This window comes from Anopheles bellator, chromosome 1, assembly GCF_943735745.2.
Source record: "Anopheles bellator chromosome 1, idAnoBellAS_SP24_06.2, whole genome shotgun sequence".
In the NCBI taxonomy this organism is placed as follows: domain Eukaryota; kingdom Metazoa; phylum Arthropoda; class Insecta; order Diptera; family Culicidae; genus Anopheles; species Anopheles bellator.
In genome coordinates this window covers 3,040,306-3,184,120 of record NC_071285.1, presented here as the reverse complement: position 1 = coordinate 3,184,120, position 143,815 = coordinate 3,040,306, and the positions used below count along the sequence as shown (strand labels likewise).

The following is a 143,815-nucleotide window of genomic DNA, read 5'->3' as shown; positions in this document are numbered from 1 at the left end:
GATACACTTATTGTTATGAGTAATTTATTTATTTTTAAACAGCCACGTCCAAGAACAGTCGTTCAGTTTCAATTTCACCGTAGATCTAATCCCCCAACACCTCTCGGTATCGTAGGCCATCGACGGTTACGGCGGCTCCTTCTTCGTTTTTGAAGAAAAATGGTCCGATGATGCCACCAGACTAAACTCCGCTCCAAACAGTCACTTCAGTGTGAGTTGAATACTCACCACTTTGGAAAAAAGTTTTTAATATTTCCCAATTTTCTGCTAGCGTATAGTGTCCCGTTTAGCAAATGTTATGGTTTTTAACTAAATTTTTACAATTTCAGTTTTTAATTTATGAATTGAATGCAGTTTTTAATTTTAGAAGAACGAACCGGGCCGTATTTATTAATTTAACTTAATCTAACTTAAGAAGATTATTTTAAACACTACACTAAACCTCCACTTCAGAATAGCCTTATCCCGGGCTAATTCGGTTGTTTCAGAATGCAGTTTGACGATTTAAAAATCAAGTAATTGGTAGTTTACAATCCAAACCCTTTATGAACCACCCTGTACATCGATCACATTTCATGTTTCGTACAAGTAGAACTTTCTGAATGACTTTTCGTTCTTCTACTAAAGCAGGATCGATACTTTAAATATAAAAAGCTGTTGGATATTTTATGTTCTGATTTAAATCGAAAAAATATATTCACAAAAGAGTGTTTTACTGATTTCCACGCTGCGCCGTGATTTGAGTTTGATTTCCGACACACAGCAGGTCGCCTTGTCAGTCGGATCGTCTGCTCTGAATATTGCAATGACTGAATATGTTTCCCCATGTTTTTCCGCCTTCAACCCAAAAAGTCTCTCATGCAATATTCGCCGTCACCGGCGCTTCTGAAATGAAGCCATTTTTTCGAGATCGTTGACACGCCACTCGATGCCGCGATGATCATTGAATCACCATACGATACCATCCTGTCGCTCCGTTTCACTATTTTGCTTCGTTTCACAAGTTTGGCAGAACGTTTTTCGCCCACTTCCGTGGCCGGCACCGGCACACATTCGGAAGCGAATCCTGCCCCGGGAGTAGCGTAAATTATTCGGGAACATTTTTTCGCCCGAACCCAGCCCAACATTCCTGGCAGCTGGGTATCTTCCCGAGGAGGGCGCGGGGTGTGCAACAAGCACCGTTCCGTTCCCCATTCCCGAGCGAGCTGCAGATCCGCTGATCCGGGGCGGAGGACCGAACGCATAAAAATGCACCATATTTTCGGTGAGAGTTTTTACGTAGCCCGCAGCATCCCGTTTGATGAAGTTTCCGGCAGCAACTAGAGACCCGCGAGCCCGGCGCGCTATCGCTAATGTAGATCGTAGATTCTGATCCCAAAGGTACTCGCTCTTCACGATATACTCCGGTTCTGTGCCTGGGTTCCCTGGGATTAAATTTGAATAGAGAATTTATTCAACTCACTTATCACTCACTGGCTGGGGGCCAGGGAACCCAGACAGACGGAGAGCGCGAGAATTCGAGAATCCTTCCTGGCCTTCGCACGGCGTTCCGGTTTCCGGTTAAACGGTGTGAACTATTGCATCTGTTTAGTGGGACCGAAGCGCGCCGAGGATGCGTCCCGCTGTTCCCGATCCGAGCACAAAGGTGATAAAGTTGTATGACGGTGGCCACACGACGGAGGCCATTTGTCGAGGTCCGTGTGGCGGCAACAGGGATAAATATTCATTACTCACGCTCTCCGAGTGTGCGCCGAGTTGAAAACGGACTGCCCGTCATCTGGCCCCCTTTTTTTTTTTTTTGTTCGTGTCCTGTCCCGCTGGACCCAAGTTTCAATCGATGCCGGAATTGGTCCGACACCGCCCGCCCGGCTGATCAATCTTGTACGGAGTCCGGGTTTTGCATACGAAAGCGGATCCAATTTACACAACACTCGCGCGACGAGCCACGTTGACGTTGACGTCGGACGGAATGTAATGAAGGCGATATTCGGTGTGGATTCGACCTCGTCGTCGTCGTCGTCGTCGGAAGTGTCTCATCCTCGGTGGTTGGATGGGAAGATAAACGACACCCAATCGCTGGCATCGTTGGGCAAGGTAATGCTCCCGACATCCCGGCTGGATATTTATGACGATCGACTCGGTCTGGCACTGTTCACTGACCCCGCGAGGAAAGGTCTTCCGGTGTGGCGTGGTCCTCAACATAGCCCCGGGAATTTTTTCCGGACACTTCGTTTCCCTTTAAAAAAGAGTCTCTAAATTGAGAAGAAATACGAACCGAGGGCCGGGCGTGTCTGTGGCATACATGGGGTGTGAAAACAAAAACATACACCCGCGGCGGCGGGCGTGGATTCCTGGGTCTGCGCTGCTGGTGTTGGATAATTTGTCACATCATCCCACCGACGAGGATGCGGACGACAGGCGCGCATAAACGCCCTCGAGAGCGACAAAGATCTCGAACGACGCGAAGACGAGGGAACAAATTAACGGAACCTACGACTACTACTACTGCTGCTGGCTGGCTGGCTGGTGCCTTCGGGGGTCTCTCCGTCTGCCTGTGGAGCGCTTCCTCGCGGAAGCTGCGTGCGTGGGTGCCATGAAAAATCACCCTCTCCTACACACGGGCCGTTTTGTATCACGGTTTGTTCACACGGCGAACCGGGAATCAATCACACTCCGGTAGCGGGTTCTGGGTTCTTGGGATTACGTCTGGCTTTTTTTTTCGGTGTCGATTCTGAATTCCCATTTAGGCGAAGGGTTTCTTGCCGCGAAGGCGTCGTTGTCTGCGGTGCTTTATGGTGTTGTGCTCAGCTTGTGTTGTTTTCGGTCCACAACACACAACAACGTAAATCCCATTTATTGGACACCGGTTTGGAGGGTGTTTTAAAATCAGTACTAATCGGGCATAATCTGGCCGAACGGATAGCGAAGTGTGGCTGACTGAGGGTCCACTGATTGCTTGCCCCTAGGCTCTTCTTGAGGCTAAAAACAATCATTACCCAGAGAGGTCCTTGTAAAAGGCCGAGATCGATCCGAGTTGTGGTTGCCGGGGCCAACTCCAACAGAACACGTTCGCCAACAAAACCAACATGATGATGCAGCTAAAAAGGAGACGTTCTAGGGCGCTTTGGTCGCCCGTCAGGTAGCGGCTTGTTTTGTGAGTTCTTCTCCGTCCGGTTGCCTGTGGTCACCGGAAACCGGGCTTCGGATTGATTTCTGGGAAGGGATCTGTGTCCACCTGGGTCCTCCAGTTACGGTGGCAGGTATCGTGTCGTCCGGGACCGAAAGCAATCACCACGGGCCCCGGGTCTCATCCGATCGATTGTTGTCATAGGACTTGAAACTGCGTGCGTACGTAAGATGTATTTTTGCTGTGTTCATGCATTTTTTACCTTCTGCCGGCTTGAGATAAACGCGGGCCCGAGGATCGGCCCCGGAACGCATCCCTTAATCCCGGTCTATCCCGTACCGCAACCGAGTGCCGAGTGTCGAGTGCCAAGTAAGCTGAAGGATTAATGTTTTTCTGTTTGCTTTGGGTGCCGCTCTCTCTCCCGGGGGTCCCCGGGATTCTAGGGATCAATATCCTGTGCGGTATCATCTACAGGACACGTTTGTGCAAAAACCGAACCCAAACCGCAAACCTCGGCTCGTTGTGCGCTGACTCAAAGTGTGTCTATTGGTCGGCTTCCCGTAGGAAAGGAGCATGTCTGCTGCATCATGGCACACAGTCAGCCGTTCGTTACCGTGGCAGGAACTGAAATGCAGTTCCACCGGGGGGGAGATGAAGTGAAAAACATATTTCTGGTTGTGAGTTTATCCTGTGCCAGTTTTTTTCGCATACACGACCGAAGACGATTGGCTTCGGCCGAAGGATAAACTCAATCATCTGATTCCAATACGTCCGATGACAGAGAAGCTGTCTGGTGATTGTGGTGCAAGAAATCTTGCTTGCTCGATACTTGCCCACCGCCGGCTAATGAAGTAGACAAGATGGGTCCATGTTTCGCCAGAAGATGACCCTCTTGCTGCTGCCGGGCGGAGTAAATACTTAAACAGCGGTAAACACACGAAGGCGGCCACCAGGAGTCGATGCCGGGCAAATGGATTACTTTTGCTACGATTTGACATCACTTTTCTTGGGCAGCTGGGGCGCTAGGGGGACGACAACTACAGGCCAGCAGCATCATCAATATTTTACAACGATAGCTCTCTCGGCCCTGGTGCTGATGTCACTTGACTCGAGACAAATTAACTTTTCATGTTCTCGGGTCCGGGAGCTTGTGGTTGTGTTTTCGTACGTATACTTCCGGCGTATCACTAAGGCCGGAGTCCTGATTGGATTTGGTTTAAAAATGTGTCCGCTGTGTTGTGTGCCGTGTAATGATTTGTGATGGTACGGCTGTAACTGTTTGCTCATGCCCCTATTATTTCCCTTCCCGATCATTGTTTCATTGCTTCAAAGTGGATTTATGGCGAGAATTCTAAACGTAAAAGGAACCAGGTCCATCGCAACCACAGCGAACCGGCTATCCTGTGTATATGGTGGGATAGGAAAGGTGTGATGTACTTTGAGCTTTTAAAACCAAATGAAATTATTGATGGACAATTCCATCGACAACAATTAATGCGTTTGATAAAAGACAAATTGAACTGATTTTTCAACATGACAACACTCGAACACTCATCGCAAAACCGGTCAAAACCCCTCTCGAAAAGGTCGGATGGGAATTGTTACTAACTGTAAGTGTTAAATCAAAGTCCAAATAGCATTATATTTATTGCACGCTTCGACATGTTCTTGTTCGACTGTTGAACTCGAACTGTCGCAAAGGAATTGTAAAAATGTCATGTTTTCCATACCTCATGTTTCTTTCAAACGTTCAAATGTCGCTCGGTTTGACACTTTTATATCCAGCCCGGCAAACGATATGTAATTTGTGACCTTCTCGCCCACAGACCGCTCTGGTTTGGCCATATTTCGGTGCACAAATTAATAAATTAGACAAACAACGGACAAATCGCCCATCTGCGGATCATCTCACTCGATGATAGGGCGGCGATTTATGGACGGCCACCAGCGAGTGATGGGCCGGCGCGGCTAATGGTAAGCATCGATTTTTGTCATAAACTTTAAAACCGGGTCACTCATCGGGTGTGTGGTGAAAATATTACGGCGCGTTTCGCACGGTGCCATCGGTGAGGGGATGGACCGCAGGACCATTAGTTTATGGGCACCCGGGCCCATTTTTGGGGCGCGTTGGGCGATTTACAACCAACCGAACGTTGGCGTTTGAGTTCGAGCATCGAGCTGCCCGTTTTATTGCCCCCCACGGCGCACATTTTGGCGAACGCGGTGAATCCCGCAAACGTATGCAAAGTACCGGTGAAGTAATCGTAAACCTTTTTTGAGCGCAACTTTTTGAATCCCCGCTTTGCCCGGTCGCGATGTTTCGCGATTGAGGGCTGTGTCTGAAGAGGATCAATTGGAATTATTTATCTCGTGCAAGACGACGAGACATTCGAAACGGTTTTAATTGCAACGCGGCTTCGAATCGAGGGTGGAACTCCGGATGAAGCACTTTGATCGCACGACTGGACGAGTCTGGGCGGTGGTTTTGTTTTTCGACCAGCACTTTCGACCTTTTACAGGTTACAGAAAAGGTCCCATTCTGGTTTTACGATAAGCCATTAAATCCCCGCCGAATGGATGGCAAATGCATCGACAAATCTTTAAGTCATTTTCTACAACAATTAGTTGGTCCTATCTTATTGTAATCTATTTAGCAAAAACCATATTCAGGTCATTTGCGTCGTCGCGACGCAATCGAGTCAATCCTATCAGTCAAATCCCTTCGAATCTGACGCTGGTTGGCGTAGTAAGTTCCTCCCCAGCAGCCTGTGTTGGCTTCAGTACTTCAGCCGACAACAATGACGGTTTGGCACACGCGTGATATCAATCCATCGCTTCGAGAGCCTTGCAAGATAAAGAATCTCGCTCCGCGCCTAGTATTTCCGGTTCACTCGAAACGGACCGGTTTAAATGGAAATCCCTGTTGAATGAGTTAATTGGTGCATTACGGAGCATTACCCCGCCGCAAAGGGACCGTCAGGGGGATTCCTGCCCGACTCCATCAAGGAGAGTCCCATATGAGGGTGAAGCAATAGAGAACAAAGGCGAAGTGTGCTGTTGCAGCTGCAGCTCCGAGTTGGGTCCCCTCGATACCCGAAAGCTTAATTATCGACGAGTGGATCTCGGCGGGTTGTGTTGTGTTTTGTGCGCTCTCCGAGGAAAACAATAGAGACCAGGCGGGCGGGTGGGTTACGGCCGCACAGTGAAGTGATGATTTCCGCTTTCTCGCACACCACTCGAGACTCCCCGGTCCGGTCTGCCATCTTCAGTTCCCGGCTGTGCGGCCCACCAGATGATTGATTGCTGGAGTAAGTGATTTCGTGTTTAATTTCTCGAATTGCCATATTCCCTCCCCTGGGCTGGGCCCTGTTGCCTGCCTGTTTGAAGGACGCGGCTGCGGCCCCAGAGACACACGGCGAGACGTCAGCGACAAGACTCGTGATCTGAAGGGATGATGCCGGTGGGTTCGCCGAGAGTGACGAAACCGGATCTCGGCCGTACGCATGGGGAAATGCGAATCATCTGGCATCTTTTACGCCCGGTTGCGCCATTGAACGCACCATCAATCAACATTTCCGCAAGGGCGGCGTGCGTGTGGCGTGCCGCTCTTCGGTCACGCTTTTTTGCCCGCGGTCCCCGTGGCTTCTGTCAGACCTTCCACCAGACGCTTTACCTGTCACATTATAAATCCTGCTGAAAGTCAGTTCTCAGCAGGTTCGAGTGGCGACGGATCCAGTGTCGATGATAGGTGAGAGAGAGGACCTCATTTACATGCGGCCGTTGCGGTGGTCCCATTTCATGCAACGAATAAAAATCAAATCTCAATTGATTCTAAAACTCCTAACGGCGGGCCGACGCCGATGCCTGGAACGTTCCCCGGAACCATCAACTTGACATTCCGAATGCCAACTCGAAAGAAAGGGCACCCCTTTTGGTAGTTTCATTCACTTAAGGGCCGAAAGTCGGACGAGCAATAAAAAACTAAAAGGGCCAAAAGGTGTTGGCCAAGCAGCTATATAGGATTGGCAGGATGGGTCGCCGACGTCCAAGAAACACTTCCGACTCGGGCACTCGGGCGAAGAAATGGGAAAAAAGGCCTAGGCAAGTGGGGTTCTGGGGCCACAGCTGGAAAAGACTTTTCAATTAAATGTCATTATGTAAATGATCTTTCTCCAGTCTCCGTTGGACCGCAACGGATGGGAGGCGATCGTGCCCGGTGGAAGGTGAAGCGGGCCGCCGGCTTTCATCTACGGATCGGATGCGAGAAGTTAACTCGATTGGGCCGACCCGGCGAGAGACCCGGCGAGTGAGCCGGAGTTCGGGAAGAAAAGAAAATCAAGATCCGATGAAGCGATAACCTAATGATGCTTAAGAGTTGATTGAGCTTTTGTATTGTCAATGAATCAACCGGTGGGACCGGCCATGCTTCATGCTCCATCTGTAGTGGGCAACTTCTCTGGACTGGGCTGGAGCTTCTTGCCAGCCAGCCAGGCTGGCTGGAGAACTGCGGAACCGGGAGTCCTCTGGTCGGGGTACGACAGATTTACTCGTCTCCGCCTGACTCGCTCTGACTCGCTGCTCGTTATGCATTTATAATTATCTTCTGCACTTGAAGGTCGGAATCTTGCCCGTCACCGCGACCGCATTGATGTGACTGTTTCCCAGCCAGAACCGCCAGCTTCCTTGAGGAACTGGAACTGGAAGTTCTGGACGTGCGGACGTTCCTGCTGCTTTGCATATGGGACCCCCCTTCGTTTGAAGCCTCTTCCACGTCGATGTCGAGAAAAATCGATATACGATGCCAATTCCACTTATCAGTGACGGCGTCACTCGCGAGACGACGAAGACGATGTTGCCGATTGCCGGCGGTGGACGGTGTTCGGGGTCCGAAAGGATCACTTTAAGCTGCCGCGTCGGCGATTGGAAAATTCATCAGTCATTTGAATGGAGATAAATTGAAATCTATTTCGGACGATTGTCGGGTCTGTCACCAGGTCGCTCGGAGACTGACTGGGGTTTTGATTTCGGTTTAATGGTCGCGGATACCTGGAGAAGGGTCGGCAGCGAGTGGGGTGCCTTTAAAGCGCGATGCTGGCTGGGTGCTGGCCCCAGGCAGGCCTCCAGGCAGGCAGAAGCACCACGGCAGCAGGCGCATCCTGGCGATTATGGGAAATGGTGCCGCCATTACTCAACCGAGCGGGCGCTTTGAATGGAGAATTCATAAACAACAGATAGATTTAATCGAAACGGGTCGTCCCGTCTGCGGCCTTTTCCCGTTTGACTATGCCGTTCCGTGCATTAGCGTCGGCGGCGCGGCGTCGTGATGGGAAGGTGAGAGAAAGCTCGTGAAGTTCGCTCGTTCTGATAAATGAATGTCACCGCGTGCAGTAAATTTCACACCGAGTCACCGAGCATATTTCTGTGCGATAACACCGATAACGACCCCACTCTCGGTGCATTCGGTGATGAATGTGGGAACCGCTGCCGATGCAAAACAAAAAGGTTGACTGAAAGGTGTGAAAGGAATCGAAAAAAGTGATCAATTGTTGGGTGAAAAATATTGCATTCAGTTTTAGGCAACCATCGTCATATTTTGAGATTTTCCAAATATGTTCAACAAAAAGAGTAACGTAGGAAAAGAGGTAAAATGAGTGGTAAATAAATGAATAAATAACAAAAAAAGAATAAATAAATAAATCAATAAATGACTAAAAACTACTGCAAACCAAAGAATAGAATAAAAACAGATAACAAGAATGAATGAAACATTAAAATAAATTAAAAAACTATCTAAAAATGAAAAGTTGATCGTTAGCTTCATCACCTTTCACAAAGTGTGAAGTAGTTGACGAATGCATGCAAAGTGTTGAAGCAGTTGCAGTTCATCCCTCGGCATGTGGTTCATGTTTCGAATAGTTTCCGTGGAACGTGGAACATAGAGAGTGTTAGAGCTAGTTCGTGTGCCTCGAAACTTTGTCCCACGCTGCTGGCCGGGGCACTCCATTACCACACACATTACCGAATCATTTTTGTTTTTATTCTATCACCGAACATTGACAAACTTTTCCAATAAAAAAAGGTTAAGCTTTATATCCCTTCCCTTGCCAGTCTCGCAATGTTTGTCCCAGTCTGGGTCCTGCGCGAAGGTTGCCCTTGGTTTGCTGTAAAAACACCAAAACCACGGCACGGCAACAATGGCCCTAGGACGACGGTCGATGATTACACTTGCCTCTCTTTCTCTCTCTCTCGCTGCTGCTGACAGTTTTAGCAACTTTTTTTTTGCTGGGGTTTTTATTTGTTTCAGAAATATGCTTGCCAACGGTCCCGGGGTTTGAGTTCGTCCCTCCACGCTGTTGTCTCAATATGGTGGCTCTTCAGCCTCTACTTCAACACGTCAAGTGGAAGAGGCTTCCACGCATTTTCATTGAAGATCTGAAAAATTGTGTACCACGGTGCGTCGGTGAAGTCGCCGTCGAGTGTTGAGGTGGCCGACGTCGGCCCTGAAGGATCATTAAAAAACTTTTCCAATTTGATCCACACATACACGAGGCGAGAGGGCCCGTATTCTGGAGGGTGTTTCATCGCGGAGCCCGATATTAGCGATTCAGGAGGCGTCTGCTGGATGTAGGACATTTCGATCCTCGTTCGGGGCCGGACACGACAGTTAACGTACACCGGTTGTTTGGGAAGATCATAAAAATGCACTCAAATCGAGTCCGAAATTTTGTGACGTGCCTGTAAATGGCCGTTCACCGTTCGAACACATAAACCGGCCGCCGATCGGCGCGTTTCCGATGCCGGATTGAAATTTAACGTCCATCTCCGTCGGGGGTGTTAAAGAGGGCACTAAAGACACTTTACTACATCCTTCCGTGGGCCACCCAAATCCCATCCCGTCCCGGGACCCGGTGCAGAAATGAACTGGCCGCCGTTTGGTCGGTCGCGCCGTGTTTTAAGCTGCTCCTTTAATGCCCTAAATGCTTCAGCGTCAGCGACGGAGCCACCATCCTAATGGTGGGCCATCCTTTCAAAATGCAAAAAGGACAGGCAAAAAGCGGAAATTAACATTAACGATCTAGTTTCGCAAACCCGCGGACCACTTTCGCCGCGTTTGGCCGCGCTCATTCCGCTCGCGGCAATTATCGGGAAGGATGAAAGTATTGGAACGCGACCGGCTCCGTGGGAAATATTCTAATGAAAGGTTTTTTTATTTTTGATTAACGTATATGATGAGTTCAATGCTGGTTTTCTTTCGTTTATTGCCTCATTTATTTTATTTTTTTTGGCAAAAAGTGAAGGACGCATGCTGACCGAAAACTTTTGATCGCCAGTGTTCGCGGTCCACCAAATGATCGGTTTGTCGTCGTTCGTGATGGCCCCGCTCCGGTTGCGATGCCCAAAAATGGGCAGACGAGAAACAAATTTTCTGCCGCCTGACTTTTGGTGGCCTGACGACATCAAGTGCCCCAAAACATCCCGAGAAACGGTTTACGAGGCAGTACTGGCAAGGCAGTTTTCGGCTTGCTTTCGATGGCTTCCCCGAAACCTGGGCGCCGGGCAAAAGACCCCGGTACCGGGTATTGAGTTATAAACTTGTTTAAAATATTTTTCTTCTGCTTTTCAATAAACCTCTAGCAGCAACGATGTACAACACCCTATTCCGAAAGGCGAGTCCCTATGTCCTAACACTATATAGTTCGATATCGAGATCCACTTCGGTGCACTCCGGACTAACCGGAGCTTAAGAATCTATTCTTGCGCTCGGACGAACACTCCAGCGTACGTCGGGGGCTACAGGCGCTGCGCTTTTTGACTCCTGCGAATCCCGAAGTTACGATCTCGGTTCTCGGGGAGGTCGTAAATTTTACGGGCAAATTTCCTGCCGCCGGGCGAAACGGCGTTTGCAAATTCGTTCCACGTTCCGACCACCTTCCTTCTCGGTCCGGGGCCCGCCATCGCCCGCCATCAAGTACCGAAGGAGGTACGCGGTCGTGTTTTCGTGCTAAAAGTGCAAAAAGGTTTCCCGGGCCCGGGCGTTTGGGAAGTAAATAAAATTTATTAGAATGAATCCTCGCCCGCCCATCAATGGCTTCCGATGATTTTCTCGTTGAAAATGCAAATACTTTGGGCCAAACTTTGTTGCCCGGTGACGATGGTGGGCACGCCGACGTGCGTACAATCTGGCACGTAGTTGATTCGCCAATGGCACGGTTTTTTTTGCTATGCTCTCTTCATCGTTGGCCACTGGTTGATATCGGAGCATCTCCAGATTCAATCTGGAGGAGGGTTGCTGGTCGAGGAGCCCGTGGGGCACAGGCCATCAATTTACGCCTTCGAACGTTGATAAAATCTCAAAAGGCCGGTGCAGAGTGAGCAACAAACAGAGCAAATGTTTTACCTTTATGGTAAACGCGTTGAAAGTATTTATGAAGGATCAACAAGAAAATTAGCTCTTCAAGTGAAATTTATTTTAGTATTAAATCCTATTATAAAAAAAGAGCTTGAATGTGTTTTTAGAAAACATTTTTATCCAGTAATTTATTCGTTTAATAAGTTTTATATCGTTTTTAAGAGCTCTTCGAGCAGTTCGAGCAGTTGGCGATAGATATAAGTTTTGTTGGTCGGTAGCTTCTCGAAACTGCTTGAATTTCTGCTCTTCAGGTTCAGGTTCAGTGAGCAGGTTCTCTAAATTGCCACATAGCCTTACCTATATTTTTTAAAGCTGGTTTTCATGTGACAACTTTTCTAACACACGCAAGGTTTATAAGGTGACAAACTGCTTGGGGCCGACCGCTGAAGAAGAATCTATCGGCCGACGACGAGCTGCTGGCCCATAAACGATAACCATTATCCTTATCGAATGGCGCTGCTGCCCTAAAGGTCATTACCATCGTCCTTGTCATCGTTATAATAGTTATTATCCTGGTCATGTGCTGGGCCCCAAATCGGGCCCCGAACGTGGAAAAAAGATGGCGACGTCAAGATGGTGTGATTTTTATAAGCCTCCCGTTCTTTTTCGGTTGCCCACCAAACAGGGTAAACACCGAGACGGGACACCGGATAAGTGAAGCGACGACGGTGACGATGGCCACTTAATATTATTTAGACACACTCGACGCACTCGGATGGTGTGTGTTTTTGGAGACGAGCGGGGTTCGGTTTCGTAGCTACTACATTCCGCCGGAGAAGTACGTCACTCTCGAGCAGAAGCACCTCGCCGTGTGTAAGGCCCGGACTCGGCCCGGAACTCCTCTTCGCCGTCGTCATTTATCTTTTACGGTTCATTGGGCGGCGAAAGGGGTCCCGCCGGACCTACCACTCCCCAAGAAGCTTGGACACGCCAAATGTTGATTGTTTATGTTCCGACGCGTCGCCCGTCGCCAGGTGTCCACGGGCTCGGGCCACTCGACTGAGCGTACTTTGCACTGGCCCGGGCTCCACGATCGCGGGCCGCCGGACTCTAAGCCCCTATTTACGGTTATTGCGCGGAGGACCTCCGACCTGTCGGGCCATTTACGCTCGGCTTCAATCGAAGTGCCTCTTTACCGGTCATCATCGCCATCATCATCAGCAGCAGCAGCGTCAGCAGCCTCAAACTGGCCGAGACTTAACACTGTCTCCTTGGTGGGGTGGCTTGTGACACAAAAGGCCTCTCGCTCGTCTTAAGACAGTGGTCGATTGTCTAACGCACGCAATCTCCCGGTATCGATCTGGCTGGCCACGTCCCTGGTGGTGGTGGTGTACTTCAATCCCCCCTGGTACCGTGGGCTGTGCGTGGAGGGTGAAAATAAACAATCGATCGATCGGTGGCCAAGCTGGTGGCCGATGCCCTTGTTTCCTTTTAAAGGGGTAGAAACGTTCCTTATTTGGTGTTTCATTTCGCTACAGATTTTTTTCGCTTCGCGATTCGCGCCAACGGCCGGGCGTCTTGGGTGTTGTTTTCTTGCGCCTGTTTTTTGCGGTCGCTCCGTGCTCCGTGTTTGATCAATTTTTTCCGTTGTCTAAACGCAGGTTTCGTGTTCTAGTTCGGTGCCGCACGGCAAGTACGCCAGAAGGCGCCCAGTAATTAGATTCGGTTCCTTTACGGGATCGTTATTGTCCCCGGTGAGGTGAGGCTCGTCAGCGACGGATTGTTCGCCGCTCTAATTTTGGTGACTTTGGCCACAAAAAAACCCATTACTAAGGACGGAGGGCAGTCTAATATGTGACCCGTTATGACGTACGGGGTCTATACAGTAAATTGATGCTTACTGGCAAGTGAACTCGAAGGACGGCCATTTTAGTCGGTTTAGGTCGCTTTGTTCAAAAGGTTTATTTTTCGTCTCAAATATCGTGACGGCTAGGTCAACATCTTCAGGTACATATCGGTCCAGATCGTCAATCCTGAATCAACATTTCTAGGGAAGGATAGTAAGAACACTAGCAGACATTTCCATAAGGCTCTGTGCAGGAACATGAATCGTTTCATTAAAAACGCCCGAAAGTATGCAATGCCGTCACGGCCGATGGATGTCATCCTTTGAATTCTGCCTTCCAATTTGAAACTCAATTCCTGCTAACCCCTAAATTGGACGGTGAACCCGTCCGAAACTAGTTTAAAAGTTTGAAATGCACACTCGGTTGAAAATGTCCAAATTTATGGACATTCGCCTCCGGACCGATGCAAATGCATTCCGACATATTTGAATACGGAGCCGAATATCCAGTGGCGCAATCCAGTTTGCGAACAATTTTGCCAATATCAAAATCCAAAGACCCCAAATCAATAGCACAGCAGTTCGTGCGTATAAACTAGTCGGTGAACTATTTGTTGCCTCGAGGTTTGCCAAAGTTTGCAGGTGTGTGCTGCAGTCCTCCCGGGGGACCGACGTCCTTCTTCGGATGCTTTCAGCTGATTCTAGTGTTTGGCAGCACTGCGGAGAAGCAGGTACGGTACGATGGCTCGTGGCATATTTCCTATTGCCAACATTCGGGCTACCTGAGGCTCCGAAGAGTCCAAGTGAAAACGGTTTCGTAGGAAGATAAAAAAACGGCCAAGGAATAGGACTGCTGGACCAACCCAAATACACACCTGGAGTGGCGTCTCCGGGGAAACCTAGGCCACCCAACAGCCACCCCCCACCGAGAACCGGGCAAACAGGGTACGGAACGGGAGCATCTCATATGCATATAGTTGGCCGGCTGTGGCTTAACATTTTCCAGCATGCTTTCCTCCTAATGGAAGCGATAGTCCCTTTTGGCACTTCGTTGCCATATTAGGTGCTATCCGGGTGTCCGGGTGTGCTCCTATTGTTTTGGCTCCTTGCCGGTCCTTCCCGTGCTACCAGCGGAAATGTAGGTCTCGGCACTACGTTCTTCACCGCCAGTTCCCATTTCTGTACTCCCGTTTGCCGCCAAGGATCGGGAGGTTAGGGCGGCGTACGTCGGAGTTGCGCACCCACTTCGGCCACAGGCTGTGTGTGCGGAGATGGGGCAAAAACTTTCAACCACATCCGGGGCAAAAGTTTTGGTTTTTCCTGTCCTGTCTTGGTCCTCCCGGCTCGATAGATGGCCTGGCGCTGGATTGGTTCACCACGCGCACTTGCCGCCTGCTGGTGCTCCAGATTCAAAAGTCCTCGAAGTTGCCGCATCAAGTCACCGCCGACCGCCGCCTGCTGACGGAAAAAAGGCCCGACAGTTACCGTCCTGCCGGCCTAGCGGGCGTTCCGTGGAGTTCCCAGGACCCGCAGGCCGTGTGTGACGCGCCCTGAGACAGTTGGCAACAGAGTGGAACTCGAGATTCGAATGCAAATATGTATATTTTATTCGGTAAATATTGTCTCAAAGACGTTCCCCGGGCCGGAGCTCGGCCTGGAGAGAGACAGGGCTCTTAGGATGCCAAAAGACTAAAAGGTTTCGATTCCTACGGTGTCATGTCCTGTGAAGTCAAGAAATGGGAGGAAAAAATCGAAATGCTTTCAGCTCGGCGCTCGACGATGCTCGGGCTGGTGTGGTTTGGGGTCTCCACCAGCCGTTGGTTATGCTAATGCAACATACAGCACAGTCAGTGTCGGTCGGTCGGTGTTCGATATGTTGTCATGCTGGAGGCTCAGGCTGTGTGTGCTGAAGCGCTGCCAAGAAAGGAGTCCTGCCCGGAGGGCTTTCGGGCCGGCACATGTCATCGCCTAGGAAAATTATAATTTTCCTGAAAGCTCCTGTCGAATCAGCTAATGGCAGGGACCCCCAGAACTAGAAGTGGCAGAAGTGCAGTGGCCTGAAGCCTGAAGCTTTGGCCATCGGTGCACAGCTTCCCACACAAGCCACAAGAGGCAGGCAATTTGGTGCCAGCCCCACGGGGCTTCCGGAGAATCAGAAATTGTCTGACGAAAAATTTGGCATCACAATCGGCCAGCTGGTGAGTTAATGCCCAGCCTCGGCCACGAACATAAAAGAAGACTCGAGTTCGGTCAATTTGCTTTGGATCGTTTCGATAGGGCAGGTTGTGCAATTGGCGGCCGGGTGGACTCGGGTCGCAGGCTCAGGTGGTCACCGATGTTAATTTATGCCAAGAATCACAACGGTTCTCATCGTGGGATCAGAATCATTCTGGAGAAACGATTGGGTTTGCGGGCGCCATCCTGTTTGCATGGGAATTTAATCTTTGGGATGAACGCCCTATTGCCAGATCACGTACCGAAGAATTATCGTACGGTTTAATAGTTTGTGAGTTTGAGAAAACCTGGTTATAGGTGGTCCAACTAGTGTATGGATTTTAAACGACGACTTTTAAAACGTGAACCTTCATCCTGGAAATTGTAAACATTTACTAAAAAACAGAAAATTGCGAAATATCGAAAACTTATTTCCAAAGCGCTGAGTCTTCATCTTAAACGGAAGTCGTGCAAGAGAAGCCAATACACCCCTCACAACGAGTGGCCGGTTGGGTTGGATTTTTGTGTTAATGTCCTCAAGATATTTTTCAGACTTTTTATCCTGTCAATGCACGTATCATCGATACTTAATCCTTAAAAGATTGCTGGTAGGCCACCGACGAGTTCTTCAACATTTAAGGTCCCTAATAGTCCTTAAGTGTTTTGAATTGGAGATCTTTTTATTTAGCTTCCAAACCGTCCACCGTTTAATAAAAAATCTCTCCCAAATGGGACCATCTGTTCGCATGGCGCGCCTTCGCTTCAAACGCTTACGCCACGCGCGCTCCGTTGAAGGCTGCTAAGGCTGCCTATTTCGCTGATGTTCAAAGCATCCCATTTCGGGTAACGAACCATGCGCTAACGAACACAGTTTAGCACCTGACCTCCTAACCAGTGGGGGGGAACCGAGAGGGGTTGCCCGGGATGTCCGCTAATGGCTGTAAGCGTAACACGTGTCTTCGCCAAATTTCACGCCACGCCACGTTGCTTCCGGAGGCCCCCCCGTAATTGAAGTCCATCATATTCGGCCAAAGGCGAAAGGCACGCTGTCTTCCCCGATTTCCTTTCCCACCAGTGATCGATTTGGGGGACAAAACCGGGGCCGGGCTGTGAGCATAACTCATAACCTGAGACACGGCCCGGCTCCACGTACCGTATCATTATCAGTTCAGGGGGGCCCCGTTCGGACACGATGAGGTCGTGATGGCGGCAGCCGCCCCATCTCAAGACGTGGGGTGCGCTATTGTTGTGCCGATCGGCCGCGCGAGGTGAAAAGGACATGCTGACGTGGCCCCGTGGCAAAGGTATCATTTTCGTCCCCTCTAAAGGTCTAATTTTGATTACGTCCACCGTTGATTGCTGTCTACACACCCGAGGACCCCGAGCATGGTATGGTATGGTTGTGCTTCGTCACAAGTTTTGGGCAATTGAAATTCATGTAGCGTGGCGCACCTCATCGTCACGGCCTGTCCCGGCTGGGGAGTTCTACTGGGCAAACATTATGGGTGTTGGATGTTGAATTCGCGCTTCTCTAGTCGCCTCGAAGAGAAACAACACTTCGAAGCCACGAGAGTGCCGCCTTCTAATTTTCTGTGCGCCATGCACTTCCCACCGGGAATCGGTGGAGAGGACACCGTGACCCCGCACGCGGTATCGCGGGTTCCGATAATTACTAGTTTGGTGATTTATAGACACCAAACCTTGCGCGGCCTTTTGACCGTCCGACCGACCGCAAACACTTGACACAGCCGCGACGGCCGACGTCAGACGACGAAACAGGGTCATAATTTACTGCTCCATCCTGTCACGGTCTTAGGGACCGATCTGGGACCGACGTACCTGCGGGAACCTGCTCCAACCCGGTGGTGGAGCACTAGAAGGGGCCTATCTCGCTGCAAAGTAAAAGTGCTGGCGGCACGATAATTAAAATATCTACGGAAATTAACACACCATCTGCGGATCGTGTGCAGATGGCCACAAGATAGCCACGGTACCCGTCCCCGGGGAGGCTATGTGAACGGATACCAGTTTTACTGGCCACTGGCTGAAAGAGACGCTGGGTTTACTTTTCCTATGCGAATATCTTGGGGTTCAAATCAATGCACTCTACCGGTTCGTACTTGTCGGAGTGTCGGATTGACATTCCCGAATTCCGGGGCCCCCTTGGGCACTAAGTGCTGTTTTGATCGATTATGCTACTTCCGCGCATTATGCACCCGATCGGACCCTTTAACTGTTTGCCGTTACGATTGTGTTACTCGGCGTGTGGCGTGTTGACGACCGATTATTGACAACATAAATTCATATTAATACCGCGGACCGTGGCTCGGAACACGGCACGCTGCACGGTTTCGGCTCACCGCGGAGTAAATAATTACGTTCCCACGGCGTTTTGCGAGAGGGCGAAAAAAAAACACAGCTTTCCATCTGTCTTCGCCGGTCGCCCCGGTTCGGTGGAACGGCGCCGAAGCATTAAATTGCATGATCGAAGGGAGAGCTTTCGGCGGGGAGCAGGCGCACCTACAACGCATCGGTTAACCGCCAATCCCACAAATGACCGCAAACTTGCTCACGGCGCAGCGCAGGGCATATGTGGAGGGCAAAGCGTCCCCAAAACTTCCATCAACCGACCGGCAGCATAAAAACGCTGGGGCCTGGGCGTCATGTGCGGTTTTGGAAATGTGCTCGGTTTCGACGGCTTTTATGCTCTCTCTCTCGCTCTCTCTCTCTGTCTAGTGGTCTGTCCTGTTCGCAATGGGAGCATACTGTTGTTGTTATCATTGTTATTGCTTCCCAAGCGGTCAATCACGTGTGGGCATTAACTCGTTTCGGTCATATTTAGGCCCGTTTGATCTAAGCGCTGAGCTCCAACTGCTGCTCCGGCTGAATGTGGCCGAATGTGTCCACTCGGTGTCGGTCGCCCGGGCCATGGGCTGAAATATGATTATTTGCTTCATTAGTTTTGTAGTGACCCGGGACTCGTGGCCATTTTTATGGAATGGCTTTCGTATTTAAATTCCGCCGCAGGTTTAACTGAATACCGCGTAGCGACTGTGACCCTTTGACCCTTTTAATAATTTTATTTGACATTCATAAACTCTCTCCTGTTGATCGCTGGTTGATCCTCCAAACATATACTTACGATCTTTAATTTCCAATCGAAAGTTTACATATTTTGAACGCGCATAAATTGCTCTGAATTTCGCCATTTTTGGACTCCGCCAATGACGCCAGACGACGGGGTGACGGTGTTGTTTGAGTGCAATTACAATTTATTTATTCCCCGGCTCATCGGTAATACGCCTGCGTAGGTCCCGTGGGAGTTCGGGGTCCCTACCTCGTTATCCCACCGGCCCGGGCTCTGATAAAGGGCCCGGCCGGCTGGAGTCACCGGAGTCACCACATAAAATAGTAAGGCGTCGCGGAAATTAATTGTCCGTGGGATTTGTTCTTCGCGCGCGCGGTCCTGGCCCTTAAGGGATGCGGTCCTAGCGTTCCGTGGGCTCCGTCGTCCGTTGGCGGGGCAGCTTTTCAGGTTTCAGGCCGTTGGCGTCGATCGTGGGCCGATTTAGCAGACAGGCGACAACGGAGCCGAAGCCACTTAGAGGCCCTCCGAGAGCAGTTGGAACCCCACTTTATATGAATTAGCATCGAACCAGTGTTCTTTCGCACCCGTCTCGCCGGTTGAAGGCCTTGATCGAAACAAGTCGGCGCGACCTGCTCGGTTGGCGGTTACTACTCTCGTGATCTATAAAATGACATGTACTTTTTAAATCATACAGAATCAGATGTTATCATACAGGAACTTCTTCAAAACCTGCTTCCAAAGGGCAGTGTATCAATGCATACAGATAATGCTGATAAACGGCATTAAATATAACAATTAACACGCCGCGATCGGAGCTCGCTGAAGAATGGTTGTCATATAAATTGTTTCCGCAGAAATTAATTTCTTTCACCGGACACTGGACATCATGATCCACGCTTCGCGGCCGATCGAAAGGGCGAGCGATCGCTGCCAAGGAAAGCCGTCTCGTATGAAGACGTTGGCGAAGGCGACCGGTAAAAGTCGTAATCGGCGTGTCTGGAGTCAGCGTCTTTTTGTTTTTCTTTGGCCAACCGTTTGCCAATAAATATGCGCTGATGGGACCGGGAAGCCGTTTCTGCGCTTCTTTCTTATAAATATTGTGTGTTTTCTTTAACTATGTTGCACATGTCGGCCCCTGGGGATATATCGTAAAGAAAAAGCGCCTTCGGTCGGCGAAAATAAGGCGTAAAATGCAATCTTTTTTCGGTTTATCGAGACACGAGCGCAAACTTGCGTCAAGTCAACAATCCTCCTCACCGGTTTCTGTCGGAATGCGCGCGCGCGTGGGCATCCTGGGCGCCTTCATCTTTGGGCGCCTGGGGCGAGGGCCGAAAAAAATGTCGGTCGACACTTCTCAAAAACGTGCTTGTTCGTCCTTAATCAGTGAACATAAAAATGAAAGTCTGTCCCGTTTGGATTTTAAACCGACGCAAATTAGGTGACCTTACGGCTGCTCGCCATTTAGGCTCCTTCGTGGTACCTAAAAATAGTTCTAAGTTAGCCAAGCCAATCATATTTTATCAAAGCGACCAGCTGAAGCATAATAAATAATTACGATTGTTGCTTGACAAATCACATCGGCCACCTTAACACGTATCGTATCGGGCTGCCCACCTTCGGTCCCAGAATGTGCGGAGGTGCGAAATGTCTCGCCGTGCCGTTTCTGCCGTGGAAAAGCCCCAAAGCCCCCCCTAACATTGGCCTTCGTGTGCGCTCCTGCGCCAAGGAACAGCATAAAGTGACGGGAGCACCTGGGATCTTCGTCCCCTTCTAAGCCCGGCCCGGCGGGTCGTTGTCCAATCTGTCGAATGGTAACTAATTAGTTTCTACAACCCCCATCGCATCTCCGCCGTGGACACAACCTGTCGTCGACCCTGGAGGCCACCATTTCTTCGCCTTAAAAACGGATACGGTGGGGAGAAAGTTGAATGATCTTTGATCGAACGGGCTTAGCAAAAACCGCCCTTGGGGAAGCGTGGCGCCCAAGACGCAGAGGAAGAGGTGAATCCCACACGCGGACACGCGGGCGCCGAGGATTGCGCGGAATTTTGTCGTTGAAATGCCGGCGAGTTTCGCGTTTGCAGTTGGCCGGCCAATGGAGCGCCGGAGCGTGGGGAATGGTAAATGCAAATATGTTGTAGCCCGTCGATGGCAAATTCATGGACTTGTTATGAAACCAGAGATTTGTTTGCACAGTCCCCCCAGATGCGCGCGTAGGTGAACCGATCCGGGTATAGCTATTTCTGTTTGCTCTAGTTTTGGTGGATCTTGGGGAGAAATTTAAAATTTTAATCAAGATATTTCGGATGGTCCGATTTGGGTCAAATATAGATCCATCACATTTTTTGTGTTAATTGGAGCGCCCCTAAAAAATCCTGTGCTTTACGATTTAGGCTTTGCGCAAATGGCTTGAAGCTGTTTGATGGTTAATTTTCAACTCCTGGAAAATGCTCTGAATATTAACATGCCGATCAACTTTGATTATTTCGGTGATTTTATCTGCCGAAATAACTGAAACGGAAGGACGAAACCGATGTTTAACGTAGCTGTTAGAGTATCGGCACCATAGAACCATTAACAATTTCAGTTGCCTAGTTTGAAATTTCTCCCTTTTCGAAGAAAAACTATAAAATGTACCGAATTTTTCCTTTGTTGACTTCCAAAGTGAACAAACGAATGGAACAAACAAGAAAACAGTGAAAGCCTTTATTTAAGTGTGGAATGTTAACATTAAAAATAGTGTAAACTTGAAACTGTAAGAGATATCGATCTACTATATTATATATATATTCATTATATATATATTATACATATTATTATTATTATCTATTATCATATTATTATTATAAAAGAAAGTCGCCTAAAGGTCACACAATTTATAACTCAAGAACGACTGAACCGATCTGGCTGAAAATTGGTGTGGAGGTAGCTTAGAACCCAAGGAAGGCTTTAGGATACTTTTTATATTCCGACCGTGTCACAATAAATCTGCACAATAATTTTTCCTCGTACTGAAACGAGACAGACAGAGTGCGTAACAGCAAACAATTGTTGGCTTCTCTTTCTCGCTAAAGCAGCGTCTCCAAGCAAAAATAAGCCCCCCCACCCCTCTCTCACGACCGCGTGTTTTCATTCCCTTCTCGAGAAAGGCCAGACAGAGAGCGTCACTACGAGCAAAGGTTGAGCGAGTTTACAGCGAGTCTCTTTCGTGCGATTACTTTAACGATTTGACAGTCTCTCTCGCACATTCTCGAACATTTGGAAATTTTTTATTGTTACTTAGCTGTCGTTTTAATAACTGTCACAATGTATTGAAGTAACCCGCGAACACAGCGTAGTATCGTGATATACCGGACAGTGAATAACAAGTGCCTCATACATTTCCTTAACAATGCCGCGACCAAGACGGTCGAATCTTTCCCTACAAAGCCGTAATGCAAAAACTATGCGGAAAGTTTGTGGTCTGAATTTGAAAAATCAATGTTTTTCACATGGTCAATTATATGTGGCATGTTCACGCGTCGGAAGACCATCTGCATTGTTTGTTTTTGCTCCTGATAATAAAACCAAAAATGTAGTGTATCATAAGGTGCTGAACTGAACAAAAAGGAAAGCTAATCATAATAAAAAATATTTACTACATAAAATCCAAAACCTGCTTACTAATTGCCTTTGGGGCGGAACAAAGTTCGCCGGGCCTGCTAGTTATTATATATATTCTACTATATCTATATATTCATCTACCGAGAAAATAAAATAACGGATTTCTTTTCATCAAGAAAACCTTTCTGTCGCGCAACGCGAGCATCCTTTGTCGCGCGATCATCTCGAAAACGCTTCAATTTAACGAATTCTCTCAGCAAAGAGAGAAAAAGAGAGAATCTGAGAAAACTTAACGAAATGAGCGATTTTCGTTTGGTTTGCGAACCTACAAGCGAAAACCAGAGACCAAGAACGCGTGGTCGAAAAAACTGAAGAGAAACGAGAGAATAGAGAAATACAGAGAGAAACAGAGCCCGGGAACGCAGTCCGGCGGTCAGAAAGTGCAGAGTCTAATTTCAAAAAAAGCTTTTTTCTTAACTTCCAACCAACCTCTGCTGCGTGAACACCGTTAAAATCAATTCGAGGAAGAAGGAATATTTGAAAAATTTCTCGTAGCTCGCGCTCTACAATAAAGAAATAAACAATAATAACGTCCAGGCTGAAAATTAGAGTGGTGCTTTAGTAAGCAGTTCCAACCTAGTTCTCCGGGCAGATGCCCTTTGGTTACAAAAGTGAGCTGTTCCGGTTGCGTTTCGTTCGCGTGCTGTTACTACTACTTAAAGTCAAAGGTTTGATTGATTGAATGTAGAATTCCTGCCCACGGAATTCGTTAACCCGTTCAACAGTATTATATTCCCGTGTTTAAGCAGTTCAGTGTTCGGTTTTTGTAGTGAATACATCGCGTATCGCGTTTTTTTGTTGTTGTGTGCGAGGATCGTGGGTTTCGCGGATCGCGCCCTGATTGCGGTAAAATCAAAATCCTCTGAAGAAGGCGAATAACCCGTAGGCTGCTGGAGTTGTGCATTGTGCGGTCGATTCCGAAAACCAAAACAACGGTGTCGAAGGTCAAAGCAACCCTTTACAGAATGAGTGAATAAACGAGTTCAATCACCAGATCGCTTGCGAAGAAAAGTGTGTGCTTATTTGATGAAAGATCCAAGCTGAGCGGATGTTTGGCTGAAGAAAAGTGTGTTCGCTGCCCGAAGACGGAGTCGCCGGCCCCATCGCTCTAATCCCGGGATGCTCAGGATGCAGTTTATTAATAGCAGCCGGCACGATGCAGCTCTGGTGCCGGTTGTCGCCGTGTCGTTTTCTGCAGCATGCCGAGCATAAACCGGGCCGAGCCTCGCGGTGTTGCTAGTGTTTTATTAGTGTGTCGCGCTAATGATTTAATTGCCAGCGAGGATTAGTGCGCATCCTTCTGCCCGGGCGCGTGTAATGAAGTGTAACTGTGTCGGGTTCGGTGTGCAATGGATGCATTTCGTGGATGCATAAATCGCTGCCATCTTGCGAGTTTCGGGACGAACATACGCTTTGCATTAGTCGTTGGTTTTATTTTAGGCCCATCGGTGGTTGTTGAATCGAGTAACATCTAGTACGTCTCAAGTGTTTTACAAGTTAACCGTTGGGACCGGTGTTCTTCGATTGTTGGGGCCTTCTAAGAATTGTTCAGCAAAAAGAACCCAGCGTTTCAAGTGAGGATTTCTGCGTATAAATGAGCCCGAGTTTCTTCTTTATGTTACCGATAATAAACATGGCTTAAGCCCGGATGTGTCTTCCACGGCAATGCTCGACAAACAAACCCCAGACAGCCCCCAGAAAGCGTGAAGGAAGAAAGGAAGCAAAGGTCGCTTTATTACCATTTATTATGATTATTGATGGCGATTTATGGCCAGTGTGTTTTCGGTGTGACAGTAAAACGGTGTGATATTTTATCACGGGTGTTCCGGGAACAATTGGATGATGGACGACGCAGCTCAGTGGTGCATATGCTTACATTCGCTGTGCCCATTATTTACGCCTCAATGGAACCCAAGTTTTCCTGGGATTTCGCTTTGTTTTCTTAGAGTGGATGCGTTTTTATATGTTGATTCTTTGTGATCGTGTCGATACATGTTAGTGGACCGCCGGTGGTTTATTATTTTGCGCTTCGTGGAAGAACCAAAAATAAATTCTTCGACCCTTATCGGTTTCGAAATGGAAAACCCCAGACCGAAACAGCACTCCTCCCCCGCGAGTGGCCATAAATCTAGGTTAGAGAGCGTAAAGCGCAATGTTGCGGATGCTCCGACATGCTAAACGCCGCCAACACACACAGAAGGCCGGTTTGAAACGTTAGTGGTCAGTCGAAGTGTTTTAGTGCCGTCCGATGATGGAAAAACGAAACCAATAAATCGCATCACCCATCACCGCCGATCCCGTTTCGGGGTGATGCATCACTCCCCCACCGAAGGATGCGTGTTCCCCTTGGGCCGCCCGGATTTAGTGGCCGGCGTGTTCGTGAAAAAAATAATGTGCCCATAAAACCCGAAACTAACACCTCGATTCCGATCGGGTGGCGGCTGCCGAAAACGAAAATTACTAAAATGTGTGCCGCGTGTGAAAGTGTGAATTTATGTATTATGTTGGCGTCGTCCATCGGGCCGAAATCATAACCCGTCCGCCGGGCATTCTGTTTTTTTGCAGGCGCAGGCGTGCAGTGCCAGTGAGCAGGAAGAGAAACTTTTTTCCTGAAGTGTGTTTAGAAGGTGAAGAAATTGAAGCATAAATAGTGTGTGAAAGTAAATCAAATGAAGCAAGATTGTGGCGCAGGCATCCTCGCGGGAAGGGATTGACCAAAGAAGTGAACTGCTGAATAGCCGGCCGATCCATCGACTCTGACAACCGCGTTCAACGGCAGGTGAGATGATTTCTATGATCTCTTCCGTTTGATTACTGTCCGCGAAGCGCAAATGTATCAACAATCGAGTCCGTTCCCGATTGACGAGAGGCAATTCCATTCCCCCTGAAGAAAGTGAAGGCTTCATAATGGCTGGAAAAGCCTTCCGCACACAAGAAACGCCACGCTTTTGGCACTTTAGCAAACTCACGTTTTCCAGGGTCCTGGCTAACCCGTAATTTGTGCGTAGCGCAATCGCGAGTTGAAGCGCGTGGCCGGCCCCGGTGGTAGTCCGTTATGCTTGCCTGAGTTTCGCCTTCGAATCTTTGGATGGGTGGGATTTTATTTGTGGCGATTTACGAGTGGTTATGCTGTTGATGAATTAATTTGCTGTACAGATCTGCCACGGGGAGATAGTCGGCGGGGGTTTTGGTCGGGTTGGCAACTTTCGAGGGTAATTTGCCAATAATTTGTTCACTGTGCTTTAGTGACGGCGGTGAAAAGCGTCAGTTAGTAGCTTCGGCCAGCAAAGGCATTCTCTTTTGTGGGTTTTCTGCAGCTCGGATGTCACGATTTAGCAGTGAAATGTGGTTCAGATTGTTGGTTGTAAGGTCCCAATGCTAGGATCAATCGAGGATAGCGTCTTAATGAATATTGATCATTTTTCTCTTCTCCATACTCCAATTTGATGAGGTTTTCCTTTTAAAATGTTTTGTGATTAAATTCTTGCACATTTTGCCTTTCATCAAAAGAAAATACCTTCTATTTTATCCCGTTTTTACCCCGAAAGGACTCTCAGATACGGAGGACCTTTCTAGCGGCTCGTTCCTTCTTGGTGGCTGAAAAATCTTCAAACCTCAAAAAAGCGCATAATTTGAGGTTCCCCGAAGCTCGCCGAGGCGCTGTCCCTTTTTCTGGCCACTTTGTGGTACTTGCGCCTTGCTGTCTCTCCCTCTCTCCGTGAGCCCATTTGGCCACCGAAATCGGAATGTGCAGGCGGAAAACAATAACGAAACAACGCAAAACGGGTGAATCTCGCCAAACCACACGCCACCAGCCACAGAGCCAGGACAGGACCCAGGTTCATAAAAGCGGTTTTATGTACTTTCCTGTCCCGCGGACTGGCGGCCCACGGCGGGTACTTTCGGTTTTCGTCCACACGGCCAACACAGAATGGCAGAAAGAGTGGCGTAACCGAGATTTCCAGGTTTGGGGAGACATTTTTCATGCGCTGTTTGCGCTGCGGCGCAACGCGAAAATGCTGCTCGCGGTCACTTCGGTGTTTCGGGAGTCCTGCTGTGCGCCAGCCAACAGGACCGAGCCACGGAAGACATAAAATGACCGTCCGATTAGATGCTTTGGGAAACTTTTACGACGCAGGCCCCCCGGGTGTTCGGGTTCTGCGCGGCTACTGCGCACTTCTTCAAGACGCAGCGCCAGCGGGTGGCTGAGTTGCGAAAGAATAATTAAAAATATCTGATCTCGAGTTGCGGAGCATAAAAACCGATTGCAACCGTTAAGGATGTTGCCATTTTGGTCGACATTGTCGCAAAGGACATTGTGCCGCAAACGCCATGAGTCCGTACTCCGGTTCGAAATGTGGTGGCGGATCGATTTTTCTCCAGTCACCTAAAATCGGATGATGAAAGGGCACCTTTAAGGCAACACACACATTCCGCTCTCCCCACTGTTTCCCGGGAGGTGCAACGGCGTAAAATATACGAGCCTGCGGCTTCCGGTCCACCGCATTAGGCGTTTGGCGGTCCGGGGGCCAAAGTACACGACACACAAAACCGGGATTCGAATCCTTAGGGAATGCGCCTTGTGGCGGGCGTAGGGACACCACAAACACCAACAAACACCGCCCGAGGGCGGCCACCGGGGTGCCGGAAAAGCAGGAAAAACTTTTCGTATTTCGCTCTGGCAAACGACGGGACTCGGGACTTCCGTTTCCTGGGGGGCACCGAACAAAATGTATATTAAGCCCCGGGCCCAGGCCCGGGGTGTGGATTAATCGTACACAATGCTCCGGGCTCGTCCACGAGGCCAGAAAACGTTACTTTACAAGTCCTGGAGTGGAGCCCTGCGTTGCCTTCACGTTGGCTCTCCGGTGGTTCCGGTATTTTCTTTTCGAAGTAGTTTTCCACCAGTCCCCAGCAGTGAGGGCATTTGAAATGGAACCGTCGCAAATGAGGGGTGTCCTGATGGCGCGCGTTATGCAGCGGTTTTAGTATAGGGGGATGTCCCGGGTGTGCTCTACGGGTTTTGAAGTATTTATCGGACCATTGGGCGAATATTCCGGGCGTTTTGGGGGGGAGGAATAGGTAAATAATTTATCCACCGCTTGAATGTATTTTTAATGATCCGCGTGTTTTTCTGACATCTGAAGCCCAAACAAGCCACATTCTGTCTTGCTGTTGATGATAACCCCTCTTAAACTTGTTTCCCAATTCCCGGGCAAATTGGTAAAATATTTAGTTTATTTAATTTTTATAAAGCGACGTCCTTTTGAAAGGACAGTTAGAATGCCCATTGCCAGTGTAATAATTTAATGTTTTAATATTCGTCAATGGATATTTGAAAGAAAATGGTTCTATTAAGTTGCTCTTGTCTCGTGCTAGTCTCACTTAACGGGATTTTGTCACCCGGTGGACGTGTGGACACATCAATTGGTGGAAGTTTTCATTTGATTAAATTTTAACTCGCCAACATGCGTGTTCGTGCGTGTTTCTGTGGCCCCCGGGCACGGCTCGGTGACCGTGCTTAGGTCACGTTTTTCACGTCACCGTAATGTGCCCGGGATGAGACAGGCCGCGAAGACAGACAGATGCTTGAGACACTCGCTGCCAGTGACAGCGCGTAATTGACACATCACCCCAAGCCGCGCGGGGGAAATGCAGCGAACCGTTAAATGAGGCTGAGATTTTAGTTTCATTTCACTTTTTCACCTCTCTCTCTACATGCCGTGCCGTGCCACACGGAAGCCATTTTCGTCCAGCGAGTCACGGTTGGTTGGTTAAGTGATTCCTCTCACAGCACGTGTTCCGAGTTATTCGATTTGTTGGACCCAGAGAGCTTCACGCATAATTGCGTGTTCCAATCGTTCATTTATAGAACTGAAAAAAGAGCGACTGGAATTGGTAATCGGGTTATGCTGCTGTCACCACAACCTGTTTTACGCCGGGTTTTGGGTTGGGTGGTTGACAACCGGGTCCGGGTATCAATTTCCGCTCGGACCTCCGGGTTTGGTTAAGCCGACGCTTCTCCTGGGGGCGGACTAAACTGGCCTGAAAATCTGTGAACGTCTTAAGTCCCTAATGGAGGTTCAAGACAGATATTTTTCGCCCGGGCGTTGATCAAAAGGCGACATCGGAGCTCCCGTCAGAGTGACTTTTGAGTGGTGGTCCGTCGTGTGTTGGCGCCGGTGTCCTCCGGCTCCGGTGGGCCGCCGCGTATGCTCTCTGTGGGTGTCTCTAGTCGGGTTGTCCGCGCCGGTGTGTAGGTGTTTTTCATCCGAAAGTGGTCACAAGTGTCCGGTTTCGTTCCCGGATTGCCAAAAGTAGCAGCGGACCCCCGGGCAGAGCCTCAGATCTCAGACTTGGTATCGGCTTCCACCCGACGAGAGGGACATTCGTTTCACTGGACAATTTATCGCTCTGCTAATAATAGGATTAAAAATTGGCCAACGGTTTTCGATGCTCGATTTTTTCTCAAAAACTATGAATCTTTTTAAGGTAATGCATAATGCGCCTTACTTACGATCCGAATATAAACCAATTTTTGTATCGCTCCATAATCCTTCCGTTATTGATTGAAATCATCATCATTAATTAGCTCCCATCTGACACATTTCTTAACGAATTAGGATGAAAATTAATAGCTGACCGCATAAAAAACAAGACAAATTAATATCAAACCCATTTGGTGGCCGATTTGGCACCGACCCCAGCGAACGCGCACCTCTCGAACGCCTCCGTCAAAGATCGGCATATTTCAAGTTCATTGACACCCGGCCCGGAGCCGGCCACTCCCAACCCACCTTAAGCCGCCTCCATGAACCTGACGAAATTTGAGAACTATTTTCGTAAACCAAGACCTGGCCTTCTCGAGAGGGGCGTGCGCGGGCGATGTGTTCCGTAGAAGCGATAATAAAACATGAAACCGGTCAAAGCATAACCTTCGGCTGCACCAGGCGGGGGGGGGGCATTGCGGGGAATTATCGCGGCGTGGCGTGCGCGCCCTAATGAAGGAATTAAAGATTACGACTTTTTGTGCCGTGCGTCGTCCGAAATACGAACCGCGCCGGTGGCGACTCCCTCCCGGTGTCTGATGACGCTTTGATATCTCAGTCAGCCTTCCTTGGCCGGTGCTACGGAAGAGCCTCGCCCACAGCTTCTCTATGCTCTATGCTCGGTCGGCTCCGGTTCTCGGTAGAAATGCATGCATCGCGCGTGGAGAAAACATGATTTTTCATTATTATCATTTTTTTTTCTGCTGTGGCAAAAATTAGAAGGGCCGCGTGAGAGGGCACAGGATAGGGCTCCCGTTTCGGGAGATTATCTATGAATTTATTTCGCCATGGGAGTCGCCGGGCCCGGGTTGATGCAAAGTAAATTAATTTCGTGACTCTTCAAAGTTCACGGGGCGCGCGTCGGTGGGGATTACATGTCCACTTCAGAAGAATAATTATTTTTATTGTGAGGCGCGCACTGCTCGGCGGTTCTGATTGGAAGTCGTAGATATGACTGGTTGATAAATGTGTGTGGTGCTCATAGCAGATAAACCGTGAAACAAATCATATAGAGAGTCAATAATTTTCCCAATAAAAAAAGACTTCCTCGTAAGGGTCCTGATTTCAAAAGTCAGGAAAACTGCTAAAAAAATTGTCATAAAATATTAATGCATCATTCGTGTATCGTTTAATGCAATGGGTTTATGTGGACCTTTTAGCGATGCGCGTTCGAGAGTGCTCCAATCAGCTGCTCGAAATAGTTGTGACGCGTGTCCGTGACACGAAACGCTTTGTTGTTAATGCTCGAGGGTGCTCTCGTTTAACGGAGGAACCTAATTCCGAACCCCCCCGTCAGCCACCGATGCTCTTTCTTCCCGCGGGTACCAGTCCCATAATCAACCACCGTGTGTGCGTTCATTGTCGTTCCCGTTGATCTTCAAACCGTGCTGCTCCGTGATGGCTGGCCACCAACATATAACAGGGCCGTGCCCACAGCTGTTCCGACATCCGTGATTTCCGCTTTTCCCTGTGTTTTCCCTGCTTCGCTTCACGTCGGCTTCGGCGGCCAGGGGTGGGATATATGGTCCACACGCGCTCGCTCTGATGCTGTGACCTCTCGTGTGGGTCGGCCCTGCCTGTGACGGGACGAAATTCGATGCCTTTGGAAAAATCAAAGGTATGTTCGATGTCCCGTCCCTAGAGAGCCAGAGAGAGAGAACCGAGGGATCGCTGGGTGTCCCAATATCCTTTTCCGCTGCGAACCGGGACCCGGGCAAATGAAAGACCCGAAAAGTGTGACCAAATGGTGTGTCGTAAAGGGAAGGGACCCGAACCCCCGAAGGGCGGGACCAGAACATAAATGTTCAGCATCCCGAGTGGGTTTCTAGAATCGGTCTCTATGGTTGTAATTTTTTTTTCTGTTACCCCCTCAACAGGGTTCGATGTGGCCCGTCTCGGTGTGCATCGTCTTCAGCTGCAGCGTTTTTTATTGTCCTTTCCCTTGTCAGTGCATCCCTGCAGCACCAGCCAGCCAGCAGCTGCTGCTCTCTGTCTCTCGAGGGTCATCGGGCTATTTTATGGGTTCGCGAGGATGGTTTTGCGAAAATAGCGAGAGAAGGTCTGTACAATTGATTAGCACACCCGGAGTTCGAACACGGAACACACCCAGATCGAAACCGATAATCTTCGCCCGTATGCTGCGCTTCGAGAGGGGTTTTAAGACCTATGGAGAGGAAAATTTGCGTGAAATTATTTTTTTTCTGAGAAGGGCCCAATGTCCAATGCTGCTATGGAGAAGTGGAGAAACATTCAGGAAGGCCAGTTTGATGAAGTGAATCCGAATGGCTTAGAATGCAACTGGCAAGCGTAGAGAGAAGAGCTTCAGTCCGGTGCATCCATCGTATCCAATTTCTGGTTATTGTGGTGAACTTCTATCAATTTTTTCTCATAAAACTTTCGAAGCTTATGCCTCACATATCTCAATTTATCATGCTTTTACTGAAATTAATACGATTCCCATTTTAAGATTAAAATGAATGTTTGATGCACTTTTATAGGATTAAGTTACAATTAATCGGTGACTCGACTTTATTATTGTCCTCGAACAATCATAAGGATAAGCCGGAAGGCGATTGAGTATGCGGCCCATTGCATAGTGTTTTAACATATTCCAGCTACACAATAGGCTCATTGACCGTAACATAATCTACACGCTTCTCGCAATACGCCCGAAGGACATCATCCGTGTATCATTTACATTTGCTAAAGACTTGTCCGACCACCGCTTCGGTACGGTAAGAATGGCGCCTCGGGGCGCGATGCCGTCTGTCGGCAATTTATTTAGGGCACGCGCACTGCCAAAAAGCAATTCGAGCGCGTCACCGCAGCGGCCTCGTGCGATGTTATCAATTATCAAATATTGTAAAAGGGATTTACGCCCCGAGGGACGTCACTTCGCGCTCGCACCCGACCGACCGACCCGCTGTTTGCTCGACGATGCTTTCGTCACGCGGCTTTCCCGTGTCGCGCGGTCCCAGCTGACGCATAAAACTAAAATAGGGTGTGCGTGGCCGTCTGGGAGCTCTTCCGGTGAACAAATTGGTCCCAGAAAGCGGAAGTTAACGCCTCGCGCACGATGTTTAGAAACTGTGTGTCTCGGCTTGTTCCGGTCTCCAGCTGGCCGAACGCGAACGGAAATCGATGGTGACGCGATGTTGACCAAACTTCCTGTGTCTACTCTCGCCCCCCCGGCGGAAGATGCTCGCAAGAAGTTTGGCGCAACACAAATCAAAGGATTTGTGCTGGGGATGTTGCTGTGTGCGGTCCACAGCCTTCGCTAAACTTTGGTCGTTAATTTTCTTCTTCACATTGCTTGATTATCTATCTGGACACGGCCACCACCAGCAGGGCGACACAACGCACGCACACGGCTAAACGATTTATGTTTGCAAAACGCCGGCGGACACGTGTCGGCCGCGCTAATGGTCCAACACCCACAGCCCCCGGCCGGGCGGACGTGGATTGCGGGAGATGAAATCGCATTGGCCATCGGGCATCTATCGGAGCGATCGAGAGATGTGGAGCGCCCTGTAGTGAAAGTGAAAGAGGATTTGACGAACCCGTAATTGGCTTGTAGGCCAATTTATTTAACTATTTGCTGCCTGGTGGCCCTTTATTTGGGCGCCAGTAATTGGTTACTGCGAATCGGATTCGATCGGCGGGGATTTCTGGTGAAGTTTAGTTAAGAAAATCTGGCCTCACGGTTCGGCACACAACCCCGGACATGTAAGGGGGAAAGTACGTGATGTCTGGCGTCTTTTGATGGAGGGTGTTTTTCGGATACTTCGTTAGGTTTACTCGATTTTCTTCTTATTGCCTGTTTCGCTTTGTATAGTCTTATTGCACATTTATTGCATGTTTACAGTGCTGTGACGAACCGGGACAAATATTATAAATCTAGCTCTATCCTCTGTAATAAATATCCTCTGAATCGCGCCGGATGATGTCAGTCCGGGAATGGCGCGATCCTTTTATATCATTTCACTTCAATAAACTATTGGAAATTACATTCTTTGCTGTTTTATGAGATAGAAATTGAGTTCTATTATCTATGGTTTAGGGAATCGAAAGATAATGCTATAGCATTAACCAGTATCTATGGCATCGTATGGAAGAAACCCTTTCCATATCATAAATATTAAACGTTCGGAAGAGAATGTTTCCTCGTGGCATGAATTAATACATTTGCTGAAAGCCTCACAGAGAGCGTAGATGAATGGTGGGGTAAAAGAAGGATTTTCATTCCATTTTTCGTCCGCCGTTGTAGCTCAAACGCTGGCCATGGGCAGTGATAAAGTATGTCAGATAATGCTTTTTCCGCTCTGTGTGTTCCGCTGGCTGTGGCTGGGTTGCCACCGAAACCGTCGCGGAGGATGAGCATTAAGCTCTGAAAACAGCTCCTTTTCATGTCGAACAGCAACAACAAAGTAATCGCATCTGGGAGGCCCGTACGTTGTGCTTCGCCATGCTGAAAAGGATCGTCGTCGACCGTGTTCGTCGCACTCAAATCCTTTCTTCGGTCGGTCCGCAGAGCCCGGCTGTGGTTCACTTTCGCCCCGCACTGAGTTTATGATCTATGCTCAACGACCATTGTCTCCGGGGCCCACTGCAACGGGGATCTGCGGATTCTGTGCGAAAGTCGTCGTAAAAGCATGTGTCGCGCCCGAGGAGAGAGCTTTGGCGGCAAAGAAATCCTCTTTTCCGTGTTTGCGCACGAAGGAGCTTTACAATTTTAATCGTCCTTCGAAACAATGTCGCCAACGGCACCGCGCACGGGGCCGTCGTCATTGTCGAGCCGGTGTTTTAATGCTCTCCTGTTATTCTCGGTAAACGCGCCAACATCTGCACGCCAAGGCTTCGTTTCGCGGGCCTCTGGGGCAGCTACGGTCTCTCGTTCACGGTGCGGTTTCATAATATTGCTGAAAACAAATCACTCACAACACACAAAGCACAAAGGAGTCGTGTTCTTCTTCTGGTCCCCCCTTTGGTGTCCTACACACGATGGCCGTTGTTGTGGTTGTTGGCGGGGAGTAATCAACACGAAGCATGCCGCCGCGCCTCACACATCGCGTGTCATTCGCATTTCGTTCCGATTCCCGGCCGTTTCGGCGGCCGTTGGAAGAGTGCAAAGCCGCCAACCCGTGGGCCGATCAAAAAGTTTGACTTTTTCGAGCCTCTTTCTTACATCCCAAAATTCTATATCCTAAATAAATTTTGTTTATTTGTCAAAATCGACTAAAAAATGGAGGAGTTATTGGAAATTCAAATAGGTTGTGTCATGATGACGCATGTACAACATTCCTTATTGAGAGGTCCACATTAAAGTCAATGAGAGCTTCCTTTCCAAATTAAATTATTTGCTTAATGTTGCCCAACAACATTTCATGCTTTTCATAAACCCATACTTTTCGACCTATCCATGCCTACGGGCCGCTTACACATTCTCGTCTCGCCCCTTGTCGTGGCCGGGTGGCGCATTACTCCCCAATCACGCTCACGCACTTTGTCCCCGATACTCCCGGGTCGTGAGATGGGTGGGTTTTTTTGTTTGCTTGGTCACGTGACTTTAAGCTATTTTTGAAGACACAGTTCTCCAAAGCCCCTTACACCAGCAGCGGGGGAACAATCAAGGTGGAATCGGCCACACGCCAAGAACCGGTTCACCATCCTGGTCTTCCGCAGCTCCGGTCGCTGGTCTTGGTCTGGCCGCTGGTGGCTTCTTCCCCGGCACCGGTGACTTTCGCAGCAGCATAATCGAGATCGGGGCGCGTGGTACGATGATCTCGAACTACACCTTCGGCCACCACCATCGGCCATATGGTCGGCAGTTTTATGCTGCGTTTATGCTTCACCGTGGTACGCTCTCGTTCTGCGCTATTATATGCTCTCGTATGCATGATGCAGGTCAAACGATGAGGAGCACTCTTACGGTAATGATATGCTGTAATGTGTAAGCAACACAGGCGTACAGCATAAAAATGCATATGCAACGACCGCTTGTGGTGGGTATATGATTACCACCACCGCTGCCACCACCACCACCACCACCACCGGGTAAATGGGATCCCCGAGACCGCCGCTCGAGCGAGCGAGAACAAAAAGGTCGTGGGCGAAATAAACGTCAAGCAGCCACACGACCGACGAGGAGATGCCACTTCTATTTGCTTGTGTGTTTGTAGTTTTAGTCCACCGTCTCGCTTCGTCCCGTCCTGTCCGATGGCCATGAAAACCCCTCTGAGCCAGCCAGAAAAGGAAGCGGACGTTTTTGTGCAACATGCTAGGAAGCCAGGAGCATCACGATGCACTGCTGCGCGTATGTTGCCGCCGGCTGGCGTTCAAGGATTTCGATTTCGGTAGCTCCGGCACTACTCTGCTCTGGGCGCGAAAGGAGGAGTGTAGAGACGGAGACGCAGACGGGAACGCCGTTTCGCATGGGTCCTTGAAGACGATCTTTCTGTTGCTTGTTGCGAGGCCCTCTCCCTTGGCCGTGCTGTTTGACTCGTGCTCTTGTTAAAAATGATGAGATGCACCGAAAGTATCCGTATCAATTTCTCGTGCACTTTTCCCTTTTTCGTTCCTCGTTTCGAGAGTGTGCACAATAAATTCTCGGTCGGGAAGCGAAAAGTGAATAATAGTTGGAATATGTTGGCTCCGTTATTGGGCAAACACAAAGCAGCAGCAGCGAGATGGGGATGATTAATGAAGCGGAATTAAAGAGTATTAGCATTTGCAACTTTGCCCAGCGCGCACGCTTTTTGTTTGATGGTTTGTCTTCTTCTTGTTTTGTTTTGAATTTGCTGTAATTGATTGAAATGAATATCCTTTTGGGCGGGATTCGCCATTGTTTATGAGCTGCGTATGGTGGGAGCAGCAATGGAGACGTTTACAAATTATTAGTTTGATTTTTATTAAATTTCTATTTCTGGATTCTGAATGAAGGCTTCTTCAACGATTTATTAAAGGTCCATTTTGGTATTAAAAATAGTGATTTCTTAAATCTTCGAAGCATCAGAAATAAAACTGTGTATTCCAACGGCGAGCCATCAAACCTGTGAGCGAAAACTAGACTGGCTAACGATAAATCGAAGCGAAAGCAAACATAGAAATGAAATCTGTCCGAAGCTTTCAGAAACGTCCGTGGCTCCAGTCCGGTGGGGCGTGCTTTTAAGGTGTGGTTGTTTGCAAACAGAGCGGAGAGCATCATAATTAATGTAATAATCAAATGATTGCAGAGCAGAGACTCGCCGAGTCGAGCAGAGCATATTCAGGCCACTAAGATGTTCCGGTTTGCTCTCGGGGATCGCCGCCCCAAAAGCCGGGCCGCGGACGGTGGCGGCGAACAACGGCAATCATCTTGATTTTTCCTATCGATCGCTATCGATCGTGAGCCCCGTTTGTTTGCTGTGCACTGCATTTTAGCACAACGACTCCGAGGAGTCCGATCGGCTTTCGATAAAGGTGAGCGGTGGTGGCGGGGTAGTTAATAATGCGCTCTAGATGCTGATCTCGGTACTACTCTCAGAGCCTCAGCGCCTGATGGATGTGGGGGCCTTCTTGACATTCCATTCCGGGGTTCGCATTTGGGCTTTGCGCTGAGTCTCTGGCTCCCTCCCCGATTGCGTCTGCGTCAACGTTTGCCTCTTTTTAGCCATTCGTCGACTTTGGGCCAAATTCATTCTCGATCAATCTGGCAACGGAAAGGAGCAATTTGGAGCGAGAGCCATAGTTTTTGCGGCGCGACCCCACTGCGGAGCGCTCCGAATATGGTTGCCGCTTGGGAAGGCTTCTTAGGAAGGCTCTCCAGCAGATCGCGTTCGCTTAAGCGATTCAAATTTGCGTTCCCAAATTGCATGCAGCTGCCGCGTATTTTCGACTGCTTTAAGAGGAGGAAGCCATTTGACGGCCATACGGCCGTAATGGTTGTGTAACTTTTTCTCCAATTCTACAGCGTGCCAAGGGGTTCCAAACGGTTTCATGGGAACCACTGAGGTCGCCTTGGCAGTGTTTATCTTCCAATCGAACGCCTAAATTAATGTTACAGTAAATTGTCGATCGTTTCATTTGAAAAGTCCCCGTTTTATGTGCAATTAATTCGGAATCTAATTTTTATTTCTTATCTCTTTCGTAGCTCACCGAAAAGGCCAAAACCACCCACCCCTATTGAGAAGCGGAGCCAGATCGGCCCGAGTCGACACCTTGGTAAGCGCTTTTAATTTTTGAAGACTCGGTGAATTAATTTATCCTCTTCCCTCCCGGTGCTATAAAATCGCCGTCCCGAAAACCCGTAACCCTGCCACCCGCATATCCGAGCCAGTGACCTCGCCGGACCCGATAGGGATCCGTGAAGGTGTCGTGTGTACTGTAAAACGCATTTAAATATTTCGAAACGCGTGCGCGCGCTCCCCTAGTCTCCGGTCGAATGGCGGCGCACACCACCCGCCGCTAGGCTGAAGATTTCGATGTCGGCAGCATGTGGTGTCGGCAGCGGGGCCTATCACGTAGCCTCGGGCGGACGTTGGCCGCGGTGGTGCATTTCATAAGTAACAACCCGGACGGGGCCGCTGCATGACGTGGTGCGCGCCAATTAATTCGCCGCCTTACGGACGCCACTCGCGCTCGCTCGAAAGTTTAGTGTTTTATTATAATTTCTGGTCTTCGGGTAGTGCGGGCGCACCCTTCACGAGCTGACCGTGGCCCCGGGGTTTGGAGTATGTTCCGTTGGCATAAATTGTTTGGAAAATGGTTTTGTGCAAAATACGAATTTTAATCGATTTTTTGGGTCGTATTGGAACTGCTCGAAATTGCTCGAATGGTGAATTTCATTGGAAAGTGCCCCAATTGAGCCTGTTTTCTTGTTGGGTACGCTAATTAAAGACATCCCAACATATTTGGGCTTATATTTGGATACTCTCTAAGTCTTCAGCTCCCTATCAAACTTAGCACCACAGTAAGACACCAGATGGCCCCCTTACGTGGGAATGTAATTTGGATACTCCATGCAGTGTCTTCCCTGTAATCGTGTCTCACAGTCGGAACTCCCCCGTTGTGCTGCTGGTAGAGGCCTTAGAGGGATAAGGAACCGCTCCCCGCAGGACGCGTGTTCGCTCGGTTCTTCGATTTTTTCCGCTGCTCCGGTAGCTCAGCGTGACACGGTGGCTGGCGGAAATCAGTACCGGCGGCGGCACTGCGTGTTTTTCTCGCAAACATTGTCCGGTCGTGAGTCGACAGAATTGATCGAAATAATCCAATTAATAGATATAAACCTAACGGTGGTGGTAACCCACGGACTCATGGACTCGAAGGGTGAAGTATTTGGCACCGGGCGGCCCGGTTCTGTGGATCCACACTCTGTTGCTGCTGTTAACCGCGGTTTGGTGATACCATCCACGCCCCGTTGTTCCGTGATCGTTTCCGCCAAGTCAGCATGGCGGCATGGACGCTAGGAACTCCACCAGCGTTCGCGTACGAATTATCCTCGCCACATCGTGATCCGGCCCTGTAATTAGAGAGTTTTAGCTAAATAATAGCGTTCCCCAGCGTAGTGCGCCCCCCGAGGCTGCGCCCTGCTGATCTTCGTGATTTGTCGGTAAACCAACCTCCACGACCGCCCCTAACTCTCTCTCTGTATCTCCCGTGGGCTTGGGTTTGTTTGGGTTTCCAAGATGGATGTCAGGCTTTTTTGACAGCTCTGACGTCGGTCGTCCGTTGCGAAAACGCTTTGCATCCCGCCTGTGGCCGCCGCCTATTGCGTCTAGTGGCGTATCGCATAGCCCCGCTCTGAGATCAGGCTTTCGCTGAATCATGTCGAGCCGCGCCAGGTCGCTATCTCCACGTGACGTGAAGTAGGATACCCGCGTGGGGCCACAGATTTGGGAACGCGCATAGAGGTGCTTGAAGTGTGCCGGCAACGCGATGTAACGGCACGTCAAGTGCGGAATCAATTTCATGTGGCGCGCGGCACACACGCGGTGAATGCCTGACGAATTCTTCAGCTTCCATTCAATGCCCGAAAGCGCCGTAAATAGTTGTTTTGGGTTAAAACATGTGACGAGGCGCGAAGGAACCGTTAGCGAAGCGAGATTATATGGCTAGTGGTCAGTGCTCACAGGCTGCTCCTGCAACTTCATGCCGCTTTAATCGATTCCGCGTGAAATGGAGATTGAGGCGCTGGCGACAAAAACCCAATCCACGGATCGGCCGAGGATAGCGTTAGAGTTTGTTGATTTATTTGAGGTCTTTCTCCGGCATTCCCGGTCGGGTCATGCAGAGCGAATGTCTAGCCTATCATGTCATGCCGTTCGGGAAGGAAATTGAGGGCTTTCTCCTGTCCGGTGCTCTACTCTCGACCACGACACATCTCATCTAGATCGGTTCTAGGTCCGTTGACGATGGGTAGTTTGAAAATTAGCAGCTACATCAAGAACATATCAAGACACACTCAAATCGATCACATCAAGATAAGCGCTAGAAACCCGTATCATCCGATCAATCATGTTTCTGTCTATCATCGTATCTATTGTTACTGTGAGCTATGTTTCGCTTCGTTGTAGCTCGGCTTGGCGGCTGACAAGCATTGCCCAACATGTCGTTGGTCATTAATCAACCAATAATAGGAACTTTTATCGATGAAGCGAAAACTTCCAGATCTGCAATCTGGAATTTCATCACATCTGACATAGAAACATCATGAAGACACACTACCCCAATGACTTTAATTCCGCTTAGTGTAATTCCAAATGAGAAGCAAGGAGAATCGCAATGAACCTTGGTATGAATAAGAATGCTTTTCATAAGCCTCATTAGGTTTCAAATCATACAGCACAGTGGCACCGAAAATGAGGAACACGCCTCGTTGAACAGTCATCAGCCTCAGCCACGAAATAACTTCAGGACATTTTGCCCGCCCTCAAGGACCGGGAAGAGTGGCCCGGGTGATTTATAACGCCTTCCGCGCATCCCGCAAGGCCGGAAAGAAACTCATCCATCCATCTCGTCCAGGACGGTAACGGTGGCCTTAATGTCGGTCCGTCCTTCTCGATTCGCCAGGAAGTGGCGCAGCAAATAAGCTCACATAATATTTTGAATGAAAATGAAATCGTTCAGCAGGCGACACTCCGAGCAGCGACTTGTTTAGGCGACCGTTGATGGGCCGCCCTGTTGTCTGACGATGTCCTTCCCGCGCTGCTGCTGCTATCCTGGGGAGATGGATTCCCACCCACCCGATGGAGAGAATGAACGATGCCACTCGGCGGGGCTCTCGGGGCGCTTCGTTACACGACATCGTCCTTGATTGCTTGACTGCCGCTGCCGCAGTTGGGGCTACTTTTGGGAGATTCACTCGTTACGCTTACAGAGGGGGTCCTGTCGGGATCAATTTTTCTACACGGTCTGCTGCCGCCGTCAGGCCCCTGCCCGACGATCGAACCGAGACCGAGAGAAGATTGCTTCCCCCGAAAAAAAATTGTGTTGTGTACACTGCTTGGTACTACTAGAGCTAGAGCTGCCACTCTAGAGCTACATGTCCCCGGAGGTACACGTTGGAATGAGGGATTCTGGCTGGTTCCATCGTAAAAAATGAGACCTTGCCCGAGGCAGTCAGCGTATTATATCTCTCGTTGACTGCGTCCGCTGGCGGCTCTGGGATGTTGACTGGAAACTGTTTTCGTTGATTTGGCAACGAGGAAATAACCATCAAAACACCATCCTGCTCCGGCTGCTGCTGGTTTTAGTGGCTTTCTCCAGTGGCCAATCCCCACAGTAGTCACGTTGGGGGGGACGCGCGATGTTTAAAACCATCCAGAAAAGGGTCCCGGGACGAGTCTGGACGATATCTATCCAGCGTCAAACAGCACTCCGGTGACTCCCGGATAGAGAGAGGGAGCCGATTCTTGCCTGCTCGGGGGGGACGGTTCGGGAAATTTATATGCCTGATGCGATTTTTTCCATTAAATTAACGAATTTTCTTCTGCTACTGCTTCACACCCAGGGCGTCCTTACGAACTCTAGACCCAACGATCTGTGCTCTGCTCTGGGCCGTCGGAGTTGGAAAGATGGCATCCTCGCACATCCTCTTTATCATTGATTTTTTGTCTCCTCGTTGCTGGTGTCGGACACTTTGAACCCTCCATACGTGTGTGTGTGAGATAGAGAGGATTTTTGCCCTCCCTTATCCTTCCTTCCTGCCCGACTTCCGGTCGGGAACTGGAAACCGGGGAAAAAATGTTTCATCCCCTTCTAGGTTCGGGACACAAAATGCGGAATAATTTTTCTTCCGCTGTGTTGTGATTTTCTTTTTGTGGTGTGTGTGCTTTGTTTCATCACCTCGCACACACCCACACACACCCACAAACAGTGCGGTCATCTTTCTTTGTTTTTGTTTGTCGTTTGTTGTTCAGGTTATGGCTTCACAGGACCTCCTCTGCTTCATGAAGGTCCTTTTTGGAGGCTTTTTTCGAGACCGCTTCCGGTTTGCCCGTGAAGCGGAAAAATGGCGAATGAAGCGAGAAAAGTCGTTACGGGCTGGCGACATTACGGGGTACCCTTGGCTGCCTTTTTTGCTCTTGTTGGGAAAGCTGAAATGGAAATTGAACGGACATCCGGTTTTTTTTTCGGCAGCGGTGGTGGTGGTTAGCCGTGGTCCGTAAAAGGTGACAAAAATCATTGTGCAGAGTTTTCGGAATCCTGCAGCACATAAAAAATACGGAAAAGCAGAAAGAGCTTCCTCTTTGGTGGACTTCATCCCGAACCGTAAACATTAATAATGGCCAGGTTGCGGTTCTATTCAAACTTTGGATTTCGCAGAATGAATAAAACCGAAAAGAAGTATATTTTTTCAATTTGATTAATTTTTCAAGAAGAAAACTGAATTTTCACTAAGATTTTGTAAGCCTTTAGACAACGACAATGTATGTAGCATTCCTTGAAGAAAGGTAAGGTTAAGGTAATAGAGTGGAGACATTGATCGATTCTGAAACACTCTCAAAGAATGCCTAAATCTATCATCCTTCAGCTCTAGCACATGAGTGAATGTGACAAAAAGGAAAGAATGTAGCATAATTCTATGCTCACACTTGTTCGTCTCGCTTACTCTAAGATTATATTTCGTAGAAAAACATGACTTTTACATTTACTCGGCATTGGCATCGCATTACGTGTGAATCGTGACCGGCCCTGGGGTTGACCTTCGCGCTGCGACCCTTCCGTTTTGCATATTTGCATATTCTCATAATCCCAAAAATAAACCAGCCTTTCAGACCGGTGTTTGGGGTGCCGAAAGTCATTTTAAGGGCCGAGAATCTTTCGTAGTTCCCTCGTTTTATATATAAGGCCGAAGTGATGATTGCCTTTTCCCCGTTGGACAAGAGAAAGTGATTAATAATATTTTCCAAAACACCATGATGTATCACTTACAGAGGCACACGAGACTAGCGTCTCATCGGAAGGATAATAATGATTGGCCGGATCGGGTCCACAACAAATTCACATTAAATTGATTTTGTCCGCACTTGGGGAACATTTTAAACGCAAGAGCAAGACGGGTTTTGCATAATCATAAAGGGGGCTTTAGAAAGCAGCCAACCGATAGGAGGAGGCTCGAAAGAAGGACGATCGTGTCCTGTTTGCGCTGTGGGCAAGATAACCGGAAATTGAAAGAAAATATATTTTATTCAACATCTCTTCCATCAGCTTAGTTATAAATACATAGGCATCAAGACAGTACAGTAATGGAAGAACTGAAAGTGTCCTGGCAAATGTCCTGGGCATCCGGGCCGAGTTCGAGAGTCCGGGCACCCCTAAAAAAACATCACAAACTTCGGCCTCGGGAGAAGAGATTAAAGTTAATCCGGAAAACAAACAAGTGGGTAGCCCCTGGAGCTAGTTAAGTCATTTCAGCTTTTTAACAAACACACACATGACGGAACCGGACGGAATGGCGACAAACTTTAGTGTACCGGGGAACCATCGATCCAGGAGGAGGTCCGCTTTGCCGACGACTGCGTACAGGGTCGTCCCTGCCCTGTGCGCTTCATGAATATGTAAAACAAGTTCCGACTATGATTTATGCTGCATTCTCTGACTGCTGTCCCTTGCACTGGCGGCCCAGGGGCTAATCTTCGGAGGAAACCGTTCGTGAAATCTTTGGCCCAATAAATGCCGCCGGCCTCCGCTCGTTGCAGCCAATTAGTTACGCGGTGTTAGTTAACATATTGGACCCATCAGAGACAGAGCTCGTTTTTCGCCGAACAATTGGACAAAATACTTTCGACTTTGATTGATACGTCCTGATTGCCCCTAGTTTCGGTGTGTGTTTGGTTTGGCAGGCACCAGATTAATGGGAACCTTTATGTGATCGTTTGTTCATTAAATGTAATTCATTTACTACTTTATTCAACACCTTTTTTGGGACCTCAGTCGAAAGTGTTTTAACAGCATTTATTACAATTAAGCCCACTCGTATTTCCTTCTACAGTGGTGAGCTGATGGCATTCATTTAAAATATGCATGAGTTTCTTTTTATGCTTATGAAACGTACATAAAATCGAAACACCCGTCGTTTCCCGCATTTTCAATATTTTACGACACACGAACGGTAAATTATATCATCCTCCCCAATGTTCTTGAAGCCGGTCCATTTCGGTGCGGCGGAAAGAACGCAATTTCGATTTAAACGAATGTAAATAAAGTGAAAGAAAAACGGGAAGGTAGCATAGAAACAGAGCCGCCGAGCATAAAACGGTCGGTACGCTTTTTTCCGGTGCCCATTGTAATCGCGGTTCGACATAAATCATCGAGCGGCCCGCGCCAACCCACCAAGAAGAGAAGTACCAAGTGCACCGCGTCGCGTTCATATAAATTTCCCTGAATCGGATCATAGCACAGTACGGCGGCGAGGGATCGTAAAAAAGGCGAGCCAGGGCAAGCGCACTTTGCCGCCAAAGGAACCACACATAATCTCAACACACAACACCAGGCCCCCGAGATAGAGATGACGCATCAATGTTTGGCCTCTCTCCGTTGCCCGTTTGAAGTCTTGCTGATGCCTGGCGCTCATATCTTGTTCGTTCACACATCATTTCGTCGTCTGGGGTCTGATCGATGCTTATGGGGTGTCTAAAATTAAATTAATCGTAACCGGTACAAAAACAATGGCGCTTTGATGTGTACACAAACATGCACAATCAACCGAGCGCTAGAAGGAGTTTTTACTCTAGCTCTGAGACACTCACCTTAACGATTGAAGTGGCCGTCGCGGGTTGTTTGAAAAGAAAATAGAGGCATTAGCAACGACGTCCCACGACGATCTCTATCTGGACGCAAAACTGTTTGCGCCCTTTGCGGGATGCTGTCCCGGAAATGCATCTTTGACGGCGGGTAAGGATCGCATAGCATAGCGACCTAGAGTGAGAGGTTGAGGGCACGTTAAAGTCATGCGACAAGACGCACGGAACCAAGAGTTTGCGACCTGCGAAATCGTTGCTCTTCGGTGATGGATACACTGGCGATCGAAAGTAACGGGACAGAAAGAGGGCTTTAGCGCTGAAATTAAATGAAGGTAAAAAACACATGAGTGGAAGTAGAAATAGAATAAACAGGAGCTTGACATTTATAATCTCAATTCCACTGAACGTCGTTCTACTCCGACCCAATACTTTTAACACGCATTGTACTGTATGGTTTTACATGATGTTGGACCACTCGTCGAACGAGCTTTTATGCAGAAATGCGCACCGCACCGCGATTTGTTTACGACGTGCACACAACCCGGCAACCCGCCAACATTGTGAAGAGTATTCGAGAGCAGTATGCGAAGTGCTTGTGCCCCACTGCGCAAACAACGGTACATATCATACATACTCTATTGGTTGCACAGCACAGCACAGTTATGAGCTGGTGGATTTAAAGCTGCCTTCTCACTGCCGTTGAAGATATCTTTCGCCTCGCGTCTCTCAAGCGGGAAGATAACGAGCAACAACCAACGGGTTGATAGTTGTTGAGTATCAACGCTCGCATCAAGGAGGTGGATTTCGAGAGACCCCTAGCGTAGCCCCGTTAAATAAGCTTGCGCACCTTGCGCGGCGGCGCTCAACCGCAAATTTGCTGATTTTAATTATTTAGGTTAATAGTGTGGCCCGTTTGTTTACTCTTGAGCAACACTCACTCGCAACATTCACGTTTGATTCGCATTCGGAAGACGTTTTGCTGCGTCTAATTAGCGAAATTCTGCATAAGCCACGCGTGTAAAGTAAATGTAAATTATCCAATGATCATTCAAAAAGAGAGGGGCCCCTACAATCAACGGCGGTTTAATGTACCATCAGAGGCCGCGATGAAGAGGGAAGGGTTCGTTTCGCGGTTTCTTTCGCTCAATTTACGTCGTTTAGTTGTGTGATATTCCTTTCCGGTGTATGATTTTCGGTTGCCCTCTTTCGTGGCGGCAGCTCGACTGGCTGGCTGAAAAAGGGCCTGTAGCCCTGTTGGGTATTTGTCCTAACCCCTCATCCCTAACCAAAATCAGGATCCTAACCATCGGGTTTTGTTGGATATGATGCGTATATTTTACGCACAACAATTTCTACTTCTTAAGCTTCATTCTTCAGTTACACTTTTGTTTGAATTATTATTGGAAGCATCGCTTATTTGCTTTCTTTAATTTAACTTTAACTTTTTATTTCTACCACTTTTCTTGGTTGTTGGAACACTTGGAACGAATCGTGGAATAACTTCAAATGTTGCAAGAATAAGACAGCCCCGTTCCCGAGGTCCCGAATCCTCTTCGGAAGAGAGGGTTCATTGACACGCCGAACACAAAAATCTAATAAACGGAAACACATTTTTCTTCTGTGAGATTTGTCAATGTATTCATCTTCCTTATTGTTTTTGTGGTTTGTTCCACCATTTCTGTTGCCATTTCTGTTCGCACCCGCATATATTGTCCCGGGCGGCAATAATGTAGAGCATAATTCGTATCATATTCATCCGCTCTATTTCGTTCGGTTTCCGGGGCTAAGCATTTTCATAATCATGACTCGCGGGTAAGTCTCTTGGTAAAGGGCCCGCTGAAATTACACGCCCATCCTTTCCACCGATAGTCGGAGACGGGACGGATCGGACCCCTTGGCATTTATTTATGCTTGCGCGCTCGGGCCAGTGTTTCGGGAGGCAATTTCGCAGTTCCGAACCATACGGTGTCACTAACTCCACGGTGGCACACATATTCATAGTGACATAAATATGATGGTGGCGATCGGCCAGACTGTGTGCGCTGGGTGGTGCAACACATGGCGCTGACATCCTCGCAGACGCGTCAGACTCAGGGAAAGAGAGTGGACTCATAATTGCTGCTAAATGACTTCTTCGAAGGCGTCCCCCCCTTCTCAGAGAGGGAGACAGATGCCGGGATGCTTCCAAAGTGAACATGCTGCGTTCGCCCCCGGAGGGGGGCGTCCGGGTGGTGTTCCGGGGATTCAATCCACACGCTATCATCATTCCGTTCAGTGGTTCTCCCGCCTCCCACTTTGCAGAGCGGTACAGAGCGCATAAATGTCAACCATCATCATTAATAATGCTCTCTCAGCGCGGCCGGCCGGTCGGGTTCGGAATTTTGCACATCCTTCTTCACCCGTCGACAAACACGGCACGGCAGACGGCGCACCAGCTGCGCAGAGGGAGTTCAATTATTATTGTCAGCAGCATCAGCGACAGCAGCGACGGCGACAGCAGCAGCATCAACATCATCGCAAGCGTCAGATCGCTTTGTTGTCAGCGTTATTAGAGCGAGTGGTGAAAAGGAGTGGAAAGTCTGCTGTTGGTGGCGGTGGGCGGACCCCTGCAGAGCCGTCGTCGATGTTGACGACGCCGGAGCTGCAGGGGCCTTGCCTTAATTTTCAATGCTACACATCAGCTACAACCAGCTGTGGTGCAGCCCAGGGCCCAGAGTCACAGCTACTTTTCGGCGTGGTCTCTCCGGAGGTGCATTACAGCGTGACCTTTTCATCAGCGTACTCGATGTTCTTTCACTGCTCGTCGTGAGGAGTGAATGGGGAAATTATGAAAGGGGAAATTGGGATTTATTAAAAAAAAACACCCTTTTTATTGAAACTGTCCCTAAGTGAAAATCGCTGTTCGTCTCCGTCTAACTTCCTGTAGCGTCGCGTCTTAGCGCCTCTTGTAACTGACGCGTATCTGACTGTAATTTTGACCATTTCCTTCGACGAGGTTGGGAATCGAACTAACACCGCTTGTTGTTTTTGAAGGTTTTTTTCTTCATAAACTTCGACTGATGAGACACCATGCAGTAGACCCTTGAAAAGATTATTGAGATCCTTGAAAAGAGATGATGATGGGCCATGGCCAGAGTAAAATTGTATGAGACCATTACCATCGCCACAAGCCAGTTGACGGTTATACGACTCGCCAGGCTCCGGTGGGCTGGTCATGTCATGAGAATGGCGTATGATGAACGCTTTAACAGATGTTTCCCGAAATACAATTAATTCACCATAAATGAAAATATGAAAAGTGCCTTTGAGTGCTTAATTTTTTATAGAAACAATAAATCACGCACCGAGTTAAGGTATCGATCCTCTTAAATGCTGGGTGAAAGTTGCCGTTCTGTCATTTCGTTATTGTTTCGTTCTGCATAAGACGGACGCAGGTCTCTTGAAGAAAGCGAAATGTCCACTATCAGCAACCGTTACAGTGCAGCAGTCAAGCAGTGATTTACCGTTCAAATTAGTCGAAAGAATTCCACGCAAACTCCAATTAGGCATCTCCAATTGATGTCTTTCGATGCCATTTTCAACCGCAAACTCTCCGCTGAGTGCCTTCGCACGGATAAGTTATTGGCCAGGTGCCCAAACAGCAGCATGCTCATTACCTGACCATGTTTGCCGTCATTACGCACCGATAATGACCGGTGACCACCCCAAAAAGAGTTAAACGATCCGGTCCGTCCGTTGCGGTGGCATTTGCAACATATCTTTTCCTCGGACATCGCCCGGCAGCAGTTGCGGGCATGCAAATGAATTGCTTATTTAGCATTTCTCTCCGATATGTATCTGACCAAGAATCTTCCGGTTTCGGATCGGTTGGTTGGATTTTTTCCTCATCTCCCCCTTTTGGAGGTCCATCTGATGGGGGGACGTTTGAGATTTGAGGCTTGGTGGTGCGCATAAAATGGTTCATTTTATTGACTGCAACCGACCGACAGCATCCGGTGGCCGATGCCGAACGTTGATTCGTTTTTAATTACTGCACTGCCCTCTGACAAGTCCGTCTTGAGTCCGCCTGCAACATGCACATCTTTTTATTTTTATCTCTTTATCTCGCCAGCTAAGGTGCATCGAACGGGGGAAGCTGTCCGGGGCTCTCTGAATGACATGTTTAATGATGCGTTTTGTGTGTTGTTGTGCTGCGCTCTGGGCGTATGATTTACAACTTTCGGACGTTAATTAAGTTATTTAAACACGCCACTAAGCTTGATTTTTGTAATTTTTATGCTGCATGGGGATAGATTAACGATTGGCTTCTTGGGGATTTGATATAAAGGTGATGTTCAACATTCTTGGGGCATGCATCTCCTGGGGGCGATCCAGGAACACACGGCACAACCCGGGCCTCTTCCGTTCGTTTATGGTTTACCACTGAACTTAAATCAATAGTTCCAAACATTCAATCGGCTATAAAAACATTTCATGGTCCATGGCCCACTCCCCGCCCGGCACTTCTCGTGGTCCCGCCGTGACCCCCCTTAGGGCTCTGTTCAGGCGCTGTCGTCGTCGGTCGATCGTACCTCAAATTTACTAATAAAATAAATGTGCGTCGATCATTACACGTGCGGCGGGGCCAGAGATGGAGGGCGAGGGCCACCATCGCCTTCAACTCCTTCAATTGTGGTGCCGCATCAAACTGCAGGGCGTCCTCTCTCCGCGGAGAGGGTGCGCAGCCAGCCAGTCGCGCTTCTCTTTTGACACGAATGCTTACGAGTAAATTATGTTTATTTATGTTCAAAACATAAATACATTCACGCACCGAGAGAGAGAGAGCCCAGCCTTCTCGGTGAGGTGCGTTGGTTCCCGCTTTCGGGAGGATTACTCGCCCGTCGTTGCATCTTCACGGCCACGGCCTGTGGGAGTCTTTGTGGGACAAAAGAACGCGGGCCATTAACCCTTTATTGCTTCATTTTTTAAGCCGTGGGCTTTCAAGAGGCTTTGGGCGTGTTTGGAACTGGAACTGTGCATATGTCTCTATTGCACCCTCGGCGCGCGCAACCCACAAAAAACCTTCGGTGTGTTCGGCGCGGGACCCTTTTCCGGAAAGCGGAAACGGGGGCTGTATAGCCCTGAGGGGTCTGTACGTGCACCACACGCACTTACGCCTAATCAATCCCACAACACATGTTCGTCCGGGGAACGCAGAAGCTATAAACATGGTTTCCGACTTCTTTTTGGGTAAACCGCATAAAGTGTTAGGCTAAAGTTCAGGGCCTCTCTCACGTCATAACTTTTCCCGACCTGAACCCATCCATCCATTCGTCGATAATTATTGCCTCCGCTTCGTAATGAACGCATTCGCTTTATCGCTGAAATCTGAATGTCTTAATTGAAAATCCATTTGTGAAGCGTTGTCCGAAACGATTTCTTCAATATCTGACCAGGTTGGCTCAAGAATTATTACCAAGAATCGTCGGTTACCTCTGGGATACTGGAGCTCTGGAGAGTTCATAGCTCACTGCCGGAACACCTGATCCGATAAGCTTGCCCACACAGAGAGGGGGCACAGGTGCCCTGGATACGGCCACCAGAAGGATCCCTTTCACTCTTATCGAGCGGCCATTTATCTTGGCAACTGACTACTAGCCGCCCTAGGTCCTTTATCGCTTCGGAAACGAGAACGATTATTTCTTATTAGGTTCAAGGGTTCCAGGATGGTTCCAGTTTTGACCCGCGTCCGTCGCTCTTACCAACACTCTACCCTTGGCGTGGCGGTGGTGTTCCAAGAAAGAAGAAGGATCGCGCTGGCAAAAGGATTCCGAAGACCCCGATGATGATGGGCTTTTGGGAAGGAAACGTATCATTAGATTTTATGGCGGGCGAAGAAGTTGGAGTGGCCGGTCCCGCCGGCGGTGAAGAAAGGAGCAGAAGATAACGGAAGCGAGATAGAGTTGAGTGGAGTACCCCCACGGTATCTGCGGATCGGTACTGGAACGAATCGGGTCGGATCGGCGCAGTGGTGGTGATGGCTACCGGGAGGACCTTTTCCCTCTAGTCCCTCTTTCGGACCTGAATGGGCATTCTGATGTTGAACGATGGCTCTCGGCAGATGGTAAAAGATTCGTCGTACTTCAGGTACGCCGGTCACACCGGTGCCGGTGAAAAGGGTCACACACTTGGCTATCGCCGGAGCGCACTTTGGACCGTGGAAGAATGTGGATAAAAGTGTTCCCAAGATAAGAGGAGGCCCACTCCACGCGCACGCCACGTGTGTTCTATGGCCGAGGCTCTCTGCCCCATTTTATGTGTCCGGATTTTATGGGACACGACGAGAAGAGTCCTACTACGGTGCTGGGACCAAAGATGCTCGGTGTTCTTGATCTTTTCCGCACCACACACCAACCGTTTATTCCGGATGAGTACTTCTTCCCCGGCGAAAGGTGTAACGGCCATTCGGCTTTCGCATATCTTACCCAGGTCAAGTCTTCGTCCGGATCAGCTTCTTCGTCCGTGTGGGGGGAGCAATTAAAATTAAGCCACGCAATGAGGACACTCGGATGCTGTGGGGATGTCATCGGGGGGTGCCTTGAACCTTGAAGACCGACGGTGGTACTCCATTACAGACGGCTTAATGCGGCCCTCTTTGGGGCGCCTACGATTTACGGCGACGGCTGAGAGAGCTTGGCCGAGGCACAGGGCCTGGAATCAATGTGCATTTTTATTGCAACGATTATGAGCGTAAACGTCGAAAGTGTTATCTACGATTATGGCCACTCACCACCGAGAGGCGGCTGCTGCTAGAGATCCGCGCTTATCGTTGGACCGCGTGTAACCGACTCGCCGACGTCTGGCGTCTGGCGGCGGCGGCTCGGAAGGACATTAAATCCCCGGGTTCACATCTCTCGCCGGGGCTCTTCACGCGCCGATGGCACTTCGTCGTCGGAAATCCATTAATTTTCGGTTGACTTTTCCACCAATTCGGTACACCGTGCCGTGTTTGAGTTTTTAGGGTGTGATTAATGGAGTCACAGGTGGTGAGGAATGTATCGCCTCCCGGGCGCACTAGACACCCCGGCCCGGCCCGGCTGACAAAGTGTTTCGAAGAAAGTCAATCAGAGTTCGTCGCGACACGATGGCGACCTATTTTTCATCTGGCCCATGTTTGGTTACCATTAAAAGCCGCCGGCCCGAAGAATGGAAAGGAAGGCACACACTTCAAAGATCGCTTTTGCTGCCTTCGTGCCTTATCCTTGGAGACGACAACGTCGCGGCTTATGGTCTGTTTATCGGATGTTTGCCTCGCGATGAAAAGCGTCGTCGGAGAGAGTCGGCGGATCGCTCGGTAAGAAAATCTAATTTTCCGCCAAACGAAAACAAAGCGTTTTGAACGAAAAGCAAGAATTGGATGGATTTGCGGTGGCGGCGGAGAGAGGGACTCTAAATTCAAATTGATCTCGGTGGCTCGGTGGCAAAGAAGGAGATTTTTTATTCTGTTTTGCATAATGTGCCCCCCGGGGAAGTGGCGGCTACACGCTTTAAGCTGTGCAATTTATGTAGCAAAGTGGCTGAAGATGGGGCAAGTGTTTGGAAATACGATGAGTACGTTCCTAATTCCCTGTTTCGGCAAAGTGCCAGTTGGGTTGGGATTCTACAAACAAACTACAAGCGACTCAATGAGCAAATGAAATTCAAAGCAAACATTGCACACAGGATGTAAACTCTAGCACATGCTTCAAAATTCAATTAAAATACTGTTACCTTTTCAAACAGGATTTTTCAGCTGCTGAAAAGGAAGTTAAATATGTGAAGTTTCTTGGGTAATAAATTTGTTTTCCAAAGAGATCTGATGACTGACATCATCTCTAATTTATGAAACACAATTTTATGCCTTCGATCAGCAATCGTTTCGAGGCATCGATTCTAATTCAGTATTAAAAAAAATAATCCTTTAATGTGATTCGTGCCTCGAACTCACACCGACCAGAGGCTCTCTTCGAGTCCCACAAAATTTAATGTGACTTCAGAATCGGCCCGAAATTTAATGTCGTTTTGTGCCGTTACTTGGTTAGAGCAATAAAATTTAAGTACCTTTAAATATTCATTAATTAGCGGCCACCTTTTCCCGGAGATCCGGAGACGATCGCCGTGCTCTCCGCACACACGGTGGCACTGTTCCGGGGGCCCGCTCCGAACTAAATTATCGTCTTATAAGAATTAGGTAATCCCGGTTTTGGTGGAGTTCACCGGAAAAAGGTGGTCCCCGAAAAAAGCGACGTCCACGGCGTCGTAATATGTTATTTAAAATCAATTGCATACTCCACGGGGGTCGGCGCGCTGCGTTTGGGGCAATCCGTTTCTCCCGCCATCATCGCATCGCACCCAGGAGGACAATCTAATGTGTCGTAGTATTTCAAGCAAAGTGACATTTATGAAGATTCTTTCGCACCTCCAGCACACACCCGAAGGCCCCCTTCTAAGACCTTTGGAACCGTCTTCGGAGCGCACACCTCGATGGGATTCGGCAGCGGATGGGATTGGGCGAGCGTATCTTCACAAGTTGGTTCGAAATTTATGTGATTGTTTATTAAAACGCGCGCATCACCCCCAGGCGGTTATAACGTCGGGGACCCCGCCAGAGTCGGGGCGTGTTGGTGATGGTGTACCTTTCTCGCCCCATTTCGGCCTTAGGTTCCAAAGCATCTCGTATGCGTGACAGTAAGTGATGGAAAAAAGGATTGTTGTGTTGTTATGTTGGTTAACATCTTGGTTGATGTACGCGGGGTTTTTCGGGTTGGAAAGTGCGGCCTAGGGCCGCTTTAAAAGGCTTTCGGGTTCTGCTTCCCACAACACTCGAAGTTGGGTACCATATGCTTCGAAAGGACCCGAGGAACCCGCGGAGATTAGGCGAGGGATATATAGGAAAGCGAAACCGACGATAAGCCTCCTACAGTGTGAGCGCCATGTGTTTAATGGGATGTCCTGGTGGGAAGCGGCCCATCGTTTAGACTTGCTGTAACAACAGGGCTGAACAGTATTCAGTTTCGTTTGCGCGGGGTTTAAGAGGCTGATCGTTTATTAGACAACTCGCGTATCATCATACCTCCGGTGATACCTTCGCTTTCCAGTGAAGAATGCGGACGTCCGGCTCGCTCGTCAAAAGTCCGACATCCAACATTTAATATCGCACGCCATTTCGGTTGAGATTTTCAATACGGATCGCCCCGGAATGTGGTGCTGTTGTGTGATCGTTTTTATGGAATGCATTTTTGGCTGACTGTCACTCAAGATAAAGTTTCGGTCCAAAACGCGGGGCGTAATGAAACTGTCTGCCATCTGGTTTCAAAACAGGGTCCCGCCGTAGCCAATCATCAGGACAACGGAGACGGAGAGAGGAATATGGTCGTTGTGTTTTGTGGCATATGGTGATGGTCCACCGGTTCTGGGGTGCGCCCCGGATCGGTGTTCGCATCCCAAGCGCTTCAAGTGTCTGGTTTATTTCGAGAAAATGTTGGAATTCCTTCGACCACTTACGAGAATTGGACATTTTGAGTATGAGATGCGAGAGAAGACGTTGTGAGGCTGCAGTTTTCGTGGTGCAGAACACGGTGTTGACTCCTGACCATTATCCTGTTTCGGTCCAGCGTTCGGTTCAGTGTTTTAAAACACAGTGTCAGTAATTGAATAACGGACACTTTCTTTCTGTCATCGTTGGTCACTATCATGCCCACGATTTATGTTGTCCAATTGTTGGTCCTTCGTTCCATAGTGCCACCTTTATGTTTGGAATCGCCAGATTCGTAGCTTGGTGAACGAATGTTTGAAACATTTATGAATATTCCTTTGTTTATGCCTGAAAGTTCATTGGGGACCAAACCAGAGACCCGCAGCTTCTTCTTCTTTGGTTCGACGGTGAACCGATTTAGGAATTAATAATTTCCATCTCTTCCTGCCGTCCTGCGTTCCATACATTAAATCTAACCATTTTTCCATTTCCTGGATTTTATTTTCAGATCGCGCCCGTGTGCCCTTGCGAGAAACCCTTCGCGGGACGAATGCGGTCGACGGCGGCGACAAACCGGGGGTCCGTGTCCGCGTTTGGCGTTTGTTGGCCGAGCCGAGTCCCGAACGACGAGCTTCTTGTGTAAATAGAAGATTATTTGGTAAACAAATTTGTTACCCCATCATCGCCCATCGCGGTCGCCATCGTCGTCGTCGCCGCCGATGATCGTCGTGTTTTCGGAACATTCTTTCGGAACGGCGGCAACGCGCGTACGATGTGTCCTGCCGCGCGCGAGAGGCCACAATCTTCCTTTCTCCCGGTGAACGCGGGAAAGAATAAAACCTAGAAACGCCAAGAAACGGGCAGGAAAAATTCGAAACAGCCGGGCCCAATTAGAGAGACGGGTAGCGTGACACGCGGGCATCGCCTGTGTTCCACGAAAGGTGTCGGTCTTCTTGGTGGCCACACGAGAGCAGAAGAACGATCCCCAGCATAAATGTGCGGTATGCTGGCTTTTGATCTGCTGTGAGGCCTCGGCGAAGACTCGGCCGAGAGTGAGCACATGCCACAGGACGCGCCCGGCGTGCGGTGGTTGTTTCCGAGATGGCGTTCCGTGCCGTGTGGTGTAAAAATATGAATATAACGAGCTAAGAAAGTGCGCGACCAGCAAGCGTGTCTTGTGGGCTTTCGGGACGTGGTGAGCCCGAAAATTTTGACACCGGTTCCGTTCGTCGTCGTCGTGGAAGGATAACGTGCCGTGTGAAGTGATACGTGATCGAAAGGAGGAAGCGCAAAATCTTGGTGCTCGTGATTGGTGTTTTAATTAAATATTTCATTGTGGTGACAGTGTTCAAGTGCTTGGTGTCTTTAAAGTGTGAAAATTTACGAATCGCTCGATGAGCCAGTTTGCTCTGGTGCACGGAGTAGTCCAGCATCATCGAGTCAATCATGGATTATCGGATAGTTCTGGTGCTGCTGCTGGGATTGTTCCTTAGTCCAACCATTCAAGGTAGGTTCTACTACTTTTTAAAGACACTCCTTCATGATCGCGGTTGAAGAAAGGGGATCTCCAGATCACGACAACCAATCGCCAACTCAGAGAAAGGCTAGCTGGCACCTGGCAGAGTCGCCCGCGTAAAATGACTTAATTAATTTAACAACATCATCAAGGTGACATCAATCAGATTAGGCGCACTTCTTTTTTATTCGCCCCGAATGCCCAACATCACCGTGTCTCATTATCAACAACCGTTCCGTTGCGAAGGCGTTGCCTGAAGCGAAAAGTAATTTGAAGTCGCCCCAAAGCTCCAAGCTCGAAAACTAAAGAAGAGGCCCGTGAATGAGGCCGTAGCAACGAGACACCGAACGTTTAATTTAATTTAGGGGGCCCACCGCTTTAAGCCGTTGATTTATCAGCGGCCAAAAGGGCGGGGGAAGTGGCATAGTTTGGCGAAGGGACTTGGGCAATTGAGAGCGACACTTCCGGGCACTGCCGAGAGCCGAAGATGAGGCCCGCGCGTAGTAGCGATTTTGTGCGCTATCAGAAAACATCTTGTTCGTGCCGCGAGAGGGTCCTGGGCAAAGGGCCAACAACCATTTGCGACCGGCGCATCCTTCGCGAACGCGATGAGTTGGCAGCAGGACCGCGGAATCGTGTGCCTTGCAGGCTCTCGCTTCGTCAGGGGGTTTTAATTTATTTGTCGCGTTGCGAGCGCTTACACGGCTCCGGTTTGTGTTTCGCGCTGCGGCGCTGCGGAGTAATTGAGATCAAAGTTGCCGCAAGCGACGCCACCCCGCGATGCTCCCTGGGGTCGTTCCACTCAAGACCAAATTGGACTGCCGTTGCTGCTGAACGTGCTGAGGTGTCCTCTCGTTAGTTCGGGTCGGCCGGTCGGCGTTTCCGGTGTGTGGTTGTGTCGATGCCGAAGCGGCAAAGGAGTTTAGCGCTTATCGAGCATCGCACGATCGGCCTTATTCTCCTTCGGGTGTCCCTGTTGTCGCGAACGGGTGTTACCTTGAAGGTGCAACCCACGGGCTTCCAATTATCTGCTGCGTGGTTTGAACCGTAATCCGGGTAACTATAATTTTATTTTTACGGAATTTTGATGTCCTTTGCGAATTAGTTTTTTCGACATTTTGTGTGAGCTAAATTTATTTGTTAGGGAAAACTGAAACTGTAGTTTTCCGTTTTTACCGAACCGTTTCAAGCCCACTACTTGCCATTCCATGTAGCGCAAACGGAAGGTGCTGCAGGCCTCGAGGAATGATCTCGAGTGATATACAACACCACATCCTGGGCTGGCCCGGGTTGGGCACGGACCCTGGGTTTACTAATGAATTTACTTGTGCAATTTCTTGTCCCGTTGTCGCGCGGGTTTCGGGTGCTGTTTGCGGGGCCGTGGAATTAAAAGATACTTATCTGCATAAAATTATCTTCCGCACGGCGGCGGGAACCTGGGGAACCCGTCGTCCCGTATCTGTCTGGCCGGATCGGTTCCGCCGAGACGTTGCCGTTGCGCCGCTTTCTGTTTGTGTGATGCTGCACCTTCAATTTTCGGCGCGTTCCGCGAAGAATATCATAATGATATTCATTTACTTCGTTGCTGCTGTGTTGGAAAGTTAGCGCCTTCGGGTGAGCGAAGGAAGGCAGTGATAAGAATAATTTCCTGGCACCGGCAGGCAGCCGACATTCTTCGTCGCGCCCGGCAGACTTTTTGGCTGCGCTCCGACGACGGCAAGAATTTAATGAAAATTGCCCGAATTAAACGACAGTTTCCGCGGCCGTTTCTTTCGACTACCTTGTCTACCGTTCGCTGTGGCCATGTTTTTCTGCCTCCTCCTGATTACGCGATTAAGCCGCACGAAATCGCGGAGTAAGTTGTGCAGCGCTCCCGAACGATGCTGCTGATGGCTTTTGAAGTATTATCTTACAAGCGAAATGCGGACATTGAAAATCGCACCACATGATTTTGAATTGCGGAAGAAACAGAGTTAAAAAAAGTTTTTTTTAGACCAGTCACACAAGTTTCAGGGGCTTGATTTTAATTAACCGGTGGAATTCGGAGTTTTGCACTTTGTAACCATTTTTTCTGTTAATGATTGCGCACCCAACAATAATTTCCAATCAAAAGCCGTAACGGGTTGTCATTTGATTGTGCCTTTTTCGTATTTTATTAGGATCTGTGCCTCGAACGTGAGGGAATTATGTGTTTAACTAAAGACAACAATTGGACTTAATTAAAACACTCTTCGATCAATAATCAATTAACCAGCTAACGAAAGTAAAGTTTACACTACTCTGTTATTTATCTCTTTTAAATTTTGAACAAAACCCCACAGTTTGGTGCTTTAACATTGAACCCATAAGTTTTGAAATTTAATTAAGCCTTTTCTCAACTACTCCTTTTTTAACTGTTTTATTTACTAGTTTCGTAACCTTCTTCAAAAGTTTATTGAGAGGCGTAAATTCGTATCCTTTTTAATCAATGTACTAAACTTCTCAATGCTATTTTTCGTTACTGTTGTCAATATGGTTTCTCTTGGATTGGACATTGGCTCTCTACTTTTAGGTGTGTGATTTTCTTTCGATTGCTCTTCACAGTTTCCACAAGCTTCAAAATAAATATCTCTTCTCTGTATCTTCCCGGGAATGTTTTCTCGAAATCAGAATTTCATTTTCTTTAATCTCGCCAAATCTTCTTTTCATCGCTCCGGCACCGATCGATTTTACAACTTTCATCCTCGTTTCTTACTGGGCGCGTGTATTATTGCGTGCGGGAAAAAGTTCAAAGTTACTGCAGAGAGTCCCCAACATTTGCTGCCCGGGATGTTGTTTATGGCGAAACTTTTTTAATAAGAGATTTAAATTAAAAGATAAAATACACGCAAAGGTGCTGCTGGTCGGCGAGAGGCCCTGGGATAAGTCCTGGGAAGCCATAGTTTGGCCGGATTTGTTGCTCATAACCGTAGTGGATAGATTTTTTGGACTTTGGCCGTAAACAAACATTATTAAGCAAGGCCTTCGGTGGAAAGTATGAAAGTTATTCCGATGTTTGCCTCTTGAGCATAACATACTTTTGCAAGACGTTGGCGTCGCCGTCGTAACAAGTTTTGATCTATCGTATCCGAATCTTGAACATTTTGGGGCCCCCAGAAGCTCATACAAACCGACAGTAAACGTTTTTCGCGAGGACAAAGAAATGGTTGTCAGCTTGTTGCGGTAGCAGGTGGAATTGATTAACCTCAACTTCCCCGGCATTTGTTGGCTGGCTATTGTTCCGTTCCGGGACCCAATCGAACGGACCCTTTTCGGTGGTTCTTACGAGAAGCGTCCATAATTTATGCCACCGAACGGCCGCGTCCTTAACAGCGCGCTAAACACACTCCACTCCTCTCGGACAACACTCCCAGACATCGCCTGTGACGGTATTATCGCTGGGCCTCCGAATGTCCGTTGCCGAAAAGATCGATAATTCTTAGACCGGCCGGTAATTTATTACTCGCAGGACCGAGAAGACGCCACGCCGCTGTTGAGGAAGCTGATCCCCATTTTGCCAGGTTTCGCCATTCGTGGCCAGAACAGAAACCAATTTCGCGCCACTGCCCTTCGGAGAATTTGTCTGTTGATATTTCTGGCTCACCCCAGGCCCTTGGACTCCTGGGGGAACGGAGCGAACGGCTGCTGGCTGCTTTAAGGTTCCGTTTTCTTACTACCATCCTCCGTGGACCGGTGTGCTGACCGGAGGGACGATGGTTTCGTTGTCGTGTTGTCGCCGTCGTCATCTTTCGAGGTTTGTTTAGAACTTGCTCCAACCGCGCGCCGTGTTTGGAGAGGGCGCTGCGCGTCGCGAAGGGCAGGACATTAAGGGTGAAATATTCATCCAGTGTCTGCTGCAGAGGAGCATAAAATAGGAATGTTTACTTTCAGGTGGCGCACACCGTAAACTCTCGGAAGAAGCCTCGGTGTCGGTCACCAGCCGCCAGCCCGGCAGGACTCACAAAATGCCGTGCAAGCAATGAGAGTTTTGTCGTCACGTTTTGAGGTCCTAAAAAGCAGCACATTGTGTTCGGTGTCTTTGGATCGGAAATTTATCCATTGATTGTCATTTTTGTTACTTTTCGTAACGTTGTTCGATTTTCGTTTTATTTTTTCGATTCAAAACCTTTAGACGTTTACCTTTCAGCAGTTTTCCTTTTCCAACAACAGCGCCAGAGTATGTCCTGTGGACGCTTCCTTCTTTGTCAGTCCCAAAAAGGGACGTAAATTTGGTGAAACTTTTCCGCCATCTAATGCGCAGACCATTGACCCCCGGGGTCGGCGCTCTTCCTGGTGCGCTGCCTTTAATCTATAAACATTCGGTTTTATTTCCGAAGGGGACGCCCAACAACACGTGCAACATTTTGAGAGCAACGGACACACCGGCGAGAGTGTTGGCCGCGCGCCGGTCGTAGATACGTTTCCACCCTTCAACGACGACGGGGTCGTTCTGACCTTATCTTGAACTTGATCTTGGGGATACCCGACGCCGACACCCCACCAACAGGGTGCGGTGTAAACGCGGGCGCAGGACTCACCAACCCCCCCCAACCAGGAACACCAAATGGACATTTTCTCGCATATTTCGTAGTACACGCGGTGCTTCGGGAGGACCTTCCTTCCTGACAAGCGAAGAAATATGCTCGTCCCATTCGTCCTCGCTCCGTAGGTAGGGTGGCCAACGAAGAAAAATGATCATTAAACTCATTTTCTCCGTTTCCTTGCCTTTTTACGCCTTTTTTGGCGAGCGCGCCGGTTTATCTCGGTGGGGTCGGTTGAATTTTTCGGTGTCTCGCAAGGTGTCTGGAAAGGTTAGACTCACTTTTCTTCATTTGCGCGACCCGGGTCTATGTATGTCCCGGATCCGGAAGAACGTGAAAATCGACCCCGCAGCTAAACATGCAATCGTTTCCCGTTTTTTTGTTGCGCCCCCGACTGAAACAGGATCCTGCCGCTACTGTGCCGGAAGGCCAAAGCGTTACGAGTGTGTAATAGTAACGAAAACAAAATGGAACCTAAATGAAGGAAGCGTCGTCCCTGTGTGGGGCACTCGTACACAACACCCCCATTTTCGGTGGACTATTCGAGCTGTTCGTGCACCTTGCCGTCCAGGTTTTTTGCCAGGATCATCACACCGGGCTACAGGAGACAAAGTTTTCAGCGGTGCTCTCTGTGCCGTGTGCCCCGCGTGCATCCATTTGCGGCCTTAGTGCCTAATTTGCTCCATCACGTGACGAGAATTCGTGAACTGCGCTGTAGTGGTCGGGAACGACCGCCATGTTGTCGTCGTCCTGGCTGGCTGGCAGGTTGGCTGGCGGTTGTGGCTGGCGTATTGTTTTTGTTTGTCCAACCCTGGCATTGTGCGGTGTACGGCGACGAGGCTTGAGTCACGCTACGTTCGTGACGTCGACCGGGAGAGATTCGCTTCTTGATTACGGGCCCCAGAAAACCGTTTGCATGTGTAGTGTTTTCGTGTGTTTTTTGTTTCATTATGTTCCAAGGGGGGGTCGGCTATGTTTTCAACACCCTTCTGTAAACAGAGAGTAAGTTCCGTTTTTAGTCCTTTTTGGGGGGACGGCGAGCTACAAGAGGATTCAGGTGTTGATGGTTGGTTTGCTTTTGTTGGCCGCCCTTTTTGTGTCTCGTTACTACTTCTGGCATTGTGAAGTCCGCTCACGAATTTCGCTTTTTCTAGTTTTGGTTCGGCAAGTTGGAATGTTGAGAAGTGGATTGGATTACTTTTAACCAAAAAGTTTCCAGTCCAGTGCCCTAAAATTGGACTGGAAAGTCGGGAAAACCCATCAACCATATATTTTTTAACGTACCAAAAGTTTTATGATCGGCGTTTGAAAGTGGAATATTATCAAAATGATAACAAATGTTGGCCCTTGTAGTCGCTTTGCATAACTAGCCACAAGAAGGACTTAATCAAGACAATTAATTTATGTAACCAACCAACCTCATCACTCATCGATCGATCGGCGCCGGTTGTCTCTTGGGAATTTCGGTCCCCACAATCTAATTTGTAATCAACAAGCGTTTCGACAATTCAATTTCGCTGCTTAAAAATTCATCCTCGTGCTCTGCTCGGTTCACGTGGCACTAACGCAACGAATACTCCCATCGTGTTTCGGGCCGGAATATGTAACACTGATTGAATAATGTTATTCGACAACTTTATGACACGCGAAGCAGGTCGTAAAAATATCTTATTCCTTTCATGTCCCCGGGCCTCCCTCTCTCGGGAGGAGCTTCGTCCATGTTCTTGATCTTTCCCCAGGCGAACGGGTATCGGCCTCTCGGAAAGGTCTGGGAGACCGTATTCTGGGAGGCCACGCACCGGCAATCCGATATGATCGACGTGATTAAGTGAATGGGCGATAAAATTTTAACCTTCGAGCGCGCGATCATCCGGCAATATACTGCTCGAAAGAATGTGGCGATTTGCTCGAACCAAGCCAAGATGGCGAAGGTCTTCGAGGGTCGCTCTCGGTGTTCGATAAAGGATATCGATTTCTGTGCCAAAAAGACCCTCCGGGAGGTGTTCGTTTTATCTTTGGGGCATTTTTCGCGAGTACCGCGATCGCGATCGTTAACATACATTTCGGTCGCCGTACTGACGTGTCTCGTCTGTCACTGAATTACGATCATTAAGAAGCCTGCGATTGTAAATTGGATATCAGTTTACGCACTATTTAACCCGTGGTATGATGCGACCGTGTCTCTGGCCACCAACGAGGCCAGAGCCTTCATCCGGCGCATATGACACATATTGTGTACAGTTTTACGATGGCCGTCTTTCGGGGTCTGTTGGCCCTTGGGTAAACTATCCCGATTGAGTGATTAAGTTTAAAATATATTGTTTTCTGGGAGAAGACTGATAGCGCGGATCAGAACGTGGCAGTCTGACTGAAGAAGGTCCATTCGAAAATGTTAATAGTATGGTCGTCGTGCATTTAATTTTTGATCAATTAGTTGAGAAGCTTAATGAGTCTGTAAATTGTAGTCACAAAGTCCACAAAGTTTATTGAATCTCCAAGTTCCTTCGGCCAAAGGGTTTTATTAAGCCATTCCTTCACTGCACTCGAAATCTCACCCCGGCCAATTGTGTCGTGTTTGACGTAATCCGATCAGTCTCAGAAATGTTGGAGGTTTGTTTCTTCATAACTATTCATATGAATAAATTATGCTGCCCACTTGTGATCCCCACCACCAGATACGCCTGCAAGAGCTAGTTGACGGTTCTGGCTGTGGCCATAAATTTGAGTTAAGCCCACAACGCGGAACAAAACGTGGCCCCATGAAGGAAGACCATTGGCGACAGAGTCGACTATTCTAAGCCATGTGAGACTTCCTTTGGCCAGAGGGACTCCTTACTCGTTGCATTTCTCGCCCACTTCGTCGCCTGGCGCCTGCAATGTGCGTGAGACACTAAACTGTTTTAAGACCAAATGAAGAGGGCCATTTGTTTATTGATAAATTTTGACCCTTTGCTAAGTTCGTCGCTGCGTTAGAATCCCGCTTGATAAAGTGATATGCTGCCTAGCTAGAGTGGACCGCGCCTCTCCTTATGGTGAGCGTCATAAAACAATTTATGTTGCCCTCGCCCCTCATTGATTGCGTCACGGCGCCGCCGCTTGCCGGTCACATGTGCTGCAAGCGGCATGGATTATATCATACGGCGATTATGTTGTCCAAGAAGTTCACCCAACGCGGCGCGGGAGAGGTCACTAAGAATATTTGTCTTTTCCGGCGCACGGCATCTGTGACACTTCTTGCAGTCGATGAGCGCTAACCGATGGGATGGTGGGACCTTTTTGAGTTCGGCAATCATTATCCCCAGGGGGGGAATAAATCACCAGTGTAACTGTTAACATGTTGAGTTCGATTCTCATTCGCTCTCTCATACGTCCTCCATACTTTATAATACTCCAAAGATTTAAATAAATATCCTTTAGTTATCTTATTATTATTTTATTAAATTATTAATTTATGTTTTGATTAAGCTTGTTTTTTATTAACTTTTATGAGTGGAAACAATTTTACGAACAATTTGAATTACGCTTCAAATAATTGGAATTACAAACAGTTGAATCGGCGCTGTTCATTTTTTCATTTAATTATTAATTAAATGAATGGGCCAGGCAACGGCTCCACTAGCATTTTGCATAAAAAAGCATAATTACTGTTGCCATGATACGGAATGTAATGAAATTGTTTGTTTGATTTTTATTGTTCCTAATTACATTTCTAAGTCAATAAGTCCTAACCGAGCGTTCCTAACCGGGCGTTGCTATTTTCGTACTTCAAACAAACTGAACACAAGCGCCATTCAGCGCGACATAAAACGGAACAACGATGGCAATCATTCTTGCTAAATACAATTAACTTTTTTTTTTAATCTGAACGATTTAAAACACAACAACCCCAGCCGTGTGATGGCCTACAATTTAATTACCGTCCCCGTAAAGTTGTGATTCTTTCGGAAAATCGGTGAACGGAAAGTAAAAACGAGCGAGGTCCGTAAAACAAGCGAATCAACATAACGCAATTGCGCTATGTTCTGGCTGCAGGGCGAAATTCCTTCCTTGATCGACACTCACCGGTTCCCCACCGGTCGCTGTGTTGTTTTATTGGCCAGCAAAGAGCACCATGTCGTGTCCCCGGTTTTTGCATACCCCCAACGCCACTACTTTCGCCCAGCCGGCGCACACGCAGAAAGCATGTTTCATGTTTCGTCGTTTTACGCGACGTGTAATTATATTTGTTTCCCGCGAACCACTGGCGCGGTGTCTGTCTGACTGGCCGTTGCCATTTTATGACCTCGACGCCACTAGGACGCGTTCCCCCCAGGTTGATGTTGAACACTAAAAAGTACACCTGATTTTGGCAGAGCGGCAGAGTTCGGGCCGAGCGGGTCTCTGCGTTCGCTGTTCTGGTGGCCGAGCATAACTTCGAGCTCCTGTTTTACGATGTATCACAAAAGTCACAAAAACACCCGACCCGAACCCCGACCGGCGCAAGACATTGTCACACGCCACGCACCACAGACCCACAGAGAGATGGGTTATGGGTTTGTCGGGGCTTCAGGGTTTCTTTGATTTACGATAGTGTTCCCAACCCGCCTAGCGGTCCAGGAGTCCTCCCGCGGTCGGTTTATGGCCTGGCCTGGCCCGGCCCGTAGCTAGCCATGGTTTATATGGTGGCCTAGAATTTTATCTTGTTTCGGCCAAAACATTATACCCTAATAAAAGCGTGTTTCATCGGGCATAGTTTTGCCCGGCTTTGCGGTCATTATGGCCGATCCTGCTTGGTGGTGATTTTCGAGCCATAAAAACTATTTACGCTATTTTTTGTTGCGTTTAACTGTTTGTCGCCGTCGTCGGTCTGTCTCCGCAGATTGCGGCGTGGCTTAGCTTTTAATGCTGTGTGCTATGTTTTCACCTCGCCTTGCGAAAGTAAATTAGCATGGGATGCAAATGAGAGAGGATGGTACCCCGGGAACAGGCTCGGAACGCCGCGTTAGCTCAAGCCTGCACTCCAGCGGTAGAAGTGGCTTGCCAACCAACCTTTCGAGCACCGAGACGCATCGTGTTGCAGAGTGTGTCACTTTATCACGATTTTCTTGAGCCCTCCCTGGATGCCGGCTGGGTGATATATCTTGTCGGGCAACGGAGTTTTCAATTTACCGCTGTAGAGGGTACTGTCAATAATGGCTTTTCGATGTTTTGCTCTTTGGCCAATCGATGCACTTCATTAACAAGAGGTGTTGCAGTTGTTCCGGTATCAGATCTTGACAGTATTTAATTTGCTGGCTGTTGGTAACTCAACAGGCAACATACTTCTCTTTGTGGAACTTACTAGAATTATCTTTTAGATTCTCCGGTTGGAGACACAACAATTAGGTTAGGTTTTCTTTTTCAGTTCAAAATCATTAGTGAAAATCGCGAGAGTGCAGCAAATGCTCGTTGGGTCGTGATAGCTAAATAAAGACTTCATATAAATTACCTAAATGTTCTACTGATCCTCTAATCACCGTGATGCCCCCGGTTCGCTCACGTTTCGCAATGCAAACGGCTGGCGCCAGGGATCCTCTGTGGACCCCTGAGGGTTTGCACGATGTGCATGATAAATGTTTCAATTTAGTTGAAAATGGCTGCGTTCGATTTGTGTTAGTCTTCTCTTATTGGCTAAGCCGTCGACGGGGGCAACTTAATCAACGTTAATAACAGTTCCCCGTATGTATAAATAATGTTTTGCTTTAAATGGGAATAGTTCAAATAAGCGGCGTCTGGTAGCTATAATCCCGAAAGCGAGTTTCTTTAGTTCAAACCTAGGCAATAGCCGTCATAAATGTTATATGAGCATAGTTGTTCAACTTTTCTTTCGCAAAAAAAGCTTTCGCAAGTGTTTTATCATAAAACTTTACACCAAAAAGAAGCTCCACCGAAGGCACGAAATGGACGATGATTTATACGGGTGCCAGAAGTTTATCGTCCACCGAACAATGAGTTTCGCAGAAGACCAAGAACTTTCTTTTCGTTCCTCAAGGATTCGCCCGGAAGCCCTCTTGTTTCAAGGATTCGATGGAAAAGGCTGGAACACTTTTCTTCGTTGTTAGTTTGCGCTTGTTGTGTTGCTTGTGAGTCAATTAAAAATTTGCTTTTCCTTTATATTCCCCGACCGGAGCGAACAATGCGGCCAAACTTGAGTAATTACTGGAAGAGCTGTAGTCCAGTAGTAGTAGGATAGTTAGTGAGTAAGAAAAGGGGCGATAGTAAGACGCGCCATCCTAAAGATTATATGTTCTTCCCGGGCGCCACTTTCTCTCGACGGAGCTTTCGAAATTCCTTTTAGGCCCTTAGGGGAGCGAGAAAGTGAAAGCGCGACACATAGAGCGATGATAAGGTCCAGACGCAGGTTCGTCCCCCTTTTTGCACGTCCAGTCACGACACTGTGCCTCGTGGGGGGATTTGTCAAAGTGTTTCCACCCTATTAGCGGACGATGCGCGCGATGCTTCGTCGGTCATCGTCGTCGTCATCACCCGAGGGCCCGCCAGCAGACAAGGCCATCATGCCCGAAGTCCCGGACCTGCATCCCGGCGAAGGATAAAGTTTCTCTCTCGTCTCACGCACGGCTGATCCCGTGGTATTTAATTATTAACAATGTAATTATAAATTATGTGTCTAGTTTTGTAATTAGATTATGTACCAGCCAGCCACGAGTGGCGAGTATAAAGGGCGTCGTCTAGGACAGCCTTTCATGGGGCCACAGGACCGTATGGATAACCTGACTCGAATTGTTTCAGTAACGTTTACAAATATTGCCCACAGACGGCTGTTCCTATTCAAATCTAATCATCGACGCAGAGTCTGTTTCATGTATAGAAGCGAACCAGCTTCAAGATGAAGTTGCCGTGGGCGCCGATAATGAACACCCGGCGAACGGAGCAATGGCATGCAATATCAATCAATATCCTGGCCGGGTCGGGCTAGTGGGGCCCGCAGGATACACCGGTAAACTGTCGACAGTAATGGCGAACCTAGATTGTCGGGAACCACTACTCGGGCACTACGAGGCAAATTGTAGCTTTTGGGAAGTGGAATGGCGCACTTGGGGCATTACCATCACGGAGTTAATGTTGACGACTGCCGCAGCATGTGTGTTGAAATTGTGGGCCCAGCGCCCTATTAAACTTGGGCCTGGCGGGCACTTTCGGCGGGAAAAAGAGAAGTGTTGATTGAGTACGGCAAATGATAGGCATTCGGACGAGGAGCGCAATTGAAAAGCCTTTTCCCGTAGTCCTGTGCACCAAGATTGCAGTCACAGCATGGCGGCAGCATTTTTTTTTCTGATAACGTAACGAATGTTTGGCCAAATGTGTACAGTTACCAACAAACTGTATTTTTAGTAGAAAATTTGATAGAGTCACTAATGATACGGTGACCTTCATAAATAAATTAATCATTAGAATGACATGCCATTTGGAGATTACTTGTCAAAATTGGCACTCTGTTGAGCCTAAAATTCGGCACGAAAAAAGGCTTCATTACGATCGCAAGCCCCGTTAGCTGGTGGTCTTCTCATTAAGACTGGCCAATGGCAAAATTTTGTGCGAAATACTTTTTGCCAGCCAGGAGGAGAAACTTGCGTGCCAAATATGGCGTGTGGCCTGCCCGGGGAAATAAGGAAGCAGGGCGTAGAATTTTTCTATAAATTGCGGTTATGGCCGTAATAAATTTTATAACCCGGCAGCAGTGCACCACGGAATTTATGGCTCTATTTTGGCGCCCAACAACAATCTGCCAACAATGTCGTTAAGGTTGTTGAGCGATTGTTTCGCAAAGTTTATTTTGGCCCGCTCACCTGGGCCGCCTTGTGTGTTTTTCGGGCCGTAATTCGATTTTGTTCCTTCGACAGCACCCGTGGTGGCGGCTCATAATCAGAGAGTTTTAGTACAATTTTATTCTGATTGAATATTCATCCACTGGCGGAGGGCGGAGGTCTTCTATCGAGGCAATGTTTGGGGGCAATCAAAAAGTATAAAATATCTTAACAAATTGCTCCGAACTTTTTTGGTGTCCAAGGTTCTTTAGGCAACACGCACCTTAACACGTCATTGACAGCCAGAGTGGGTAGAAACAAACGGAACCCTCACGTGTTGCTAATAAAATGTGTAAATAAGGATCAGTCCATGTTTGGGTTTTAAATTCCCAAGACGGAGTTTAAAATCCACGATTCACGAAGCTCCACTTGCGGGGTAAATCGCCGTTGATCGTTGCGCCGTTTCGGTCGGCGAGAGTGGCACAGTTTACATAAAACTGTCCCTAGAATGTCCTCTTCCTAGCGCCTATGCAATTCGACACCCGGTGGTGGCCAGCCAGCCCCAGTCGCCCATAAATGGTCAGTGAGCATTTGGCGATATCTCTTCCTCAAACGGGGGGCGCAAAACTCAAAATCCGAACACTGAAACACTGACCACTTTGCACTCTGCCAGCCGGCCGGCCAGCGTATGCTGCCTCCGTGTGATCGTTATACGGTGGTATTTTATTGAGGCGCAACGGTACGGCGGACGGTTTGTCCCGGAGCCCGATTTGCATAATGTTTACTATGGCGCGGTCGTCGCGCCATTAATATGCATGAAAAAAAAAAAGAAACCGAACCCCCCAAATGTGATTCGAAAACGCCGGCCAACAACACAGATCACATGTTTGCCGGGACGTCTTTTTGGGGGCCGGTGAGGCAAAGGCAAATACAGTATCCAGTATCGCCCCCAGAGTGAGACTGGCGCGGCCGGAATCAATTTGTTTGCAAATCTACGGTGAACGTTTTAGAATGATCCTCGGATGGGAGTAGCATTGTGGAGACTTTTATGAGCAAAATGTGTCGTGTCTTTTTTCGGGGGTTTCAAAACGCGGTCCAACATCATTTGTTCATCAACGAAACATGAACCAATGAACGGCCTTTGTTGTAGCCGAAACTAACATCGGATTCCTTGAATATATTTTTTAAATGCAATTTACATTGATCCCTGCTTCAAATTGGAATGTCATATCCATCGATCGATAAATTATCTCTGATAAGTAACATACTTCGGTCCGCAAATCATCAAGATCGGATATAGGATCGATTCGAGGACATGCTTTATAATATCATCCGATTTTTAGCCCCGATTGTTGTGGAAAGCTAATACAAATCGAAGAAATGTGTGACAAAACGCTTGGACCAATCATTAAAAATTAATTTGGCCTCGACGACTTCATCCGTTGATCGCTTTGGCCGGGTGGTTGCCGATTCTAGCCGTCCAACATGGTCCCCAAATCCAGTTCCCCCTAACGAAGTCGACCGCATTTCATCGATATCTTTGATTTTTGACAGGTTCATTAGAAGCTCGTATTCTGGTTTCGTTTATGTTCTTCGTTGATTAAAATCCAAACGTCGGGGTTGGGACAGAAATTCCGATGGACCGAAGCCAGCGTGTTTGACTTCTGGTTGCCACCGGGGTCGGTGGGCGATGTCCTCGAGAACGATGAAAGGATAAGAAGTTGTCAAAAAATGATGGTATAACAAATGAAGTCCTAGTCTTTGCCGGAGTTATGTTGCTTGTTAATTGGTTTTGATCTTGAAGTCTAGGCAATAGATCTTCCGTTTTGTCCCGTCCCGCGTAGTACACAACCCAATTATTCGTCTTTCTAAGTTCTCATTTCTTATTCACACTCCGTGCTGGTCTGCGATGTCTGGGGTCTCGGGTTCATTTGATCAAACGATAGGCGAACCGATTTGGAATTCACTGCTCGTAGCTTGAGCCAACTGCATGTTGAATTGCATTATAGAGGTGAAGACAAACGAGTTTGCAGGTTGAAGATTAAGACGCTAATTTGTGTTGTACATCACTCGAGCAGACAGTACTTAGTAAATTGTAACCTTCCATCTTTTAAGTGTCTCCTTGAGTTCCATTAATACTCCACGGGTTTTATAAGAAAGAAAATATGGAAAATATTCTTTCCCACTCGACAACTCAATTTCTGAGATTCGTAGCGCAAGATCACTCAATTTTCTGCCTTCTTATAATACACTATCATCGAATGATTAACGCCACGGGGGCCATAAAAATACGGCAACCCAATGTGCATTCTGCGAAAGCCGGAACGATAAAACGGGGTTATCTGATTATCATCCACTCACTGGACCAATCCCCAAAGCCGCCCGGATGCGGTATGTCTCTGGTGCGACATAAAACTGGATGAGCTCATCATGTGCGCCTTCCTTTTTGTCCGTGCCCGTTGCTAAATCTATGGACATGCCGGAAGTAAGACATGTTCATATATTTTCGTTTTTGATAAATCTTGCTCCCCATCTCGCCTCGTCCCGGCGAACCCCTCTCTCTGCTCGACTCGGATCTCCCCCGGCTTTTTGCGCCGCCAAATGGCAGTAGGAAGCGTCACATTTGATTTCATTATTAAATCTGGACGAAAGATAAACACACGGACATTCCGGAACGCTGCTGCAGATCCATGTCAACATGGCGCAGCTCTCCGGTCCGGGGCCAGCGTATCCAAGCGTCAGCGTTTAATCACCGACCGACCAGCCAATGCCGGCTCATCCCAGAGAGTCCCCGGTCGATCCAGAAATAGGTTGCCGCTGCGTTCGCCCCTGACCGCTGACTAAACAGACCCGGGCTGAGCCGAGCGGCCTGGAACAACAGAAGGATCGCACACCAAATCCGGCCACCGACTCTCTCCGACATTGGCAGGCTGCACGGATGTCTGGTGGTCTTATCGTGCCGCAGCGATCGCTTCCCGCTCCGAGGGTGTTTATTTAAGATTATAACCTTTTTGCCATTTTGTTTTCATCTGTGTCAGACCAACGACCAACCCCGTTTCCGAGTCCCCGGCTTCTCCGGGGAGGTTATGGCGCAATATTAATGCGCTACCGGGAACGGTTACGATTACTTCCCCGGGCAGGAATTTTTCGCAACTTTAATAGGTCGGCAGACAACGCCTGGGACGACACGGAGGACCCCGTCAATTTGGTGCTAGATTCGGCGTCTAGATAACGAGCGCCCCGCGCCGGAGTTGCTATGCCATTAAAGCGCCCGGCATAGGGACTTCCCTTTTCGTGGAAGGTTTCAGTGTGTATGTGTGTGGCTTCCGGTTTCCTGGCAGCAACCGAACAAATTGATAGCAATCCAACGCCCCCCCCCCCGTTATTCGCTAAGCTCGATAAAGGATATGCAGTTTCAACCGGAGCGATACGGACGAGACCGACGGTAGAACGTTGTTGGCTGCGGATGGGGTTCTGGGTTGGCTCCCCTGCTACGGGCTGGGGCCGTGTGTTTTATTTGTCCGTTTAATTTTCATTTTAAACGAATGAATAGCAAATACACTCTTTACTTGGGAATAATGTAGCCCGAAAAGAGGGGCCAGACAATCCCGCCGTCCTGATGGAGGAGGGTTTGGGTGCTGCTGTCTGAGTGCTAGAGATACGGGGAGAGCGTGCGTTTGTGGCTGCGGGATCTGCAAAAGGACCTTCTATTCTATTGCCATCCATCGGACGGGTTGCGAGTTCCCCAGACATGGTACGGTGAAAATTCAAAAATTCCTCTTTCAAATTATAGAACGTGCCCTCATAATCTAAGGATTACAGCTTAATTAACCCATTCCGTCTAGGCACATCTTGGGGATTCATAACGTATTTTTATCAGCATTTCTCATCTTCCCAATCGAATGCCCACCAACGATGGGCCATAGGTGACGCACGGACGTCTTCGCTGTCTTTCAACACAATACTTCATTCGCAAACGATCGCGCCACGGTGCTGATTGACGTACTGGACGACGCAAAAGTTTCAACACCATTTGAATGATAAATTAATAAACGCCAAGGCCAAGGCATCTCTCAGATGCCATCGGAAAACCAGATTCGGATCAGTTTTTTGACCAAAAAATTAAAACACGCCTCTGAGACACGGTTTCGAATTTAGTCCCTCGCAGGTTGTGTTCGATCGGGGAAGATGAGGTGATGGCGCGAAAAAAATGGAGATCCCGTTAAGAAACATGCTGAGGTGCCCGACTAACCTGAACAAGAACTGGTTTTGCGGTGGAGCTGCCCCGTGGAATTGCTATATTCCTGGATTAACGAAATCACCAGTTTTTGTTGTTTGCTTTCTTGTCCGGGGCCTGTGGTTTGATGGACTTGTGATAACCCTCTGGCGGGCTGTCAGAGGTCTTGTCAGCGAAACCCGTAGCGATTCCACGACAGAACCGAACCGTAGATCGGGCGCTGCCCCTACTAACGACTCATTTATTTTGAAACAAAATATCAAATTCAAAAATTCAAAAATTAACCATTTCCTTTTTTTCACTCTCTTTTCAGGTACATCATTTTGGGTCTTACTTGCTGGATGCCTGGTGTATCGAGGCTCAGATCGCCTCAATGAAACAAAAGTACAGGACCGATCGATCGATCCCTCTGAATATGAATTAATTGCGAACGTGAACCAAATGAGCTGTAAAATGTGGCCGGTTGCGCCTTGCACCATTTGCCGGTTCCTTCCGGCAACAAAAAATATTCTCGCATCCCGCATTGCTCAGGGGGATGCGTTGGCCACACGTCGTACCCCTTGGATGCCTTGGGACATCGTCTCGGTCCATGCTAACGACCCGAACTCCATCTCCCAACCCTTGAGTGGTGATGAATAGTGTACAACGGAGAGTAAGACATCGCGCACCCAAGATGGATGACCCGAGCGCTTAATTTTAGCATTTGTTTTGGGTTGTGCCTGGCGGTTCTGCTGGGCTAACGGACTGGCTGGCTCGTTGGTTGGGTGTTTTGGCAACGTCAACAAGTAGACAGCGGGCTGACAGTACTCGATCGGCCGAACACGAACGACGAAAATGAATATCTCTCGCGCGCGGCCCCAGGTTGGGCGTTGTCATGTTGTGCGGCCACCATCATGTTGTTGGTGGACCGCTTTTAAGGTGTGAGAAACTCTGCGGATCGGACACGGACAAGGCGGCGGGACCTTTCTGGACCTCATTACGTTCCGTGTTCGATTTTTTCTCGGCCGTTGTCTCTAGTCCGCCGGGACGCCTCTTGCTAATGCTTGGGTCTTCGTTGGGATAATTAATGATAATTCGTGCAGCAGTTTTGAGGTACGAGATGAATGCGGTGCGTTAGCTATTAGCGCCTGGTCCACACGAATTGGCCCGTGGGCAGTGTGTTATTAATAATCTGTCCCTGCCTAGCAACGCGAGATAAATCTTGTAGTAAACCTTAAATTAGTGTAGACAAATCGTAATCGATTGAACCATTAAAGTGGCGAGTTCTATCATATAACTCTAGACAGAATTTTATTTTTCCGCAAACGATCAACACCTTTTCGATTCAATTGGACACGCGGGGAGCTACGCGGATATCCACAAAAGTAGAGCACTTCCCCACATAAACTGCATCGCTCCAAATTCCGATCACTGTGGGCTGGACTTCGCGATCGTGTAGGAGCACGCAAAATCTGATCGAGCGCCAGCGCAAAAACAGCTGCCTTGGGTGTTTTCGGTTCTCTGAATTATTGAAACAGTATGTTCCTCGGGGGGCGCAACCAGAAAATCGCAGAGGCAGATGCATCGGCCACCAGCTCATACGGGGCGGCAACGACTACGAGCGGAACGTCACGAAACACCTCGTAAAAGAAGCCGAGTTGGCTGCGCCACAAAGTTACGACCTTACGCGCCCTATTCGCTGCGCCGGGTGCCGATTGATCCCGCGGCTGGTCCCATAAATCGTACCTCCGAATGGTGCGCCGTTTGCAAAATCTCGCAAATGAACCAGCTGCTCGAATGTGCTCGAATAGAGCGTATATTTTAAATATGGACACCCCAAAACTGGATTACAGTTTTAGTTGTCAATTACACAGTGCCCACTGTCGGCACACTCTTAATTGTGACAACGATTGTAATGTCCTCTCGGGAGTTTAAAGGAAAATTATGCCACATCTGCCGACAACCACCGGCGTTTGTAGACAGCCACGTAACGTTTAATTGAAAGCCTGCCCGGGGAAAATCGTGGGGCGCTGGTCGGCTGAGGGCCATATATCTTCTCTCGACTCCCACTACTCTATCGTCGACTATCTTTCCTCTGAGGCGGCGGCGTCGGAGTCGATTCAAGAGCCGCGGCGCTGTTTTCGCGACATCTTTATCTGTGCCGCCGAACAATGTTGCCCGCGCGCTTTACCGGAGCACGGGCCACGGGTCGGGCCGAGCCGGGACCAGTGTTTCGGTGTGTCGTTTGACATTTCAATGGCTTCCCGCAGGAACCCGCAGGATCTCGGGTGCAGCTCTCGAGAGAGCAGGCGCACCGATTCTGTGATTATTGTCTGTGGTCTGCCGTGGAGTGGAGCGCCGGGTTTTCTTCTCCTTCGCTTCGACATCCTTATACGACTCCTAGCTAGACGATAGAAGTGTGTAGTACCCGCAGAAGTGTAGCCAACCCGAGCCGGTCGCCCTCCCCGCGGGCTACGGCCGCCTATCGACGTTTTGATCTAAATTACAACTTGCAACCACGCTTTTTGCATCGCTGACAGCGAGCGCACTCGTGCAATTCCACAGGCCATTCCATGGTGGTGGTCGAGATGTGGTGGATTCCAGCCAGGGCGGAAGCATAATGAGGGGCGCTGCTGCACCCATCCAAGCGGCGATCCTCGAACCGGCCCGATCTTTGACCGCCGCCGTACGCCGGAATTCGAGCCTCTCGAAATAGAGTTAAGTTATTGAGGGGCACGGTCGGGGCATGCAAACAAGTCTCTCTTTCTCTCTCTTTGCGCAATAACTGCCCGTGGCGCCGAATTGTTTTATTATTTTTGTTTTCACGTGACCGTCCGTGAATCACTGCTTTTTTGCTCTTCACTGCTTGTGATTTTAGGTGTCGGCGGCGTGAAATTAGAAACTTACATGCAAATCATGTGCGGCCAATTGCCGGGTATCGAATGACCACCCCGGGTTGGCTGGCTGGCGGGAGGTCTAGGGCAGTACAAGGGTTTTAACAAACGACACCGCGAAGGTCGTAAAATTGGAACGAAAAAGATTTACTCTGGCATGTTTATCGGGCTACCAGAAGGAGGCCAGCCCGTGAGCCCGCAATCGATGGGTTTGCGATTTGCGAAACCCAAACCATCGGCGGATATCACTTGGGGATAATTTAAGAGCTTTCGGAGAAGGGCGTGTTCGCGGGCCGTCCACAAGGCTTTAGTTTATTTGGATTAATTTTAAGGACATCAACAAGATTCTCCTGTTCTTTCAAATCAACAAAGAGACAGCGAAAAAAAATTAGTTAAAGCCAATTCCTTTGTTATTAAAGCATCACTGCCAAACGTAATTCCCAACACAGCAAAACTGCTCCGCTTGATTAGTTCACCAGAAAAGGACCTTGTGAAAGAAAATGCGCAATAAGTAGGGCTTACATATTTGACAATGATAGCGCTCTGCCTCTTTACCACGAAGGGATCAAAAGCTTTGGGCACGAAACAAAAAGGAGTGATTTGTCCGTCCTTTGTCCCTTTGTAAAAATGTGGAGCACCGGCCGTTACGGGTGAATTACTAGTGGGGCCGCCGCCACCACCATGAAAGGGAAAGAATGTGCGCCCTTTTCACCCAATAATGGGGGTCCTTGTTTCGGGGGCAACATTAGACAATTAGAAAAACAAAACAAAATGGGGCGGAAAGAATCCTGAGGTCCGTTTGCTCCATGAATGGGTACGCCGCGCCAAAATGGAGCTGACGTGTCTAAAATTAATTAAACACTTCAACAAATGGGACGTTACATTTCGGCGCGCCCGGCACACCCGGAACTGCGCTGCGTACCAACGGAATTTAATCCGAGAAATGCTTCGACGGAAGCATTGGACCGAGCGGAAAAAATAATACACAAAACGCGACCCTACAAATGCCATATAATTAGCCATTCCTAAACCAGGGCTCGTTCTTGTATGTGTGTTGGGGTGCACCCTTTCTCGTATGTGTGAGTGAAGTGGTTTAGTGTTTATCCGCATCCGGGCGTACGCAGCTCCTCGGTGGTCCTTCATTTGAGCTTTGACATCATCTGCATACACTTCCGGCGGGTGGCGTTGATTTTTGTGCGTCACTCTCAAAAAAGGACCCTTGCGGAAAAGGTAAACACGGTCCACGGTCCGGGGACGTAATACATTGGCTGCAAAGTCGTGAGACAAAGTTTAATGTTTAATGGATGGGGGTTTATTTATCTTTTTTCGAAACACCAACCTAATGGCGTTAACTTTTATCCTCAGGAAGGTTGTGGTAAGGAACGATCACACAGCACTCCGCAGCCAATATGGTAGGTTTGTGGAGGCTCGTTAACTATGAACCCACGCAGTCCCGCCGGAATCTGTCCCATTTCGGGGTTACGATGCTAACGCTCAAATGTTTGCCCGAAACGCGTCGCCGTTTTGGGGTCGGGCTGGGCGCGAAACTAATGAATGCGATCGATTTTCACCTCGTTCTGGGCTCAAATTTCGGCTGCGCACGCAAATTAGTTTCATTTTTGGCACCACAGCACACCAACCACCCATACTTGGTGCTGAAATTTGAATTTCAACAACGGTCGGCCTTTTGGCGCTTTTTTAGGGCAAGCGAGGAGAGCGACAGAAGTAATGTTCCCCCCCGGTCCAGCTGGTGGATGTTGGAATATCAAACAGCAGAAAGAGCCTGGTTTGGGTGGCGATTTGCATAACAGCGCGCGTCTGGGCAAAATGGTTAAATTAAACTGTACGCTTCGTGTGACGGGCGCGAAGCGTCATAATAATGCTTCGTTAGTGCTCTGCTCGCGGGAAAACTCGTTCGGAATGATTTGATTATTTAAAAGGGCTTACTCTCCGCTCGAACCCCATCCGTTATGGTCCATCTACTTGGTGTCGATCAGTATTTGCATAAATAATTGATGTATTATTTGCAAATTTATTGGTTTGTTTTATGGTTCCCAATGGTGCCAAAAATTATCAAAAAGTTTAAGTGAAATACGTCTTGTTATAGATACCTAGCCAGTCCCAGCTTATTGCTTCGGAAAAAAAACATTTTAGGCGCAATGTAACCAATATCCTTTATTTGTATGTGGCTCAAAAGTCCCGGTTCGAGAGAGAAAACTGTCACTGGCCCTTGCATGGCCTGGCGCAGACGGGGCGAAATGGTGTCCCGAGGTTGTTTAACCTCCTTGCAACAGTTCGTTGAGCAATCATCCATCATTTTACGCCATTGCGCCCTGACAAGCGAATTATCCTTTTCTGGTGGCTCCATTACTCCGGTTGCTTCTCGATGGGGTAGTATTCACGCAGAACTCCTTTTGTGGCGTGCCTTCTGTTGTTGCATTCTTGTCCGAGGGCCATGGATCCGAACGCTCGATGCTCGGATAGTGCACAAAGTTGGAAGGTTTTGAGCTGAAATGCATGAAATTTAGCATTAATTTTTCGCATATTTTTAATACACGATTCCTTATCAAAACATGTGCTGATTATCGAGGTACTCCCCATTAACTCTGTCACTTCGAGACCTAAATAAGAAAACGAATGAAAAAGCTGACAATGTGCCGCTATCGGAGGGGGTCTCCTCAGGTTGGTGCTTTAAATCCATCATCGTCGCCAGCGTCTGTCACACGTCAGCGTAATGGCCATACAAGTTGCCCTGTGACCGGCCCGTGAACTATGACAGTGACTGAGTTTCACCGAGTCGGTTGTGCCCGGCCCGGCGTTACCTGAGCGAGAACAACGAGGGGCCGTAGGGTAATTTTTCAAAGCACCAACTTATGCTGAGTGAAACATGCAGCGAGGACCACATAACCCTCTTACCGGTGGACAGGCGGGGACCGTATGTTGAAAGTAGGAAATAGAAAAGTCACGAGAAGTCAAAAGGAGTCGCGTCAACGGGTGTGTGAGATGGGCCATGATGGGTGATGATGAGCACCAACCGGGGTCAGCTGGCCTGGCTATTGGCCGTACGGGGAACAGGAACATCATCAACCGATGTGGGCAGGTAAACGATGTGGAGCACATCGAGCTCTAACGCGCTCGTGACGAGGCTGCTCGAGTTGTTGATGGCGGGAACTGACCCACCCCGTCGGTGTGCGGTACAGAGAACATTATTAATGTTGGCCCCAATGGGTATCAATAGGAATGTCATTATATCGGTTTATGATCCACTTTCCTGTCAACGGTGAACACGAACACGCTGAAGTGAAGCATAATGATTGGCTGCCCTTTAGAGCGACTAATGACGATCGAGATCAGGCAGCCCGTCAGAGAGGGCACAGAACCAGAGATATGTGATTTAAAAGAACTTGAGGTTTTGGAATATGTTCGAAACACTTTTAAATAAATTAAATTCTTTTTAAGGTGAAAGATTTGAAATAATTTAACAAATCTAAACAGACTCTGTTAAACAAATTTTATTCAAAATCGGAAGCCTTTTGAAGCGGTCCAAACGCCGAAAGCGGCTAGAGTTGCTTCACAAGCTGCCATCCTTTCAATTGTGAGCGAATTAGGCTAATGCGCCTGTGACCCGCCCGGGTGTTTTGTTTTAACACTCTCGTTGGACAGTGAAGGGGGCACCGTTTACGGGTCGTTAAATTTATCAAAGGCACCGCCATTTTAAAATTATATCAATAAAGTCGCGCCGCGCGCTCAGGCAACATATCGCGTGCGTTATGCTGATTCAATGTTGGTCCGGATGTTGGAGTTCGGTGGCGCAAGCATCACGCGCCTCTGATTCCATGCCGGGATCATCTATCGCTCCGCAGATCATAAATTTTGTCCAAACAAAACAAACGAACCGCCCGGCGTTATGCTCTCCATGTTTGATTGGGCCCGAGGCTGGCGCCTCTGTAGCCTTTCACACCGCAAAAGCTTAGCCTTTGATGCACCGTGCATTAGAAAGGTCGCTCTTGTTTTATGAAACAGGCGCACTTTAAGGGCGGCATCCGAGTCGAGTCTGCAAAATGAAGACATCATCCAATAAACCAAATCAGCTCTCCGCCCTCGGATGGTCCCCCCGATGGCTTTTGATCTCCTGCGTCGTTGCGCTCACACTCTATTTCTTGTTCACCCTTTTGGCGACTGTGAATGATAAATGGAACGCGCGATCTGCGTCGATCGGGTTCTAGCGTGGCGCATATTTTAGTTCACAGTTCATCCTCGGGTCCGTGTCTGTGTGCTGATTGGCGTTGATTTATTTATGAGCATGGCGTCATCTTGGAGCCCAGGGAAACCCCCTGAACGGAGGAAGTCGATGAGCAATGAGCAATGAGAGTCGAGTTTGGTGGCAGCCAAAAATCCAAACATTGTCGTCTTCACAGATAGCAGAAAGGAAAACATCCTCCGCGAACGGACGATGTGGAGGTGTCAGGAATTGGCTAACAGGAACACACTTGCCGCGGGTCGTCGTCTGACGCCGAGATCGTTTTCAGAATCTCGGATCCCCAGAGGTACTTGAGGTCGGCGTTGCGTTTTGGGGTTTATTGCGAACTTGCGTTCCGAAACATCACTCTTCGCTCCTCGTCACATTATTATGTGCCGCTTCGCCGAGGAGAAATTGTTAGCACGTTTGTTTTCACAAATTGCTTTTCAGGGGGGGGCCCCTAGGAAAAAAGAAGGAAAACGGCCATCGTGGAAGGAATGGAAAAAGCGGGCGCGTGTAACCCGCTCGACAGGATGGAAATAACTTTCGAAACGGATTCCGTGTTGTGGCAAGGATGTGATTCATTTTTATCGTATTAACGCGCCCCGCTTATTTATCACCATGTCCCAAATGGATTTTTTTCTTTTTTGAATGACGATTTTTCTTCGCCAAAGGAATGCTCTGCGGGTTTTGTAAGTTCATGACCAGTGACTGTTTCGAGATCTCCCTGAGACAGCTGAGGGCAAACTTATGAAGTGATGCCAATGCTTCCAAAAATTTATTAGTTTTTCCTCGATATTATCTCACTCCTGTTTTATTTATTTATTTAAGTCAACGGGTCAAGCGTTGCACTGTGGGTCAAGAGAACGATTGCCTAGAGTACCAGGTCTAAAACTATAAAATCGGACTGTTAAACGGAAGGTTCTAGCTGGTAATTTGGTCCTCCTAGTTTTTCTGTTTTGGCAACATTACCTGCTTGCCACCATAACTTGCCTTTTCATAAGTTAAATAAACAAATTATAAAACCCGCTCTGGTGCGGACAAGTGAAAGAGCTTTATGGTTTTTCTGATCCAAAGTATCCACTTAAATTATTACGAAGCAGATTCTAAGCTACTGTGTAAAATAATAATTGTAAGAAAATAAATATCTAATAATTGTAACAAATAAATATGTGCTTGAAATGAAACAGCAACAAAATGGCCCTGGTCACGGCTTTGCCTATCTTTCTTTCCCATTCAAAACGGATAGGGGGAAAGTCCTTCTGGTAAACGGTCCAGTCCACGCACCTTGCAAAAGCGGTCCACCTCTATCTTAATAGAGTTTTAAATACTGTGTGCTCCAAGCCAATCCCAAGCCCGAAGCGAAACCGAAGAATAATGACATTCCCTAGCCCGACGGCCATCTCATAAGCACAGACGCCGACAAGTAATCATTTCTTTGCGTAGGACCGCGCAACAACAATCGTAATCTATTAGTGAGCGGTGCATAAATTGTGCACACCGCCCGGTTCCAGTGCTTTCATTTTCAACCCCCGCACCGGGCGGAACGTGCGCGGAAAATGGGATTAACCGTCCTCAAAGGAAAAGACGCCGTGCGCGGCACCTTAAGTGGCACGCACTTATGGCTTCGTAACGATAGCGCGTTATAGGAGAGTCGCAGATCGAAGATCAATCAGGGAAGGAAGGAAGGACGTCGTTTTTGGTAAATGAGCACGACGCTCTACGTATGCTTTGTGGGCAATGCTCGGTTTTTTCCTCCCGTGGGTTTGGCGCATGGCAACGGCCAGATGGCTGGGGATGCAGTTAAAATGCTGGCGATTTCCACCTTACGTGGGACGGCGCAGTGCCCAAAGGCGCACACACCATAATTGCACATTTATTAGCCATTGTCTAGGAGTAAATGTCACCGTACGGGTGTATGTGTGCTTGCGTGGTATGCAAACCCCTTTCGGGCGGTCGTTCTCTCCATTTAAAGCTTCGGGAGTTATGCATTGCTTCGGGTTAGTTCAACATGTTGGTCTATAAATATAGGAGGTGCCTTTTGTAACCTCATCGTTTATCGAAATAAAAATTAAATCATCTGTAAAATCTCCTATTAGTATTTTAGGAACTGGAATCAATTTGAACCCGTTACGTTCACCTGTTCGTAGTTATCGTATTCCGGTCTCCGATAAGCTTCACTACTTATTGAATCACCTTGTAACCACAAGACGGTGGCTGCGGCGAGTTTTTACCGCCAAGGGCGTTTTACAGAATCTTGCGGCCATGGCAAAAGGGACAGCAGGGAGCAAATGACCACGACGCATGGTCGAAGGAATCGGCTCGCTGACCGCAGCCCACTCTGCTGCCTCATTGAGACAATGAGAGATATTTTAGAACCAATTAGTGCACCGGACGTGCACTTCTGGTAGTAAATTTAAGCCCCCCGGGATGGGCTCCCAGTTCTGGTGCATCTCTGCACTTAATTGGTCCTACGGAGGTTGCATCGACCGACTCATTAACCGACTGGAAGAGAGGATGGTCAATAAAAATCGCAACCCCAATCGCCCATCAAAACGGGGTGAGGCTACTTCTGGTTTCATTATGCTGTCTTTTCTTGTGAAACATTATGCTGCCGAATGGGTCGGTAGCCGCCGGCCAGGCAGCGCAGAGCGCAAGTGGAAGCATAACGGAAGCTCTGGCGTCGTTAAAACGAAACTATTTCTTGTTAGGGGATTTCTTGTAATAAGGATCAGCGGACGGGACAACAGCCAAAGCATTTATTTGGATCATGAAAACTATTTTTTTAATTTGCATGACATTGAATTCAATCAACAATTATTTGTATATTAATTCTTACTTCGATCTATCTCCACAGCTCAGTATCGTGCTCCACGGATCACGGAACATCCAAGCAACGTGCTGATACCGAAAAACGAACCCACGACGTTGAACTGCAAGGCGGAAGGCAAACCGGAACCGACGTTCCAGTGGTACAAGGACGGCGAACCGGTCAAGTTTACTTCGACCCACTTCCTGCTGCCGTCGGGATCGCTGTTCTTCCTGAGGACACTGCATGGCAAGAAGGAAAACGATGCCGGCGTTTACCGGTGTGTGGCTTCCAACATGGTTGGCGTCGCCGAGAGTCGTAATGCGACGCTGCAGATCGCACGTAAGTGATCGTCTATCCGCAACTTGCCAAAATTTAAACGCAAAGAATCTTTTCCCTTTAAAAATAGTTCATCGCCCATCAGAGAACATAGCGCCTAGTGTATCTTCCTTGTAGCGACCACTCTCTACCGTCCACATCCTATGATATTATTTTTATTGTCCGCCACGCTCCGCCTGCCGGCTGACGGATGGATCATTAATCCTGACCACAGGCGCCTGACAAGATAAAGTCGCTGCCAGTGCCTCCGATAGATTGTGACAGGTTGCCCACGGAACGGAGCTCCCTCCCCGGGAGATAATGGCGCCGTCGGTCGGTGTCGGTTGACACGGTTGACGCCGCCAGCCAGCCAGCCTCTTAGTGGGCTCATCTCTCGCTATCGCTATAATTTTATGCTGCACTGATTTGCATAATTATTTATTACAACAATGATCCCCATCGGGGGTGGGGGGGAAAAGGGCGCGCGCACGACAAATAGCAATTCCACGTTTAAGTCCGCTCCGGTTCGGCCTCGGGAAGACCTCGGGAAAGGCTCCAGATTATCTTCGAGACATCCGATAGGCGGACCACGACGACGACGACGATGATGATGATGGGAGGAAAGTTGGAAATTAAATGATGGCACTTGGACACTCCGGCTTCGCCCAGGTGGACTACTTACTCGTCGTCGATACACCGCCGGAGGAGAAGTGATGTCGTGAGGCGCCATAAATTGATGTTTTGTCACTCATATAAATATCGTTCACCTTAGGAAAGAGATTAGACATGCTAGAACCATTTTATTATGTGGATTTAATTAAAAACGGGGCTTTCTGCGTTCCGAAATAAGAACTGCTTTAAATATGACCAAACCTAAATCCAAACTGAGCCGTGGCACGGTCCGCGTTTGTTACCATATCCCTTGCACAAGCGCCGGAAAATGAACCACAAACAACCACATAATGCGACAGACACACGGGTCTTGTCAAACCGAGAACGGAGCGGATTGAATTACGGCGTGTAATTCAATGTGCACGGCAATGTCAACACTCATTAATAACGATCTTAGCACGATATTTACGGCTGCGCGATCACATTAATCGATGTGGAGGAACTCCGATCCTTTGCTTTGAAGTTTTTTCTTTCTTATTCTTTACCACATACTTTGATTTCTATGCGATCAGTGGTTGAGAGATCACTTTCAAGAATTGTTTTTCCCCGTATAATTTTCATCATCTAAACTATATTCCCCTTTCCACAGTGCTTCGAGACGACTTCCGGGTGGAGCCGAAGGACACGCGCGTGGCGGCCGGTGAGACGGCCCTGCTGGAGTGTGGAGCCCCGAAGGGAACTCCGGAGCCGACGATACGCTGGCTCAAGGACGACATCCGGCTGGCACTGGACGACGGGCCGCAGCAGCAACAGCAGCAGCAACACCTTCTCCGCTCGGCCAAAGAGATCGGCCGAATGCGGATCGTGGACGGTGGCAACCTGATGATCAGCGACGTGCGGCCAGCGGACAGCGGGCGCTACCAGTGCATCGCCCAAAACATGGTCGGGACCCGCGAAAGCGCCATCGCCCGGCTGACGGTGCAAGGTAAGACAAGCAAGACGTCTCAGCTCTTGGGCCCTAACGGGGTTGATGGTTGATTTATTGGGGCATGTTTATTATTTGAGTCAAGCATATACCCCCCGAGGGGCTTGCTGCGCGGTCTTTGCTCCAATTTTAACTCGCAAAGGCAGTCGCAGTCGTGAGGTTAACGTTAACCGGCGCCGCCGCCACCGTTCGCTTTAAGTATTTAAAGAATTTCTGCGAAGAACACCGAAAGCAACAGGCGAAGTGAGTCAATAACTTCGGAACCGTTAGAGAGCGCTGCTCCACAGCGCGTTTCCCAGCGACCGATCCCCGCGCGGGGTTGATTCATGTGCTCCATCGGTCTTCTGCAATCGCCGGGAGCTAGATTTCGTAAATGCAAGACCCGGGGTTTAGGGCCGCCGAGTTTGGTTAATCGATTTTCCAATTTTGCCATTTCGCCGCCGTCGTCGTCCTCGTAGTCCTCGTCGTTGATTATTATTTCGCCCAGCGCGCGGGCGCGCGTCCGGGTCTCTGCTGGGCCCTGCAATTTGCGGAACGGAAAAATATGTTGCACCCCGAGGGCAAGCCATGAATTCTCTAAACACTAATTAAAGCAATTACTTTAGCGAAGGGGGGCATTCTAAATTATGGACGATTTATTGAACCATTTCCCGAGAACAGGGACCATTTTTCTCGCAATCATCTCGCGATGGGGGCAATTTCAACTTCCCAAAGCTCACACAACTCTATTTAGTGATCAGTCGGAGTGAAGTTGTTTTCACTAATTGGCGAACTGTTTATTCGCATCTCGAGTTTTGCTCCAAAATTATGTCATCATGTTTTTGGTCAAATGGCGCGTGGTTTTTTATGTAACTTCCCAATTATTCTTTTATACTTTAATTTGGCCATTTTGTTCATAGCTTTTTTCATCCTTTTTTGGGAGCTGAATTTTATTCTACTTTATTGTTGAATCTGCCAACAATCCGTTCCTCTGCCTATATCAGCAATACCGCTGTTTGGTGTGGCCAGCCCAACACTTGTCGCAATGGTGTCCCATAAATCGGTGTCCGAGTTTCCGCAGCAGCGGAGGCCGATAAAGTGCTGATCAATGCATTTCTTCCGGTTCCGCATTCTGTGCCCCATCGGTAATCTAATTGTAAATTAGTCCCACTGCCGCCTGCCGGAACGGAAGGAAGGATCCCTGCTGACACACTGCGAGCCGAGCCCGAGTTTGTTCTTTACGGTGGACTTTTCCTGCCAATAAATTTTTATATTATATTCGCCCAGCACAGTACGCCTCTACCGCATGAAGGAGTCCCCTGGTCCCTATTTTCACCGAGATTCGGAAAGCAAACAGAGGAAGTTCTGGGGGCACCTACATAGACACCTTCTCTCTGCCAGGGCGCCCCAACCAAGAATAGCAATAAACCAATCCGATGAGGTCGAATTCTCGGTTGTGGGCCACGAAATCAAGAGCTGACTATTGCGTTCTAAATGCCACAAGCCAGTATATCGATTGTGTTCTTCGGGGGGGTTGCTGCTGCCTTCCTTCGCACGAGTGCCCCGGTTCCGGTCACGCCCCCAGCTCGCTCCGTTCCGCCTGATGTCGATGGATTATTGCTGACTTCCGCCAAGGATATGTGCGCCCCGGGGAGAGAGCCTTACATGATTGGAGCATATTTGGAAGTTTTCCGGTTTTATTAGAATTTTATGTCGTCATGATGAGGAAAAGTTTCTTCCGGGTCCGGGGGTTCACACTTTGCTGGAAAAAAAGAAAGCGGCTACTAGAATGGGGAATTCCGGGCAACTCCAGGAGCAGCAGCAGCTCGTCTGCCAGAAAGTGTGCGAAGGGGATAAATGGGTGGAAAGCGAAATTGGGGTTCGAACGACGACGAACCGTATGAAACGAAATATCGCGCTCCAGCTCGTAAATCAATTCAAAGTTGTTGCTCTGCCCACCACCAATCAATCCGCTGACTGGGCAGAGGGCGTTGAAAGAGTCCCCTTCACAAGACGGCCCGTGAAAGTGTGTGGCTTAAGCAAAGGTAATACTAGAAGGGCTGAGGGCCTGTGCAGAGGATACAATTTCCGCTATTTAGTAGACCCCGGAAGGGTGACTCTGAATCCATTAAGGGAGTCAATAGTAATCAGGCGGCATATTTAGTGTACAAGACTGCAGAATGGGAATGAAGCTCTTTATTGGATTTTAGACAAGATTCACACTGAGCACTTCAAGTACAATAAGTTTAAGCCTCTGGGGAATGGTCGCAATTTATTGTCACCAACAAAGTAATTTTTGACGTACGTCGTTTGTAAACCGAAAACAAATTTATTGCGCAACTGAAATGGTCATTCACGGCACTCGTCGGTCATTAATACTTCTTGAGTTGCGAAAAATTGATATAGAAATTCCTTCTCGGCCACGACACGGCCATTAAAAAATGGCCAGCAAGACAATTGGCATACGTGTGTGCATGTCCGCTTAGTACCTTTCTTCGCCCATCGGCAGCTGTCGTCCTGAGCCGTGGCCAACCTTCAAGACGCTGACGAGCCTGGCTGGCTGACGGTGCGCTGCAAAATCGCCTCAAGTTACGCGGGTCCCCGGCCGGGGATCCCCGTGGATGATTTATATCGCAAATCAATGTTTCAATGTTTTTGCAGAACATTATTTATTCGTTTCACTACGAACGTACACAGGGCAGAAGAGGGTATGCTTCTCACTTCTTCGGGCTTCTTCGGGGTTGCGTCGAAAGATAAAATTCGTGCCGCCGTGCGCCGTGTCCTGCAGGCATCAGCTCGCCGTGTTTTGGACGGACCCGCCTCTTCGAAGCATGCAATCTCTCTCTCCCGCGGGAGGATCAGCTGCTGTTGCCGGCTTTCAGCGAAGATGTCCCGCGCCAAAATGGAGTCCGCGGAAAGGACTTCGTCCCAGCGGGACAGCGCGTTCCCTACCTGGGCTTTGATTGATTGATATCGGTAAATCTGCGCAGAAGGCGTAATTTGAGAGTTGTTTTCTTTGCGGGACCCGGCGGCTATCGGCGACCCCGTTGTTGGGAAACGCGAAAGCCCCGCGTTCGGTGGGCTTCCCTTCTCTCCGGTGGTGGAACCCTTTCGCAAGGAAATGGGAAATAAATGTTAACTTAAATACCGTGGCAAATTTGGCCCGAGTTTCCATTAACTACATTTTTCGGGGCTGGGCCCCAGTTTATTAAACGATGCACCAGAGTGCAGGTCGGCGCGAGCGGTGATTGATTTGGTCGTTTACTTTAAACACATTACTCAAAACTGAGGTAAACAGCTTTTAATGATATTAATGCACACGACATATTGACTTTCTTAAAATTTGGTGGGGTTTGTAGAACCATTTTACAATTTTTTAACGAATTTTTGTTTCTAATTATATATTTTACAGTAAAACCGTTCTTCAAGGTGGAACCGATGGACGCCACCGCGCTCGTTGGCCAGCGCGTTCAGTTCATGTGCGCCGTCGACGGGGACCCAACGCCACAGATTTTGTGGAGCAAAGAGAACGGCCACATCCCGGTGGGCCGAGCCGAGATCCTGGAGGAAGATCGTAGCCTGGTGATTCGCAGTGTGGTCCCGAACGACCAGGGCCTGTACAGCTGCGAGGCTCACAACGCGATCGGTCAGATTAAGGCCAAGGCGCACCTCATTGTGAACTGTAAGTATGTCTGAGGCTGAGTGTAGGTTCTAACATGTATGGTTCTTTCCCTTATTTATATTTAACGTAACTTGCAACGGGGAGCACATTAACATGCTCAACATTTCAATTCTTTCCCATTCTCACGTGAGTTGGATTTTTGTGCCGGCTGATAGCAACGATTTTCATCGGTCCAGGAAGTTCGGTTTTATGACTTCACTTCGACGTGCACCTTCATAAAAGTTATGTTTATTCGAATAGAGAAAATAGAGAGTAGTAAAGCGACGATGATTTCCGGAAAAAGGGTGCTTCGTGCTGTTCGATTTCGAGGTGTTCAATTACGGAAATTGAAAACCCGAATTCCGAGCGAAACCAGAAGAGCTTACGTTTTATTTGCCATACAGCTTGCCAGCTTGAAAAGTGTTCCGGATGCGCTCGTCCCGTTTAATGGAGACATTCCAGCAGACACAGACCGACTGCTCTCCCAGAAAGGCTCTCGCCACTTTAACGGAGAGCGGCGAATTTTGCTGTAAGTTTGAGGAACGGCGGACCACCATATCGGCGGACCAAGGCTCAAACGCAGGCCACGGACGGGCTGGCACTTATGCTGATTAGATTTAGATTACACAACACGCCGGCGCGCGTTCGCGCCCAAAATGCAAATCGCGCACCGCCTTTCGCGTGTGTCCGGATTACGGGTGGACTTTCTCTTTGTCTGCCTTTGGTATGATTGTTTTACGAGGTGAAACAATAACCATTACGCAGGCGCTACCTACCGGGAAGCTGAATCTGGGGAGCCCCGTGGGAGATTATCTTCCCACCCAGCGAGGTCCTTACGCCGAGGGGGAGTGTCGACGAATGTGTGCGCTCCCACTTTTGAATGTGCCAAGAACGATTTCGGTGATTTATGCTGGTCTCTTTTTTCTGGAATTGGCTAAAGCGGAACCACCGCGGATAGGTGCAGCAGTGAGGTCTCGTAATCTGGAACATTTGTGACAGCCATTTCTCGGGGCTCTTGGAGTGTTCCTTTAGCATCAGGACCCGCTCAGGCATTTTTCAATATTTTTGCAGCACATTTGAATCAAGAAGTGTCTTCGGCTAACTTCGACTGATCTCCGTTTCTTGCAGCTCCCCCCACGTTCCTGATCAAACCGCAGGACCAGAAAACGGCCCTAAACGGTGTGGCTTCGTTCAAGTGTACCGCTTCGGGCAACCCACCGCCGTCGGTGTTCTGGACCAAGGAAGGCTCCCAGACGCTAATGTTCCCCAACAAAACGTACGATAATATGCAGGTGTCCGTGCAGGGAACTCTCCAGATCCGCGGTGTCCAGAAGGACGACGACGGGTACTACATCTGCTCGGCCCTCAGTGTGGCCGGATCGACGACTAGCCGGGCCTACCTACAGGTAAGATCCTTACCGGAAACTCCCAGCGAAAAGTTAATTCATGTCCGTTCTCTCCCGTCGCCCCAAAAGGTGCTCTCGTCGGAAGACAGCAGCCCTCCGCCGGTGCTACAGGTCGTTCCGGCCAACCAAACGCTTCCCCGTGGCAACGTGGCCCTCCTTCCGTGCCATGCCAGCGGCACCCCGACGCCGATGGTTCGTTGGATGAAAAATGCCTCCGATATCAACCTTTCCGGCGGCGGTAACGGACGCTTCTCCATCATCCAGACGGGAACCCTGCGTATCGACGGTAAGTACCACCGCGGCGAGTCCTGCAATCAAGACGTCGGCTTCGTGTGTTGAATTGTAGCTTTTGGTGTAGTTAATTGAAAACCGACAAGCCTCTCGGTGCCCTTCCTGGGGGCCGTGGTTTGATTGGCCGCTTGCATGACGATTTGTTTTGTCGCCCATTTGTTGGCCCTCCACAACTCAGGAAAGCCCCCTCAAACATGGCAGGGTTCGTGTGGCCGTTGAGCGGACATTGTTTGCCGAAGGTAAATGTCGCATTTTAAACGCCTTCGGGGCGGCCACACGGTGCGTGACCACAAAGCTTTTGCGTGCCGGCCGGTCGTTTGCACAGTCGGCGAAGAAATTGTGCAACGTCTTGCAGGCCAGTTCTCTCTGCAATTGCAGTTCCGGCTATCGCTGCCCGAGCCCGTTGTAAGCTCACTTGTTCTAGATAGGGACACGCGTGGCTCATTCCACGTATTTAATGAGCTTTGCATAATGTCGCATGCCGCGGCGCACGATACAATCTACGAACCTTAAGACGGCATTTGTGTGAGAAGTAAACTTTTAAATGCCTTCATAAACATGGAATTAGAATGTCAAGTTAGTGTGGCAACGAGGCAAAAAAAAAGTGGCAGAACACACGAAGAATCATAATTCACACCGCACGAAAGAGAGGGCCGATGAGAAAGCCTCGTCGACCTCTGGTGGCCAAGACGCGGGCGCTGTGCAAAAATACATAATTACAACCTATAATGCGGATTACTTTGCCTTCCACCGGCCGGTGTGGGGGTTGAAAAATGAGTGAAAGATAAGAAAGAATGAAAGCATAGCTCCGTGATTCCACCGGGGATGAAGAATGTGAGGCCATAAACCAACCTACCCTCGGCAGTGTGTATGTGTTGTGGAAGAACTCCCACCTACAACGCCCTGGGGGCTACATTTTAATGCCCCAACAAGGCTTGAGTGGTACGGCCCAGAGGGGAGCCCTCAAACGGTGGGCCCCCCGAAAACCTCGACTTCGAAGATATATTCGCTGGATTGCTCGTAGGGATTAGGTTACCTTTACCTCGATTTGGAGGCTCCTTCTTCCTTGGATCAACCTCAATGCAAAATGCTGCCACGGTGGGGAACATGGCGCAAGGTTTTTGGGGGGTGATTTAGACACTCCGCCCGGGGGCGGCCGCCAAACCTGAGCGACGCTGAGAGAAATGGACCCATCAATCAGTGAATTGGTGCGCGCGCGAAGCATTATGTTTTCAAATACGTCAAACGTCCTTCCAGCCGAGGGAGACTTTTTGTGCGAAATTGTACCTTTTTAACTTTTATACTAATTTTTTTGGGAATATGTTCTTAAAAGATTCATTTTGATTATTGTTTCAATACTATAGTTGATTATTGTTTCAAAACTATAGTATACTAGGTTGTTCAATCAGTTGTTTGCCTCAATAAGAGAGACACATTTGTATGGTATGAAATTCACTTTGTTATTCAGTATGGTCTCCCTGAACATCAATGCACTTGATCCTATGAGACTCCAATTTAAGAATTCCATCTCTGAAGCGAAAAAGTGGAACGCCTTCACAATACGCTTCCACAGCTGTTATGACATCATTATTTGATGAAAAACGCTTTTCACGAATGATTTTTTTTTTTTATCTGAAAATAGATGGAAGTCGCTAGGGGCCAAATCTAGTGAATACGGTGGATACTGCAACAAGTCGAAGTTCGAAGTTCGAACGCAATACTTCAGCTAAAATATTGGTTATACTCGTACTGCTCAATGAGATCGCTAGGCATGAAGGCTAGTATGACCACGTTTAAACCCCTCAGAAAAACCCCCCTTTTAACCCCCTAATTGAAGACGAGGAGTTCTAATACACTTTCAATAGTTGTTCATAAATTTGCTTTGCCTTTAGACCGTCCAAAAATAAAAATTAAGTCACTGCACGGTACTTGATTTTTTTCATTGTAAAAATACTGTGACATTCCGATAACTTCACATACGTTCATATGAAGAGTGTACCAATATAACAAAACAAAAAATTAGGCACGTAGCAACGTCCTCTTTTATTGAAGAGCAAAACTTATTGAACTACCCAGTACTTACGTCAAAAAGAAGGTCTTCTTTAGTGAACACATCGGCATTGTTTTTAATGGAATTAAGATCGATAAATTCCTTTTTACCAATATTTAACATTAATTTGATCGCCCTAAGGTGGTGACTCTTAAACCTGTGGGAATTGTCCTAATGACGAACTTCAACTTGCAATGCTATCAGCGACCGAAAGTATGGCTCCCCCGGCCGATGTCGTCGCGGCTGTGGAAAGTTAATTAAACTCGTGAGTCTCGCGCCCGTACTTCAGGTGTCTTCTACTTGGTGGATTCGGAATCCCTGATTTCTCGTGCGAAGATTTCGGGGGACTGTCTGTCGGTGTGGCGTGCTACACGCCACAGCGATCACCACGCTCTGCGGGGCACGTCGGGTTTTGGAATGCGACGGCGCGGATACGGGACGTTTTTTCTCATTCGTTGGCCATTTTAAGGCAAGAAGAGCTGCCCGGCAGCATTCTTGCAGCTCAGTCTTTCGCTGTTCAGCTCCGTCGTTATCGGCCGACGGGCGTAAGAAGGCAGTTCCTATTTGTTTCGGAACATGGCCCTGACCTAACCCCTAAGCCTCCCTGTTGGGTTGCAGTCTGTTTGTTCGGAACAGCCGTTTCATCTCGCCCCCGGAGAAGTGGCCTGGCGCCGCACGCGGACGGCAACTTTTTATGGTGATCTGGCACCAGTTCAACGTGAAAAGAGCTGCATCGAGCGCCGCGCGGCCCTTGTAGCGGCCGCCCGGAAAGGTTAATGTTCAACTAGCTCCCGGGTCCCCTAATCAGTGTCTAGTTTAATGGCGGCGCGCGCAAAGCACGCACGGCATGGCCTCGCTACTTGATGTTGGCCTCTTCCTGCTGCTCCGTCGGTAGGATAATCGCTCTATCGGAAGTGGGGCCCCGGTCGGAGAGCGATGTATCGTTCTAATTCGATAACTGTCGTGGTGACGTGTCTCTGACCCTTTACATGGCACGCTCTCTGGTAACACGTTATCGACGATCTTGTAACCAGAAACATGTAGCGGTGTTTGCCGTGATTTGCTTGTCCTACGAAAGTAACATCTCAGAGGCCACTTAGGGCATGCGATGTTCGGCACGCTCGCTCCATCGTTCGGTCCCTTCGCCTAATTTATAATACTTCCTTTTTGGAGCTTCCTCTGTCAACAATTGCACAATTTTATCATCCAATGAAACGAACCATTAATAAACTGTTAATAGATTTTGAAAGTGGCTATTGGCATTACTATCAACTTCTTAGGTTCAAACTGTGCTTCGGCAACTTCTATCAAAAATTGAGGATAACCTACTTAACCCTCACTACGGAGCAGTAGTGAGGGCTTCTGTTGTCGTTAGACGAATGCGGTCGGGCGGTCGTCGTAAAAGATCTGCATAATTCGCCGAACCCTGTCCTATCTGTCCCCCGCAATCGACAGCACGCGGCAGTACTTTGAGTGTTCCGCGTATTTTCTTGCCGCCCAAATTGGGTCAGTACCAATCGGCCGCTTGGAATCGGCGTCGGCGGGCCATGCGTTTGTTAGTTTAATGTCGTCTCGGTCCCGAGCGAGCGCCGTTCCGTCCCGAAGCATAACGCCTCCGGTTTTTTGATTTATTTCGCAGATCTACGAAACGAGGACAGTGGCTGGTACCGATGCGTGGCGTTTTCCGAGAAGGGAGAGACCTCGTGGAGTGCTTACTTAACGGTTAGTTTATTTTTGCAGCTGAGGAGGACATGAAGCGCCAGCCACAGCCAGGCAGAGCAATTTCATAATGTTCGTCTCTCCGTAGGTCGCAAGCGATCTCTCCTCGATGCAGCATCGATCGCACAACGCGGATCTACTGCCGTCCGCACCGGGAGCCCCGAGGGCGGTCAACATAACGAACAGCAACATCACGCTGACCTGGACCCGGGGTCAGGATGAGCTGCAGATCAATCCGGTGACGGGCGGGTACACGATCGAGTACTACAGCCCGGAAGAGAAGGCCGGCTGGATCAAGGCCATGAGCCGGATTCCGGGCTACACGGCAACGGTGAGCTCAATGTCGGAGGCCGCCAGTTGTCGGAGCATTACAAAAATGAAATTATATTTCCGACAGATAACAAACCTTTCGCCTTCGACGTCGTACATGTTTATCATCCGAGCCGAGAACAGTTACGGATATTCGGCTCCGTCGCCAACTTCCGCCATCATCAGGACGCTGTCGGCAAGCGATGGTGTCAAAATGCCCGAGGAAATCGAAACAGCTCGACTGGTGCTTAACGGACAGGTCAGTCATTCGGTTAATGTGTTTTTAAAAACCTAATCCTAACATCGCAAATCGACGTTACTCACCCGTCAGATCGTGGAACTGGTGGACGTAATACCGTTGAACTCCACCAGCGTGCGGCTCGAGTGGCAGCTACACATCAGCAACACCGAAGAGTACGTCGAGGGTATGTACGTACGCTTCCGGAACCTGTCATCCGTCGAACCGCAGAGCTACAGCATGCTGACGATACCGATCAATCCCTCGGAGACGCACGTCATCACGGGCCTCGAGAAGTTCACTCGCTACGAGTTCTTCCTGACGCCCTTCTTCAAAACGGTCGAGGGTCAACCGACCAGCTCGAAGGTGGTCCAAACGCTGGAAGACTTCCCGACCGGTGCCCCGGTCAACGTGCAGACGGGGATGGTTAATCTGACCACGGGTCTCGTGAACTGGCAGCCACCGTCCGACAGCCACCTGAACGGGGTTCTGCTCGGCTACAAGGTCCAGCTGCGGGCCCTCAATTCATCGAAGGTCCTGGCCCAAATCACGCTCAACGCTACGACGACGTCGATCTTCTTCCACAGCTTGACCACCGGCACGACGTACACGGTGCGTGTGGTGGCCTTCAACCGGGTCGGTGCTGGGCCCTACTCGAAGCCAGCGTTCCTCATCATGGACCCGGCCCACGTGATAGCTCCACCGCGGGCCCACAATTCGGTCAGCGATATGGAAGGCTACCGGCACCAGAGTCTGTTGCACGAGACCTGGTTCATGGTGGTGATGATCCTGCTTCTGCTGGCCGTGCTCACCACGGCGTCGGTCGGAGCCGTGCTGTTCTTCCGCAATCGAGCCAAGATGAGCAAGGAGCTGATGAGTGCCACGGTTCCGGTGATCACCGGCAGTTCCGACAGTCGAAGGCCGACGGTGGCCGTTTCGCGGCGAGACTGTCTGTGGATCGATCGCGGTTGGAGGTCCACCGATACGGACAAGGATTCGGGGCTGAGCGAGGCGAAGCTGCTCGAGAGTACGCAGACGCCGGGCAACTATGCCGACGTTAGCACCGACTACGCCGAAGTGGACCCGAGGAGCATCACGTCCTTTTACAATAGCCGCAAGGTGACTAGCGGCACGGAAGACGACCGCCGGAACTGGGTGTGACTTATGCGTTTCTTTTCTCTCCTACAGTCTCCGGATAATCCATCGCCGTACGCAACGACCGTCCTCGTGAACGGGAATCCGAACGAGAACGCGAAGATCATCTACCAAGGGCTGGATGGGTACATATCGGGAGGCTCTACCCAGCGGTCCGATCCCGCGCAGTATCTACCGGGACATCCGAAGGCCTTCACTCCGGTTCCGTATAGTCAAGGTACTGTCCGTCCATCCGTTTCCAACAACTAACGTTTTTGGTTTTTCTGATTGTGTTTGGCCTCCGAACTAACCCCTTTACCTATTCGCCCCCCGCTTCATACGCCCGCTCGCTAGCTCCCGCGAACTGGATCGACTTTCTTCCACCTCCGCCGGAACATCCGCCACCGATCCCGCAAGCTTTAGACCATCACATTCACCTAAACCATGTGTATCCCTCGGAACTGATGGGCGGCAGCGTGTGCTCACCGAACGGGGCGCCGCCCATCGGCTCTCAGGGATCGCTCTGTTGCGGATCGGCGCAGTCCGGTATCTATAAGTAAGTAGACAGGCACAGGTCCTGGCTGTGACGGTTGCTTCATCGAACTCTCTAACACTTCTCGTCCTTTCTGTCTGGTGTGCGACTAACTCTGCTATGGCCACAAACCTAACCACCGTGGTGTTTCGGGGGGTTCTGGACTCTGAAGTGGCGGAAGCGTACAGCACTCATATCAATATGTAGACCCTTCCCTGCTAGGCCGCGGATCCTCGTCCCGGAGTAGCTCCAACGAGTGCACGATGCGGAACGTGCCGCCACTGCCGTTGCCCCCGCAGCACTTCCCACCGCCGCACCACCAGCTTCATCCACCTGCCGGTGGCACTCCCGGGGAGTCGCCGTACTTCAACGACGAGGTGTACAACAGCCCGGTCAAGAGCAACGGGGACATCAATCAGTATCATCCGTATCGGATGCCCAACTCGTCGTCGGCCTCCTCCATATCATGCTGCCAGTCGAACCACTCGCGCAGCAGCCATTCGGCGGGCTCGAAAACGCACGACTACCACCCGGACCCGCACCAGCACCAGCAGCAGCTGCATCATCCGCCGCACGCCGGACTGCACGCCAACCTGTGCTATCCGCCGACGGCGCACGGTCAGCCGCCACATCTCAACAGGTAGGTCACCGAGAGATCATTACATTTTGGCCGAGTCGACTTTGTATAAGACGTTGTCGCTGTCCTGCTGAAACTAAATGTTGTTCAAGTTTTCCGCTTCAATTTCGCCGATAGCTAAAATCCGCACCAAACAGTCACTCGTTGATTGGGTGTATTGGCTTCTCTTGCACGACTTCAGTTTGAATTGAAGACTCTCCACTTTGGAAATAAGTTTCAGTGTCAAAGTTTTCCAAATACTTGATGCATCACCTCAGATAAAAGTAGTCCCAAAAGTGATGACACTAAAATCTGAGTGCCTCTCGCTCTTCCTCTCGCTCGGCAGGCTGTGTGGCGGTGTCAGCTGCGACGGGCTGTCTACGCCGAAGGTGGTGTCCTTCAACGACCAGTACCAGATACTGGACGAGAGCAGCAGCACCCCACGGGGTGACGGTAGCGGTGGCAGCGGCGGGGAACACGAGAGCTGCACCAACTACTTCACCAACTACTCGGACGCGTCCGGTGCCAGCAGCAGTAGCGGCAGTGGCGGTTTCCGGATGCATCCCAAGTTCGTGAAGACGGTGCATGTAAATATTGAGAACGCCATCAATGGCAACTACCACCATCATCAACACCACCGAGGTCCTCCGGCGACGGGGCTCACCAATGGCCATCAACCGCATCACAATCATGCCCACGCTTACGTGTACAATCAGCAGCAGCAGCAGCAACAACAGCAGCAGGAACCGATCACCGAGCACGAAGAGACTGAAACGGACAGGATGCTGACCGGCGGTACCTACAGCGAGGAGAACGAGGAGCCCACTACGATCAGCAACGGATGCTCCGTTGAGCCGGACTCGGATGGGCACGACAACGACCCATCGAGGAAGCTCACCAACGGTGACGATTGCGGGTCGTCCCTTGGGCCGGTTTACGAGGAACCGGTGCGGCAAAGCGCCTAGAATCGACAGGACTTACCAGATCCCCGAAGTACGAAGTCGAAAGTGTAACGCTCCCCATAGGGTCAGCAACAGGTAACTTCTTTTATACCAAAACACACAGGCCCCGACCGACTGCAGTCCTTTAGGAAAGTAATAATTTATTCGATCGACAACCGCGAGGAGGATCGGGAGCGATCAGAGAGAGAGAGGGAGAGATAGCGGCTCAGAGGGACTCCGCAATGTTTGTTTCGTTTCGGATTTTCGGACTCTCGTCTCAGAACGGGTCGAACTCTTGGTTTGATCCGATTGATTTGTTCCATTCGAAGGAGAATGCCATAAGTAATCTCTAAGGATCGTGTCCGGAAACGAGTCAGATGGACATGGCTTAACACATAAATTTTTGAAACAAGCACCCACACACACACACACGCAAGGGCGCCCACGACTCTCGTTGGGATTTGGTTTTTCTTTGTGTAAATTACTCTTTCATTTCGTATTATTATCTTATCTTCTTCTACTGTTTTTTTTTATTTCCATCTATTTTATGATTCTCTTATTCTTATATTAAAACTGGTTGGCAACCGTAGTCTGTCTTCGTTTTCAATATCTTCCTGGGCTTTTTCACCTTTCCTTTTAGGCGCCTTTTTAACCCATTCCGCCGTCTGGTTCATCTCACATGTCTCGGTCGGTTCTTTTCGCGCTCGACACGACAGCACGCTTCCGGTGTTGGTCGCGTGCACGTGTCATCATTTAAATTTAGCCGCTTCGGCCATATTTCGGGCCCCCAGACACATCCCGCGAACTATCCGAATGTGCATCCGATGAAGCATAACACGATCGTGTCGGAACCGTTTACCGCCGCGCGTCATCCGTTGCAGGCACGCAAAAGGTGCACACCTCGATGCACCCGATCCGACAGCGATGGCGACGACGATGATGATGATGATGATGACGGTGATGAAGACCAGACTCTGGTGCTCTCGTGTGATGGACGACACGGACGGTCTGGTCTGGTAGGGTGTCCCCCGGTGTCCGTCGAACACGATTCGCCAATTTGTCTGGTCGTTGTAAATTTCCGTCTAGTTTTCGACGTCCGTGAGGGCCGACACGATGAGAGTCTGGACGATGAAATAGAACAGCTCCTCAGCGCACGGCAATCCCGTCGCCGCCCACGGTCGCATTCTCTCGTCCCGGGGCGGCTATTGAGGACATCGAATGGATTATGTAGTGGAGTGAATTAACGGCGTCTTTTGACACCGCACATGCTCCTGTCCGTCAGCGGCCATCGATGAAGTGGGACCGCCAATGCGAGCCGTGTACCCGTCTCGGAGGTCCTAACCTGAAAGCTGGTGCTATTTTTGTGTTTCGCAAACTTCGTGTCCCTTGAGCGAAACAAATATCGACACGAGCGCGGCCCCGGCCCTTGGCGCATGTTGGATCAATATGTGGTGCGTGTCAAAAGCATCACCAAACCCGGAGCCAATTTCTAGTGTAAAGGGCGCAAAAATATATCATTATCTATTTGTTACGCGCTGCTTTGTCCGTTCCTTGGAACCATTTATCATCTCCTTAAAACATAATTCATCCATACATCATTACGACGGGGCCACCGGGTGGCTCCAGCAAAAGGAAGCCGTTTTTGTTGCCATTGTGTTCTCCGCCACAACAACGCCGCCTTGCGGGCGGGCGGCGGGTGTAGAAAGTTTATTGTTATTAGCGTCATAAAACGCGATCCTAATGTTCGTCATAATCGTCGCCATTAAGGCTTTTCGCGCTGCTACGGGGGTCGGTCGGCCTCTGCGAGCTAGGACACTAGACACTAGTTTCGGTGACATGCCCACATACCCGGACCCGGAAAACATTATTTACAGCTTCTCTGTGCTTCCCAGGCCCGGCATCAGCTGTGAGCCGTAATTTTTTCCCCGTCGGTACCGCGCGGAGCTTTCCCGACCCCCGGAGGGAAAACCGGCTGGGGATTCCAGTTCTAGGTTTTCGGGTGCCATTAGTAAGGGCGCTCGGTGAATGGAGCTTTGTCGTCTAAAAGTTACAGACCGACGTCGTAAATCGTGTGCCACTGAGTAGTGTGTTTGGGGAATGACTTTTGCGAATGTTTAAACAACGATTAAATCATGTATTCCTACCGGTCAATAAGTAGTAAAGCGGAATTTATTGAATCCACTTTTATTTGTTTCATTTTCCTAGTTATTATTTAAGACCTTTTAAACGTCAATTTTATCTCTTAAAGTTCCTCTTGCGAGACTACATGACGGAAGGATATGGGACGATTCGTTTTGAATTCGTTTTAGGACTTTTGGATTTGGGAGTGTCTGAACTTATTAACCCTTGAAGTATTTTCAATGTTTACTTTTAATTCAGAAATATTTTTGCAAGAAGCAGATCTAAGAAATTGATCCACGATTATTTAACATTTTTTTCTTATTCAAATCAATACATTTTCCTCCTCTCGAGGGATTCTTTACTATCCAATTTATAGAAAACGTTTCTCCATTCTTGGCTTTATGTGGCCATCTGTATGTGTGCGTGCGTGCGTTGTATTGAACCTGTGATATTATTTAATGTGATAAGCAAATACTCTCTTAAACAATTAGTCGGAGGGTGTGCATTATTTCACTTCGCTTAGATGTAACTTATCATTTTCTGACCCGAGCAAGGTGCTTATTGTGGCTCTCCTTATGTTTATTGACCCTCTGAACCGAGCGAGAGGAATTGAAGCGAAGGCTACAGCGGGCAGAGAAGACTCTGTCTGCTTCGAACTACAAATACGATCGAAGTGAATTTGATATATCAATCGGAAAAAAGGGGGAACTAGAAACCGAAACCTGTACATAGCTCGTAGCCGTTAAGTTAGTGAACTACATACGGCGCATACCGTAGGCACTAGGATTACAATGCCCTGCACGCCAGGAGTGCTTCGCACTGTGTCGCTCTCGGGCAAACTAACTATAGCAATACTAGTGAGATGATCGAATGCGCGAGAGAAAGGTGTGTAAATTAGCCAGATGGGGTGCAAGGGACAGCCATTATTATCCAATCTGGTCCAGAATACCCGCATTGACCCGCATACAATATTCTGTTTTAATTGTTTTCCGTTTCCTCAAAAGAAGAGAGGTCGCACAAATACCACTTTCTTGGACTTCGGAGTCCGAATGGGATCCGAAAACCTACATAAGGACAGGGTCCTTGTGAGTCGGTGACGCTTGCAATCGGGCAAACCTTACATAATCCCCAGCCTCTAGAGCAAATATATGACGACTAACTCTAATCAGCAATCCCCGTAGTCTGTAAGTACCTCGAAAGCTAACATTTCGCAAAAACGGAACAGTCTATCTACTCTATAGAGCGATGTTGGGAAGCGCATCGCGCTCCTGACACAGGAAGTAACTAGCAAAGTCTCTCTATCCTCTAAATAATTAAGCACAAATCAAGAAAAACACGCAAAAGGGGCTTTTTGTAGCGCAAACTCAGAAACGTTTGAATGAAGATAAATGTAGGAAGAAAACAAAAATACAAACCATTATTAACCCTCCTTACTCAGAGAGCTGTACCAAGTTTTGTGAAACTCAAAGTCAACGCGAAATGCGACGCTTTCCAAATGTAACAGGAACGAAACAGGAACAACCAACGGCAGGACATATTTCTACGTTGAACACGTTTTTCTACTCTACGTATGTAATGTACCCCCGAAAATACACCCCAAAAAGCCATTAACCACTAATGTGAGGCCGATTGTGGACCACCAAGGTGCGCAGAGTATTAACTACGAATTTTCGAACACTACTTCGATGGTAAAAAGCGAGCGAAAAGATGAAAATCAAAAGAAGTGAATGACCGAAAGTAAGAATAAGGCAAAGGAATGAAAGAAATCAGCAAACTGTAAGAGCTAACCTGTTATACAGTAAAAACGGAGAACGGTAAAGTTGTTTGAAGTGACCCCGTAGAGCGATCAAGAAAGAGCAAAGGGGTGGACCTAACCTCTCTGCTCTGTGAATAAACGAAAAGTGACACAACAAGTTGAAGAACCTTCCCAACTGTACTAATTATGCTGAGAAATCTGTTGGAGGTATTCCGGGACAAGGTGAAAAGGTAAGTTATTGAACTAAAACGATCACACAGTTGGAATCTGTTTTTTACGAAAACTATATTGCACAGACCCAACACTCACTGGCCGCTGTCAAAGGCTGGTTAACCCCAGAACGGCTTCTTGTGTTCCTTCTTAACAACGACAGTGAACGGCACTGGCTTCTCAACGTAGACGGGCTCCTTCACGTACACCGGGTAGGGCTTATCGACATGAACTGCGTAAGGCTTCGGGACCTCGACATACTCCTTCTGGTAGACTGGGACCTCAACAGGGACTTTCACCTCCACTGGATACGGGCGATCCACGTGGACTGGGACCTTCTTCTCGACGTACACTGGGACTTTCTTTTCCACGACGACTGGGACCTTCTTTTCAACCTCCACTGCGTACGGGACCTTGACTTCCACCGGGTACGGTTTCTCTACCTCAACTGGGTAGGGCACTGGAATCTTCTTAGTGATGACTTCCTTCTCGGTGTAGTCGTGGCCGTGGTGGAAGTACTCCTGGGGCTGGTGCTGCTCATAGCCGTAGCTTTCGTACGACTCCTGCTGAGCCGATCCCAGATCCCAGAGGCCTCGCTTTTCCTTCTTGGAGTTGGAGTCGACTGCCGCCGCACTGGCCAGGGCCAGAGCCATAGAGAATACGATGAACGCCTGGAAGGGGAAAAGCAGATTGATTTTAGTTCAAAACGCCATGAGCTGATCGGCGATCGTGAACTACTTACCTTCATGTCTGCCTACTTTAACCGTGGTGTCTACCGTCTACTTTGAACGATCACAACCGAATGATGTCTTTAGTTGGGCTGATCACTACCTTTTATACTTCCGAAACTGGTAGTGATTGACGGATTTCGCTTTACTTCAATTTCGGACACCTTCGTCTTATGGTCAGTGGTCTCTCCGTAGTTGTTGCCTCACGTGGGCCACACTCGTCCACGGTCCGCTTGACAGTGAAAAACTGTTATTTGACAGAAATTCACCAAAATTAACCCTTGAGGCAGCTGCAACTAAGCCATCCGGATGCTCGATGGAAAAAAAATTTATCTAATTTTTCTTGGGCTATTGATTAGGAAATAGACTTTGGAGGTTCAGTAAATGATCAGTTTATCGTTGTAGAGCGCATCGTTATTTTGTAATTTTAAATTCGACAGCAATTTTATTGTATGACAATATTACATTTAGATAATTTCAAAATCTGGCAACTACAATAAGTATTCCATTATTAGTGGTTTTGTGTACCACAAATCCTGTTTAATCTTCAAAATGTACATGCGTTCAGCTCAGCTGCATCCATGGGTTGGATCCATCGTGGTGGAAACGAACGCATCCGAGGCCCGCTGTCTACTTGGATTGGATTGGATGGGCGAGGCAATTGACCGACGTTGCGCTGCCCCTTTTTATGATGGGTGGAGATACGCCGGTATCGAGCATTACTTAATCATATGTTTTAAACATACACTCTAGTTTCTCCAGTTCGAAGATCGTGAACTTGCCATACGCGTCGGCCTATCGAAATGACCGATTGCCAATGATTACGGCCAAATGCGAGGCGGATGTTTCGGAAATGTATCGTTGCATTAAATCAGAGCATCAGACCAGACCAGTCGTGCCCTTCGAAGGTCATTCGGTATGATTGGACATCTTAGCAACCAGTGAGTGAATGATAAGTGATTTGAAGTAAAATGTAACGGTTGTAGCTCAAAGTTCAGTGTATTAAGTTGCGGTGCACGCCGCCTGAGTTGTTGCTAACCAACCGATTTTAGATTAATCCAAATCCCTTTTGCTCTCGATTAATACGAGCGAATAATGCGTTGTGTTGGTTGAATAAAGCTGGAGATACATCAAGGTAACTTCAGAAGATAGAAGAATGTTGATGTAAGAAATCTTGAATAAAAAGATTTTTTTCAATCCATTGTTTCATCAGCTTTGGATTCGCTCCATTTGGTACTTTGGATGAAATGAATTTTGTGCAACAGTTTTTTGTATAAAATCCTACATATTTGAATGAATCAAATCAAACCTAGAAGAAGGAGCCTCATTCAAAGAGAAATAAGAAGGTTCCCTGACCTGACCGGCTCCTTGATGACTTTCCGAGCTTGGTCGCGGATTTTTATATTATCGCGCCCGAATCGGGTTTGGCCTTTGTTTCATGTTTCTTTTTGGGCTTGTTTCCTTCAATCTTCGGGTAGTTTTCTTTTATGCCTTTGGAAACCATTCGGGCGTGCGTGCGTTTTGTTTTTTGTGCATTGCGATGCAGTCGGGCAAGGTTTTTCTATTTTCCTTTTTGGTATTATCCAACCGTTGGCCACAATAAATCGAGATAAAAGAAACCTACTCTCTTGCCACGTTAGATGATGTTAGATGAAAAGATTTCCAATATTTGAGGGAAAAAGACACATAGAAATTTCAATGCTAGAAAGCATTATGCAGCTCAAAGACATGAACTTCGTTGACATCATCTTTTGAAGCAGAACACAAATGTCTTTCCAAACGCGCCAAACGAACGCGCTTCATAACTTTATTTTTAAAAGTCAACCCATGTCGACGCAAATGTTGCCCTGCATCTCAATTGTTTTCACGGGCGGAAGTAACTTGACTCGAGTTCAAACTTGCCCGGGATGTGGGGCGCCTGCGGATTACAGAAACGAATTAAAAGTTTCTCAAAGAAAGGACGCCCCAAAGCCATCGGGGCCGGGAAGGGATATCAAGCGCAGTTCAGCCAATGTTCAATTCGTTGCGCACGATTGCCTTGACTCGTTTGCTCCGTTCCATTTGTGTCCTCTGGCCTCCGACACCGAGCGTCGCCACGGGATGGCATGGTCAAGATGTTACAGTGCATGTTGGCCTGTAACACTTCTTTCGCTACTATTTTTACCTTTTACCCCTCGCCAGGAACAAGATCCTGCAAAATTAAACTTCCTTTTCTCCGACGTCGCCAAACCCGTCCGCGTTTCAACGTCGCGCCAATAGCCAGCTCGTCGAATCACGTGCACCATCAGCAGAAGAAAGCGACTAGAGAGCACCAGCAGTTTGTCTTATGCATATTTCAATCGAGTGCCGGGGATGCTCATAAATATGCAAGATTGAAAGTTTCGCAACAGGAGTTTGGTAACAAAAAGATTAAAAAGAAAATAAAAAAACTGGGGAAATAAAAGTTTTGCCCTAGCTTTGGCGATGGAAGGGACGATGGGTTGATGTTTGGTGGGGTGTGCCGACGATAAATTGCCATCTTGACATCAACATCTTTTGGTTCACGATTTCTATCTAGGATTTTTACCGGCTGTAAGCAAAAAGCACGTTACGAACTCACTCTGGACGCCCAGCATGGAATTTCCATGAGCAGCATGGAAAAGCATGGTTGGGTTAATAAATGTGACTTTTCCGAAATGGAAATGTGTCCCTTTTCACCGGTAATGCACCGGTAGCCAGCCGGTCTACGACATTTTGATGTGGTTCCAGTGTTCATCGTTCTTTCCCTTCCTTCAACTGGTATACTTTCTTTACTTGGTATACTATATTTTACTAGCCGACCCTTCTGGTTCGTTTGAGTCACGGATTTTTTTCTCCACTCTGATGGCAGATAGGAATGCAATAATTAAAAATATATTTGTTTCCGATTCCTCTTCATTCAGCGAATCAAATATGAATCTGATCCGACCGTTCCGAGTGCGCGGCCCTCCATCGAACGAAATGGTTATTACAATAACTAAATATTTTCCTGTGCTGCAAGCAAAGCTGCATTTTCAATTGGAAAATACCATCCTCTTTAGGAGTCCATTTGCCATCTGGACCGCTGGAAAGCGGTTCGCGGAGAAGTCTCAGCCAGAAATGCGGAATGGAGCTGTGAATTTTCCTCGGTACTCGCGAACGCGACATTCACTTCGCGACAACAGGACCCCCGGACCCTTGTGGAAGCTTTTCACAGTAACTACGCTCAGAGTCACTGGTTTCGTCCTTCAGTGGAGCACGTAGCCCCGACGTGCAATCGGAATAATTCCGAGCGCTGCCCAAACACCAGAAGGCACTTTTCATCGTGTAATGAAGGTAATAAAATGTAAGACGAATGGAATCTGTGACCGCGCGCCACCCATCGTCCGTTATCTGTTGGCCATTTTCCACCGAACCCGCATCAGAAGTAATCCACCATTGTTAGCCGTAATTATATTGCTCAGCGAGTCAAGTCAAGACGTCGTCTTGGAGATTCGCCGCATACTCGGACGGCTGACGTATTTATTTCGTTTTTCTTTTATCAAACTGACAATTAAATCCCGTGTTTGCAGAACATTAAGACGTCCCCGGGGACGACGGGGCCACTGAGCAAGGAAATGAAAAATTTCACCAGTTTTGTAGTAATGCCTAATGACGGCATAGGACTGTGGGCAGGACTGTGAAATTAAATTCATAAGCGCATGGCCGTATTGCCTTCGGCTTGTTTGCACATCGCGTCTTATGCGCATCAAACATGCAAAAAGCTGCCTCTTTATCGTCACGCACTCACGGCAAGTTGTTTAAATTTGTGGCATTTAGCAGTGTAAACAATTGGCTTTCTGGTCGCACGCGAAAAAGGAATCACGGCACGGTGCCCAATCTTGGCCTGGCCACAAACGGGCAGGAAATGAATATTCGCCCTAAAACGGCCGCCCTTTGGCCGGACGAAGTAAGCCAGCATGCAATCGGTTAATTAAATCGTCCTGACAAACCGAGACCCATTCGTCGGCGAGCCGGTAACGTTGCCGAGGCTAATCGATCACGGTCCACAGGACGTCGTTCTGAAAGCTCGGCATTTCTCGGTGAATAAATCCGTCACTGCTGCTGGGAGGTCCTAGAAGGCTCCGAGGATGATTGAAAAGCCGCCCGTCAGCGCCGGAAACGTTGATACCCGTTCACATTTTTCATCGGGCAAAGTTTGCAAATTACTTCGCCAACCACCGCATGGTCCACTTTGATGACTGCCGTTTCATTCTTGGTAATAATTGAAACAAAAAACATCGAAAAATTGTAAAATTACTATCTAAAATTTCACCTTCTAAGATTTGCTAATTTTGTCTCGTTCTGTTATAATGAGCCTAAGCCTTTTGCTTCGAGTCCGATTCGGTCCAATCTAATAAAAAGTATGGTTTTGGTACTTTCCAAAAGGCCAACGGGAAGAAGAAAGGCCGTCCGAGGCCTTTCTAAACCCGTCCACGGAAGCGAACTACTTGCACGGCACCTCACGGCTGAACCATTAGCAATATCCGTTAACATCGTATTGACACCATTTTACATCACAACCTGAGCCTAAGCCGGGTCTGTGCTGCAACCTGTTGTCCATCGTGGACCCCCGGTACGCCAAGGTGTAGCATGCTCCATCGCGCCTAGGATAACCTGCCAATTATGAGGAGCGTGCGCCAGAAGACGAGCGCGCATAATTAAGAGGTTAGCGGAGGATCCGTGGTTCGTGTTTCTAATTATCCCACGGAATGACCCCACCGTAAAGGCCGACTGTGACGGCTTCAAAGGCGTCAAGTGACATCAAAGTGGACTGGCGGGATCGGCTGGTGGCCACGGCGCAATTTCACATGCAGCAGTACCGGGGCTAAGTACCCCCGGATGTCGGTCCGCCGGACCCGCGCAAAGTCAATGCATGTCAAGTATGGCCATTAAGAGTGATGGTGTCATTAAACTGGCGTACGTCTGGCGGCTTCCGCCGCTCTCATCACGCGTAACGTTTACTATTTATCATTATCATAGATATGTAGCGGATTGCATAGAATAGGGATGCGCCCCGTGCGTGATCTCGACCCGGAGAACCCTGGCAGAGGTATCCGGCTCCAGGTTGGACGATCAGCTTATTGAAACCGAATCATTCGCTTCTGAACTGTAATCCTGTAAGTCCGCCGTAACAGCGGTTTCGCTGCAGTAGCATAATTAGATTAAACTAATAGTGGTTTGCGGTTTCCGTAGTCGGCTTCCGACTCCGGTGCTTCACAACCCTTGGAAACTTCATCGAGCAAGCCCAACATACTCCGGGCGCTGTGTAAACGTCCACAGCTCTACGGAGATTCATTCGTTTCAATTAATTTAATTTGCATAAAATGGATGTACCATTTTTTTACGTTCATCTTGTCTCGCCGTCACCTTTCTGAACTCTTCTCGACCCGGACGGACCGGGCCTCATGCCTATTTATAAGCGTGACAAAGCATCAATTTCAAAGCGACACGACACCACCTCTTCACCTGCGTGTATCGGCCACTCGGCGTGATGGACGGAGCATAGACCCGTAGCATATGAGGTGGAAGGTTTCGCCCCGCAGAGTCCCCGGGAGTCTAGGAGCGGGGCAGCGGTGGCATCATTTAATTTCCAACTTTCTTAACCATCATCATCGAAGCACGGTCTCGGACGCCGGACGAAAGATAGCCCGGTCCACGGATCCCGAAGCCGGAGCCCGGGCACCGGATGGGTTGTTTCAAAGTGGACTCACTATTGGAGATGTCGTTTTCCATCAGGTTGGATTATTCTTGTAATAAATAATTATGCAAATCAGTGCACGCAGCATCATCGGCGAGGGCAGTAACGTAGCCGACGGAAGATTAAAATGCTGCAGTGCTGCGGTGCGGTGCGGTCCGTGTCAACTTGTCGCTGGCGCCATCAGCTCCAGAGACAGGTACATACAGGCGGAGTACGGACTACTTTGCTGTGTGCTGCATTTTTATTAAACTCGATTTCGAAAAAAGATAGAGAATTTATTGATTTTGGTGGGGTTTCCAAATGGGTTTTACTTCCTTACCCACCGAACCGTGTGTGCAGTAACAGAAACGAAACCACTTATTAGAGGTCTTCAAAAATAGTTGAGCGCCTTTTTTCTAACTGAATTAAACTTATTTGAAATGATAATTGTTAAATTCAATGCAAACATTTATGTCGTGGTATTTAACGGTCTCTCCGGAACGGATCCATTTCGAACCAGACTTTGACGTTTGCTGTCGAGTGGCGATGTTTTTCGATGTTTTGTTTCCAAAGAAATGCGAAATACGAACAATTGCAACCGCAGTAGCCGATGACGCACCCATTTCCACGCTGTTCTCCGTAAATTTCTTATTCGACACCAAGTAAAAGTGATTATAAAACTTCTTTGGGTAGCACTCTTCAGTTTATCCGACACCAATTTTCACTTTGAGAACAGGAAAGCCGTAACGTTTCGAAAATGTTCATGCCGAAACCGCACCGTATCGCAATTTATCGGAAGCTGTTCAGCGATGGAGTGATGGTGACAAAGAAGAGCGCCAAGCAGCATCCGGAGCTGGATGGTATCCCTAACCTGCACCTCATCAAAACGATGCAATCGCTCAAATCGAAGGGCTTAGTGAAGGAGCAATTCGTCTGGGGCCATTACTACTGGTATCTGAACAACGAGGGGATTGAGTATTTGCGTGGTTATCTGCACTTGGAGGCCGAGGCACTGCCAGAGACGGTGATCCCAGGGCGGAGCCATGCGCCGCCATGTGCCGTGCGCCGTCAAGAGCCGTGCGCCGCCAACAATGTGCGCAAGGATCGCGCTGAATATCGTCGCCAACAGAATGTGGAGCATCCGAAGAAACAGGAAAAAGAGTGCGTCGTCGCCGAGACAACGGAGATAGAATTCGTAAGCATCGAGTGTTGCTGCGTCCTACCCGCTCCATCACGCAAATTTCCTACATTACTAAAGTTGTTGGCAATACTATTACTAGTGTATCTAATATTTTCAGCGTGGTGGATTCCGTGTTACGGGTCGTAAGTAGTTCTTGGAACAGTTACAACGAATTACGCATCAATATCCCTCGAAAGAAGAACTCTGTTTCGAAGTAACGCTGTCCATTATTTCTTGAATAAAAGGGAAACGATTTGGCTAATTCATTGTGCGTTTTGCTGAAAATGTGAGAAACGGATAGCGGAACTTCCATCAGAGAGGCTTGGATATTCTTCATCGGATTTCAGCCCCAAGCAGAGAATTCAGGTGAGATTTGCAAACCCCCAAAGTAGCATCCCAAAAGGCAGCTAAGCAATTAAGGAAGACGTGATAAGAAACCCCGAGCTCAAGGTAGCATCGTTCTTGGGGCGTCTCTATCGTGTCTAACTTCGAAAAATAGGACAGCGCCTAACGCTCCCAAACAAAATATGGGCTACTTCCGGCGATGGCGCGAATCGACGAGAAAGAACCGACCAGCAAGACAATCTTCTCTCCCTCCGGATGATGGCGGGGTGAGTTTTGGTCCAGCAGGAACGCAGTACGCGTTATAAATCTGCAAGCCACCCATCCATTGGAGGAGAAGAAAAGTCTTGAATTCATTTCATCGCAAGGTTCACGTCACTTCAACGAGGCGTGTTTCTAATTTACGGAGGGATTCTTCGACGCGTCTAGAACGGATCCGATGGTCCGACGGCGTCGTGTGGCACAGAAAACGGAAGCGGAATTAGGAAGTGCTTTCCCCTTCCCGTTCGATTGACATCCGTGTACCCATTACGCTTTACGCTTCGACAAACGCTAACCAAAAGTTCCCAAATAAGAGTCAGCCATTAAATGAAGTACTTTTTGCCAGATTTTTCGCAATTCGAACGAATCGCGAACAATCGGCTAGATGGTCAGCAAAGTCGTTGGAGCTACATGAAGTCTAGGGCATATAATTTGTGGGGGTTGCACCGTTCGTTACGTGATTTCTAAGCAATGCTTCAAGCTTATCTTGGAAATTCCATAACGAACGGAGCAGCCCCAATAAAGTCTATTGTCTTGACTTAGCCTGGGGTTTAAATCGGCTACTTTATACGGTGTGCGCTGAAAATATTAACCCCAACTAAGGAAAACACTTGGCTTACTTGGTTCCATTAACTTCTCTTAATTTATTAATCAACAATTCAACTGTTTCGTTATTAAAAATTCATCTTACATCAACGGGTATCTAATAAATAGTGATGTCTTTTAGCAGTTTAATCCTTTTCGTCGATCCATTGCTTGCGTTCGCCTTTTTGGTGGTCCCGATCTTTGCTAATTCAACGTGAAACGAAAATACACATAAAACGTGATACTGAAAATTGCATACTGTTTTTGCTCTAGTAACATATAAAATGGTCTCCGATATAAAGTGACCGTATCTTTTGTGTGGTTCATCTAAAAATTAAGTAATACACGAGAAGCCCGCCTTTAAATGTCTTCACAGATCAATGTAGGGTTAAAATAATAAAGTTAAAAACAAAGCCGTGCTTCTCGCTTCAAACCTTGTAGTAGTAGGTACATCGCTAGCCAACAGTTTTAATAAATAAACTCTCGCGGGGATTATCCGGTGACTGGTTCGAACGATTCCCGTGAGCCTTTCTCGCGCTTACTGCTAACGTGTGACGGCAAGGAGGAGTCATGGACGGTTGTTGTTGCCCCCAACGGGTCGGTTGGCTGAGAAAGTAGTAACATTAAATAACACGAGATTCTACACGGCAACGGAGTTTACAGCGGCAGCATTAGGAGAGAAGTTTCAAATGGTGGACTACTTCGAAGCAGTTGTGAAGAAACACGTTAGGCTGCACTTCTCACGAGGCACTGCTCCGGTGGTCCAACAGCTGGAACTGTTCCTGATCTATGGACGTGCAACAAAAAAGTGGGTCAGGATATAGTAAAGCTAAGAATTAGATATTTACTCAGTTACTTACTTTCCAGATACAAGGCTAGTTCGAAATCGTCCACGTCGGAGGCCAACATGCGCGCCGTCCGGCCGTTATTGTCCTGAATGCTGAGGCTGGCACCGGCCGCGATTAGCATGTAGCATATGCTTCGCTGCTTGCTAGCGGCCGCTTTGTGCAGCGCTGTTTGGCCTCTATGAGAAATTAGCCATTAAAGGTGAGTGCACAAAGTTTAATCATTACCAAATTGACTGATTGAATTGACCAAAGAGCATAAAGGGGACTTACGATTCATTATCGATCATGTTGATGATCGAGCTGGGAGCGTAGGAAATGATGTAGCGAACGATGTCCTTGTGGCCACAGCGTGCCCCGTGATGCAGGGCCGTCTGACCCGTGGCGTCGATCGACAGCAGCGAGTAGCCTTGTAGATGCAGGTCCGTCAGCTAGGTACAATAGCAAAAACATTAAGGAACTCCGTCATACTTTTGCCTTTGCAGAACACACGGTGAAGAGTATACAAAAATTAACGCCACTCACCAACACCAGGTCACTTGCTTTGGCTGCCTTTATTACTGCGTCCGTTGTTTTCTCCAGCAAATTGCTATCAAGAGATAACAATTCGTTAAAGATAAGATGATTGTTTAACGATAATTAACAAACGATGATAAAGTAATGGAGTAGTTTTGGGTGCCCTTTATCACAATTAACAACGCTAAATTGTTAGATAAAGTGCAAAACTGAAGAGCCAAAGTAAGAGTGATGAAGAGCAGTCATACAAAATTATGATATTTTCACAGATAATTCCATTTTTGAAACAATTAATTTCTGTCAAAGAAACCTTCCAAAATGCACTTACCTGAAGCCAAAAGCATCCTCACTAAGGCCGAATAAACGTTCGTGGAAGCTATGGCGCGTGTAAAGGAACAGAAGTCAAATGGTTAGTTCGCAGTGCTTTGTTAGGTTCCGATTTTTCTCTTAAAGTATTTTAAGGGAACTTCATTATTTAGCAAGTGCACTCATCAGTTATCCAAAAAAATACCTGCCTACCTTTTAAAATTGACCATCTGCTCCAGCCGAGTTTCGTTGTCGATTCCACTCTGCGACTGTTCCGATCCCTGCACCTCGCGGGAGCTGTGGGATCCTGGAGATTCTTTAGGATTGGACCAAGAATAAAAGGGAGCGCAAATAGACGATTTAATGGGGGGGAACCTTCGGCAACCGGTAGTCACTGTACCTTTGCGTGACGGAATGTTGGCGATCGTTGGCGATGAGCGAGATTCTGCCGCGTGCTGTTGGCTGGCCACCAAGCGGTTCAGCGAGTTAACGCCCGGCGATTGTGGTTCACCCGAATCCACGTTCGATTCCTGTTCCGCTTCCGGTGTGTGGGGCAACGTTGGGCTTTCCTGGTCCAGCACGAACACGCACTCGTTCGCTATGTCGGTGATGTAATGCAAATTTTCCTGCGCCCTATCGATCCGGAAGAACCGCTCGGCGGTGCATGCTGTGTATCGAGGAGGGGGGTTTGGGAATTCAGTAACGGGGCACGACCAAACTCGGCGGCAACTTACAATCGATGAAACACCAGTCGGGGGACAGCTTCGGGCTGTCCGGCAGGTCGTTGCAGTACTTGTTGATGAGCACCCGGATCTGTTCGAGGTCGGTCACGGGTACCTCCAGCGTTCCCAGCGAGACCGCCGACTGACGCAACCGATCCTTGTCGTAGTGGTGCTGCTCGTAGTTGCCCAGCATAATTTTCATCAGACTCAGGTTAAGGGACTCTAGCTTCTCTTGCCTGAGACACCCCCAGCGGACACATCCGGAATTAGCTAGCGACAATCTAATGACCCAAAGTGCTGCTACTTACATCACATTCGCTCGACCCGGTTTCTTCTTGGCCAGCATCACAGCCTTATTCAGCAGCGTTAGCTCGATGCTGGATGGCTTCAGTTTGCACGCCTCGCCATCCACCTGCATCGGTATCGTGCGGGACGTGACGATCTTGGCGGACTTGCACTGGGCAATGCAGGTCCCGTGGCCACCCGCCTGTAGCAACGGTAGCTGGTACGTCGTCAACCCAACCACCTCTATCATACCGTCGTCCGTGGACGGTTCGAACTGGCCACCGGATTTGTTCCACGGGTGGGTTCCACCACCGTAGCTGCCGGAGCAACAGAATATTAACATGAATATGTAAATTCGCAGCTTAGCTCCAGCAAAAACCCACCTTGGAATGTTCAGAAATACTATCGCGTGCACCTTGTGCTCCTTCAGCTTGGGCGTCAGGTCCTTGCCGTCGCACTCGAGCGTCACAAACTCGGCCAATCCTTTCCACTTGCGCTTCAGCAGATCCTTGCCACCGGCCTGGCCGTAAAACATCTTGTTACGCAACCGAGAGTTGAACTTCTCCGGGTGGGCCTCTACAACGGGGCATCACGTGAGTTAGACCGATTATGAGTCATAAATACCAACAATCGGCAGGCGGGACTCGTACCTCGGGCTTCGTGGAACTCCAGCGCGATGTGAGCGTCAACGCCGAGCGAAAAATAGTTATTGACCACGTTCAGGGGCAGATTGTCTTTGCCGTCGGCCACGTTCGTTGCGGACGTGTTCGGTTCCACCTTCAGGGACCACCGATCCAGCAGCACCGTATCGGAGTTCCCGATGTTGTCCAGGATCTTACCGATCGGCTCGTCCGTGTAGCCCTACCGCCAGGTGGGATTGGTACACAAAAGATTTAAAAGATAGTCTCTTCCTGGTGCCCAAAATTTAATAATAAAAGATTAGCCACGAGATCGCCGTTTGGGGGTCCTTTCTTTCCACTTGCGAAACCCCTATTTTTTGCTCCCCAAAAAGCGGAGGGGGCAGGATTAAGAGCGCTTCCTAGTTCTCTAATAGCCTTCTCACACTCTGGACCCGGTCCCGTTTTGGGTGCCCTCGAAAGGGAAGGTCGGTCACCGTAATGGATGCAAAGCATTAACCGAGTGTCTAAATATGCTCCCTTTTCGGGCGCGCTCTCTCTCTGTAAAAGGATACTTACACCACCCCAGCCGAGGGCCCGGGCCAAATCGTTGCCGGTGCCGAGAGGCAGGACACCGACGGCCGGTGGGGGCAGAAAGTTAATCTGATCCAGTACGGACAGGACCCAGCCGACCGTACCGTCGCCACCGCACGCCAGCACCCGCAGCTGAGGTACCTTCCGGAAAAGCTCCAGTCTGCGAAAAGGGGGGATATATTTATGAGCGTGTGGCCTGGCCTGGCTTGCGGGCGCGGACAACCGGAAAACTTACCCCATCTTGGGTCCGCCCTGGGTTAGGTCGAATACTTGTCGAGGATTTAGCAGCCATTGGAATTTCTGCAGCAGCTTAGCACCCTATAGGACATTAGAAAACCCAACACCATTAGGGTCGTTTCGCAGGCATTTCGGGGCGCCCGTGAAGTCTCACCTGATTCCCGCCGGACTTGGGATTAATAAACACCAACACCGGCGTAACGTTGGCCGTGGGGATCGGTTTGATCGCAAACGCGCGCGGTTCCTTGCTGGCGGCCGCGTCCTTGGAGCTCTTTCGCTTCTTCTGCGGTGTCTTGCGGAGCGACGACTTGAAGTCTCCCTTGCGCGGGAGCTTCACTATCCACGACGGAGGCACCACGATGCCACTGTGGATGCCTGTGCGAGGACGGGGAGCCTGGTTAATGGAGCCTGTGTTCCGAGAGAGAGAGAGAGCGGGACACTCCTTACCAAGCGAGCACTCTTCGTCCAGCCGCTGCGAGGTGAAGCAGGATTCCTTGTTGTGGTACGAAGCCTTACACCAGGCGCAGGTCAGGGCGACGATCTCCTTCGACGAGAACGACAGCTTGGCTTGCAGGGCCTACAAGTGCAGGACATTGCATTAAACGATTGTCTTTAAAGTCTTGTTTCAGTTCGGTCTAAGAACAAATCTCGCGTCAAATCGTTGGACGTAGGTCACTGAGATTACAATCAGAGAAGCACCACGAGCGCTCATGTCATTCACCGTGTGTGGATCCAAGCAAGCCACTAATCAAGATGTAAACTGCTCGCGGACCATCGGAAGTGTTGACCGGGCAGAGACCGGTTATAAACTTGTTTTGGTTCACGTTTCGTGAACAACGTGCCATGTGAGTGCATCGTGAAATACAGGGTCGTTACAGTGTTTCCGGAGGAGCGTATTGCAGCGTTAATATAAATAGATGTCGCGTCACTACGAGCTCCTAGTGGTCGCACTATTTAGCTACTGACCTTACTGCACGCCTTGCACTTGCCCTTCTCCGCCCGCCGCGGCACCCAGTGGTGCGTGGTCGTCGTCTTCTCGCGGTACTGCCGCACGCCGACGTCCCGAAACGTTGGCTTACACCGCAGCTGCTCCTTCTCCGCCAGCGCCGGAATGCAGTTGATGTGGACGGTGTTTTTGCACGCGGAGCACTTGAACCGCGTCCCGTGCCTCTGCACGCGGAGATTAGAAACAAAGATAGGTAAGTCTTCGCCACGATTGCCAAATATTGTCCTCGTACTTACCGTACACTCACTCTCACCCAGACTGCAGCACTCGCCGGACACGGAAGCCGGCGCCCAGAGATGCTCCCCGGAAATGGCATTTTCGCTCCAGTCGGGAGTGCACCGTAGTTGGCCGTCGCCGCCTCCGGAGTTACTGGAATGGAACAAAAGAACGGGCCGCGGCGAGCGGGCCAGATCAGAAGCCATCCAGGACGGGGGACATCCGATGTTTTTGCGGGGAAAGATGGCGCACTTTGTAGAAGGCAAAATAAGAAGCGAGAAGGCCCCGCGATGCGTGCGATCTTTTATTGCTCACAGACAGATATCATGGGATGGACGTAATGAGAACGTAACATGAGACCTGGCTACCTTTCGAGGAACATGACAACCCTCGCGGGACTCGGGACAAAACACACCTACGGACACAGAGCACACAAACGGGGAGTTCGGTGCCGAAACGAACAGTGACAAAGGACGTTACAACGTGGCGCACGCGGATCAAGAACTCACGATTTGGGTTCCGTTGGTCCGCGCTCGTAATCGTGAACGTTGCGTTCAAACTGGACCCGACAAGCGAGGCGAGCCAGGTGGAGCAATCTGGGAATGGGAAGAGACAGACAGAGTGCATCATCAGTTCGCGCGCGATCTGGCTTAGGGCACAGGATCACTACGGTGTTCGATCCAGATTTGGAACGCAAGTCGCAAGTCGCGATCTGGATGGCTTCGATGCCTATCCAACTCGAGGCCCAATCGGTCTGTGTTGCCATGGGTTAATTAGATTTAAACCACATGCGTCACGGACGGACGCATGACTTCTTCACCGAGGAAGTCTTCCGGTGGTACAGTAAATTGGATTTTTGGGCTAAGGTTTTCCGGCGCGGTATCTTGAAGTCCTCGCTCCATACGGCACCACCAGGTTGACCCTAATCGTTGACAGCAGCCGAGTGGCCGAGTGGCCAACTTACCCTGCATCCTCCTGGTCGGGGTCTATCTCTTCCATTTCGTCCCCGCTCCCCTGTGGCTCGTCGTCCATGGATTCCGGAACCGCCAGGGTCGCCATCGCTCTAACCACCTCCGGATCGCTAGTGGTCTGCGGGTCAGCCGTTTGCGTGGGCATCCTGCGTGATGCAGGCGTCCCAGGGTCCGAATGGGCGGCGACGCTGTGACCCGTGGAAACGCTTGTTCCGTTGCCGGTCAGCGACAACGACCGATTTCGCGGTTCCGCGGTCCGGATATCGAGGAGCGTCTGGAAGATGTCCACCGACGGGCACACTAATCGAGTTACGGTCGAACCGAGTGCATTGGCCAGGGTACCGGGTGTCGTTGGCAAAGACTTGTCGGTTTTCTTTCCCTCCGGCGGCACTTTTAGGGCTGCTTCCTGCTGATCCAAGAACTTGGCCAACGGTAGTGGTGGAGTACGGCCCGCACCGTGACTGTCGCTGCTGTCCCGATCGAGGTCTTCCGGCGAGGCGCTGGAGAAGTCTACCGACCAGGACCTCACGGATGCCGGTGACGCCGGGGCCGATGCTGGCGACGAGGTACTCCCACTGCAACGATCGACAGCACCTTAAGCATGCGAGACGGACACCGGAGCACGAGACTTCACAGAGATTTCACGACACAAAAGTACCACGGCACACGACACTTAGTTAACTGCTTACTGACTGAACGGAGACGATTTAGTGGAACACTTAAAGCTTTCCTTGAGTCGATCGAGTAAAAGTGTAAACGAAACACCCAACTCTCGATAGGCACTTCTTCCAGAGGGCACCTCAAGGCACAGTTCTTGCAGAACCTTAGATTAGATGCAAAGCTTGAGCACAATGATCGCACTTTGTTACGCACAGATAGGCCACAAAATTAACACCTAGCCCCCGAAAATCCACGAAAGCAAATGAAAAACGCGCACGCCACCGCAAAGTCCGCAACAGGAATGAACCACGGACCGCAGGAACGCCTCATTACACCTGTGCCAGTAGCATTAGCGCAGGGACAGGTGAAGCTTAGAGGGCTTCTGCTTGAGGTCAAATGCCAGAATTGCGGCGCGAAAACGAGGCCAACAAACCCTGCTCGTTTCGATACGTTAACTGTGGACCATGGGACAGTTAGTATTAACAAGGTCAGTTTAAATAATAGAAATATTCACTGTTTTTCCATCCCAATTAATAGCTTTCGATCTTAAGGAAGCTGGCAATTGATGTGCGATAAAGCAAGAGTAGTTAGACGACGAATTAGACAATTTTGACCATTTACCTTTACGGCGCTCACAGTGCATATCGGTACAGTGTTCGTCATGTTGAGCCTTTAATTCGATTAGGTGTCGGAGTCCACAGCTCCTTGGTACTCAGCCAAAACTAGAGGTGCTAGCTCAAGTTTGTAACCAATGAATCGTCTCTTCCTATTTCCTTATCAAACCTCTTCTTTATCAGTCCAGAGGAACTACTGACACTGAGTGGACCGATATTTAAGTAAAGATCATAGAACTAAGGATAACAGTTAGGAGCGATCGTGTTAGTGATTGGCGCATAGGATAAGATATATTAAAAAGGGATAAAATTTTGTTGAATTTCGAAAAATATGCAGGAAGATCTCGGGATACCTTGTAGACCCCATTTTTATTTATTATCAATAGAAGGTATGACCTATCGATCAACTGGTTATTTGTGGCCTGAAAAATCCTACGTGATTATTACCGATTTGAGTAGACAAAAACTAACGGCTTACCCCGCGGCCTCATCGACCGTTTCCGATGCTCGGTCCGATGCACCACCGGAATCATTCTCACTCATGTTGCCCGTAATATCCTCAACACAGTCAGCAGTCTAACCACCGCTTGGCCGAGGGGATTGCATACATCGGATTCAGGGCTTTGCACAATTTGGTTTCACAGATAAGCGATTTTCTTTTTGATTTTTTTTAACGACAAACAAGAAACACTCTCAAACTGGTCACACAATTCACTCGATTCACAGCAGCACGCGCACCGTGAACCCGTAGTCCGTCGGATTCCGACTGGTTCCGGCTGCGGACGCGGTGCCGATCAAAGCGATTCGATTTAGTCTCTTAAGCGAGCGAGGATGCGTTAGCGGCCCGAACTGTTACGTAAATTTAATTACGGAGAAAGGAAATGCGACGTCGGTCGGTCGGAGTTTTTGTTTTGGGTGGACCTTCCCCGAAAGGGCCTCCCGGGGGAGAGCTCAAGCTCAAGGCCTCGCGGTCGCAAGGGTCGCCATCGCAGCAGGGTTATGATGCGTTGTTATTATGCAGGCAGTTACCGTGAGGCCGGTCCTGCGAGCGATGCCGGTAAAGACAGTTCTAACCAAGGCCTCATCTAGAATGGCTCCGGCGTTTAGCTTTAAGTGGTTAGTTTTGTAGTTGAAAAAAAAAATCGGTTTAAAAGAATTAAATTTTAATCATTCCGTTCCGAGCTGGTGAGCAACCCTTAAGCAGCGCATGCATAAATATATTTCCTGGTACGCATTTAACAGCACACAAAATAGGGCAAATGCGAAAGGGGGGAAAAAAACAATCATGAAGGTAAATCCATTCCAACTCGCGAATGTTACGTACGCCGTGAATTAATCTTTATTCGCAACAAGGTTGTGAGCGGCTTAAAAACCTGAAGCATATAATTGCATAGCGTGCCGACGGAACGCATACGAGCAAACGAAGTCCGGACCGGTATGGCACCTTCTGAAGTTCAAAGTCATCGGCTTGAATGCTCGGATGTTCACGATTCATTTCCGGCTGACCCCCGGCTGGGCTCTCCGCGCCAACCACCGCCCGGCCACTGGCGGGTTGCGGGCGAGGGTTAACTGCTTGTCGTCGCTCGGAGTACGCTCCATAACGGGGGTTGGCGAACGTTCGAGAGCTCCAGAGCAGGTTCTGGGGGCGATGACGCGTCACAGCAGATCCCCGAAACTCCCCAACACTGGCGTCAGGTTCCCAGACGTTGACGTCACCGCCGCCGGCCGCGGGCAGAGCAGGTCCATGTTGACATTCGGTGGCGTTGGAAGCGCTTTAGGCTGTGTCTCTGACTAGTTCACGAATCAGTGACTCATTGGCACTCTAGAGGTCGCACCCCCGTTTGCGTTGTAGGGCGTCGTTTTATTGGCGACGTTGCCGTTTGTCAATTCGTTGTTGTTTTGCGCCCGGCGACAGAATTGTAAATCCTTTTCACACCATTTAGAGCGTAGCTCGCAGGTGACCTCGGAATCGGGCATCGGACCTTTGGTAGGAAGCCACCGGAGCGGAGCCGTCGTAAGAATGCGAAAAAGCTGGCGGGGCCGCGAATTAGCGCATCTTTGTAAATACGAGCGTCCACCGTCGTCGCCAGGAAGTTGTTTGATCATTCTGCACCCCAAAAACAAACAAACGACGTCTCTCTCTGTGTGTTCTTCCTCAGGAAGTCTGTTATCTTACGAAACGAGACTGGGCCGAGTCCGTGATTGTAGGGCCCGGCGGTTTGAGCGACGACCGTAATTCACGTTTTCCCCAACACTGCTTGCGCAGAACACGTGCTTGGGAACACGTGGTCGTTGCCATATTATTGGGAAACCACGAGCACACGATTTTCCTCTCCCTCCATGCGGGTTTTGTTAGTACAAGTGTCGGGTTGTTATTTTCTGTTGACACTTCACAGCACTCTTCACAAGGCACAACACATAAACATTCGCAACAAGCGCAAGCATCTTATTCTATGTAGCTTAGTAAGAAAGAAACAACAAAACATACCAACAACAGGCCCCGAGGAAGGATGCAAGCTTACGGTACACATGCAAAAAGTAAAAAAGCAGCAACATCTCCACTTCCAGTTCCGCGCGGATAAGATACGGCTCCGGGGGCCGCGATAAAAGCGTTAGATAGGAGGGGGGCCTTTAATTGGCGGTTCGGACGATTCTTTGCGCCCGTTTCACCACCGATAAGCACACACCGGGTATCTGTCAACTAACGATCGCACCGGTAACACATTTTGCGGAATTCCACACAACTTTTTGGCTAGTTTCGTAGCGTTATCGGAACTAACCCACGGCCATGTTCCGGGCGTGTTTCACTCGCGCCCGCTCAAACGGTTAAACTGCACTGCGCCGCGCATTGTCACCTGTTCTACATTTTCTCTTGATTGGACGTGAATGGACGTGTTCGCAGCCCGCGTTCTGTAATTCTCGAGGTTCGCGATCGCGAGCGCCGCACTGTGGTGGTGTGCGTGCCAGCCAGCCTGTTCCGCATGATATCTTTTTGCGTGAGCACGAGCGAGAAGGAAGCCGTTCTTTGCGAGCGCGCGACCGCGATCGAGGACTTCCGCGGAACTCAGAGAATAGGACTCACCTGTGGGGGGCTGCTGCTTCACTGCTCACGCGCATGGAGATCACTTTGGCCGCTCGGTTGATGATGATGATCATAGCGCACACACTGGGGACACGGCGACAAACACAGAGTAGTCGTTTTTCTACGCGCTTCTGGAACCGAGAATAATGCCAGCCGCGAACAGCGCCGTCCGATGGCCTCACTTTACGCAGAACACGCTGAACGCGAGCTCAACTTCCAAAACATTCCGTCACCCCACACCAACACATGCGCACCATTCTGACAGATAAACGAAGGAGAGAGAGAGAGATGCGCGAGTCGCTTTGCACCCGTTTTACGATACGGGAGTGACACAATCAGAACGAGTCTCGCGGACATCGTTCTCCCTCTCACGCAGACGTCACCGTTTCTAGAGCACAACACGGCCGCCGAGTTCACTGTCCCGCATTCGTTGTTCCGTTTTTTCGCTGCATCTTTAGTAGGCCACCACGGGCGTGTTTATCTTCTCGCGTCGAGCACTGCTGAAGTTTCTCGATCTTCTTGAACAGCCCGCGAAATGGATCACCGAAAGAAAGTTAAACAACGCGGGACGGAAGCACACCACGTAACACTTGGTCAACGGCCTCGGGGAGCGAGAGAGTTCTGAGCACTGATCTTCCAGCTGCTAGCAGACACGCCGAGAGAGCGGATGATCATCAGCCACAGGCCGGTATTTGTGTATGTGAGATCGCCGCGATGGATACAAGAACTCCGGATACAGACCATTTGTTTTGCCAATTCGCGGAACTCGCGAGTGTCGCCGGCGTTGTTGTTCTGTCACCTGTCTTGTAATTGCGTCGGAAGTCGGCGAGTAATCCGATCCGTGTGTTGTGTTAGATCCGGTGGCGAATTACACACCTCTACAGGTCGCGTTTGGCCTTGCCGGAAGAACCGTTACGCGCACGTGTTGTTTGCCTTGCACTTGAGATCAGACACTGATAGACGCGTAGTCGGCAGTCGCGCTAACTTTCGGTTGAATTGTAGCGATTTTATTTTACTCAATATAATTAATGTAGAGCAATTTTCTTTACTTAAAAAGTGAACCTTTTTCTCATATTTAGAACCTATTACACGAAGTGGCCATTGATTGAACAGTAGAATACTTTAAACAAGCTTAACAAGTGAAAATCATGTTGGTACCATCTTTTTAGCTCGCAAAATTCGATTCCAACATCCTCCAAAACAATTTTAACTGTTTCAACTGTTTGCCGGATAGTTGACCGTGGTACATTGGGGCGACTATTATTTCCTTTCTCTCTACCCTCTAAAGGACACGGAGGATGCAGCATAATTAAATTACAGGCTGGTGCACTACTTCCAACGGGGTGAGTGTTTTCTGTATATAAAAAAATCCTTTTAAAATATTCTGAATATTTAATTATTCTGACATCAGTACAGATAGCACATTTGCCAGCAAAAAGTTCTTGAATTGTAAGCTCATTGCAGGCATGGAACAACTTTTTCTTACATAAACATTTCAGCTCAAAAGGATTATTATAAGAATTGCAAAAAGTTGGCCAACATTTTTGTGTTTAATTTCTTTTTATTATTTATAACGTACTCTTTAATTTGATTGTATAATGCGATACGCATCGCAACACTTCGGGCAAACAAAATATTGATAAAAACAATTAAAGAGGTAAGAATTTTTGAAAGAATTTTCGTCACAAATTGGTTTGATGGTTTTCAACGGCCAGGAAATGAAACAAGCACCGCCAGTGGTCAAAGTTCCTCCCATGAAACCATCATTTAGCATGCTTTCCTAGCTCCCCACGAAATGCTTCTAATCGACGATAGCAACTCGCAAACACGGCAATAGTAATTTGGCGTCTTAAAAACATTGTTTGTTGAAAACAATCGATCCCGACGGCGACAATGATGGTGGACCCCCTTCATAAAGTGGCTAGTGAATGCTTATTTTTATCCGCCCATCACATCACGTTGATATCTCTCGGCTTGGTCGGTGAGTCAGGGCGAAGATAACGATCCTCCTCGTCGGTCGATTGCGATCCGAACGTTCGACATAGTTTATGAGCTACCGTTCACATTTTGCACCAACCCGTGCACGATCGCGGAACAGGCGTAGAGGCATGTTGTGCTGAAAGTTGAAGATATTTTTAAGATCGACCGGTGCGCGAGGTGATCAAAGTCGGTAGAGGTTACGGCAGAGGCCATAACTTAACGAGTCGGCCCACCGAAGATCATTAGAATGGGGGAGAGTAGAAGCCCCAGGTTTGAATTGTTTATTTTTTATCTGGCCGTTTGATTGCACCATATGACATCATGTGGCTATTAATGTGCAAATCGTGTTTCGGCCAGCAAATTATGATAAGCCGTGCCGTGCCACGGAAAGGGAAAGCAACCACAATATGCGGACAGGGATTACGCGAAATGATGGATTTATCTTTAAATGTGATCTTCTTAAAACCAAACATTATGTCCATAGGTTAAGATTAGAGGATTGGAAATGGTTTAACATTTGGCTCTGAAATAGTATCACGTTTTACATAAGTTATTGAGAAATGCTTAAATCACTTAACATGAATTCCCAAGCGATAGCACCGAAAAACGGCGAACCGAACGGCCGTCCATTACGGGCAAGCTTCGAGCTGCAATTGCACTTCCGTCGTTGCACCGTTCTCGCAGCGATCGGAGCCCCAAAAATATCCACTTTGGGAACAAAATTGTAGAACCATAAGATTGGCCATAAATTACCTGGAACACAATTAGTTTTCGCCGCTCGACGTCCCGACCGTGGCGTGGTGGAGAAAATTCATTTCCCAAACTTTTCTTTTTTCGCCAGAAAAGTGAGAAGTGAGAAATTTCGCAGCATCGGAACACCTTTACGAGCAAAATTCCGACCGTTTCGGAGGGGGGTTTCCCTCGTTTCTTCCATGCACCATGGGAAGGCTCAAGCTGGGGCGTTTCTTGGAGATTCATTGAGTGCAACGCAATAGATCACTCCATTTGTGTCGGGTGCTATTGGTGATATATTGTCATTGCGGCCACCGGAAGGACCTTCTCACGTTGTGAAACTCGCTTTAAAGCGGGCAATCCTTTGGTATGTAATTTCAACAGGATTCACGATTTTCACTTCAATAACGTTTAGCACCTTAATTTAACGTACTTTAAATACTTTACTTTAAGAGTTAACCCCAAATTAACATAAATGTGGCGACGTACGATGAACAAACAAACACCGGTGTTTGGCGTTTGGTCTCCCCAAACGAACATTCAATAAATCGTTTACATATGCTCGGTGCCGGCCTCGGTGTCACTAGCCTCCGGTTCCACATTATATTAGATCGAACATAGTGTTAAAAGCGCCACTCCATTATTGGACATTATGCAGTCTGCAGTCCCGGCCAACATGCCGGTGGCTCTCCGCGGTGCAGCATTAAGATGAGGTGGGAGCATTCCGCATTATTCCCCCCCCTTTGGTTCATCGACCAGCTTCGGGCCTCGATGAGCTGCGGGACTTGCGAAATCCCCTTTGAAGGCGCGAACCACACACGGCGCCCGATCGAGGGCTGCATCCACAATTTATAACATCGGACTAATTGGCAAACCCTGTTCGATGGACTGCTGCCATCGGTGACAATATGCTCGAATGTTGTGGAGCAACGGCACCCGATGGAGGTACCTGATTCACGTTTTAATTACTGAAAGATGTAGCCCATCGCACCAAATGAGCCGAGCTGGCCGGATCTCTCGTCGGTGCGTCGTTCAGCAGCTCATTTTCACGCACCGGATGTGCATTAGACGAGCGCGATGATTAGCTGCAGTAGGGTTGGCGCTATGTTTTGTTACCAAAACTCCCCGGAGTGAGTTTAATAAGGGCCCGGGATGGGAGAGAAAATTCCAATTTCCATGTTGCACCGAAACGTACCGCATTGGGCTTTGTAGATAGCCGTTGGCGGGTATTGTAACATCGGCGACTGTTTGCAACACAGTATTATGTTTGGATTATGTTTAAATTAAATGACAAAAATTCAAACCTTCCAGCTATTTATAAATCGGCTGTTAATTCTGAATGCAAAACATGAATTTTCTTTTCACAATTCCTGGCGATGTTGTCCACTTTAGATAAACCGGAAATGGGCAGTAAAATTTAAACCATTCCCCGGCAAGCCAGACAACAAAGGGTTCCTAGCCAGTATGAGTGAGTAATAAAAATATGGAATTACAAAAGGCTTGTGAGGTAACTTGAGTGAAGTCACGGTCATTTTATAGCCTCGCTAATGGCTCGAGCCTTATGAAATGTAATGCGCGGATTTTCGCACCTCCAGAGGAACCATTACCTTCCTATAAAGTTCTGCGGCATGGCGCCAGGATGTCCTCGGGTAAAATAATTGCCATCTTCAATTGTGCCAGACAGATTTTACGATTCGCCACAATCGCTTATTTGTGGTGATGGTATTTGTTTTCATATAAAGAAACATTTTGTGACGATCGGACAGCAAAACAACAATCAGATATTTATGAATTATTGTGGTGTTTTTATGTTGGCAGATTTAATTATAATCCTCTTAAAATTCGTCGAAATGGGTTTGATTGCTCCAAAGCTGCTTTAAGTGTAAGTATCTGTAAATATGCGATAATAACAGTCACATATCACGATCAACGATCGCTCACGGGGCAACGTAAACTGTAACAAACGAGCTGTATTATTTTTTATTCTCCTCTCGACCTCTCTTAAGTTGATGTTACATTTTTTCCGCCCATTTACTCACAAACGCTCCGCTAATTGATGAGCCAATAATGTGTTTAACCGCACCGAAAGGCGAGGTGTTGCGGGTCGTGTTCGATCATAATGATGCAGGCGTTGCCCGCGTGTTTAAAGTGGGCGAGGCTGTGAACTATAGGGTCTGTCCCGAAGCCGTTCCGGGCACGGCATTCGAGACCTCACAAGACGCCGATCGGGGCTGCCATAGACGTGGTTAAAGCACACATTTTATTGACTGCGCGAATCCCACGAGCCCTTGGTGTTCGTATGGGAGGACAGCTTTATGGAGGCGCGCAATCCATGACGAGCAGGAATTGTACGATTTTTAAAGGCCCCTAAAGAAGCTGCGAGTCAAACAAACTAACTGAACACGCGGCATATGACGCCAAGCAGCAGGATGCCACTGGTTACTAGCATTTGATACTAACAAAAAGAGGTGTGGAAAGGATCCTTCCTACGGTAGACACTTTTTGCCCCGGGTCGGTGGCCCGCAGCCGGTGGTCTGACTTCCGGGACAAACACCCGGGCAGAGAAAGACATCCCCAAAGCCTCACCCAAACAACCATTAGCGCTTGGTGAACTTTCCGTAATTATCCGCAGACAAACGGAAACCACTAACGAGACCCGTCCCCAACGGCTGGAACCGAAAAGGGCGCATCCTGGCATTTGCGGCGCCGGGAGTAACTTTTTGATAGATTAAAGTTTGCAAACTAAAGTAAACGTGTAAATTTATTAACACAAACCTCCGACTCGCGAATCCCTATTGTGAACTTTTTGGTTTTCTTGCTGATAAGAGCACGAAGCCTTTAAGTTGAAGTCTTAAAGCTCTTGTTGTTAAATTGATTTGTGAAGGGAACTTGTGGTCTTTTTGTACAGAAAAAGTATTTATTTTCCTGATTTCTGTGAAGTTCCAGTGAATGTTTTCAAGGAAGGGGCGTTTAATGCTTCAGTTTGCAGAACAGCACCGTGGCAGAGACTCTCTACCGGCCGCTAGGCAAAAAAGGTCCTCTATCATGTGGGCTCTTCGTTCGGCGGGACGAAAAGGGATTAATATGGTATCGTCGACGAAATTACTATGTTTTCCAATTGCTTCCCTAATTGGACTGAACCCTCGGCCGCCGGTGAACCTAATTCCGAGCGAAATTACCGAAGCAGTACGATTGGTTGATAATTGTTTTCTCATTAAAACCATCTCAATTCTCGGGGCGAGGGTGCATCGGGAAAGTTCGCCAACACGAACCGAGTCACGAAATGGAGCTGAACAGAAAACTTTGATACTATAACGTCACGAGCGGTAGCATAAGTTTTTTTATTTGAATGGTTATGGAGAACGATTTCTTTGAGCTGCCGGTTGAGTTGAAAAAGGACATTCCAAACTACGGAACCGGACTGGAGGAAGGGAAAAGTTCCGAGAAAGGATACTGTTAGTAACGAGGGAAGTTGAGTGAAAGGAAATCTCTTCTGACTTACAAATAGGAATGCTGGCAAATAAAAACGCTTATTGATATGCCTATTTTCGGTCTATTTCTAGCCTTTTCTTTAATTATTTCTATCCATTGCTATCACAAAAAAACGATATTTTCTACGAATGCTACTGATCACTGCCAATAAAAGGGTTCAGAAAAACACTTTCCCTAAGAAAAGCCAATCAGAATTCGAGGACAAACGCATGCCACCGTTCCATTCCGAATCTTCTTTCTCCCGCACAGTTGTTGACGCAGAAGTAGCACCACTTTTAAACATTTTCCTATAAGTGTTTGCTTTAAAGTGGAATGATGTTTGTTGCCTCTTCTTACTTTCCGTATTAAAAAAATTCTAGAAAGTCTAATGTTTAAAGAGCGCAATCAACAATCCCCCAACCTGTGGCCGGTACGGTGATTTTCTTGGGTGTTTTTCCCTCGTGTGACTTTTGCGCCTGCTACTGTCCGATAGAGACAATGCTTTTTCCATCGGTTCAAAGTGAAGAAAAACTGGAACGCCATTTCAGTAACGAGCCCCCGAAAACTTTGCATACGATGTGTTCCCTCAGAGTTTCCGTTTTTTTTCGGTGTTCAGCCCCGAACATTGGCCCGACGATTGTCGAAAAAAGCCCCGAAAGTGAGGCTAACAATCCGGACGGTGTTATCCTGGCCAACGACGGATGGCTCTCGCTCTCTCTCGTTAAGCCGCAGGGAAAATCGAACCCGGGAGGCGGTTCATGAAAAACTCCTCCACCATGGCCCGAATTTCAACTTTTCTCATTTGCAATAAATCATCTCGCGAACGCCGAGGGCTCGGACCTTCGGCGAGGTTCTTCTTCCGGCGCCATCGAATCAGCGCGCGCGCCCCGCACACGTGGTTCCGGTTTCCGGGTTTTCCGGAGTCCGTTGTTCTTGTTTTTTTTTTGCTGCGTTCCGTTCGTCAGGCCGGTCACCGGTTGACAGCGGTTCTTGGTCGATGGCTAAATTGGCCGCTGGCCCGGGCAGAGCCACTTTACCACGGTTCGATGCATTTCGACGTGCAGCGCAAGAGAAATTGACTGACTCCCGGTGCCGGTGGCGGTGGCGCACTCTAAACGCGTGTTAAAGGTTTTGCGGGTCCGGAAGAGTTTCCGGACAGATCCTGGGATCCGGCGCGGGTGCGTTGCCAAGAGCGCGCTTGAACCCCTCTGCCGGTGATTTATGACTCCTGATGGTGATGGAAAAGTTTTCCACCAGACCGTGACCGGTGCGGGTCGAAAATCACGCAAATCGTCGCGTGAGGAGCCACGTGAGATGGCGTGCCTTGGGCTGGGGTTGGCCGTTTGTACCCCATTTTATAGAAGCTTTAAAGGACCCTCCGAGGATAAGAGGGCGATTGGAGCCATGTCTAAGAGATATAACTCACGTGGCGGTTCAGAGAAGGAAGAAAACCATCGAAAAGGCAATACCAATTTAATGAAATTTTACTGAATTTACTTTACATTATTGTACATTTACATTATTGCATTGTTTTTGTTACCATTTGGAGCTTCTCTAAATTTATGGTTTTTAATGTTATGATTTTTCAACGATGTCGAAGAGGTGTCGCGCGACACAACATTTTGCTGTTGCATCGCGCCGGCTGGCCGACGCGCGACAGAAAACGCTTCCCGAAGCGTTTCCGCCCGAAGCCCTTGTTCGCTCTCTCGGTTTTCGTCGGCCGCGAGAGAGCATAAATTTTATGCTCTTTTATGCTCTTTATGCTCGCAAACTTAACGAAAGCATAGCTGGCGAAAGAGTTAGTGCCCGCAGCTCGCTAGTGCGTTGAACACGTTAACACGTTTGAACACGGTGTTCCGCGGCGGTCCGTTTCCGTTTCGATACGCGTGTCCCGGGTGTTGTGTGTCCGGTTCCGGGGGATCCTTCCAAAAATGGCAGGACGCATCACGGATTCATCCCGAATTTCGTGAGTAGCATCATCAAAGTGGCCGCTGCGAAAGAAGCACCGAAAATCTCGATCCTCGCCGCGTTTCGAATGCGTTTTACGCACCGAGAATGAAGTGATTTTCATTTCTATTTCCTCTTGTTTGGGTTCGGGGCATCGGTGGTCGTCGGAAACGCAGTTGCAACTGCGAGTGCGCGTTAGTGAGAGTGCCAGTGCGATGTGTATGTGTGCCTGGTGTGTGGCGCATTTCCTTTTCGGCGTGCGTATTAATAGATGCATCGATGATAGGCCGCGTGCTGCGGGGTTAATAATTTAATTGCGGTGCCGAAAAGAGCATCCCGCTGGTTCCCGTGCGTGCATTTCCTGGATCGTCTTCGCTGCGGCGACTGATGAAGGATTGCATCGGAGAGGATTACCTTTGTGTGTCTAGTGGGGCAATGTGCCTGTGCGTGCTGCGCTATTTTTAAGTGCCGTGAATGAATAATTGCCCGAAATTTACGCCTTGCCCCGTAGCAGCAGCTCGAGGCGTGCGTGAAAATCACCCGTTCCTTTGGTGTGCCGTGTCCCGGGAAACCCGGCTCCGTCGAGATATATCCTGCCACCGGCTGGCGGCGCCAGAATGGTGGAGATTTAATTGTCGAAGCACAAATTAAGCATTAAGCGGGGCCCGGTGGCCGCAGCCATCAGCAGCGCGTGCGTGAGGGACGACGTCAAATAAATTGGCCGATCCCCGGACGGACGGACGGGCACGTCTTCTGCGAATCTTTCAAGAGCATCTTCCCCGCAGCCACCATCGTCGTCTGTAGGGTTGACGGAGACGGAGCACTTAGAGCGCGGTAAGTTACGATCCTCGTTGTTGTTATTTTAGACCGTGTACTAGAGATTGTGGGCCCCAGCGTGGTGCTGTGAGCGTAATTTGCTCGATATTGATGGGGAGGTATCATAAATTCAGCACGTTCTCTGTGCCTTGGGGCACAACAACATCGCATTGTTATGCTTCGAAAGAGTTGTTCGAACGGCTTAATTCGTCATGCGCGATCACCTGTTATGATCGGAGGGAACACTAAAGTGACAAAATAATGTCATCATCATAATCTTTGGGTCGAAGAAGGTTTCATTAGTTGATCCTACGTTTTCTTGTAATTTGAAGTACAAAAAGTGACAGTTTGTGCTAAACGTTTTCGTATGGGAACTAAAGCCCTCGAGCTGTTAGACCTGGAATTGACTTGTAACATTAAAATAAATGTCAAAAACACCGTAAAAATAGGGTAAAATGCACCTTCTTTTCGTGCTTCTTTTATTTCATTTAGAACCCCCACAAAGCCTTTCATCGTCCGAAGCACGATTACTTCCTATCAAATGTAATTGAAAAGTATAACCTATGCTCCTCCTCACGCATAGAGCCACTTCTCACTTATCAATCCTTCAGCACCAACCGTGGTTATCACCCCGTGGCCGAAGGACGACGGTGCCGTAAATCAATCACCCAGAACCACCCATCGGTCGTCGTCGGACGAGATTGTTTTCGCTTGGCGTTCATTTGTTCTTCGGGGCAAAACGGCCAGCAGCCAAGTGAGCCTCGGCCGCGTCCGTTTGCGTCAGACATCATTGCGTTGCGTTAATTATTTGTTTGCCATTATTGACCTCCCCGGGCCCGGGTGGAGGTCTCTTCATCAACCGGCGACGTGCGATCATTTTAAAATGTTTACACAAAACTGAAGATCCGTTCTTGTTCCGTCCAAAGTTCCCGTGTCTCTTTTGAATATTTTAACGGACTCCGCGCGCATTGTTTAATGGGTAGCAGCTCGGCCGTTAAATCGCATTGATTAACGGTTTGGCATCAAGTTTCACCCAGGCCAGGGACAGAGGCCGTTTCATCAAAACGGTTAAAAATCTCGTCAAAATATGTCCGTTCAGTGTCACATTTTAATTTTAGCCCGTGCCTGACAACTGAGCCCGTGTGGCAACTTTGTCAATATAGGGAAAAAAACAATAGGAAGTACACAGTACTCCTTCCCGTCGATTGCGCTATCCGATTGAATACTCAATTAAACCCACATAATGTATCCTGTGCAGCCCCCCCTTAGCTCCGTCTGCATCGGGTTCCAGGTGTAGTGGGGCGGGCCATGGTCAACGACCGTCGCGCAGTGTCTGGCAAAATCTGAACCCAAAAAGTAAACCCCGAAGCACTGTTTGCATTGCTCCTGGCCCTGGCCCTGGCCGACGTCAGATGTTTGTTTGCTCTTCCTCCGTCGGCCATGTTGCTGCTGCTGGAAAGTGCAGTCCTTTTGACCGTTGGTTATTTGATTGAAGCGTTTCCTGATCGTTGTTTACCAATCGTGGGACGATTTGATTGAGTTTACTCTAGTATTTTGTTATCATGCTGAATGCTCGCCATATTCTGAATATATTTTCCGTTAGAAAAGAAAGAGTTTGAACGCAATTTAAAGGACGCAAAATACTTTTAATTCTTCGCCTGATGAATGTTGCACCCCAAAAGTATGTTTCTGTTGCCCAAGAATAGTTGCCCTTAAGCCCGGTTCAGCTGGCGATTAATGCTCGCAACCTTCTCCCGTTCGCAACGTTCCAATAATCCAATCCCGCGGGGCGACCAAAAGTTTGCGGTGGTGCCCGTCGTCATCATTGGCGTCATCCGGGTTCGACATTTAATCACAAAAATACACAAAACTCTGGCAAACAACTTTTTAATGGACGATGGCGCGCGCAGCCAAAATCCCCGTAAGCTCACCGTTGCTTTATTTTTTCGTCGTCCTCTCCGTTGGACATCCTTTTTTGTGGCGTTAAGTTAATCCCTTGCAGCTCCGGCTCAGGCTGCTGCTGCTGCTCAACCTAAACGATTGTAGTTTTTCGACTGTTTGGCGAGATTAGATTGAAAATGTGCGTGAAATTGATTTGCCCGCCGGCATTTCCCGGGGCCATTTTCAGGGTCTCTCCCAGGCAGAGAGGGGTTCAGTAGAAAATGGGTGCACAAACTTACTTTCCGAGCTCGACCGGGAGGGTGGCGATAAACGCCATATTTGGTTGTCCATGAAGACGCACGGCGTTTTGATTGGTTTTTTGGCAATAAAACACAAACATACGCCGGCGGCAGAGTGCTGCTCACCTTTGGCGCGTGTTATTTTTCTAGGATAAATTTGCTAGGTACCAATTTGTTGTAGGCCTCGTCGCTCCACGGTTCGCTTGTCCCGAGCAAATTGACGATGTGAACATTTACTTTTTGCGAACCCCGCACCCGGAGCCATTTGTAACGACGAGCAGCTAATCCGTAAAACATGAAACAACAACTCGTCGGTTCAATGCCGGTGTCGCTTGGACGAATTTGATAGAGTAAGCTTTCACCAGCGGGTTTAGTGGGGTGTCGTGTAGAGTGGCCACTCTGGGGCTTCCAAAGTTTAGTGTGTTGACCATAAATTCACTGTGCAGTAAATCGACCCCCCTCTAGCTACTAGTGGCCCCGAAGAGACTTGGCCAACAAAGTTAATGTTCGACTGCAGTGACTTTTAACGGTTGGCGAAGCGGCTTTGAGGACCGATTTCTTGTTAGCCTTATTTTCTGGACTCTCCCTTTTCTTATGCAAAAGACGCACGAATGTTATCTGAACGCTTCCAGTTTGTTCCTTCTGCAGCCGAACTAGTAGACCTGCCCACGGGGCATCGCTTTCCTTTTCCTTTTAGTCACCTGGCCGGCCCTGACGTCCTTAGCAAATCTCTGCTTCCCTCTATCGAAGCGGGTGGTCTACAGGACTCGGGACCTCTCTTGGCCTGGGAAACCCATTGCGACCACCTGGCCTAACGATGATAGAAATTAAGCGTTCAACGCGTTTGACGGTCCTGCTGCTGACCCGGCAACTTTTGCCCGTTCGTCCGCCCGAGCCCCGGGCTTTGCTCGATTGCTTCCGGTTATTACAATGCAGCATTTGGGTGCATCAGAGAGGCTTCAGGATTCCCGGAAGTCGCTCCGGGCGGTTTTTTCCCTTTCAGTCCTCAGTGCTCGGAATGCAATTTGCATATTTCCCTACCGGCGATTCCTTTCTTCGGTCGGACGAAGATCCTTCGCTGGTGCATGATGCACCTGTGTGTCCTGCTGCTTCGGAGGTCCTCCGGACAAGGAATAAAATTGAGCACAATGAAAACTGTAATCCTTGTGGTGCGCAGTTGGAGCTGGCTGGTGTCGTTGGAACGAACTTTCCGACCAGGACCCCCCTAGGACCATTGATCACCTGGGGTGGTGGACGGTCATCCTGCACTTGCACCGTAGTTGGAATGGATGCACCACCTGCAACTGCCACCGGGTGGACCTGCGAGAAGATAGCCACCGGGGGAAGTTATGATTTCTTCGTGTGGAGGTATTTTCTTGTCTCTCCCCGAGTCCGGGTGGGCTGTTCCATAATCTCTCTCTCTCCTGTTTTCTCCTCGAGGGCACGCTGCATGTTTTGGGTGCTTCCGGGGGGCGATGATTCGCTGAAGGGTCATGTTTCCAGCACCGCACAGCGCCCGCGATTATGATTGATTGTCGGTTCCGAAACAGAAGTTCCATCGACAGTCTGGGTTGTTCCGGGGTCGGTTTTTTTTTCGTCGGTGGCCCAAAACATTTTTGAAACATGCCGCACGCCGGGGCCCGACGGACCTGATAAGACGTTGTTGAGGCAGCACGTGGAGCGGAGTCCCGGCCACTGTTACACGGTTTATCAGCAACAGTAGGGCTGTCATCGGCCATCGCCATCATCAAGTTGGTTGTAGAGATTGTGGTCGTTCCTTCTTCCGGCACCGAGAAGGAGTTTTCCCTTGCGACGAATTGTCTTTTCGGTGGCAAATTGATATCGGCCTCTGGTGGGGGGTGTTGGTCGTGCGCCTTGTTGGTGTTTCGTAAATATTTCGAAACATGATTGATGGTGGGCTGGCAAGTGGACAGGTCCACTGGGAGCGCATGTTTCGGAAAGATTTCAAAATACAGTAAACTTAATAAGCTCTCCACGAGCGTCCTCAGAAGACACACGGCACGTGACGAATGATAGATGACGGGGCGCGCAGGTCCATTATTGGCCAAGTAGCTTAAGGCTGAAATTAGCGGCTTATGCTAATTCTGTACGATTGAGGGTGTGTGATTATTATCATCCATCCTACAAATTTAATGAAAAAACTGGGAAGTAATTGGTTTAAAAAATGAGTTCTATACGAGCCACCTTTTTATGTTTCTGTTGAGGTCCTTGTCCTATGTAAGCCAGTCACGATGAGCTAGTTGATTTCATAAATAGCAACGCCGTATTACCTGAAGAACCTTTGTAAGAATATTATTTATTCAAACCAATTATAAGACGCCATGTTTCTGTGAAGTTATTTTTAACTCCATTCGATTACTAAGCTCTTTGATCCTTCGTGTACTACTTTCGCAGGCCGCACGAATCCTGCCACCCGGATCTTCGTAACGCAAGCTGACAGTTTCCAATCCGGAGCCCTGTAAAAGCTTTCCCACTTTGCCTTCCCCCACGGCAGTCAATTATTTCGCGTTTTAAACTGCAATAAAATAGCGAGGCCAAATTTACCCCTTTCAGCTTTCCCCCGGCGGCCCTGGGGTGCCAACGCACCGCCCCCGCCTAATGGCCAGCATTAGGGAATTGGGCGCAATTTTCGAAACCAATTAGTGTGGGAAAAATTGACGCCAACCGTGGGCCCTTCGAAGGACCTCGGGACACGCCGCGTTTCGCTCTCTCTCTCTCTCTCTCTCTAAGTAGGTTACCGAATTCGGTAATGGCGTAAAATTGCCAAATTTACTGACATTACCGATAATGCTTTTCCTGAGCGCGCGCCCGAGCGCACGTGCCTTCCGCCCGCCCGATCGGTGAAATCCTTTTCACCGTCCGCCGGAAGAAAAAGACAGCTTCCGGCGCCTTCCGTCGGTGCTAGACGTCGGAGAGGAGATTGTAATCGTTTTGGTAGAAGCTCTACATCCGCGCCGTGTTTTGGGTCGCGTGTCGAAACAAGGGCGCGCGCGCGCTTTTGGCGGGGTGCTTTTTGGCCACATCCGGATCCGCCCGAATCCTTGGCGTTTTAGCGACGACCTGGAAGCAGCTGTGGTTGCCCAACCATCTTCATCCGCCATGAATTAAGTTGTTCACCTGTTTTCGAGCTTCCTTCGTGGGACGACGGCGATCGATATTCGGGGGCTGTGTGTGGGTAAAGTTTGTTGTGTTGTGAAAAATGTCGCATCATCTGGAGTTGGCGAAAATGAGGGCAAAACTTTGGTCTCTAACATTACGCCGGAGTGGCGATAAATTGCATTGGTTTTTTGTTTTATTTTTTGTTCTTTAATGCATTTGAATTAATCATTTTTACAAGCAAACTCTGAAGTACTATATAACTGCAGCTCATAGTGGATAGAACCCTTCCAATCCTACCAAACACAGAGCGATTTGACCGTACAATCGATCTATCGATCTCGTGGATTTACGATTAGGATTTGCCAAATGAATCCACGGTTCATCGTCAGTCACAATTTGATGGAAAAATGTTTTCTTTTTGTGACTGACGATCAAAGGGAAGTTATATCAACATTCTTCTGGATCTTACTATGGCCTTTCAGGATAAGAAGATGGGTCTTTTTCAATCACATTCAAAGCACTACACAAAAACCTTCGACAAGCATTCGAGGCGGTTCTTCTGCCCTTCTTAAAAGTGTTAATAACTTCTCAATGTTGATATTTAATAGAAAGTGGTTTCACTTTCGTCTCCCGAGCGACGACGCATTATCAGTCAACCTTAACCTACGAGCATGTTAACATATTCAAATCAACCTTACCGACCAAAAAATTTCGAGGAAACAACTTACGATGATTGGTACACGATTTCATTTACTGCTCCACTGATCCTCGTTTGACAAAAATCGTTTGTTTCGTCTCAAGTTTCACCGGCACCGGGCCGCGCCTGACACGTGGTCGCCTCGATGACGTGTGCTTTGTGGGCTAATTTTTGAACTACTTCTTCGCTGCCGCGCTTCTGCTGCTCATCGGTCGGTCGGTCTCTGTGGGTCACATGCTTCACTGACTTCTTGTGGTGTATTGGTCCCAAATCTGCCGCTGGGACGTTGCTCAACAAGTGTAAAAAAACGGAGAAGAAAACCGAGAGCCACCGGGGTGCGCTTCCGAGCGGTCGAGTTTCTTCCACCGGCGGCATATGGTTTCCATTCCCCCAAGGGTCGTCCGAGGTCCGCCGGTAACGGTGCGCGGCTGGTGTCACATTTCGGGTCACCGGCTCGCAGTGTCTCAGATCACTGAATTGCACTCTCGGTGGGAGGACCCCTGCGGGACGAGACCTGAGCACAAGACCGAAAACCGATAGCGAAACCGCGGCACACAGTTTTCGACTCTCGACACCACATCAAACTGGCCGGACGAAGGAGCGAACCCCCCACCGGGCATCGAGGAGCATAGCACAGATTCGCGCCGTCGGATGGAAGAATCAGTTTGTATCGGGTTTGTTGATGTGACCGGATCGGACTGTTTACGTTCCGATACACGGCTGGGCATCCGGGACACGAGCATCCGGCGCCGGCCACCACCATTCGTTGATTGCAAAATCGGAAACCCTCCTGGTCTGTTTGATCAGCGTTTGAAGTTTCGGTCGTGTGGATCGTGTTGTCCTTTTCGAGTTATGATGCACTCACCACCAATCGGGCACCGACGTTTATTCGACTGCGGACTGTATCCAGCGCCAAGACTGTGTCGCTGTTGGAAGAGGGCCAACCACTTAGCACACTGCTGCTGTTGCTGCTGCTGCTGCTGCCGGATTGCATCACTTCATCGGGGCCGTGTCCCGCCGGGTCGCACAACATCAAACAGGGGAACAACCCTCTCGGGGGGGCTGGTTCGAAGCATAACGATAACGTTATGCTCTGCGCCGCTAGAGTGCACTCTCGCGTCGATGGCCCGAATCTTCGACTGTCGCCAGATAGCGACGTGACGATTGGGATTTGAAATTTTAATCAGCTCCTCCGAATGTGCGCACCCTGACTCGTCCGTCCGGGGCCACTATCGGAGTATGCAAGAGATAGCACACGCTACTTAAAGCCTCTATCGCCAGAAAGCAGACCCTCCCTAGAGAATGCTTAATTAATTAACACTCTTTTCGGTGGTCGAAATTTAATTTCTTGGTCCACACGGAGATGGCCCCGTGGACGGGACGTGGACTTGAGATGGGGCGGCCTATTTGTTATCTCTCCCAAAATGACAATTCCATCGCGTCGTGGATCGCGTCTTCTTCGTGTGGTTTCGCCGCAACCTTGACGTCCTGTGCGGTTAGTAATTATAGATTTAATTGCTCTCTATTCCTTCTTCCGTGAGAAAAGTGGACGCGTTTCTGCGGCGGCGGTGGTGGAGTTCTTGAACTCTACGCTGCCAGTGGTTTCAATTATGCCTTTTCCGTGGCGGGTGCACCCTGGCCGCGTGACTTTTAGTGTAGCTTCCGCTCTCTCAGCCTCATCATAAAACTTTGCAAAGGGAAAAAAGTGTAAAAATGTGAAACTCGTCTCCGGAGAGAAGAGAGGTCGTAAACTTTCGGCGGGAACGGCAGGTACTGTTTTATCTAAATTAATTGATGAAATTTCCATTGCTTGATTGAAACATTAACCTGGCCAGCCGGTGGCGAGGCCGGAGGGTTCTGGTTCCAATAAAGTAGTGTGCGATAAATACAAATAAAAACCCAGTGAAGCCACTAGGTTTATGGCTCAATTAAGGCAATTATAATTGCAGTACCAAGTAGCTTTCCGGGTTGATTTATGTTCACAGAATTACGGACACGATTAAGCTTAAACTTTTATAGCACATTAAAGGCACCTGGAATATATTAAACGTAATTATGAAAAGTAAAACTGTAGTAAATTAAGTTTTTTGATAAACCCAATGAGTGTTGCTGTTGAATTGATTATCGGTTGGAATTTGGTGTCCTCAGCATTCGAAACAACTTTGGCAGTATAGGTGGCCTTTGAAATCGGGTATTCTTCGGTATGTCGAATGGAAAATGAATGAGTAAAATTAAGCGACAATCGCATAATTAGAACTCCGCTGGAATAATGGACATGTTAATTCACTACACACTCGGGCTGATGAGCCGATCAGCTGTCGTCACCTGTTGCGGCTTAAAATTTAGGACCGATTACATAAAAAAGCGGTGTAACTAATTCCGGATGTTTCGTTTTACCTTTTTCACACACAGAGCCCGCTTCGTCACGCACCGCTGAGAGCCCATCATTGGCACCTCTCTAATCCCTGGCCCTGTTACCTACCTACCTGGCCAACGGAACGACGCATCGAACCCACGCTGAAGACCTAGCAACGGGCAGCTGTGTTGGGTCGCACAGGAAGTTCTCAGCCAGGAAAACGCGCCACGCAGCCACGGCAGGATCGGTCCGGAAGATTGATGGTAGTGACCGTGCCGCCCGGGTTCCCATGGCCGCCAGGAGGTAGCAACCATAATTCGAAAGCAATTAGTCACACCATTCACATCCTTCTGTGGAAAGGACACCCGAAAGGACACTGGGAAAACGCACAGAGAGCGGAGCGGAGAAGAAGCCGAACCTAAGAAACCTGTGATATAATAAACCTCGCCCCGACCGGTTAGGCGAACAGGCAATACGAGCATAGCCTTCTGTGATGTCTACGACTTGTGTTTAAGCTCTCTCTTCCTGCTGTTGTTTGCTGTGCAAAAAGTGCGCCGTCGAAAGGTGTTAAACGTCATCAGCGACACACAACATATCATAAACCCAACGCCGAACTCATCGCGCCTCGCCTGTCATCATTGAACCCCCGTTCCCATCGTTCCCCGCAGGACCAACCAAATGTGCAAAATGTGCAACGAGTGACGTGTGAAGCTCTGTGAAGCCCCGCGAATCGAGTGCGCGAATCGAAGTTGGCGTGGTGTTCAGCTGACAAAAGTTATTTAACAAACACAGCGGCGGCGATAGCGGAAGCGAAGAGAGGATGAGTCTGACAAGCTGGATAGCATCCTGGTGGCTGGTCCTGGCCCTGCTGCACTCTGCAAACGGTGAGTACGGTGCGGTTTGACTTACGAAGACTTTCTGCGGAAGTTGGCTTGGTTGGTTCTTGGATGCGCTTCACTCGCCACAACTGCATCGGACGGGCAAGTTGTTCTTTCGTTCCCCGTCGTCGTGAGTAAGCAGATCCCATCGCCGCCGTGGACATGATTGAGATAACTCGTGCTTTCCCCGGGCGCACTGTTGGCAGCCGTGAGTTTGCGGAAATCGGAACCCCCTGCGAGCCACGGTGAATGGAATCTTCTTCACCGGTTCTCTGCGTGGATCGAGATTGTGTTCACGGACCGAGCTGGTTGTTGTTGGCGTTGATAAATCTCCCAAACCCCGTTTTCATGAAGAGTAGATCGCAACTGAAACCTCGAACTGAACCGGCTCAAGAATCAGAACCCCGTTCTGGATCGGAACGGGGAACCCTCAACATAATTGTTCCTCGGCGCGCTCTGGAATTTTTTCGCCAAAAAGCAACAGTTCGTGTGTCCGACAGTGCGCCTGTGATTGGCAATTAGAACTAGACTCCCGGGGCCCGCCAACTAAGGCCATGTAAGGGACTTGCAGGAAATTGACATCTGATGCCATCGGGGTCCGCCACGAGACATGTGAGAAATTTCTCCTCTCCATATTGGTTTGCACTTACCTTCGGAAGGCCAGTGAGATGCCAGTCGAGAGATGCCAGGGAGTAGATTAAATTGTAGGCTGCAGCAATTGAGCATTTGAGTGCTAGGAACATGGGCTCAGGTTTGTGTATGAATTACGGTAACGTTCGATCCGTGGGTCCGATAAAGCCATCCCGTGCCAAGTGGAGCTAACGAAGGAGGGCGGATATCCATTTCGACCGCACGATCGGAGATGGATTTATTGATAAATACGGCTACGCGGACGTGACGTGATATGAACGGAGCCGCCCTTCGCATCGCCAGGCGTTGTTAGAATGCGTTGGAAATGCGTCTTAAGGTTGGTGGCGTTTATGAGCAGATAATATGTAACAAGCGCTGCAATCGGATCGGATGGCTCGAGTGTGTCATGCAATTCGTGTACCGCGCTCGGTTCAGTGCGAGATACGGATCTGGCACTCGAATGGTAACGAGCGGACGAGAATGCCGAGGCATATCTGGCACTTAACAGCCATTCTTGAAACCGACACCCGACATGGAGCGGACCCACCAACCTGTGTTTAACGGGGACTTTGAATTTCAAATCGGTTCTCGCCGTGGCCGTTCCCCGATGCGGTTCGTTGCGCGAAAGCCGACGTTGCCGGCATCATCACTGCCCATGGCTGGGCCCACCTCCCGCCGAACCGATCCGGTTTCTCGAACCTCGGACTAGTCAAGTGGTCAGTCCAGACCCGGACCCCTCCCCGTGGAAAGTGTTGGGTGAGAGTAGTGCGGTGAGAAAAACAAACTTTGGGCTGGCCGCGTGGGGTCGGAAGATGACCGAAGGTGAGAACTTGTGCAAAGATCCGGCCGCTTCTTTGCGAGGCGGAATTATTATGGACCCCACCCGCCATTGTCTTCTTGGCTTGGGTGGTGTGCGTGGTAAGCCTTTTTCTCTCTTGACGGTTATGTGCGGATTGTTTACTAATCTCTGCCGCTGAGTGCTGTTTGCTGCTCCCATCCGATGCCGGTATTTGTTTTTCCCCGGATTGTTGTTACGTTGTTGTCGCCGCTGTCGCCGCCGCCGCCGGCTACAACATAAATCCGTCGCCATTGGCGCGCGGTGTTAATGCAACACCTGTCCTTTGATGGATTATCTTTTTTGATGCGCGCGCCTCTGGGGCCATCATGCGTACAACAGGTTGATGGGAGTTTTAGCATAGTTTTATGATGTCAACATCGCGTTATTGTAATGCTTTCCTCGATACTGCTGGATTGTTTCTTATTGAACACAAAATTACTATGCATTCCCATGTACATTCTATAAATTGATTCGAGGGTTAACGATGCATTTTCTTAGTAATTTAATAATTTTAACAACCTCCATCCTGTTTGCCACATCTGCCATTTTCCACTTCCATCGAAGCGCACTCCAAAAAGGACCCTTTTCCGACGAGCGTTGCCCATCATCACACGAAGAGCACTCCATTTTGAGTGTGGCACTTGGGTCGTCGTCGTAACCCGAGCATGAATAATTTGGCAACCCAACTTCTGCACATCGCATCCGCCAAACATCCGCCAGCAACATAAATAAAACAAATGATGGCACGCCGTTAGATTGAAGCTGCATCACCATTGTAGAACTGGCGCACACAGTTTTTCTAGTGCCCACGGCTGATGCCGAACGGATGCTGAAATTTGCCCCACCGGAAGTTGGTTGGTGAGAATGAAATGTCAATTCCCCGAGTAAACCGCCAACAACGCCATCCATCCATCCATCGGGCTCCCGTGTTGGTTGGCGACCCATCGGAGCGTGGCATTGCAGTTTTGCGGGGTAAAATTAATTAGTGTGTAAAATGTTACCCAACCAACAGTCTGTTCCGAATGCCTCAGACTGGAGGTTGGGTTGGAAATAGAATTAACAAGCTGTAAATAATGGATATGTGGTTTGTGGGCGAATGGTTCAACATGTCGATGAAATGGGCAAACTTTTTGGGGTGCCCATTTTTCAGAGCCGCCATCGCCGTGCATAGAATTAGGATCGAGGGATGAAAAAGGACCCGCGCTATATGCCAAAATGCGTTTCTTTCTTCGCTATCTAAACATACGTTCCGTTTCATAACGCTTACGGCTTAAGGGAAACGGGACTTCTGTTTTTGCATCTTGCACTGTTGACTGTTGACTTGTAATGTTTTCCCATTTTTTCCCACAAATGGCGGCGGGCCCCCGAGCATCAGCTAAACCTGGAGCTACGCCGATGCTTGCGGCAAAATAAAAAGGAATCCATTCCATCGGATGAATAAACATACCCACGAGATATATTTATTTGGGATCACGCCCCGTGTGGCGCACAATATTCGCTGGGGAGCCTAATCCTTTAGCTCGCGGTCCGTGATCCATCTTAATCAGGGTGCGCGGGCACGGCACTGGGCGCCTGACGGATTTGAACTCGTTCCGAACAAATTAATAGCACCACACTGTGTGGCCAGGCATTGTTTTTGCTTCGCTTCGCCGTAATTAATTGCATATTTCACTCTTCGGCGTCATTTGACTACCTTTTTTGGCCTCGATCGGTCTGTGGGGCCGTCTCTAATGGGTGGATATTAATTTAGATTTGTTTAGAACCAAGGCCGGGTATTCCGTGCTGCTTTGGGTACTTTGGTAACCGAAAGGTCAGGGAGTCATTTCTACGATTTGTTCAACGGAAAAGCTAAATTAACTGACTTCCTGATCATGGAAGGTTTTAAGGAAAGATCTTGATCCTGATACGCCTATGCTCTGGAGTGATGTTAAGGGACCTTTCAGTGAGAATAACATTTTCCTGGTCCTATCAAGAAGATTTCCTATAACTTATGCCTATAACTTATTTTTTATTATTATAAAACAGACAGAGCAGTATTATGCGTCGCTTGCAGAGTTCTCAGCGTTGACGCCTTTCGGATAAAGGAACCTATGAATGGGTACTGCGTAGACGGATGATCTACGGACGAGCCAACAAGAGCCCCAGTTATGACTCTTAAATCTTAAAAACAACTCTATTGAAGAAAAGTATTAGTAAATATCATTTTTGAACAGATTGACCCTGGAAATTAGCCCAAAACCATTTCAGAGGACCCGTTAACCACTCACGTGATAATGGGGGAAATGGAATATGAGAACCATTCCAGATTCATTCATAAATTCGTGGATAATTTGGCATATACCATCGCCCTGAGCAGCGCCCTGCTGGCCGATGTTTGACTGACGTCCTCTCGAGTGGCGCACAGGGAACAAATCGAATGCCACCACAGACTTCCTGTGAGGGCCAACAAAGCCGAGATTGAATGACGGCGACGACGACGATGATGATGATGCTCCGCATAATGGAAATGGCTATTCGCAATTACATTTCCAGCTCTTCAAAGGCCACACGTCCCGTCGGTTACAACATCCTATCGCCGGTCCGTCCATTTCCGAAAAGGCTCCTCCATATTACATTCCGCCGTCCCGAAGCCGATGGCGATGTGACCGGGCGGGCCATTCGACTATTTTCCTATTTGCCCGTAATGCGTTAGTATTCTATTATTGAATTACTAGCCCGTAAATCATACATTTTGCACCACGGCACACAAAGGGTTGCGGTTCGATTCGTCGTCCACGACACGTCGGGCGCCGGCAACAGGATAACATTTCCGGCGCGCGCACATAGCGGGGTTCACGGAACGATTTCGAGCGTTTTTGTTCCGGTTTTATTGGCCGCCCGGCCGGCCATTATGATTACTTTGCTGGCGAGGATGGCCAGAACCGGTGCCGGGCTCTGAGATCGAATCGGACCGCACACGCCCGTAATGGAATGGCGTCCTGCGTGAGTGGTGGTTACAAACGGACGAGTTCCCGGACCCGGTCCAACTGGATCCTTTTCAGTTCCTCGGGGGCTGGCCTGTGTTTTCCACAAATATTGTATCAACGAGGCGTGGGGCACCCCCCAAACGAGTCGTTGATTCGTTCATTTGCTCGGACTTGTTTCGGACGCTCCGGGGCTGGCAGGATCGCCTCCGGCAGTCGTTAGGGGCCGCAGCACAGGGCGGACGCAGGATTATTTTTGGGGTAGTAGTGGTAGGTGGGTGGTGGAACCCATTATAACCCCCCGGTCCGGTGGGTGGTCCTGATCGTAATCGAGGGAAATTTATGCCCGACCTGGAACCCGGCTTTGATAAGGCACCGAGAGGGATCCAGTAACAGGGGAGCGGGCCAAAGAAAAAGGATGCCGTGTCATGATGGGTGTGTGCGTGTGTGGGAGGTGATAAGGGTGGGTGGTATGATACGGGAGGCCCAAACTAATACGTCTTTTCGGTCCCTGGTGCCGTCTGGATGCCGAGGAAGGACCCCGGCCGGGAAGGATATTCACCACACGTACCATCGATACGCCGGTTCCTGCCGACTCATTGGGGTTTCCTCCGGCAGGAGGTAGTTTTAGGCCATTTTGCTCACCTTTCAAAGGCCCCCCCACCGGTCCCCCAGCCACCCACCGGGGAACCATCGGAAGGTCCGAATTTGTGATACATTGATTATTTGTTTATAACGTGCTGCCGGCGACCGGGTGGCAATATGATTGCTCACGACCACGGCCAGTGCCGATATGTTGTCGAGTGAGTGGCCCTTTTTGGGAGTGAGATATCATGCGCCATACCCACCCGGTGCACGGTGCCGTTCTGTGCATGCCTTGCCGTCCCCGGCCGTTCCATAAAGAATTAATCAGCTTTCGGTTATTGGAATATTAATGGTGTAATCTTGGGGAATGTAAAAATAATTGGCCATGCGTTTAACGGCTACCCGTGCTGGTGTCCTGCCCTTGGACGCGCTTCCTGCCACCATCATCATCATGGGTGGTGGCGACGCCGTTAATTTAGGCGCTTGGATACATGGCCCCGCCACCGCCAGGATGGTTGTAATTAGGTGCTGGGCCCCGGGAGTTGTTGCGTTTTGTTGTGGGTCACTGGTCAAACATTAATCAAGGTAATCACTTCCAGCAGCCTGGGCCCGACCAGAGAAAAGCCCACCATCATTCGGCCGAGGGGTGAGGAAAAACATTGGCCCCCTTCATGTTCATGTGGCTCGCTTTTC

The 143,815-nt window shown here is 48.8% G+C and overlaps 5 protein-coding genes across 5 annotated transcripts in view; 3 read left to right on the top strand and 2 right to left on the bottom strand.

The window, feature by feature from the left end:
* The first annotated feature begins 54,994 nt into the window (after window positions 1-54,994).
* Window positions 54,995-96,383, top strand: LOC131215393 (protein sax-3-like). Its single transcript, XM_058209782.1, has 14 exons — window positions 54,995-55,057; window positions 81,617-81,910; window positions 83,148-83,483; window positions 86,875-87,144; window positions 88,252-88,529; window positions 88,599-88,815; window positions 92,510-92,592; window positions 92,678-92,920; window positions 92,987-93,157; window positions 93,230-94,255; window positions 94,325-94,508; window positions 94,625-94,826; window positions 94,975-95,442; window positions 95,765-96,383. The coding sequence occupies exons 1-14, from the start codon at window positions 54,997-54,999 to the stop codon at window positions 96,381-96,383; spliced, it is 4,452 nt and encodes a 1,483-aa protein (XP_058065765.1). The 5' UTR covers window positions 54,995-54,996.
* A 4,182-nt stretch (window positions 96,384-100,565) lies between these two features.
* Window positions 100,566-101,194, bottom strand: LOC131206644 (mantle protein-like). The gene is made up of 2 exons (XM_058199299.1): window positions 101,189-101,194; window positions 100,566-101,117 (listed from the first exon to the last, which is right to left on the bottom strand). Exons 1-2 carry the CDS (start codon window positions 101,192-101,194, stop codon window positions 100,566-100,568), a joined length of 558 nt encoding a protein of 185 aa, XP_058055282.1.
* A 6,453-nt stretch (window positions 101,195-107,647) lies between these two features.
* LOC131206643 (small ribosomal subunit protein eS10B-like) lies at window positions 107,648-108,581 on the top strand. The gene is made up of 2 exons (XM_058199298.1): window positions 107,648-108,085; window positions 108,570-108,581. Exons 1-2 carry the CDS (start codon window positions 107,648-107,650, stop codon window positions 108,579-108,581), a joined length of 450 nt encoding a protein of 149 aa, XP_058055281.1.
* Window positions 108,582-109,347: 766 nt separating this feature from the next.
* On the bottom strand, window positions 109,348-116,334 carry LOC131205567 (eye-specific diacylglycerol kinase). Its single transcript, XM_058197716.1, has 18 exons — window positions 115,567-116,334; window positions 114,623-114,755; window positions 114,347-114,550; window positions 113,828-113,957; window positions 113,535-113,755; window positions 113,379-113,461; window positions 113,129-113,303; window positions 112,583-112,793; window positions 112,316-112,508; window positions 111,956-112,249; window positions 111,660-111,883; window positions 111,326-111,592; window positions 111,139-111,241; window positions 110,948-110,995; window positions 110,629-110,692; window positions 110,377-110,534; window positions 110,119-110,282; window positions 109,348-110,045 (listed from the first exon to the last, which is right to left on the bottom strand). The coding sequence occupies exons 1-18, from the start codon at window positions 115,716-115,718 to the stop codon at window positions 109,999-110,001; spliced, it is 2,871 nt and encodes a 956-aa protein (XP_058053699.1). The 5' UTR covers window positions 115,719-116,334; the 3' UTR covers window positions 109,348-109,998.
* A 23,214-nt stretch (window positions 116,335-139,548) lies between these two features.
* Window positions 139,549-143,815, top strand: part of LOC131206637 (roundabout homolog 2-like) — an 18,542-nt gene continuing 14,275 nt past the window's right edge. The window contains exon 1 of the mRNA XM_058199258.1: window positions 139,549-139,558. Coding sequence (XP_058055241.1) covers window positions 139,549-139,558 — 10 coding nt within the window. The remainder of the gene's footprint in view (window positions 139,559-143,815) is intronic.

Excerpts from the sequence above, each read along its gene's own strand:
- LOC131215393 (XM_058209782.1), top strand. The coding sequence starts at position 54,997 with ATGGATTATCGGATAGTTCTGGTGCTGCTGCTGGGATTGTTCCTTAGT. Across the intron at positions 81,911-83,147 it reads TGCGACGCTGCAGATCGCAC|TGCTTCGAGACGACTTCCGG; the intron begins GTAAGTGATCGT and ends CCCTTTCCACAG. Across the intron at positions 94,256-94,324 it reads CCTTTTACAATAGCCGCAAG|TCTCCGGATAATCCATCGCC; the intron begins GTGACTAGCGGC and ends TCTCTCCTACAG.
- LOC131205567 (XM_058197716.1), bottom strand. The coding sequence starts at position 115,718 with ATGCCCACGCAAACGGCTGACCCGCAGACCACTAGCGATCCGGAGGTG. Across the intron at positions 114,551-114,622 it reads TGGGTGAGAGTGAGTGTACG|AGGCACGGGACGCGGTTCAA; the intron begins GTAAGTACGAGG and ends CTCCGCGTGCAG. Across the intron at positions 112,794-113,128 it reads GGGCCCTCGGCTGGGGTGGT|GGCTACACGGACGAGCCGAT; the intron begins GTAAGTATCCTT and ends ACCTGGCGGTAG.
- LOC131206643 (XM_058199298.1), top strand. The coding sequence starts at position 107,648 with ATGTTCATGCCGAAACCGCACCGTATCGCAATTTATCGGAAGCTGTTC.